This window comes from Wyeomyia smithii, chromosome 2 (genome assembly GCF_029784165.1).
Source record: "Wyeomyia smithii strain HCP4-BCI-WySm-NY-G18 chromosome 2, ASM2978416v1, whole genome shotgun sequence".
NCBI classification, from domain to species: domain Eukaryota; kingdom Metazoa; phylum Arthropoda; class Insecta; order Diptera; family Culicidae; genus Wyeomyia; species Wyeomyia smithii.
The window spans coordinates 263,379,321-263,523,499 of NC_073695.1; the positions used below are offsets into that span (position 1 = coordinate 263,379,321).

The window sequence follows — 144,179 nt, forward strand, 5'->3', positions numbered from 1 at the left end:
GGAGAAGGGCCTTCTACTAGAGGTAGGAGAAATCGAACCATTTTTAGGACAACCAAACCAATGAATTGAAGATTTAATATTTTCTTGTTCTGAGCTTTAACCAAAAGTTAAATATCTTAATTTGAATTCACATGTACATATACTCTGACTGTTGAAACTTGTTTGCGCCGCAAAGAGTTTGTACTTTTCCTGTTCAGTGAGGTCATATTTATTTGTGCAAACTGAAATTGAGTAGTACTTCAACTTCGTTTGCACAGAATTTTCAATACTGCCAATGAGCGGTCAACATTTATTTACTAGAAAAAATGACTGACACGCAAGCAGCCGGGTTATCTTTCTTGTAAAAGTATTCTACTTCAACCTTGCGGTCGTGGCTTTGCACACAACCTTCCTGTGATTTTTTTTTCTGGCGTTTGGGAAGTAAACGCTGGAACTAATAGCAGTCAACATGAAATACATATTATTTGATTGTTCGCGTGAGGTAAAGTGATAAGTAGTTCTATGCATAACAACTGTTAAAATTTTTCCAATTATTACAGAAATAGATTCTCGATTTTTTTCAACACAAATTAAAACGAAATACTAACATTTGACAACCGACGCATAATAACATTACAGAGATACATTTCGGGTATGCTTCTTGAAATATCTGAATATCGTACAACACCCTAACAACATAAATTATCAAATCGCAACTATCGATTCAAAACTCTACTAATTGCCAATTTTCACTCCACTGATATTTTCCTATAAATGTTGTTAACAATTTTATGCCGGTGAATAATTAGAATATCGACCACTTACCAAGCGTCGAAGATAGTGAACTTGCGCTCCGTCACATTTTTGTTCAACAAATACGCTGCCTCGACTGTCTCCTTGGGAAGCCGACTTCAGCGGGTGATGAATATAGACGTTTTGGTCGTCAGACAAGGCATCCTTAAAAGAGCTTTGTTTTTTTAGACGAGCTTTGTTCGTGACAAAATCTATGGTAGCATGTTGTAATGTATCGGATTGTATTTGTGCTTTGTGTATCCAAAGCGAAACATAATTGGGTCCTAAAGTTTAGAACGGTTTTCTGATTTTTATATATCAGCTAGAAGAGTGCATTTTTCTGAGCAAAACGTGATTTTTAAAAAATGTTTATCGTTTTTCTTCGATTTTTAAATGAAAAATAAAAAAACTGCTCGAAATGCCTTAAATGACAGTTCTCTCATATACCGTACATGGGCGAAACGTCAACTTAGACCTTTCGAGCAGTTTTTTTACTCTTCATTTAAAAATCGAAGGAAAACGATAAACATTTTTTAAAAATCACGTTTTGCTCAGAAAACGCGGCTTATTCAAATGATATATAAAAACTGGTATAGCTTTAGGACCCAATTGGATGCTTCTTTTGTTCTATTAACTTTTCAGTACTGACGTCTTGCGAATCTTATAGGAATATTGGACGAACATCGTTGTTGAACCGTAACTTTGTTCAAGCTTCAGCAAGCGTACCGTCGGTTTCGTGTAACACTGGCAGAACTGAAAATTTTGAATTTTTGAATTTTTGATGGCAAACGATGCCAAATGTTATTAAGTTTCCTCCCACGAAACCCCGTTTCGAAATTCCCAAAAAATCCAGAGTTATGAGTAAAAGTGCCTTTAATGCACAAATCTAAATTTCTTCATAAAGTTAGTAATAATAAGGTTAGAACTTATACAACGTGCTCAAAATATGTGCATGTTAGACCTAAAAATGTAAAATGAGGATCAAAAATCTTAAACTTTCAAGTTTTCTGAAAATTTAAAAATGAATTTTCAACGCTAATTTTCAAACACGTTTTTCGCGAAACCATGGTTTTGGAGTTGTGCCAGTGTTGCAAGAAACCGACGAATTGTCGTTTTTCTATGTCGTACTCTTCTACCCCGGGTAGCGAAATATTTCTATCACACCGCGACCTTCAATATGCCAGTCTTGATGGTCAACCGCCTCTACAGCAAATAGTTATCAATTTGATGAGGAATAAATGTTGCATATGATTTACCGTACTTTGAAGCACACTTAGAAAATAAACAAAATATAGACTTAAAATGATATGAATACTTTTATGTGGAACTTCAAATGTATAAACAATTTGTTCAGATACTCAGTATTTACGTATTATTATTCGGTATTCAAGCGTTATTGGAACCTTCTTCCATGCAGCAAGTGAAATAAACATGAATATTACCTCACGCCCTTAACCTTCGATTTTTTAAATTTTTCGTGTTTATATTGATAACTCTGTCAAGAAAAGTGAAAAAATCCGGCAACCATGTATTGCATGAATAACATTTGCATTGAAAAAACGGACAAAAATTACCGATTGAGTTCACTATCACACGCACTGACGATACTACCCATATACAGCATTAATCATAGTAACCCATGAGTCAGCAGAAATAAATTGACAGCTCTATCAATTAAACTCTAACCGTGATAGCGAAAAGAGTGAAACTACTCCGTTCAGAACTGTGCGCGTTTGCAGAACGGTCCCCCGCCGCGTCAAAAACGGACATCGTGCGGCATTGTGGACGCCGGATATGCCCATTCCAAAAACTGCAACATCTTAGCACTATTAGACAACAATCAGAGTATCGAAAGAAAGCCTGGTTCCGGACAGTCGACGACCCTGAGCTACAAGAAGCTTCAAAAAATGCGGAAGACCAAGGGAACTGTGTCTTCAACGCTGCGTGCGCTTGACGGGGAGGTTGGTGCATCCGGCTAAATAGTGAAAAAGTACTAGGCGAACATGGACATACATGTTAGGAAGCGGTCGGCCCTCCACTGGTCTCGGAGCTACAGGCAATGACGAGGCGACAGCGGTTGAATTTCCCGGGGAATCGCAAATCGGTCGGGCACTTCGTATTTTATTCCCCCCACGAAGGAAGTGAGCTCCGAGGTGAAGTTCATTTCACATACCAAGTTTTCCAAAAAGGTGCTGCTCTGGCAGACAATCAGCGAGAAGGGGAAGTCAAAGCCGCTCTTTTTTCCGCTCCGGACTGGCTTTGAGCGGAAAATTTATAGTACGAAGTGCCTGTCGGAAGTTGTGTCGTTCAACAAGAAAATACCACACAGTCGAAGACGCGTTGTTCTGGCCGGATCTGGCGTCGGCCTAGTACTCGAAGAAATCGTTAAAAAATGGAGGATGGAGCAGCTGAATATCTATGTTGTACCCAAATTGGCCATATCCCAGGTGATCTAGGTCCAGCATCGTACAAGTCAGTCGTGGTAATTTCGAGTCTTGGCTCGGGAGAGACTGTTAGTGTCAGTGGGATCGTAGCGCAAGTCCCGCAATTTATCCTGTACACTGATTGGTCGGCTGCGAAGTCTGTGTATAAATTAACAGAAGGTCGAGTTCTGAATCGGAATGTATCACTAAGGCTTTGCTTTGCTTTGCCCAAGTCGGCGAACCCCTCCAACATCCCCTAGCTGCGTTCTCTCGAGAATTTCTGGTCAAACCTGAAGCGTAAGATCTAGGTACTTCAACAATTTTGTCGCGGAAACTTAGGAGGAACTGATAAATAAAACTAAGAAAGAATTCAATAACATGCCTTGACGCATTTTTTTTAAATAAGCCAACATAATTACCTTCCATAGGAAATTTATCAAACTCAACTATCCGGCTTAGTTTTTCCATTTTTTAATGCAAACAATAAATCGAAGGCGTTGTAATAAACATTGCAAAAGATTTGTAGAATACTTTGCTGAACTTTTCACCTGTTAGGTCAACGACAATTGTAGCGATCAAAATGATGTTACCTTGAAAAAAAAAACCGTTATAATAAAATTATATTCAAAGCAGGTATTACATGTTTCAAGTACATTCACGGTGCTCCCACAGAGTATTATAAAAAAAAATGCACCAAACAATCTGAGTACACCATTCGATTCGTAATGACATCCAGAATCTCTGGCCAGAATTTCAAAATCATCGTACGGTACATTTTCGAGTAATGCCCTTTTGAAGGTCGTAAGGTACAAAAAAGTGATATAAAAACGACGAAACACTTATCGTAAAGCACGTTTTTCAACCTACATTTTATGAAATAAATTCTGAAATAGTTTCTACACATTCCAAGGGTTATATTTCAAGACATCAACAATTGGTGGAAAGATTTATTTGAAAATCCCACAGTGCACTGTGGTCTAAACTCGAAAAATCGTGATCGTCCTAGATTTGCCTGTGAAAAATTGATTTTATGTACTCAATGTCTTCAGCAAAATTGTTCCATAGAACAAGGCCTTACTTTTGGCGTTTTTAGTTTTTCGATCAACCCACCAAACAGTTAGATAAAATAAAATATTTTTTTTCTAATTTTCAATATACCAGATTGCTTCCTTCAGCAAAGTTGTGGAAAGTTTTAAAAGAAAAACAATTGCTGAATACTGCATTGTCCTATCTGTACGTTGGACACGCCAAAAAAGAGTTTTTTGTGGAACACCCCCACAAAGTCAGTTTTTTTGTCTATAATTTTGTCTGTAATGGTCAAAACAATGGAAAATGTTTTAAGGTTTTATTAATTCAACTAAGATTCTCTCAAGACCTCATAAAAATTATTGTTTTGACAATCATAGAAAAAGTTACAGACAAACAACTGATTTTAAGGAGGGGTGTTCCAGAAAAAAACTCTATTTTGTTGTGTCCAACGTACAGATAGGACATCGCAGTACTCAGCAATTGTTTTTCTTTTAAAATTTTCCACAACTTTGCTGAAGGAAGCAATCTGGTGTATTGAAAATTAGAAAAAATATTTTTTCTATCTAACTGTTAGGTGGATTGATCGAAAAACTAAAAACGCCAAAAGGAAGGCCTTGTTCTATGGAACAATTTTGCTGAAGACATTGAGTACATCAAATTAATTTTCACAGTCAAATCTAGGACGATCACGATTTTTCGAGTTTAGACCACTGTGCACTGTGGAATTTTCAAATAAATCTTTCCACCAATTGTGAATGTCTTGAAATATAACCCTTGGAATGTGTAGAAACTATTTTGGAAGTTATTTCACAAAATGGTTGTTGAAAAACGTGCTTTACAATAAGTATTTCGTCGTTTTTATATCACTTTTTTGTACTTTACGACCTTCAAAAGGGCATTACTCAAAAATGTACCGTACGATGATTTGAAATTTTGACCAGACATTCTGGACGTCATCACGAATCGAATAGTGTACTCAGATTGTTTGGTGCATTTTTTTTATAATTACGGTCTGTGGGAGCACCGTGCCATGCTAAAGTCCTTTGGCAACTACAAAATGGCGTGATTCTACTATGATTCGAACCCACGACCACCCGATTACCAAAGCGGACTCTGTAACTTTGTGGCTACGGAGCATCCCTCAAAGTTCACTTCAAAATCAATCAATTGAAAATCAATCCGCTACATTCAACCCATCATGCTCCTCCGTGATCGATCTGAGCTAGTGAAGTTGCACAAGGAACCACGAGTATGGCTACTTGGGATAAGTTTGCCATCTTTAGTGTACAACAATTCAGTAGGTACCGCTTTGTATGGATCGTTAGGGTATGTAAGGATGTTAAAGGAAGGATAAGTAGCAGTCGTTGTTGTCGGAGACTGAGTTTACCTCTGCATCTCCACGACTGCGACGGATAGGAAGGGTTACGTCACCGTGGTAAGTGACTGAATCGGACAGCGTTGCGCGGATTTAATTCATTTCGAAGACGAAGGTGGTTAAATATTTGTGTACTACTTTTCCCGAATATCCTCGAAAATATATTTCAGCCGGCGCGAGTTTGACAAGTATACGTGCAATCATAAAAGCAGTGAGGACGATCTTCGGCATAGCGATCAGAGTAAGTCTATCTCTGCATTTCTGTGACTGTGATGGAAAGGTTTGTGTTCACCATGGTGGTTGGCGGAATTAGATAATGTTGCGCGCGAAGCTAGCTTATTGCGAAAACGAACAAAGAAAGAGCATTTTGCTTGCCAAGTATAACTAGCCTTCCTCATATTGACGTCCCTTCACCAGCATTCTAAGTCGAAAATGAAGCGAAGTCGTTTATGTCTACTCTTAGCACTTAGCTCGCAGAGCATCGGTTTTCAGCTGCTTTCTTGCGGGCTGTACTCCCCTTCTCTCTGGCACGTTTGTGTGATGTGGGTTTATATTGAGTTCTATTTTTTGCAGTTAGAACGTACACTAAAACATTCTACGAAGCTTTGCAGCAGGAGCTGTCAAATTTTTTTTTATTTGTGGCATTCAGCAATCTTCAGGAAGCTCTTCTAGCACATAAACAATCCCTTGCATTCTGAACGCGTGCCTTTAAGTAGTGAAAATTTCAAGATGTTTGAATCTGTGTTTTCGAAACTGGTGAGTGTAGCGGCTTATTTTTTGATGAATTCGTGAATATTTTCTGTGTTTTTTTCTGAGCTCGTACTAAAAAATAAATTCTGTAAAGCAGAATACAATAACATGGAGCGCAGTCAACATCATTTGAAATGCTGTCACAAATGTATGAGTGATAAATAAATTTAATTTGACACGGTAATTTTTTTTCATAAATTTTTTTTTTAATAAATGCTACAGCTTTTTGTTAGAATGGGGGGAGGGTGATCTAATGCTACGTTTTTACTACGGTTGAGATTTGTGACCAAATACTACAAGGGAAGAGAGGGATGTGAAAATCACAAAAAAATCCTCCGTCATTTAGGTGTGCTGATAAAAAGTCCATTTTTCCGAATTTCGATGAACTAATTTTCCAATCGATTACTGCAAAAATCAAGAAAATCCGTTGAAAACTGACTGTGGTCTAAGTATTTGAAACTAAACGATTTTCGTGACGCTTTCGATGTTCAAATTTTAATCTTTTGTTTTTCAGAATATTTCTGTAAAATAAGATTCCACGGAAAAAAAAAATACAAAATCAGTTGAGTACTTTTTCGACAATCGTGAACACGGCCGACATTTTTTTTGAAAACATTAGTCCGAGCTATTCGCGTATGAAGTTTCAGGAGAGTTTAACGGTTGACAACAAAATTTTTGAAATTTTTTTGAGGCTCCCTTACTTAACAATAAACACACTCAGAAAGAAATGGGAGCATTCTTTGAGGATCAATATGTTGTTCCGCAAGTGGATGGCGCGCCATGTCATACGTCTAATCGGACTCAACCAAGCTTATGAAAAAGACTGAATATCCATGACAGCAAGTTTTCAACTAATTCGGCTGTCATTGAATTGCACAGCTCTCCCTGCTCCCCTTACATTCGGCACATAACTCGACGGTAACTAATGAGAGCACACACATGCAATGCCAAATGAGCTGTTATTTTTCATCTCTTTATGTCTGTTGGTTCTTCCAAACTGTCGCAAATGACAGCCTATAATCTTCGACATCCTTCGGCACGAATCCGAGCGGGATGTCAGGTGATTATGATTCACGACAGTCAGGCCGATGAAAGAACGAAGAAGAGATGGTGCGAAGCAGGTTTTTTCTTACGTGGGGGATAATATCAACAATGGAAACACATATGAAACGTTTTGCTTTGTATTCAATATGCTACCGGCCTCTAAAAAAGGAGAAACGAGAAAGTGCGAGTCAATGACAGCCGCAGCCGATCAGCAGGCTGTCATCAGCGCAAGCCAAACAGGACATCCTCAAAATGAGCAAACTAGGCTGTCATGTCCTAACGAACAAAATACATGCGCAAGAATGAGCTGTCGTGTGCAACACAAAACAGTTTCGATGCCTTGTGTGAGCTGTAGCTGTATGTGAGCTGTCATGAATAGCTTAATCATGGCTGTTAGAGTAAAAAGAGAGAAAAGTCTTCAGTATAGTGTCGCTCTCCAGTCTTTTTCCTAAGCCTGGACCCAACACTGGCTGATGGGAAATTTGAAGTTTTAGCCGAAAGATGTGTGGTCTCTAGCCGCTCGGGCCTTAACCCGCTGGATTATCCGATTTTAGCGTATGTTGGAGCAAGATCCCGCAAAACATCTCACCCTAGTGTGAGAAACCTAAATTCTAACATAGCACGCACATGACGGTCGATGCAGGAGGACTACGTTCGAAGGACGTGTTAAAGCTTCCGAAGTTTTTGTTGGATTGGACCTTATACAGATACCTAAATAAACTAAAAATAAACTATAAAACTAAAAAATATGAAAATATTGATATTATTGCCTAAAAGTACTTCAAAAATTTTTTTAAAGAAACACCATAAATTTTCGCATTTTTTCCACATATAAAGAGTTTCTACTGTACACGACTGTAAAATGGTCCGAATATCACCCAATATAGATATTTTCGGAGCAGGAATGACCACACACACCATCTTGAGGCCCCAAATGGTAAACCCACATTTGTTTATTTACGGAACTGTAATGATTCTCAGAGACCGGCAATCAACTCCAGCCGTCATTTTTATTTTTGTGAAGGCTACTTCCGGTTTCTAGTCCCAGGGTGGTCAAATACCATCCAACATTAGTATTTTCAGAAACAGGATGATGTCCAGAGACCAGAGTCTATTCCCAAGAGCGATATCGGATTTCAAGATGGCGAGTTCCGATTTCGGGAAAATAGCCTACTCCAGACTTCAGTCCTTATCTTTAAATCCGAAATGGTGACTTCCACTTCCTGGGAAGCAGCCCCAGATATTGGCGTTCTCAGAATATTGATTTATTGAAAGTTATGGAGAATGTTTAAGATGTGAAATTTGCTAATGTGGCAATGAAATATAAAAAAGATTCTCAATTTCGAAATCTCTGATCCCGAGCATCGCCGGAAATCTTCGGGAAATAGTATAGAAATATTTCAAAATCGCCCCTAGCAAAATCCGTTATGCGGTACCTACCCACAAAACCAAAAACCGTAAACTCTACATATGTAAATCGATGCGGTTTCAATCGAATCTAAATTAAATAAGTCCGAGTCTTGATTGGTTACAAACGTACGCGAATCCCACTCTGTTATTCTAAAATCAATCGTTCAGTTATTTACTCTGCGTGGCTTACCCCTGCCAGAGTGAACGCGGGCCCGGGAGAGTCGCATCGCACCGTCGTCGTACAGCTTCTACCCAGGAGCCAATCTTCAAATCCGAGCGCTATGCAAATCGCCATGCTGGTCGTGGCGACGCGCGGCAGAACTCCTTTTCTGCTAGCAGGGACAACGAGTGGCGCGGGCTGATGTCGCGCATTAATAAATGTTTCGATTTCAATTATAATTATGTTCAATAAAATTATTTTGAAACTGCACACCGTCCAATCGAGATGCTAATGCTCCATGGCGGTGGTGGCTCGACTTGAGCAAACTCAGCTGAGGAGACACGGAGCGATACGTACCAAGAAATACCCGCTTGGGAGTGGGACCGAGTGCTGGTGGCGGAAGCGCCACGAGGTACAAAATATTGACATTCATAACAAAACAATAAAGCGATCGGAAAGCCTCTCTCAGCATGGGGAAGGGAACCCAGCTTTGGAAGCTCGAGCGCCCGAGGACAGCCGTTGGAGTTTAGTTTTCAATTGATTTTACGGTTTGTGCTTCCCGCTTGTAAGTACATTTATGCTACTTGTTATTTGCTGCTGCCATGTTTTGGCCTTCCGCGAGACAAACAGATAGAGCAATTGTTGGCTAATGATGTTAAATCTTGTACTCGGATTGCTCGGTTTATGGCGTTTCGTGGTCTCTTTCGATGGCTTCCGAGCTTTGGTTGGTGCATTTGAAGTGGGACTTGCGAACAGTAGCCTCACTAAGGACTAGGAGTCGGTTGGCGGTTGTGGGGGGTAATAATACAAAAACGAAATTTGTACAAATCTGGCTATCGAACGGTGGGATCTTGCAGGGTTCAGTTTGACTATTCACTATGAGAGAGCTTGTTGTATTTATGGGGCGAACATATTTTTGCTAGTCGGAATGCTCGGCTCTCCTTCGAACATTTAAAGATAAAATTAACGTTGCTTTGGAAGTGTCACCAATTCGTTGGCTGATTGCTTCATGCAGGATGCAGTTTGGTGAATGTAAAGTGAAAGTAATCTTGGTGCGAATTGTGATTTATTCTGTCGACATTTACATGATAGCAAACATTCACCATCGAAGACGTCTTCGATTCGGATGGACACAGGTGAAAAAAGTATTAAAATATTCGTACATAATTGACCTCCTTGGCGATTTGTTCTCAGCCTATCATGCATTAATGGTGGACATGCTTGTTCGAAACCTTGCAAATCAGAAGAACAATTTTTATGTTTTAATCAAGTACCGCAGCTGCAGGCATCGCGGGCAGCATCATCTTAGCAGAATTACAGCCAGCACAACGACGTCTCTCTGTCTCTCTCTCTCTCTTGTGTTCAGCTTGATTTTATCAACCAGCTGCAGCAGCCGCGAGCAAAAAAACACTTCAAGTAATCAATTTAGTCTGTCACACATCGTCCTGTGGAAGAAGAAAAAAAAAATAATCGTGAAACGGACCTTCCTTCACACTCTCTAAACATAACCACTGGTTTTCCGGTTCGCCCCGACCGCCAATCGACACTGATAATAAATTCGTCGTTTGAAGCTCATGTTTGCTACATGCAGCGCACGCGGACCATCATCAAGCAATTACCGAGTCCTTTGTGAGCCCGGACAAGGATCCCGGTCCATCGCATTTGAAAGCGATTTGCTGTCCATTTGGGGCCCACATTACCAGAGCTTGTTAAAATTTAAATTTAATTGCAAGACACTAACAGCATAATTATAGTCAGCGGCGCTTGTACGTACCGGAGAGAGATAAAGGTGGAGAGAGAGAGAGAGAGATCTTGGCCGGGGTTGCAGCAGCCTGTTTTCATCTTGATCCCGAAGCCAAGCGGCACACGTCCTGTCAGTGTCCCGATAAAGGGAAATAAAATTTTCGTTTTTATTTCATCGTCGGTGTGTCTACAGCAGTTGGCAGTTACATTTGCTCGCAGTCGCAGAATAATTTACCGCACATGATCCTGGGCAACATTGTAAGCGGAATGTGGAAGATCATAAGGTAAGTAATGTCACAACTGTTGGATAGTTTTGAGATATTTTTCGGCGAAAGAAAGATATTTATATTGTGTTATTTGTTATGTCCAAAATGTCGTGTGCAGTGAAAGAGGTTAATTAAATGAAGCTAAGTGACAGTTTTGCGTTGCACATATGCGGAAAAAAAACTTATTAGGGTTTTAAATATTTATCATGCGTATAATGTGTCATCAGAAGACATTACTGCAAGGTTGGAAGCCGATGAGTGGTCGAAACTGTGGTTTCGTAGCCAAGTACATCATTTCAGCCTCCTGGAACCGTGAGCCTCAATTCCAACTTCGTTCGCAGAAATTTTCAGATTGTGATTCGTCAGAACCATCTGATGTAAGCCTAATTTTTGTTTAAACCCTGAGCACAATTGAAGCACTTTGCGTGACCAACTTCGAAATAGGATGACCATAAAAAACGACTGTGTTCGATGTATTTAATTTAAAAGAAATTCATAACTTTTGAACCAGTTGATCGATTTTCGATCTTTTTGGGTCAAATTAAAGGTAATTACGTCTAGCTATAAGAAAAAATACCAAAAAATAAATTTGGGTGCTTTTGTATGCATAATGTATAAAATTATTGAAATTTTCGTCTTGTTTTTAAATTGAATTTACTCAAATTTGTAAAATAACATATTTCTAAAAGTTCCTCCATTTATAGAGTCAAGTATGCCCTTCAAAATGAGACCAAGAGATATTTTTTATGTTTGCCCCAAAAAGAATGACATACAAATGAAAAACGCATATATTTTGAAGAAAAATATTAATAACTTTGAGTAAAATTGAGATATTTACGATGTCAGCATTGAAAATTGTTTCTCTTAAAAAGCTCTAAAAGTCGTTCAAAGACAGTTTTGAGATGAACCTTGAAATAAAAAAGTTAGAGCGTAAAATATGTTTTTTCAATATAAATCGGTTGTTTTCAAATACTTTTTTTTACAATGTTACTTAAAATTAATGGAGCTATAACAATGTAGAACAAATTTTTCTTCTATCCACAAAGATAAAAAAGTTATATACTTGATTGCATCGAAAATGTATTTTGATATATTTTCAATGAGCGCTTTATCATATGTAACAACTATGTAGAAGAAAGTTTTTTTCTAAAATGTTGCTATAGAGCTCTAGACCCAAATTTCCCCCTAAATTTGGTTTCTGGACCATTATGCAATGGTCAAATATTTGACCTGACATAATGTTCAAATTTATTTGTGGTTGTTGTTTGCCCGTGTTTGCCCCATGTAAAAATTGGAGAGTGACAAATAATTATCTTTGACCAAATTTTTATCTGTCAAAAAGTGACAAATATTTGACGCTTGGTCAAAGAGTGTACTACAGGCTTAAGTGCATTCGATATTTATTGGGTGCGCAACTAACCTCTCGCTATTTATCAATAGATGGCGTCAGTGGAAAGTGCTGTTCGATTTTGACATATAGGAAACTTAATGACAGCATCTGTCACGTACGGTCAGAGATGCCAGACTTTTTTTTGGCAAGTCTGTATAATCCATAAAAATGTCTGTATAAGTCTGTATACCGCTGCGAAAAAAAGTTACCGATACATTGATACCTAATTATTTGTCGACCTGTCAGATTGTTTTGTTTTATTGCTTGTTTTGATTGTTCTTTTTCGAGTCTATCATAGTTGGTCGATTAATCGATAACTAATTTATCTTTTAAATCTAAGTAACACATAGAAGTAAGGGTCTTTCCCGTGATAAAAATCGTCGTTCGTCGTAATGTAGCTAAACTGATACATGATGGCAGAAGTCTCGCGGTTATAAAAATAGTACCTTCAAGGTTTGGGACATTTTAAGCAATTCTTCAACGTTGGATATTGCTCCGAATAGAACAAACGGTCTTTTCACCAATATAACCCGCATGGCAATCGATCGAGACAATCAGCTGTTTGTTACTGGGGGCGAAACAGGCAGATTAGTGCCCACGGGGCCGATAAAAACCCCGATAGCCTGACTCGATTCCCGTTGTCATGATTTCATTCTCAAAAACGCAAGATTAATATGTTCAGCAAAGTGTTCAGTTCCTAGTTCACTTTTTCCAGCAACGGCTACAGTGACTTTTGGTTTTCGTGTTCGTTTTTTTTTGTGTATACTGGTAAAACCATTATGTAGAATATCAGATATCTGTGTAATATCTGTATTATACTAAATGTCTGTATAAAATCTGTAGGCTTATGCGTGTCTGTATCGCAACACAGAAAGTCTGTATAATACAGATTTGTCTGTATATCTGGCATCTCTGCGTACGGTAAACAAAACGCTTTGTCACAAAAGTGATTTCATTGTGGCGTCATATATATTTAGTTGTGTGAAAATGTCTGATTTGGTGTCGAAAAACTGTTATTTTCGAAAAGCGTTACTTTTTTCATTCCCTTCAAAGAAAACAAAGGAATAATTTCGATGTTGACGACGTGGGGTAGCGTGAAAGAAGTCCAAAAACCTTCAAAAACGCTGAATGTGAGAAATTTCAAGATGAGAATTCATGCCAAATGCAGGAACAGCTTGCTTCGAAGTTGACAGTTACCTGCCGGACCATTTCCAAGCGAGTGTATGCATTGGGAATGATTTGAAACCAAGGAACTTGGGTTTCTTATTATTTGACGCCAAGGAACATAGAGCGTCGTTTTTTTGCCTGTGAACAACTCCAGCAGCAAAAAAGGAGGGTTTTCTTCATCGCACCATGACGGATAATGAGAAATGAAGGCATGAGGACTGCCCGAAGGTTATGCTGTATATTTGGTGGGGCCCGAAACGAAACCCTCACTGGGGAACGGTATCGACTTCAGTTGATGCAATTCAACCGTATACTGTGCGAAAAACGACCACAATACGAGCAATGGCCTGAGAAAGTGATTCTACTTCGATTGGCGCTTACTGCCAAACTGACAACTTCCAACATAGCACCTTGTGTTTTATTCAGAGGTGCGTCCGACGCCAAGAGGCTCTAAGGAGAATAGGTTTTAGTAATTTTAGATTATGAAAGCGCTATTGGCTCCTCCTCCTTCAATTTTGATTCTATTATTTGCATTAGCAATGGGCGATATTGTATCGGTATCGGAAATATCGATACTTTCGAGGCGATATTTCGATTTTTCGAATCGATACACATGCGTCCGATGCTGGACCGTATCGATACTGAAAACCGCGATATTTGTATCGATATTCTTTTATGCATACGGACCAGCTAGCTGACATCGCGCCATGTTACAAGGGCTAACATCTCAATGTGTACACGAGATCACCGCCACTTTTCATACGCTATGTTATGCTGTCTGTCAGTGTCAGTGGAGCCCATACATCGTAGAACCGCTGCGATGTTTGCTGCGATGAAGCCAAGGGCCTATAAACGTCAACATTTTGCCTACCAATCATATATTCATCACGGCGGTGATATTTCATTTCAAATACTTACGAAACTTATCTTATTCATTGAAAGTGCACATTTTACTGAAAACAAATTTTGAGCTCTTGTTTTTTCCATCTAAAACGACATTTACTCGAGAATAAGTCTACCGAAAAAATGGGACGTTTACACTATTTCACTTGTTTTAGGGCAAACCAACCAAAAAGTGGGTACCAGAAACGCTGGTACCAGAATCAATGACTGGTAGATGGAAAATGTATGGAGTTTGACAGCCACAAAAGCCCCCTGGATAAAGCAAAGCAAATCGGATAGAGATGCCAGCTAGTTGATACGAGCTGGAACCACTGAAAAGCTGCCACTGTCAGTATAAATATCGCACAAGTCTATTTGCACTAGCAAAACTTAGATGGATAAATAGATAGAGATAATGGTGTGAGCCAAACGAACTGTCAAAATCTGAGCCAAGCGCAGCATAGGGCCAAATTCGAAATTTGTTTTACTTAAGCCACACATTTAAAGCCAAAAAGGAGTGCTCAATAATAACGTGTTCTCAAATACTTTCAAAAATAGGCATAGCTCTACGTTGCATTATTAAGCCACAAAACTTATATTGTTTCTCTGACAATTGATTAAAATATTGTTTGTTTACATTTATACTCAGCTTCATAAGTTTTTATTTGAATTAATTCTACTTTCTGCGTTAAAATGCATCCACAAACCCCTCAAACGAAATTCAACGTTATCAGAAATGATGTTTGGCTTCGATTTAGTTGGGCTATAACCCAACGAGCCCAACTTAAACGTAGCCCAGCTAAACATAGCCCAACGAGCGAAATTTGACTGTATTTCAAAAACAAATATAAGTTTTCTGGTTACACTGTTCAGATCGAATATTGGCAAGCGGAAACTAACTCATGCTTTCCGTCGACACAAGTTGGAGTACAAGTGAAAAATAAAATTGCAATATTAATTAGTTAGAAAAATTCAGCGGTAGACTTCACTATCTTATTTTCGCTGACATATCTAACTTTTTTATGTCATCAACTTCCTCATCAATTAATATGGAAGTGTGTCAATAATTTATACAAAAAAGAGGGGAGCTTCACAGCCCATTGGGCCAGTGAATACAAATCTTGAAGATATAAGTTGTTTAATTCATTTGCTCATTTAATTCATTTGCATCATTCAAGCTCAGAATTTCTGCATAACCTGTATGCATTTGTTTTTGAAGTCATTTGATTCACGCTGCTCTAGAGAATGCGGATAGATACCAGGAAAACAACAAAAAGTCGGCACATCAAATTTTTATTGCTGGAAACCACCAAAATTTTGCTGATTTTTGGTGTGCTGTGCTTCCAGCAATCTGTTCAGCAAAATGAAATTTGCTAATTATTCAGTAATGCTCAATTGCATAAAAGTGACAGGTCGTTTGCTGCATGTTCAGTAAAACAAAATACAACTTGCTGGTTGTCAGCTATGACAATTTGCTGTTCATTCAGCAAAGCATAAATCAATTTGCTGGTTAACCAGTTAGTTCAAGGGAACCATGTTTCCGTCAGGCACCAGATTCTATCCGCCCATCGGATCATTGGCAAATTACTGTTGAACTAGAGATGTATGATTATCATTTCAACTTTTAAGTTCATATAGCCCAACAAGGATTTAGCCACAGACTAACAGACATAACACTTCGAACAGATTTTCAATAAAATCATCGTTCGGATGATTCCAGTACTTTACGTTAGTAACACTAGCACCATCTGCTGTCGTGTTCGCGCTGCGTCATGTATTTCGACATCAGCGCCAGCGTTACTGCATGTGTCAAATGGGGAACTACAAAATATGTATGAGATTGCATGACAGCGCCCCAGACGACGTTTTCGCGCGATGACTGTTATTCGATTGAAAATTTGAAATGAACGTTTTTTGTGGCGATGGAGCTAGGTTCCAGTGTTACGTCTGTTAGTCTGTGATTTAGCTATGGTCCCATATTCGCTATCAGGGGCTTAGCGATGATCCCGTACCAGCTGCACAGCGATTTGGCGCGTTTTACTAATGACAGCTTGACGTAAATTTTTTGCCATATCAATTCTTTTGCTGGATTCCAGCAAACATTCATTTACTGTTTTCTGTTCAGCAAATAGTTTTGCTGTATTTCCGCGAATCACTGAATCGATTACTGGTTTTCAGTAAATGTAAATATCAAAAATTCAAAAAATGATCTCAGCTTTTGTATCGATACTTCTGGTATCGATACTTTTTGACCAATATTTTGGGTATCTCGATACTTTTAGTTCCTCGGGTATCGATACTGAAGTATCGATACTCTCCGTCGTATCGCCCAATGCTAATCTGCATCATTAACGCTTTGCCAACCGGGGACGGGACACGTGGCATATGTACGCTAGGCATATGGATGTTAGGCATAATATGCTAGGCATACAGACGCGAGGCATAATGGATTGAGGCATAATGGATACGAGGCATACTGCCAAAAGGCATAACGGACGCGAGGCCGAATGCGATGTTATACGATCGCATGAGATCCAGTAATGTAGTTCAGTTTAAGTTGGGTATAATACCTTTCTTGAAATTATGCGGCGAAGACGCATAATCCAGGGCAAGGAAACGAGGCGGCACTAAGCCGCTGTGGTTTCCGCAGTCCGAGCCGACCGCCGACCCGCCGTCGGAGGCGGCGGCCTCTCGCACCCAAACGACTAATCTACTGGTTTGCTAGGTCTACTCAAACAGAGTTTTCTTCCCTTAGTTAAGTCCGAACGAGCGGTAGCGAGTAAGGACAGCATTCTCTCGAACAGCGATTCGGCCGAGGGCCGCGAGTGTATTGCTTTCCAAATGACACTTTGAAGCGAAATACATGTTATCGAATGCTGTGTAGATGATTACGATAATAACATATTCCACATCACTTCTCCTTGGCCTTGTGTCCTTTCGGCCTTGTATCCATTCGGCCTCGCGTCCATTCGGCCTCGCGTCCATTCGGCCTCGCGTCCATTCGGCCTCGCGTCCATGCCTCGTGTCCGTATGCCTGCCGTCCATTATGCCTAGCGTACTATGCCTCGCGTCTGTATGCCTAACGGGGTGTCATCTTGCTAACCACAGCTTTGGATCACCTTTTCACTGGTGGCTGGATGCTCAGAGACGTATAGTAAAGATTGCACCCCCAACCACGGGGGACCCAGATCCGCTCCTTCCTACTAACACTAAATCCTTTCTTTGATACTTGCGGATGGACTCCACGGTCTCTAGTAGCAGCAAGTAATTTCTTCAAAAAAAATGTTTAAATTGCAAGATTTTCTATCTACCGGGGCAAAACGCCCCAGATGCAGTATAATATGCCCCATGCAGAAGGCTCATATGCTCCTACTACAGCTAAGCACGCGAAGTGAAAGAGCGCTTAAAGTCTCAGAGATAAACTCTAAAGCAATGAAACCTATCAGCTCGACTACAGGCTACAGGCCGTGAGATAATAAAGTGACGTAAGTGCCATTTATTTGAATGTGGGTTTTTCTTTTGTCAATTTGTTCCTTGGTTTTTTTTTTTCGTTGGTACTTATTCGTACGTTGCATAAACCAAACAAAATGACGTAGACGCCATTTTGATGCAAAAGTGACGATGCAATTGATCAATGTGATAAATAGGTTTTCGTGGGCTGAGCATCATCAAAAGTTGACAATAAGCTAATAAAATCACTTGTGGCACTAATAAAATGTTTAGATAATATTTGCAAACATAATTGTTCCATATGCAAGAACCGCAGGTCGAGAAACAAGTGTTTAAAAATTTATTGTGCTTAAAGCCATTTTCATGAGACAATTCAGTTTAATATATTTATCGATATTCTCAGAACAAAACGTGTTAGTTCTCATATAGTGTGAAGAATTGAAAATTCAAAAATCATATGGTAAAATTAAAATCCAGAACATCCCCATATATCTTGAATATAAGGGAACATGAACATTGCGATTTCCCGATTTTGAACCTATCTCAAAGAAATATATACCAACAATTTGAGACAGTCTTCACTGCAATAAAATGTACTGTGTATTAAATCGTTTTTACAGTCTATTTAAATAAGATATATTATTTACGATTATAATATATAAAAAAGCAAAATAAAATAATAGAATTCAAAACTCCTCCGTACCTTCAGCTTCTGGTAGTTCTTCCCAATACGTGCGCTTCTCTGCAGGCATTAACGGACATTCTTTTCGGCTTTTTCCGGATCCGTCGAAAAATCGTTCCGATAGTGAACCTTATACGATCTCCTTGAAAAGTTTACTGTTTTTATATTGGCTAGCTTTGGACGGTCGGAGGAATGTTGGTTCAAAGAAGTCATGATACTCCATGTATGTAACAATCGGGTCTAGATCACCGTTGGCTTGTTTGATGCAATTCACAAAATCAACACATGCATGAATTTTCACATGCATAATCAGCCGACATGAAGGAATGGCCACTTTTCAAATAGTTGAAGGTTATATCACTAGCCGATATCATCGATGAGTTGACGATCAGAATCATATAGAGTATGAGGTCCCATTTTTGTTCTGGCTTGAACAGTTATGAAGCCGATAGCGAATATGCTCTTGATCCTTGTTGATGAGAAGGTTCTATGTAAATGAACTAAGTATGTGTTAGATCTTTCTTTTGGCCACCCAAAGGTGCAAAGGTTTCTTCATAGCGATATGCGTCTGTAAAATATGACCTCCTTGAAGTTTTCCTTTCTTGGCAGCTGCATCCAGAGCTGCGGAAAGTCAATATCATACTACTGACAATACGCCAAAATGATGCAACACCAGAATCAGCCAACTACGATGCATGGTTCATTACAAAAGAGTTTGCGATGTTACAATGATTCTCTTAGCGTCAACTCTCACTCTCATTTTTTTCTTGGCATCTTTCTCGATCATTCGGGTATGGCTGTACTGAGATTGAACTAGCAGAAATATCAAGTTCATTCTGACAGCATGATGTTATGAGGATAGCAAAGATAAAATAAATGATTTTTCTTCAATTGATATGTATGATATTGATATATGGTCGGCGTGCGATCAGACCGAACTAAGCGCCGTTTTCTCAGATTAAGTTATTGACACCCAGTGGATATGAGAAGTAATAATTCATCTATTATGAAGTAACGATTCGTTTGAGCATTTGATAATGATATTATAACAAAAAATTCTCTGTAACAGCTTGTACACAGCAATTGCGGCGCTAAATGTTATTCAACGTTTGGCTTGGTTTGGCTGCACGCCGACTAGAAGCATTGTCAATAAACAACTATTACTTCGTTTTGTAACTGAGCGTATTTTAGTTTGGTACATTTCGAATCTGTATTATCATTTATTTTTATTCTTAGTAGAGAATATGCTTCTTCATAACACCAATTGTAATAAAAAGAATTCTATTGATATTTTTCAAATGATCTCATATCTGAAAAATAATATTGCATTTTTATTTGTTTTTTGACAGTATGAGTTTAATAATTTAATTCTTGAATATTGTGCTTGTTGTAGGTTAAACTAAAGACAGTGTCAGTTCGCGGCGAAAAATGAATCGCGGGTGGCAAAACAGGAAACTTTTAAATATGTATGGGTATGTATATTTATATACAGATCCTGTTAAATTTTGGCACGGTTCAACTTTGAAACTGCTCAATTTCGGTTCGGAACGGTTTTGCTTCTCCTAGTTTTCATTCATATTTTCTTTTAACGAAGAGGATGGCCGGAGTTAATCGACTGGTTTCGGATATATGGCCGGAATATGTTTCAGTCACATGGTAACGATGATTAAAGCAGTGCTTAGAAGTGCTTAAAATCCCACCATGCCTCTCATTGAAAAACCTGTTGAAAACCTGTTCCGGTTGTGTTCCGAATACTCGGGGTTGTTGTGCCAGCCCACCAAGCGACACCTATAACCACTGGTTTGAAATTATAAACCTAGTTCATTGTGGCCATATCTTGAGTTGAGATCGTCACGGACCGCAAAGCAGATCAAATTTGAAAAATCCTGATAGCAACAAACTTCAAGCTGGCACTGATATAATCACGCTACTAAAACGATTTTTATATTCCAAAAATCACCTTGATTTGCATTGCAGTGATATTTCCCAGTGAACTCTGTATATTCACGACGATTGACAATGCGAACCCGAAAATGGCAACAAAAGAGACAAGATATTGAATCACTTGTCGGATCTCCACGCTTACTGTGATGGTTGCTGGCTATTCATGATAGAAAGAAACGAGTGCGATGATATTTTCTCCCTCGTCATAGTCAGCATGTTGCTTGGATTAATCGCAGCTCTGGCTGCATCACCTGAGAAAAAAAATATTCAAAAATAAAAACTTACAGTTCAACAAATTTTAATATGATTTCTGTAAATCCACAGATACAGCCAGCCATTTGGCCGCGGCGGAGGTATGAGCCAGTGTGTTGTCATGGTGACAAAACATTTTTCTCTTTTTCAAATAAAGTCTTTTTTCTGTTTTTTGATAACGAATTGGCCCAATAATTCGACATAGTATAGTATTGTGATCATTTTGTTGTGTTATTCCCCGGAAATGGTGATCATCACTTTTCCGGCCAATTGGACAGTCTTTGGCTTCTTCGGAGCAAGTGGCACCCAGTGCGCCGACAGCTTCATCATGGGCAACATTTTATGCAGAATATCTCACGTGACGTCAATTTTCGACGGTCGCCATCGAAAGAGAAAAGTCGTTGTATACAACTCGTTTCCACATGCGATCTAAACAAAACTACGAGTCTGATTCGGCAGAAATTTTGACAAAAGCCATCTACGAGAATGTTAAGCAGGTATTAGGCGAAGCAAATATTTGCTATTTTTCAATACAGATTTTATTTTGTGCAAATAAAAATCGTACCAAAAATAGCAAATGTTTGCGTCGTCTAATGCCTACTTTATACACGATGATAAAGCTCTCTTGCGACAGTGGCGCCTCTGGGCAATGAAGCTAAGAACTTATCGGACCGTCCTGATAAGCTATCTTTTGATATTTTGTTTTAAGTTTTTCTCTTTTTTTGCTTCAATTTTAAGATTCACTAGTAAACATTGGTTTGCTTGTTTTTTTAAGTAACAGGAAAAATGGCCCAATCGTAGAGAGCCTAACGGGTGTTTGAAATATTGTATCACAGCTAAGATTATTTTCTAATGTATATATTATTCGAATCTTTTCCAAATTATAACTAGTAAATATGAACTAGTAGATATGTATAAAACTAGTTCTAAAGACAATTACAGAGCCCGTTCGATTTTGGCAGGTTTCGTTTTTGGCACGATTCAATTTTGGCAACAAAAAAACTTGGTCATGTTGCCACCAGTGCTGATAAAAGTCATTTTCCCCAGCAAAATTCTTCGAAAATTACAGCCAATCATTTTCAATTTTCACTTCCAATGATCGCAGCACTCTTTCAGATTTACTAGATTTTCGTCCTAGTAACGTGCTGTTATACTCAGATGAAATAGATCGCGCGCATCGTTCACGGTTACGGAATAAAATTTGACGACAAATCCAACCAAATGATCTTCACTTCAAAGCGAAAAAGAAAAACAAACAGTCCACTCAACCAAAATGAACCTCACCGAAACACTTTTTCACTGACACTGACCGATGCCTTGACAATCTTCGTTAACTGATAAACTGATTTGGTTGTCTTGCTTCCATCGCATGAAATATAATGAGGTGTTTTGACAGTTCACTTCCATGCAAAAAGCGGGAAGGGAGAACTCTGAAAGGATTGTAAAAAAATAACGTTTATGGATGCTTTTTTTCACTTTCACTCAAGAGTGTCAACAAATATCAACCCTGGTTGCCACCAGCAACCATCCGAGCGTTGAATTGAATTCTCGCTTCAGTCCGGTAGGCATTGGACAACACTGTTCGGATTGGCTATTGAATTTTCTCTTTAATCCGGAAGGCATCAAAAAAATTAAATTTGGGCGTGTTGCCAAGTAGAGTAGAGTAGAGTAGAGTAGAGTAGAGTAGAGTAGAGTAGAGTAGAGTAGAGTAGAGTAGAGTAGAATAGAATAGAATAGAATAGAATAGAATAGAATAGAATGGATAGACTAATGGCGGAAGAATGCTTATTATCGTCACGATAGAAATTTCAGGATCACCACGTTGAATGTTTTTATTGACGGTATTTTAGACGAAGTAATTTTTCATTCTTTATACATACTATAAAAATACACAGTAAGTTCTATTAACAAAAGGCGAAGTTAAGCAAACGTGTGATTTTTATATACAAACTTAGCAATGTTCGTTGTAATACTTCTAAACTGTTGAATTGTACAGTGCGCTGTCAAAGTCGACCAATTTTTAAACAATGTAAGGACGGAAATTTTCCAGTAAGGGATCATCCAATGAATTGGATTAAGCGACTGCTCAAACACTGGTTCATATTAGGAGTTGAAAGTTTACGACTGGTATCACTGGTTTCCTCTGAAGCTCGATAAAATTTGTATAAGGACCGTTCCTAAGCCACGTGGTAATATTTTGACGACTTTTCATACCCCCCGTACCCCTTCGTGGTCTTTCGTGGGCTTTTGGCCAACCCCCCCCCCCTTGCGATTTTAACCACGTGGTCTTTTCATTTGTGAAGTGCCAAAAACTCGCTTAAATTTTCTACATTTTTATTATTGAACATTTTTTATTTCTAAAATGCAAAAGCTTCATTCTTGACTCGGTGGCAACAACAATTTATAAGTCAGGAAGAAAGACCACGTGGTCATTTCGTTAACCCCCCACCTCCGTGCGTGGTCTTTCGTGGTCTTTTGACAAACCCCCCCGTCACCCTCTTTATGACCATGTGGTTTAAGAACGGCCCCATACCTATACACAAAAAAATTGGCTTGTGCATATTTCAACTTAGAAACAATCCATAGTCACTTTCTGTTTAATTTTGAATTTTCTGTACAATTTCTCAACAACTTCGCTTCTATAATTTTAAAAGATTTTACACTTAGTCGTATTTTATAACTTCATTAAACATTCTAACCGCCTCAACTCATTGCACCTTCATCACCTCCCGCAGCATCTGGTTGCACAGCGCCGCGTACGGGTTCAGCTCGATCAGCTGTGTGCGGGCAAACTTACTACCCAGTTTGGCCGCCTCCTCGAAGTCGGCGCGGGCTCCGTCCAGATCGTTGTTCTTCCTGCGTAGAACACCCCGTTGACATAGCGCCCGACAGCCCGTCCGTCCGGTGCGATTCGACAGTAAAAGCGCCTGTTCGATGTCTTCCAGTGCCGCTGCAATGAAACAGAGTAAGAAAGCAAATTATAAAGCGATTTCGATCGTTGCGCTAGTGGTCGATAGAGGGCCTAAAAGCTCACTTTTCTCGTTTCCCAAGTAGCGATAAGCCTGTGCTCGGTTATTCCACGGTGCAGGTCGTTCCGGTGCTGCTTGTATCGCTTTGGTAAACTGTAGAATCGCTTCCGGTAGGTTACCGTCTTCGGCTAATTGGATGGCTGCCAATTCCAGTTTCTTCGATTCCGTAATGTTTGGGTTGTTGGGCTCTGCTTGATCTAGAATGTAATCCAAACTGAACTTCATAGCTAAGCTATGATATGATTGAAAATCATACAATACCTTGCAAATCTTCCGGAAGCTCTTCCTGGCCGTTGTAGAGTAATTCTTCTCCACCAATCTGGGACGGATTGAAGATAGATTCCAACACCTGACGGTCGTGTTCACTAAGGCAATCACGATTTAGCGAAGCCATTTTCATACGTTCTTATCGACCCGGTCGTACGAACTATACTGCGACTTGTTCTGTTGAGTTACTGTAGAGTTAGAAAACATTCATTTGCCTCCACCCGCTTAGTAAATATCCACAGACAAACTTGATTTGCATACCTGCACTGACCGGCCGTACGGCCGTTGTCAAGTCCGATAGTCAACAGAAGACGCGTTCAGCTTTCGGGTTGAAATAAAAACAACAAAACGAGTTTTTTCTGTAGCAAGTTCTCGACTGCAGGAAGGCTGGATTGAATAGGGAAACACTTTCAAATTCTTACACTGGAGAAGGCAAAGATTATTCAAATAATTTACCTTTTGCTACTCTAAATCGAAAGTTACTGATTTTTTTTTTCATGATATGCTTCAGTATTAGAAAAATATTTAAACCTAGTGAGTCAAAGATTTACAAAATTTATCAGAGCACGTAGATAAACGATCGAAATCAGTAGTTATCAACAATTAACATTTAATATGATTAATCAGAAGCTTATCAGTGAAAATCACTACGATCAACAGGACGTATCAGATGAAAAATAATTCAAAAAATACATTTAAAATGTTATTCGTTTTCAACTATATAACTAGTTTATAAAGTTTTTCAAAATACTGATAAGGAATGATTTTACAAAAATGGTACTGACAGAATCTTATCAGTAAGTAATTTATAAGACAATGATTGAAATTTTACTAATCAATACCTTAATTGCCAACAATTGCAATTGGTTTGAACCGCATAATAACGCACATTGACCTCTGTTGTATCAATCAATTACAGTCACTATATTTGTTATCGCAACAAACTTGCGTGAAAGAATGTAAACTAGCTGACATTGAGCACAATTGTCCTATGGGTCATCTATCTGTCTAATTGATTAATTGTACCCTTTTTTAATTGCGAGGTTCTTGCTCTAAATATCAAGTTAAACGAATCTTTAGAGAAACAGCGACCAGCTGACCCAAACAGAAATACAGATCATCAGATAAACGCAAAAAAATTCACCCCAAACGCATTGTGAGCCAACAATTTCTATACCGCCTCCAACCAGAGCTAGCAACCATCTTCCAATCAACTGTGGTGTCACTCAACCTTTACTGTATGCCGTGGACACAAACAACAAAGCAACGCTAATAAAGATGCCGCAAAACGTTTCTGCCAACTACAATTCTGTACGATTCACGACACTTCGTCACGGTTACTGGCCCCGACATTGAAATGAATGAAAACGCTAGCGGTGAAAATTTCCTAAATCTAGCATGAAACGATTACCTATAGACAGGTTAAATCAGATAGCCATCACGTGCAGTATTCTCAGCACTCGATCTGGCGACGAACCGCTAAGTGTCAGGTGATTTCCCTCAATAGTTCTATAAGGGTGGTGATCACATTAACCGACAGTATCAATATTTATAACGATTTAGTAGCGAAGCTAGCTCCCAGTACCCTAGAATCTGAGTGATACAAATGTTGCTCATCTAAATATATCACAAACCGAAACGTGCGCGCAAACATTCGCTAAACCAGTTCGCACCGGAACGCAAATCTTAGGTGTTATTTATAGGAAGATACGAATTTTTTGGTTGGTGGTGGATATTCACCGGTGAGAACGTTGTTGTTGCTAGAAGCTTTATGGTTGTTGCATCAGCAAGCGCCAGTCTAGCTAGGGTTGTCTTTTCGCATTATTAATTTCATAATAATTGCTATACCATGTCATGAATTACAGAATTGAATAGTATATAAATAAAAGAAAATATGGGATTGAAGTTAATAAGTCTCCGAAACCGATGAATGGTCTTTTATTGGAAAGAGTGGAAGAGCATGAATTAAATGGGATTAAATGGTCGACAAGAGAATAAACTGTTTTGAAAATATAATTTGGCATTTGGCTAATAACGAGAAGAATAACATTGGATAAAAAGGACATGAACGAGTTGTAAATGAATATTTGAAGTAAACAACAGTTGGCATAAAAACAGAATAGAGCACAGTGTTTTATTTTGCCGATTTCGTGTTTTAAATTAATTGCGACAATCGAATTTATTGTTGTATTTGAAAAGGTTTCTACGTATTCTATTGCTAATAACTTTCTAGAAAATATAAAATATGTAAAAAATTATGGAAAAAGTTCTGTTAAAAATAATGAGTTTAGTGAGCTTTCCATATAAAAATATTTATATCTTTTTGAATATAAAAGCCAGAATTTTGATATTTTCGACAAAGTTGCTAACAAAAGCAACTGCTACAACTTTCTCGAAGACACTGACTGTCTATCTTAATGTCCTAAAAACTAAATTATTCATATCTGTTCTAGGTGGATTAATCACTGAACCGTTCATTTTCAAAGAGGTGCAATAAAATATTTAGAAACTTTACCAAAATCATATGTGAGGACGCTATTAATTTAAAGCACGAAATCAGCAAAATAAAACACTGTGCAGCGACTTGTTTTGACGTTAGACTACGTCTTTGTTTTCTATACTAGAGTTCATTTTGTAAAATTGCAATTGAAACTGGCAAATGTTACGTCAGATTTTAAACGATTATAGCAGGCGAACGACTTAATGTATCTTAGTCATTTGTATGTTGGTGCATAGATTAAATGTATGACAATTGTTCGATATAATGTTTACTGCCTAATGGTGAAAATAGATAAACAGTACCAAGGTAGAGCTTTCCCATACACATTCCTCGCTATTGCCTTGCTCCTCGAGCACGGATAACAATAACATGGACGGAATTTGACTCAACAAAGTGTTTCGTCATTCTGTGCCGAACACGCATCAGCATCGGTTGTGCTTCGAAATTTTTGACCGGTGTCTTTTGTCTAGATTGCTGTATCGCAAGGTCAAGCGCCTTTGTGTTACTGTGTCGCTTTGTAGCTGCCTGCTGTCGAACGATTTGGTGGTGAGTGCAGTGCACTCCAACACGAAGGAGAAAAAGAAAGGAAGGTACGTGCTTCTTGTCTGTCCCATCGGCGCGCTAGGTTTAGCGCGATGGATGTAGACCCCCCACCTCCCGCACCTCCATCCTCGAATCCCCTCGACTCTGTCCCTCCTGCCCCCCTTCCTAATAATAATTCCTCAGCTCCCCCACATGTCAGATTATAGCCAGATGGATCGACTCTTCCGGTGGCAGTTTACCTCAGGCCTAAAGCGGGGCCGAAATCGAAATCTTTAAACATTCTACAGTTTTCGAAAGACCTGACGTCACACTTTAAAGCTGTGACTGGAATTTTAAAAATCAGGCCGAACAAGCTCCGTGTCGTGGTCAATGACCTTAAAGAGGCCAACGATATAGCTTGCTCCGAGCTTTTTACACAGGAATACCGTGTCTATGTACCCGCTAGAGATGTGGAGATCGACGGTGTCGTGACCGATTCGAGTCTGTCCGTCGAGTGTATATTGAAAAGTGCTAAAGGGTGCTTTAAAAACAACACATGTCCCGATGTGAAGGTGCTCGACTGCAAGCAATTGCGGTCGGTATCGATCGTCGGTGACAAAAAAGTTTACACTCCGTCAGACTCGTTTCGAGTTACGTTCGCCGGGTCTGCACTACCAAGCTACATCTCGATCCACCGGGTTCGTCTCCCTGTGAGGCTATACGTTCCCCGCGTCATGAACTGCACTCATTGAAGCAGTTAGGCCATACAGCCAGAGATGCCAGATATACAGACAAATCTGTATTATACAGACTTTCTGTGTTGCGATACAGACACGCATAAGCCTACAGATTTTATACAGACATTTAGTATAATACAGATATTACACAGATATCTGATATTCTACATAATGGTTTTACCAGTATACACAAAAAAACGAACACAAAAACCAAAAGTCACTGTAGCCGTTGCTGGAAAAAGTGAACTAGGAACTGAACACTTTGCTGAACATATTAATCTTGCGTTTTTGAGAGTGAAATCATGACAACGGGAATCGAGTCAGGCTATCAGGGTTTTTATCGGCCCTTGGGCACTAATCTGCCTGTTTCGCCCCCAGTAACAAACAGCTGATTGTCTCGATCGATTGCCATGCAGGTTATATTGGTGAAAAGACCGTTTGTTCTATTCGGAGCAATATCCAACGTTGAAGAATTGCTTAAAATGTCCCAAACCTTGAAGGTACTATTTTTATAACCGCGAGACTTCTGCCATCATGTATCAGTTTAGCTACATTACGACGAACGACGATTTTTATCACGGGAAAGACTCTTACTTCTATGTGTTACTTAGATTTAAAAGATAAATTAGTTATCGATTAATCGACCAACTATGATAGACTCGAAAAAGAACAATCAAAACAAGCAATAAAACAAAACAAAGGGGAAAGTAGGTAAAGACGGACACTGCGGGTAAGATGGACACTTTTAATATTTCACAAACTAGAATGTATTATGATAGTTAAGTGATGCGAATACCTTCTTTATAGTGTGTTAATGCTTTTGAGTTGCATCATCGGTTTTCAGCAAGCAAACTGTCAAATTTGTAAGAAAAACAAAGAATATTCTCGTGAACGCGCTATTTGATGTAATTTTTATTCCACGAAAAATAGTGAAAAAATCGTGAAACTTACGTGTTTTCATTTGTTCACAATAGTAAAGTGATTAATTAGCCTTTCCTCGGTTTTCTAGTGAAAATCCAGCAAATTTTCGATGTTCCGATGAAGCGCTACGATCGTTTGAAAAATTTACAACCAGGTCGGGCAAGACGGACACACTAAGGTAGGGAAAGATGGACACACGGATTTTCCAAGAATTTTCACATGTAGCATCTGTTGTGTACTACAGATGTTCACAAAGTACACCCGCGAGTGAAACCAGCAGATATTAATCACTTAGCAGTTAGAACACGAAACCCATCCTCTCACACTGTTCACGTGATGTATAGATGGGCTCTCATAACGTAGAGTAATGTATGGCCATCACTTAACACATAAATCAAAAGAATACTTAACGTACTACATCTTTTTTGTGAGTGTCCACCTTTACCTTCGTAGTGTCCATCTTTCCCAACCATGTCAAAAAACAGCAATTTGTAGTCTTATTTTTGTAGACCCAGAACACATAAAACTTGGAGGAAGTTCACTAATACCAAAAATGATTATGAAAACAAATGACCTTAAGTATCAATTTGTATGACTACTGCGATCTAAATAGCAATACCTAAGTAATTATTTATATTAAACCTTAGGGTGTCCGTCTTTACCTACTTTCCCCTATTCCCTGCGGGGAAAATCTGCATGAGCTCTCGACATGTGCGGTGTACATGCAGCGCAGGGATAAAATAAAACGGTCTCTCAAAGAGCGTTCAAAGCGTTCCTACGCTGACATGCTGAAGAAGACCGTTACCACTTCTCCCGTTACTTCGAACCCCTTTGATCTGTTGTTCTCTGATGAAACCGATTCTGACGATTCACCAGCGGGAAAATCTTATGCCAATCTTGAGGAGTCTAGAAAGAGGAAAAATATTTCCTCTCCTAAACTTCCCCGAAAAGGTCCTATAATTTTCCAAAGTGAAATGAATGGTACAAACAAACCTAAAAGTGCAGCGGAAAAACCGAAGCAAACCCCTCCTGGGCTTGCAAATTTAAAGTCCCAGAAGGAGTTCCCAGCACTTCCTGGAACATCTAAAACCCCAGTTGTTTCTTTTGCACATCCAGTTGAAAAATCAAATGCTGGACTGGTAAAATTTTCTGACATTGTGGACTGGATTTTTGAAACTTTCAATGTACCCGATCCAATAAAAGATTTTCTTACAGCATTCCTCCCAACAGTTAGAACATTTTTGAAGCAGTTTACTGCTCAATGGCCCCTCCTTGCAGCGGTCGTATCCTTCGATGCCTAATTCATCTGCTTATATGAAGGATTCTATCTCTGTCTTACAGTGGAATTGTAGAAGTATTTTACCAAAAATTGATTCGTTTAAAGTTTTGATAAATAAAAACAAATGCGATGCATTTTCCCTTTGTGAAACTTGGATAACTTCGAATACTGATCTAAACTTCCATGATTTTAATATTATTCGCCTTGATCGAGACACCCCATATGGAGGAGTACTTCTAGGGATTAAGATGTGCTATTCTTTCTATCGTATTAACCTCCCCTCGATTCCAGGCATCGAAGCTGTCGCATATCAAATGACAATACAAGGTGAAGAGCTTTGTATTGCCTCAATATATATTCCTCCCAGAGCACAGGTTGGGCAACGGCTGCTCTTTGATTTAATAGAACTTCTTCCCTCGCCACGCTTGATTTTGGGAGACTTTAACTCTCATGGCGTGGCTGGGGGTTCCCCTTCTAATGATAACCGCTCCTCTTTAATTTATAACCTTTGCGATAACTTCGACATGACTATTCTAAACAACGGTGAAATGACACGTGTCCCGAAACCTCCAGCGCGCCCAAGCGCTTTCGATCTCTCTTTATGTTCGACGTCGCTACGGTTGGATTGCACATGGAAGGTAATCCTCGATCCTCACGGTAGCGACCATTTACCTATTCTTATTTCAATTACCAACGGGTTAACTCGCATGCGGCCAATTGACATTCCGTATGACCTCACACGGAATGTTGATTGGAAGTTATACGAGGAAATGGTTTCAGAAGCTGTCGAGTCGATTCAACATCACCCACAACTTGAAGAATACAACCTCTTCGCGGGCTTGATTCTCGACGCCGCGTTGCAAGCCCAAACGAATAAATATCCCGGCGTAACGATCAAAGAACGGCCTCCCACTCCGTGGTGGGACAAAGAGTGCTCCGAAGTCTACACGCAAAGATCCGACGCGTTTTTTGCCTATCAGAAGAAAGGTATACCTGGCGACTATATACGGTATACAGAGCTTTATACTAAGCTTAAAAGCTTGGCTAAAGCAAAGAAACGCGGATATTGGCGTCGGTTCGTGAACGAGACGTCGAGGGAGACATCGATGAGCACTCTTTGGAACACAGCCCGAAGAATGCGGAATCGCGTAACGGTCAACGAAAGCGAGGAGTCTTCAAGTAGGTGGATATTTGATTTTGCCAGGAAAGTATGTCCGGACTCTGTTCCTGAGCAAAATATTGTTCGCGATGCGTCTCCGGGCCACGACGCGATAGAATCACCTTTTACGATGGCAGAACTTTCAGTTGCCCTCCTGTCCTGTAACAATAACGCGCCTGGGTTAGATAGAATCAAATTCAACTTGTTGAAGAATCTAGCCGGCAATGCCAAGAGGCGCTTGTTGAACTTGTTCAATAAGTTCCTGGAGCAAAATATTGTACCGCAGGATTGGAGGCAAGTGAGGGTGATCGCCATCCAAAAACCGGGAAAACCAGCCTCTGATCACAACTCCTATAGGCCGATTGCAATGCTATCCTGTATCCGAAAATTGATGGAGAAAATGATACTCCGCCGTTTAGACCTCTGGGTCGAATCAAATGGTCTACTGTCAGATACTCAATTTGGTTTCCGCCGTGCCAAAGGGACGAATGATTGTCTTGCGTTGCTTTCAACAGATATTCAGCTGGCGTATGCTCGCAAAGAACAAATGGCGTCTGCGTTCTTGGACATTAAGGGGGCTTTTGATTCCGTTTCTATTGAAATTCTTTCGGGCAAACTTCACCGACAAGGATTTTCTCCAATTTTGAACAATTTTTTGCACAATTTGTTGTTCGAAAAGCACATGCATTTTACGCATGGCGATTTGGCAACTTTTCGAATTAGCTACATGGGTTCCCCAGGGCTCATGTTTAAGCCCCCTTCTTTACAATGTTTATGTAAATGACATCGACGAATGTCTGGCAAATTCATGCACGATAAGACAACTTGCCGACGACAGCGTGGTCTCTGTTACAGGAGCCAAAGCTGCCGATTTGCAAGGACCATTGCAAGATACCTTGGACAATTTGTCTGCTTGGGCTCTACAGCTAGGTATCGAATTCTCTCCGGAGAAGACTGAGATAGTAGTTTTTTCTAGGAAGCATGAATGCTCAGCTTCAAACACAATTAATGGGTAAAACGATTTCTCAGGTTTTGGTACACAAGTATCTTGGTGTCTGGTTCGACTCTAAAGGCACCTGGGGTTGTCACGTTAGGTATCTGATGAAAAAAAGCCAACAAAGAGTGAATTTTCTTCGTACAATAACCGGATCATGGTGGGGAGCCCACCCGGGAGACCTTATAAGGCTTTACCAAACAACCATATTGTCGGTAATTGAGTACGGCTGTTTCTGCTTCCGCTCCGCAGCAAACACACATTTGATCAAACTGGAGCGCATACAATATCGTTGTTTGCGTATCGCCTTGGGTTGCAAGCAATCGACCCATACGATGAGTTTGGAGGTCTTAGCTGGAGTTCTACCATTGAAAAACCGCTTCTGGAGCCTGTCTTCTCGTATTCTTATCAAATGTGAGGTCTTGAACCGTCCCGTGATTGAAAATTTTGAAAGGTTAATCGAACATAATTCTCAAACCCGTTTTATGACATTGTATTTCAATCACATGTCCCAAAATATTAACCCTTCTTCGAATATTCCAAATCCTGTCAACTTATTAAATACTTCTGATTCTACTGTGTTTCTCGATACATCCATAATAGAAGAAACTCGTGGAATCCCGGATCATTTACGCGTGCAGCAGATCCCCAAAATTTTTTCCAATAAATATCGAAACATCAACTGCGACAATATGTTCTACACTGACGGATCACTTATCGATGGGTCCACTGGCTTCGGTATCTTCAATAACAATTTAACCGTCTCCCATAGGCTCGATAATCCTGCTTCTGTTTACGTCGCAGACTTGGCTGCAATTCAGTACACCCTAGGGATCATCGAAAAAATGCCCACGGACCATTATTTCATCTTTACGAACAGTCTCAGTACCATTGAGGCTTTTTGATCGATGAAAGATGTTAAGCACTCTCCGTATTTCCTGTGGAAAATACGGGAACATCTGAGTGCTTTATCCGAAAAATCGTTTCAGATTACCTTAGCGTGGGTCCCTTCTCACTGCTCGATACCGGGCAATGAGAAAGCGGACTCTTTGGCTAAGGCGGGCGCTACAAACGGTGAAATTTATGAAAGACCAATTGCTTTTAATGAATTTTTTGCATTTGTACGTCAGAATACGATCATCAGTTGGCAAAATTCTTGGACCAGAGGGGAACTGGGAAGGTGGTTACATCCCATTATACCCAAGGTATCGACAAATCCGTGGTTCAAGGGGTTCGATGTAGGTCGAGATTTCATTTGCGTGATGTCTCGGCTTATGTCCAATCACTATAGATTTGATGCGCATCTCCGTCGTATTGGGCTCGGGGAAAGTGGTATCTGTGCCTGTGGTGAAGGTTATCACGACATAGAGCACGTTGTTTGGTCATGCCCTGTCCACCGTGACGCCAGGTCTAAATTAGTAGCTTCCCTTCAGGCCGGAGGTAGACGGCCAGCTGTTCCTGTTCGTGATGTCTTGGCGAGCCGTGACATACCCTACATGACCCTTATATACATTTTCCTAAAATCTATCCATGCCCCAGTCTAGTCCCGTTCCCCTCCGTCTACACCCAACAGAGCGACAAGAACACGTTTGAACCCTAAGCAGAGGTTTTGAAATCAACAACTGCACCCCACACGAATTCACCAGGACCTGAGAGCCCGAGGCCTTCAGTGATATCTTGGCTCAGCGGCACATACCATAGGCCACTTGAACACCAGCGAACAACAACAACGAACCATAACCAGCAACTAGCCCCCGCACAATACCTTCAGGACCCGAGAATTACAAGCCCCTCTTCCAGCTCATGACATCGTGGCTCAGCAGAACAAATCCATACATGCTGCATATTCATGGCCATTCGAAGAGCATCAGACGACCATCAAACTACAAAACAGTGATTGAAAAATACATCCTAGTTTTAAGATAGACTTAATTTCAGCTCGTAGTCGGCAGCGAGGATAAAAAATTTGCTTTAAGATTTTAAGTCTTCAGAAATAATTGGCGCCGTTAAACATTAAATTGTATTTGTGCCGTGTCAAATAAATGATATGAAAAAAAAAATGGTGTTTCGTTTCTCATTCTCGAGTCTGCGTCGCCCCACCTACATTGCAAAAATCTACGCTTAACTCGATACAGCATCATCCTTGTTTTCAACACGATAGCAAGTGGAGCCCGTTGCCGTACTAAACCCTACCTAACATAAAAATTTCATGGTTCGCTGTGATAAGTGCACCGTAGCGCCAATGTAAACCAAGGAAATATCAAAAGTTGATGTTGCTGTTAGTTTAACGCTCGTGTATTCAGGGTTTTTTGAGAACTTCTCCAATGTTTTCAGTTTAATCAGCTTTGCAGCCGTGTTTGTCTAGTAAAAGGCTACATTTTGATAGAAGATTAGGACAACATAGTGGAAGTAATTGCGTTTTTTGCAAGGCGTCCTATTTGAGATAAAATGGACAGTTTTTTGGGGTGAGCTTGAAGTAAATTATTTTGTCGAACTGATGGCGCGGGTATACAAAAACGAACGGACAGACTGCGGTGTACAAAGGATGAACTGTAAAAAGTACTGCAGGCGATCCGGGATAAGTTATCCGCACACAAAGTGTTTTCAACCCTCCGCACAGTGGCGGGTTTTTGAACAAAAGTTGTAAAAAACCTAAAAGTCTTTCTAAAATGATTTAAAATGACGTATAATGCGAATTTTGGAGTACTGAACTCATTTCTGATGTCAGAAATTGTTATTCACCTCGAATGCCGTTAAACCTTTCTTGATAAAACTTTGTTTTTTTTTTCAGATCATGCTCAGCATTGGTATACTTGTTCTTTATTCAAAAACTTTTTTCCTTGTCCACATCATCCAATAGCTGTCCATTTCACCCCATACTGTTTTTTTTATGTTTGAAAATCATTATTTTTAGTTTCGTTATTTTTTTATTATTTTGACCTCATTATAGAGATTTCTTCGTGTAAATACATAGAAAACAGGACAATATTACTATAATACGTTACGTTTATGGGATAGAAAAAACAGGCTACGAAATAACGGGAGTTTTCCTTAGGGGGTTCAATGTACCCTAAACTACCCTAATTATACGCAACGGTAAAAATAACCATACTAGTGGTTGAGGTGGATGCCGGATGAAAGAAAAGGACGAGTTTGTTTTATTCCCTAACCTGCTATACCACATGCCCAGTAGGACTAGTGTCTATGAAACAATGCTGCTCAGGACTACGAAGAAACAGGGATAAACATACATACCAAAAAAAGGCTAAGTTGGGGTGAGTAAGCCCACAAAACCCCAGTATATCACATGAAGAATCAGAATCAGACAAAGAAGACGGTTTCGGGGAGTTGTACGGTCGAGTGTCGATGGTCAAATGAGGTTGGGTGCAGCACTACTGAGAGGGATGATAAATTTCGACGGCAACGACAACATCAGGTACACCTAGTGGCCAGATTGAGGATCATCTGACCATTATCTCTTCTAGAAAACCACCTATGTGGAGTAAGCAGATGTGACATCATCTTTTGCAAATACCCATACATACTTTCGTCAAGAAGCTTGACTCAAAAGGTACATTTTAGTTTATCCCCGGCGAAGCCCAGCCTTCTGTGTTTTAATAAAAACAGGTATAACCTTATCTAGAACATAGCCTTCTGCCGTGTTTATCTAAGCAGGTAGGTTTGGAAAGAATCGCCCTAATGAACATTTCTGTTATAAAACCGTTAGCAAAGCACTTTACCTTCCGTGGTGCCTATGCCAATAAGCCACAGAGGACACTAAAATTTACTAGACTTTTTAGACACAATTTCCGGCGGATACTTCGTACTATGATTTCCCCGTTCACGGTCAGTCCAGAGCAAAAGGAGAGCGGCTTTGACATCTTCTCCTCGCTGATTGTCTGCCACAGCGGTATGTGAAATGAACTTCACCTCGGAGCTCACTTCCTCCGTGGGGGATGTAAAATACGAAGTGCCCTGCCAGTCGTTGCCATCCAGGGTGAGATAGGTCTCTTCTTCCATCACCACCGCCACACCGCGATACCCGGGAAAATCGAATTGGTCATATGAGCCGTTAAAAGCTGGATTTTTTGTATAAATTGATGCAGAAGGCAATAATATACCATAATATCAAAGCAAAGCCGAGATCTGATAACTCATACCAGAGTTCTAGCCGAAATAATTTTTAGTTTACCTCTTCTACGGTATTTCTGGATCTGAAGGGCAACCGGTAGTCTACCGAATGTTGAACCTGGGTCCAGCGTGTAGTTATTATGGGCCAAATAACAATCCTAAAAATACCGGGGTGTTTTTCTTTGAATTGGCCCCAGTTAGGTGAAATTTGCTCTGTTACCAAATGCATATACACGAGCGCAACGAAGTGACAGAATTCCTTAACAAGCAGATCATCATCCTATAGTACTCAATCACTACTCCGCTGAAGACATGAATGTTCTATGTCCTAAAATTAGCGAGCCATAATGCATCCTTCATGCTCAGACTGGACATGTACCACTTTTGCTCTCAACGTTGTTTTGTTATCATTATTTTTCCCATAGAACAAAAGTGGTACATGTTCTTCCATTGAAGTTTGTGTAAGTTTCTCAACCAGAACACTTTATGCTTTCATGTACCGTCTTTGGAGCCTTCTAGCAATGATTTAGTGCAGTTATGTTGGACAAAATCGTTGAAAATAATTTACTATTTGAGTGTTTTCGTTTATCGCGTCTCCTGAAAAATTTCCTTAATGGTACATGTACTACTTTTGCTTTCAACGGCTCATATGATACAGCCGAGCACACGGGGCCAAGTATGAAATCTAGCAGAACGAAATTATTAGCTCTCTCAGGTTTTTACCAATCGGTTTCTGATCTTCTACAAAGTTTCTTGGTCTAGTTGGGACGTTAATTTGAATGTTTGAATTAGTTCGGAATTTAGCCATGAAGGTGGCGTTGCGATGCCAACTTCTTTTTCTTACACGCTAGAGCTTAACAATTCTCGACAAAGGTGTAGAAAATTCTATGAACCTTTACAGGTGGTACGAAGCTGAACCAATAAGCCAGTCATCGTAGGTTCGAGTCTCGGCCCGTACACTAAACAGTTGACTGCGAAGTCTATGAATAAATAAACAGAAAGTTGAATTCCGAATCGAAATGTAGCATCAAGGGTTTGCTTTGCTTTTGATGTTTTTTTTTATTTTTGAAAACTGTCCATTTTCTGAAGTTTATAAAAACGTGTTTTTTTTTTTGTGTTTTGGGATACTTCAATTTGAATGTAATCATAGGTTTCATGTAAAAAAACAGTTGCTATGTGTTTATTGCATGGAATACACGATCCTGTGATCTGAAACTCCATTCAATCGATTTGCAGTCTTCAGCAAAGTTGATCGATGAAATAAGAGCTTCAGTGTGAAGTTTTGTTTATTTCGCGGTTAGGCCACAGAGAAGGCACTTCGACACCAATTCTTCATTCTTACACGCTAGAAGTTTGCAGTATTCGACAAAGTTTTAGATCATAAAATATTATGAAACTTCGTAGAAGACACAAAATTTCTGTTTCTTCAAACTTTTTTTTTCTTCACATACCATTTATTTGACACGGCACAAATACAATTAATGTTTAACAGCGCCAATTATAATATACGAGTTTTTGTTGAATTAGTCTGAATTTCACGTTTTTCGTAATAATTTTGTGATTCGAAAAATTTAACTCACCAAAGAATAGGCAATTTTCTGAGTTGGCATACTTCGAGTCGTCTTCAGCTTGGGTGTGCGTTGAGTTTTTGTTAGTAAAGCTAGGTTCATTGAAAGGTTCGTGATAAGGTAATGTTCATTGATCCGTTGCTGTTGGATCAAATATTACGTTGTTTGTTTCGCGTCCAAATCCAATATAACCACTTTTCACTCGGCAGCCTCTTTTCTCTCGGTCACTGTTTTCGCCATCACGATCAGAGCTCGACTGACAGAGCTGTCAAATTTGTTCTACATGGGTTACTATAATTGATACTTCATGAGTATTTTCGTCAATGTGTGAGAAGGTAAACCCACGAAAAATCGGCAAACCGACATACACTGGTGGCAATGCCTTGGCTATTGTAGCTTTTAAAGATCGTTCCTCTCGCTGATCTGATAGCCGTTGATAGAAGGCAAAGGCCTTACTGCTACACTCCTATTTGGAACTCGACCTTCTGTTTATTTATGCACGGGCTTCGCAACTAACTGATAAAGGTACAATTGCGGGGCTAGCGCTAATATCCTACTAACACTAACAGTCTCATCAGATCCGTTGATATGACGCTCAGTTTCATAACTGAAAGAGAATAAAATCAAAATTTTTAGAGAATGTTTCAGACGAAGCCATTAAATATTACTTTTCAAGGTATTTGTATTTTTTCTGAAACTGGTCGAGATTCGACATCAAAATCAGTTGTCTCGGAAGCGATGACAACGAAACACAATGAGACATATGAAGGTATGGAATGAAAAATTCGTCAGCATAAGACAGCAAATCCGCAACAACGTCAAGCTCGAAAAACAACGTTGATCGAACAACACTGTTCGTTTTTCAAGTGCGAGATCACACTTATTTCTGTTTGGCTTACTATTGTCTTCACTATAAAGGTATACTTGCAACCTTAGCACTCTTCTTACGGTACTTCCTCACCTGTATTTGCCTCATAGTACCCAAATCCAAATTGTTGATTGATGAATCTCAACCTCATGTTCGCAACAAATCTGTAATTTGATTCATACAAAAGTCAAAAATTGAATTTAGGATTTTCACCAAACTTGGCACGCGTGTTTTTGATATAAAAGAGGGTGTAAAAAATTGGAAAGTAGGGAGTCCTAGGAAGTATAAATATCTCGTGCGTCAGAGGAACTTCTTGAATGATTTCGATGATTTTAAGGCCCTTGGTCATTCTCTGGAAGTTGAAAAGTGTCGCAGCGCAAATTGTGGATAATGTTTTTATCGGAAGAAGATTAAAATAAATAATTTAGACCATATAATGAGGTCCATTTCTTTTGCATTTCGCACCACCCCATCCCCTGATTAGCCATCGATCGTGAGCGTGACCCGCCGCCGCTCGGTGGTTGCCGGTATGCGTGCCAATTTCGCCCACGTCGCTCCCATCAGTCATCCACAGCTACATGGCATTTCGTCGCCAGCGATTCTCTCCACACGGTTTTTCACTCAGTTTTGAGTACATGTTCAACTTAAGCAGACAGTCAGAGTAGCGACTTTGCTCACATTTCGTGTTGTGCGAATCGTCCGAAAAAGAAACCCTGCACCCAGCGGTGAGAGACAAACCGTCTCTGACTTCGCGACTGTGGATTACATTTGGACGGAAAATCGAACCCGATTTGCTCTCCAATCACGGAGAACCGTTCGAAGCGCACAGCTAGTGGCGCATGCGTTCCGTGGCCAGACAACAACCGAAAAACATTTGGTTCAGTTCACTTTAGTGTTTTTCGTGATAAGGTGATGTTCAACCGTCCGACCTGCTTGGAATTTCAAGTTCAAGTGCAGATTGTAAGTGTTGCTCTTTACTTTCAAACTAAAAAAAAAAATCAGTAATCATCCACAAAACTTGCGTCAGTGTCTCAGATTTTGAGTGATCAGCTGGTGGTAGGCTGTTTGTGTTTTCGAAACACGAAACCACGTCCAGACGGACGGCAAAATGTCAATATCTTCTCGCACTGATAGCTTATCAGTGACGCTACCGCCAACCCAAAAGTATAGAGGTCACATGAAAGAGTATTCCAACGCGGCGCCGAAGTTCGTTTGTTCCGCTTACTGTGTGCTCTGTTGTGTAAACAAACAATACGCAGCACTGTTGCTAGGTGATTTGTTACAATCAGCGGGCATTTTCGGGATCAATCCAAGCGATGTGGACTGATTGATAATAGAACGAATAAAGCTTAGTTTCGACTCAAATGATGTATTTATGGTGGTATAAGAGTACATAACGTTTATGATATGATGAAACTCGCGGAAACTGGTTTTCATGCTGGTTAATTTAGGCGTAAATTCCGTTGTCCGTTAAGCAAGTTCTTGTTTGCGAAATAGGGAAATCCACACGCAACGGTGCACAGTGGGATCAATCTGAAGAAAAAACGGTCAAAATGAAATGTGGATCCTAATGATTTCAGCAATTTAGCAGCATGTTCCGAATTATTTAGATTGTTTTTGGTAGTAAGAACTTCATAAACTGAGGGATTCAACAGGGTTAGTATTAGGTAAAAGTTCACAATATTCATAATTCTACAACTTTTTCAAACACATAAACTAGTTCTCTTTTTAACGGTAAACAAATATCTATAATATGCCAAAGAACATTTGAAGACACTTGTTCGTTGACACCTACTAAAAACATTGAGAAAACCTTTGATCGTCTTTCTTCAGGTTGATCGCACAGTGCAATTGGTTTCGCAGTCGCAATTGTCGTATGTTTACTTTCTTCTCTGTGGCGCGTTTCGCGATCTCATTTTCGATGTTTTGTTTTTTACTTGCCGACAACTTGTAAAATGCACGGAAAACGAGAGCATGACCGGCATCAGCTCTGTCAGGTTGTAACCATTGGTTGGTTATGAAAATACTCCAATAGATTGAGTTGAGTAACGACCGCCAGTTTAGTGTCGTTGATGTTGTAGTATTAAGAGTTGCTAGTGTTCGACATACGTCAAGAGATGGAATTTTGCAACATTACGAACTTCAATTCACCGATTTTACTTGCATGCTTTCCTTCAAGACATCAGTTTTTATAACATTCTCACAGCAGATGGTTAAATTGTATATTCACAAAAAGAAGCAGCAGCTGACTTAATTTTTTTACTTTTTACGACTGCACTGACTCTGGAATTATCTGTTTCACTATCCTTCAAATTTACTCAAAGTTTCTGATGGTTATTAATCACTTTCGATGGAGCCATTGAATTGTTGTTGTAATCGTCATTTTCGTTGGAAATTTTTTTACGCTTCTGATCGCTCGCTATATTATATATAAATAAATACCAATGAAAGAGAACTAGTCTTACTATTTATATCAAGTATTACCCCCAAAAAAGGAGAAAAGCTCATTGCAAACACAAAGAAATTTTCAATTGATTTAAAAAAAAGCAAGTCTATCATAGACATTGAATATGACATCGACAAAATATGCGTGCAAAGACAACTACAATCGACAATGAACGAAAAATTAATTACGGAATTGTGTTCTTAAATATTTCGACTGAACTAATAACATTTTTTATGTAAATCGTAACAATTCATTTTATAAGACCTGGCTTTGTGAATCAGCAGTTCTTCCAATACAAACGTCGAATGATTATCTGGATATCCGATAATTTTGTTTTATTCTTTTATCAGATATGATACCCACCTTTTTAATTACTGGCACAATGCTCACACTGGCCTCTCTGCAATTTTTCCTATTTATTATTCATTCTCCTTTCGGACATTTTATAAATTATCGCAACAAATCGAATTTCACAACCACTTATTCCCATCTTCGCCTAGGTTTTGATGAGGTAAGGTTGGCGGTGCACGTGGACATGAAATGACAGCAGCAAGGCTACTGATTCATGTGTTATATCTGAATTCGCCATCTACATCATTCAGTACTGACTGTCTGCTGCATGAAGCAATCGTTTTCCTCATCAGCGATGAACACATGTGCGAAAGGACGAAGTAAGATTGTGTGTTTATTACCGCTTTTTTGCTCTACTGCCTCGTTCGCCGAATCGTACACTTTGCAATCCGAACACACACGACTCATTGGTGTTCGCATCAATGTGTTTACCAGACCGTCGGGCTTCGAAACCGATTCGATTCTCTAGACCAACAATTTACCACTCACCGCGAATACATCGCTCGAATGCACAGTGGTTTAAAATAGCAATGTCTATAGTGCCTAAGTGCTTTACTTTAGGACTATAGTGTCTTCGAAGCAATTGTTTGTATTGAAATTGCCCACATGATGGTGCTATGCAACAATAGCCATAGCCTACTATGCAAAAAATAAAATTTCTAACTTTTTTGTTTCGGTATGAAACTAAAAGTTGTCTTCGGCAAAGTTGTAGATAATTTCATTACAAACAACTTTGCTAACAAGACTTTTGCTCTATATACTGTAGATTTTGAAATAACTTAAGTTTTGTATGACTATGTTCGTAAAATCTGTTTTTTGCTTCTAACTTTTTGGTTTGATTTTTTTCATAAACACACTGTTCTAGAGAATTTTAGGCCTTATCATGCTTTAAAAATTCCATGTAGACACTATGCTAAAATTCCTATTGGTTCAAAAGATAAAAGCAATATTAACAAAAATTTACCCTATTTTTAACTGTGGATTAGAGAAAAAGGGGGACGCCCGGAAGTACACACTTACCGCCATTTTGAAGCTTCAGACACTTACATATGCAATCATATATACATATACAAAATGTCCAAAACCGTGTTACTATGAAGATATCTCGTTCCGCTGAAGGAAATGTACGCAAAACTACGAAAATGTTTAACGCTCTTTCTCAAAATTGTGACGAGTCGGACGAGTAACTCTTCCACCATTTTGTAGTACTAACCTGAAGCTAAGTAAAGCACTTAGGCTTTATAGAATTAAGTTCACGATATTGCAATTTTAAACCACTGTGGAATGGTTTGGTTTGATGCATGGCGCTGTAACCAACGAGAATGTGTGAACAGGACTTTATGTTATAAAGTTTGGCAGTTTCAAAACTTTGTGCGTCTGAGATAGCAGACAAATGTTTTTTCTTATGATTAGTTTGATTTTCTGTTGTACCTATATTGACCTTGTTTGATTGAATAAATGCGTAACTGGGAAACACAAAAAGTTGGCAATGCAATGCTAACGTATTAACCCTCTAGAAATGCATGTTCTGTGAATAATATGTACACCGTATTCTTTCTTTGCACAGTTAGAATTTTTTAATTTTCATACATACACTTTTTATCTGCATCGATATTTGCTAGGCATCGGTAGCTTATTTTACCTGCACTATCACAAACTTCCTCTACTGCGGATTTAATTTTTCTTTTTGAATCTCCGCGATTCATTGTGACGAGGACGAGGATTTATGCAGTGAGTTGAATTGAAGCGAATTGAACTGAAGCGAACCAGAGTGAGAAGCTTCCAACACGATACAGTTCGTTTCTGATGATTCAAACTTCTTCTTTAAGTGACAGTTGAATCGGAGCTGATGTAAGGAAAAACCGAAGTTAACTATACTTCGCATGTGTTCGTATTACTCCCGCAGGAGTCGCCTTCAACGATTCTCTTTCGGTGGTGGTGGTGTTTTCATGAACGAGCAGAAGCACTGCTGCTACTGTTCGATACCCTTCGGAAGTGATTCATGTATTTGAGTCGTGCGAGGTGAAAATCAGTAGCCTTGGACAGCAGCAGCAACTCTTAGTGGCCTTTCAGAAAACTATGCAATGTTAGTCAAATGAAAAACTTTAGAAAAATCGTGCAATTCCTTAGACTTTGCCTGCGCTTCGGTATATTTGAAGAAAAGAATCATTCCCGTAGTTGTAAGGAAATTTCCGTAGACCTAGCATCTCCGACGTCCACCATCCGCCAGTAAATTGATTTGTTTGAGTAGAAGCTGGCTCTTATACAGCCCAACGAAAGCTTTCCCGGTTAATTAGATATAACATTCTGTCGACCGTGTTAGGGAAAGCAATCATTAAGCTCAGCTTTGCTTGGTCGAAATCTGCGTTCCAGCAAGGCTTGACAGTTTTCAACAGTACAATAGTTTGTATAATCATAACTTTGTTCATTTGGGTAGATGCGTAGATAATTCTCCAATTGATTACTGCTAGAACGAAAGGAATCCGTAGTAAAATAAACGTGATGAGTGATGAGCATTTGAAAAGGGACACATGGTCGAAACACAGCCAAACCGATCCAAGCGCCATTAACATTATTTCGAGTAATCGTTGTTCAAAACTCACTACCCAGTATGTTTTCTAATTTTTTTTTAAAATGGCGCTTGGTTTGTTTTGGTGGCACGGCGAGCAAATGTCTTTATTTTACACCCCGTAGATTCTTTAGAGATGTGGTTCTACGTTAACGTGTCGTGATTGCTACCGTCGTTTCAAAGACGGTAAGTTCGATGTTGACAACTGTTCAAACATGAGCGGGGGCCTAGTGTGGTTGGTAACGTCTCCGTCAACCACGCTCGACGCCTGGGTTCGAATCCCACCGCCGACATAGGTGTCGATGGTTGTGGGGTGGCGTGATCCACTCACAACCACCCCAACTGGTCTAGATTCAATCCTAGCCGACACCGGGAGATTTTCTGAGGCGAAAAATCTCTGGGATCACGCCTTCCATCGCATGAGGAAGTAAAGCCGTCGGCGCCGGTCCGTTAATAAACGGGTCGTGAGTTAGGGACCTGGGTGTGGAGTCGCCTCCCTGGGCGTCGGTAATTGGCCACAACAGTGGCGGAAATAGACCGACGGAAAATAAGCGAGAATAAAAAAAAAACTGTTCAAACATGCTAAATTGGAGAAATTGGTTGTTGAGGATCCGTGCTAAATGCAAGAACAGCTTGTTTCGGTATTAGAAGTTACCCACCGAACCATTTCCGATGCAATTGCATGCTTTGGGAATGGTTCACAGACATAGAGCTAGGATCCCTTATAGTTGGAAGCCAGGGAACCTCTAGCGTCGTTTTATCGACTGTGAACAACTACTCCAGGATCAAAATAGGAAGAGTTTTTTCTATCGTATCGTGACAGGTGATGAAAAATGATTCCATTACAGCAACCCGAAGCAAAGAAATACATGTGGACTGACCGGTCATGCTGTTTACGTCTACGGTACGGCCAAATATACGCGCGGTGACGGTTATTATGTGTATTTAAGAGGTCTAGGTCGGTGATGTTTATTATTAGCAATTGAAAACGAACGAAACCATCATTGATGAACGGTATCGGTATCTTTTTATGCGATGAAGCCGAGCACTGCGTTCTAAATGGCCACAACACGAGGAGAGACACGAAAAAGTGTTTCTACAGCATGACAACGCTCGGCTTCATACTGCCAAAGCCATTGAACTTTACATAGAAATGCTCAAATGGGAAGTCCTACCTCATCTGCGCTTTTCGTTTAATAAATCGTTTGCTCAAAATATCGGTTGAATTCCCATAACCTAATTCACGAATATTCCCTGATTTTAGCAAACCTTTTGAGAATGGAATCATTTATGCTTTGGGACCATCTATCAATGATGTCAAGCACTTAGAAGGGGGAGGGGGTTTCGAAGATTGTGACATTTTGCGACATGGGGGAGGATGAGTGCAACTCTCCATTTCATCCCTCACTACGCTTACGGGTTAAATATGTAGTGAGAGCGATCTTGGGGTCGTTCTACTACTACGGCTGGAAAACCCAAGCTGTTCAATTTTAATCTCGCGTGTCCCTGAAATATATCACCCGCTTCTAATGAGAACTATTCGCGGCTCTGTGACACCCACTAGCGGTCAACTATAGAAAAAGGTATGCTCAAAAGCCGGGAGATGTCAATGTTTTAATCGACTTCAAACACGCGAGAGCTGGTAACCACTTTACCGGTTCGGAAATTCACGGAATCTAATTTGCGGCAAAAAGAAAAGTGTATTGACAATTTAGGTTTCATTTTATCTGACAGACTAAACTTAATCTATTTATGACTCACAGTTCAGTTATCGGTGCAACTACCTTCCGGTTTGTCCGGAGGACCGGCACGGGAGAGTTTCTCTCTCTTTTTACCAAGCAGGCGACGTCTCCTTCCTTGTGCCACGATTCCAATGTCAGGAATACTCGACAACGAGAAGCCGCTTTTTTCAGGTTTTTCTCTCTCCGTGGAGGAATCGACTCAGCTGCCTCGAGGCTCCAGCAATCCGGAAGCTGTTCAGGCACCAATCGCTCAAACGGCCCTTCCGTTTATCTTCCCCGCCAGTCGAAGACCTCGTGGTTTCGTGACTCCTGATCGTCCCCGAGAATATAAAGACCAACACGCGGACTTCTTTTTATTGTTAGAACATTTGAATTACGTTACGCGGACTTAATCGACCAGATCCCAAAACCTTTTTCCGTTGTTTTTTGTTAATTTTTGGGGCGTTCCACGCCTTCCTCTACGTTTTGTGTTTCTTAGCTTTACTTTTACTAACTTTTTACTAACTTTTCCTGTCTCGTCTTTGATTTATTCTGTGTTTTATTTTCTTCTGTCTTAAGACCAACACTTCACTTTTCAGTTTATATTAATTTTGTACAATATTTCTTAAGTTTCCGTCGCGCACTTCTACTCGTGTTGGAGGCCAGGATCAGAAGAACGACTTCTCCCAAAAGGCCAAGCTAAACAAGCTAATAATTATGATATGAGAGCTCACATCGGCTGAAACAGCCGAAGTTTGACGTTAACTCTGCATCCGCTTATGTACACCGGGTTCCGGAGGACGCGATTAGTGAATATCACCGAATATGTTTAGGGGTATATTCACATCATTCAGTTGGGGCAGATATGACAGTTGGAACGCATCCTCAGATGTACACCGATACCACTCAATCGGTCTTGGTAGTAGTTCTGTTGCTGCTCGAATCTAACTGTCAGCATGATCTTCAGGGCCGAACGTAGGAGAACGACTGCCTGTTCCAAGTAAATTTGACCAATCTCTTGGGTTAGAGACCCAAGACAATTTCATTTGGAACCGGTGGTTACAGGGGTTAGCTTAAATGTGACATCACATTTCAACTCAACTAATAAATGAAAAAGACAGCAATGATGCTGCAGTTAATGCCTCGGCTTTCTAGGTCGTCGATATGCGACTCCATCAACAGAATCTTTGAACTAAGGATTAAACTAAGGTTTTTCTTTCAGTAAATTCGTTCTGATTTGGAAACAAGCATTTTTTACAAATTTCACAATGTTTAATCAATTATAACCTAAAAATGAGAAGAGGGGGTATAAAAACGTGACGTAATTTGCGGGGGGGGGGGGGCTAGTGGGTTGTAACAGTTTGTTACAAGGGGGAGAGCCAGTTGATTTTTTTTTTCAAATTTTGCGTGACATCATTAATGGATGGTCCATTTCCAGTCTTTTTCGACGGTATTTAGCAGATTCCTCAGGCTAATTTCGTTGTTTTTTTACAACGACCTTATACCTGTCTACATTTAAGTTCTTTAGTGACAGTGTATGTAGTTAAGAAAGTGGAAAATAACCGAACTTATAATTATGACATAGACTGAAAAATGCGTTTGAGTGATAAGTGTTTTTCTTGTAAAAGTTTCTCAGAAACACGATGTAATTCTCGAATTTCAAATCGAAACATACTCATTAGCGAAAATGCAATTTAGTTCATACGCAGAGAGCCTTGCTTCCAATGCTTTGAGTATTGGGCCGACGCCAGATTCGGCCAGAAAACCGCTTCTTGATAAATGATGCAATTTCCGGCAGGCTCTTCGTACTATCAACTTCCCCGTTCGCGGCCAGTACAGCGTAAAAAAGAGCGTCTTTGATCCTTCACGGTGATTGTCAGCCATAGCAGCACCTTCTTGGGGAACTTAGGGTGTGAAATGAACTTCACCTAGGAGCTCACTTCCTTCGAGGGGGGAGTAAAATACAGAGTGCCCTGCCAGTCGTTGCCATCCAGCGAGAGACAGATCTCGTCGTCTATCACTACCGCCACGTCGTAATTCGCCGGGAAAATCGAATTGACCATCTTATTCAGGCGCTGCCGCTGCGTCAATGCCTGCAGCTTCGAGATTAGTGGACGGATCTGCCGCATACCCCCGCTTACCGCATAGGTAGCATCCCGAAACCTTTTTTTCAGCCACGAACAACGATATTAGAAATACGGAACGGATCAATTGGCAAAGACCTAGGCTACGAACACGGGAAAAGATTAAGGTAAACGATTGGAAATTGGGTTCTTGGAACGTCCGATCTCTCAATGAACCGGCGCGGGCTTGCTTGCTTGTTCGAGAAACTACAGCGGCAGGGAGTCGAAATCGCAGCGATTCAGGAGGCTTGGTGGCCAAATTCCGCGCAGTAGACCCTATTGCACGGACTTCTTTCAAATTCCAAATCTACTACAGTGGCGACAAAGCAGCGGAACGGGGGGTCGGTTTCATAGTGCTGGGTAATCAAAAAACAAGAGTCACCCAGTCCGTAGGCCCGTAGTTTAATCAACACCGACAAACGACAAATCCAATGAAGTCAAAGATGAGTTCTAGAGATAGAGCGAGTGCCCGAAATACGACGTAAAAGTCGTCATCAGAGACGCAAACGCACAGGTTGGGAGGGAGGAATTCTTCCGTCCGGTCATTGGAAGGCAGGGCCTCCACTCGTAAACCAATGAAAACGGCCTGAGGCTGATAAACTTTTCCGCGGCCAGAGGAATAGCCATATGTAGCTCCTTTTTTCCACGTTTGAATATTCGGAAACACACCTGGAGGCATCCAAATGGAGTAGCCTGCTCCCAGATCGATAACGTACTGATTGACGGTCGCCACTTTTCGGATGTAACTGATATTAGGTCTTTTCGGGGACCAAACATTGACTCTGACCATTATCTCGTCGTTTGTAAGCTCCGCGCACGGTTGTCGATCGTGCTAAAATCTCGCACAGAGAGGACGACGCGTTTAAACATTCAGCGGTTGAAAGCTGATGGCGTGGCAGAAGAATACGCCAAAGAGCTGGATCGCAGAACAGTAGGAGGAAGGAGTGAAAGACATAAATGAGCTGTGGAGCAGTATCCACGGCGCTATCGAAACGACTGCGAGAGAGGTGCTAGGCAAGACGCGTGGAAGACAGCGTAACGACTGGTTTGATGCCGAGTGCCAGAGAGCGACAGATGAGAAGAACCGTGCCAGGAGCCGCAAGCTCACTGCAGCTACTCGTCAGAGCAGAGAGAAATACAGGGAGGCAAGTGCTGCCGAATTTAGAGTCCACCGTCGGAAGAAGCGCGAGTACGAGGAGCAGGTGCTCGTCAGCGTAGACGAAAGCTATGCTAGAAACGACGTGCGAAGCTTCTATAGAACAGTCAACAGAGTCAGAAGCAGAAATTTCCCTGTGTCGATCATGTGTAATGATACAAGAACGGCAACCTGCTTACTGATAAACCGACGGTTGCAGCCAGATGGAAGGAGCATTTTCAGGCGCTATTGAACGGTGAGGAGCCGGATGAGCAGAGCAGAAACAGGATGACGATTATGAGTGACAAACAAGCTGTGGAGCCACCAACACAGGAGGAGGTCAAAAAGGCGATTAGGGAGCTGAAAAACGGCGAGGCCGCTGAGAAGGATGGTATCCCGGCCGAACTTCTAAAAGCGGGAAGCGAGCGGCTGTACTAAGCGATCCACCAGATAATACTGACGATTTGGACGAATGAAAAAATGCCGAATGACTGGTTAGACGGCCTCATATGTCCTATCTATAAGAAGGGTCATCGATTAGATTGTTGCAACTATCAACCGCGCGCTGCGCTTGAAACAACAAATTGACTCCATGCTTATGAAAAAACAGCACTGCGCTGAGTGTCCAACAATGATAAAAAAAAAACATTTCTAAACGGTTTTTTTGATTGATTTGGTGTATTTGGATTGTTGCAACTATCGAGGCGAGTTGAGTAACGTAATACTCCGCATATAAAGTGCTCTCCCGTATCTCGTTGACGGAATCCTTTGTTGGCGAATACCAGGCTGGTTTTCGACAGGGGAGTTCTACGACGGATCAAATTTTCACCCTGCGACAGATCCTCGATAAGTTCCGGGAGTATAACCTGCAGACCCACCATTTGTTCATAGATTTTAAGGCGGCGTACGATTCGGTGAAAAGAAACGAACTGTGGCTGGAGCACGGCTTCCCGACGAAACTAATCAAGATGATTCGTATGACGCTGGAGGGATCGAAATCATCCATGCGAATAGCTGGCGAGACATCAGCTGCATTTGTAACGTTAGATGGACTAAAACAAGGGGATGTGCTCTTTAACCTACTGTTCGAAATCGCTCTTGAAAGTGCAGTACGATGAGCAAATGAACGTGCAAAGAAACGGTACGATCATCACGAAATATCACATGCTCGTTGGTTTTGCGCACGACATTGATATCATCGGTATCGACCGTAGGGCCGTCGAGGAGGCCTTCGTGGCTTTCAAGAGGGAAGCTGCGAGATGGAGAGTCGTCATTATTTCTATCAAAACGAAGTACATTGGAGCAAGCAGGAAGCGTGGGAGTTCCAGTGGTGTTGGTTCTGAGGTGGAGATTGATGGGGAACGATTTGAATTGGTTGATGAATTCGTTTATATTTTTCGTAGGTAAGCTTGTGACATGTGACAACGATATGAGCCGTGAAGTGAAACGACGAGTTGCAGCTGCAAACAGGGCCTTTCACGAACTATGTAACCAGCTAAGGTTCCGTAGTTTGCAAACTCGCACAAAACTAGCGCTGTATAGGACGCTGATACTCCCGGTGGCCTTTTTCCGGACGTAAATCATGGACGCTGAAGGATGAGTGCTCGGAATTTTTGAGCTTAAAGCTCTGTGGTCGATACTTGAGTGTAAATTGGAAAATGGAGTGTGGCGCAGACGTATGAATCCCGAGTTGTACCAGGTATACACACATGTTGATATAGTGATGGTAATACAGCGGGGCTGGACATGTAGTCAGAATGCCTGACGAGAAATCGCCAAAACTATTTACAGTAGAGGACCAGAAAGAGACCGTCGACTCCGTGGTAGGCCTCGCACGCGGTAGATGTGCGCAGTGGAAGAAGATGCACGATCTGCTGGTGTACGAGGAGACTGGAGAACGGCTGCCCAAGACAGAAGAAGCTGGACATCTCTAATTCGTTCCGCCCTAGACCAGTGAACGGTCCGTTAGCCAACAAAGTAAAGTGAAGTAAAGTAAGTAAACTCATCGGACACTCTAAATAAACGATTTGAAAATGAAAAACCATTTAAAATATGCCCAGTAAAAAACACCTTTCTGAAAAATCCGCTTTAAAAGATTCCGAGCACATGATAAAGTACCCGTCATGCTGCGTTGAAACAAAATCTTGAACTAAGATGAGACAATCAACGACACGTAAACATGAATTGAAACAACATATTGACTCATCATCACAAAGAGACACGGGTCGCCTACTGCAATCAATCGCGTGCTGTGTTTGAAACAACAAATTGACTCTATGCTTATGAAAAACAACAGTGCACCGAGTGTCGACTAATGATAAAAAACATTTCCAGTATCTAAACGGTTTGTTTGATTGATTTAGTGTATTTGGCAAAGTTGTAGATAATATTGTTTCATTCCATAAAATAATACACAGGTTGAAAAATATAAAAAATTTTTTTTTTTATTTTTTTTCTTCAGGTTTGAATATGCGTCAATATTTTGATTTTGAAGAAGACAATAATTCATGTTTATTTTTTCTTCACGGAGAATTTTTTTAATGATGTATATTTTTTTCTGGAACGACAAAAACATAATCTGCAACTTTACCAAAAATACTTTCCCTACCTAGCAGGCTAGAGCCGGGGTGGCTCGTGCTGTATCAAGAAGTCGTCTCCATTCCACTCGGTTCTGGGCTGTATGGCGCCATGCTCCCAGGCCGCTTATCACTCGTAGGTCACTTTCAATCTGATCAAGCCATCGTGTACGCTGTGCTCCTCTGTTTCTGGTGCCGGAGGGGTTACTGAAAAGGGTCTTTTTAACCGGGTTGTCGTCCGGCATCTTTGCGACGTATCCGGCCCATCGCAATCTGTTAACTTTGATCAGATGTGCAATGGGGTCTCTCCTAGCAGCGCGTGCAGCTCATGGTTCATGCGTCTACGCCATTCTCCGTCTTTAGTCTGTACTCCACCGTAGATGGTTCGCAGCACCTTCCGTTCGAAAACTCCAAGAGCTCTCTAGTCCATAGAGGACTACCGGTCTAACTAGTGTTTTGTACAGCTTCAACTTTGTACGGCGGCGCACTCGTTTGGAACTCATAGTCTTACGAAGTGCAAAGTAGGCACGATTTTCCGCTTGAACGCGTTTCCGGATCTCCTTGCAGGTGTTGTTGTCAGCGGTCACCAGTGATCCTAAGTACACGAGCTTGTCTATCACCTCAAGCTCATCGCCGTCTACGGTGATCCGGGGGGGGGCTGACATTGTTCTTCTTGGAGCCTCTTCTCTTCATATACTTAGTTTTCGACGCAATGATCAGCAGTCCAATATGCTTAGCTTCCGCTTTTAGTCTGGTGTAGGTTTCCTCCACCGTCGCAAAGTTTCGTGCTAAGATGTCGAAGTCATCAGCGAAGCCGTTAAGCAGGACCCGTTTCGTAAAAATTGTACCACTCGTGTCGATGCCCGTTCTTCGTATAACACCTTCGAGGGCGATGTCAAAAAGCAAACAAGAGAGTCCATCACCATGTCTCAATCCTTGGCATGACTTGAAGGGACTCGAGAGCATCCCCGAGACACACACTATTAAAATCGTTGTCCTTTGTTGCTTGGAATTGGTCTATCCAGCTTTTTACGCGCCAAAATGGCGGACGCCATAATGCAAAGTTCGTAATAAATTACCCACCCTTTTGACAACTCTGCTTACGTCAGTTTGAAGTCTTCATATGTTTTATCAAAAAAAAAATTATCTGGCAACATTTTTGTTGCCAATTTTTCAGAAATCCCGAATCTGACGTAAGCAGATAGGTTCGCATATTACGAACACGCATTAAAGCGACCGCCATTATGGTGCGTAAAAAGCTGGATAGTGAAATTCAGAAGTAAGTGAAAAAATCACACAAATCGTAATGATTACGTTTAAATTTCATGTTCTGTTTATAAAATGTTTAATTTTCCACAAAGTAGGTTTAGCTGCGTTCGATAATATGAAAACAAATCAAGAACAATTTCGAATCTAAATAATATATAAGTTTTATTATGAAGCAAAAAGCACTTTTGGATAGCAGTAACCTTACTGGGGTATGATGTTATTATGTTATGTTTACGCCAGAGGGGATAGATAAAATGATTGAGACAGGCAAAATTTTGTCAATTTTCAGATGGGCATAACTTTACGAAAAATGATTCAATTTCGATGCAATAGGTCTAGTTTTACTAGAAAAACCTAATTTCCTAGCATCAAGTATAGACTAGACGTGATCAACAGACACTATAAATGTTCCGTACATTTTTGCAACGTGTCGAACTTTTTATCACTACTTGTTGTATTTAGGTATATATGTAGCCAATAAACTAGAATTAAGTCACATTTAGTTGGTACCTGGTACCCAAAGATTTAAAATCCTTCGACGAACCATAGGAATATGAATTATTTAAATATGGTGTGTTGTTTTTGGCCGGTTTTTCTCCTTGGATAGGTTCGAGTATTTGCGATTTTGATTATAATCGTCATGATATTATAGACAGCAATTGGTCATAAACTGTATAAAAGCAAGCATTTACGATTACCAATTTTTCGGCTATTTTAACCTGCAGAACAATAAAACAAACGCTTTATTATTCAAAGCAAACCATTTATCGGAAGTACCTAATGATGCCCTCTGATGAACGCCAACAGTTTAGTATTATCACCTGACTTGAAAGCCAATGCATGCCAAAACCACCGGACTGTTGAAGCCGGTTGATTCCCATTACTGAATGTGAATGTTTTATATTACACCTAACGTAATGTGAATGCTATCGACTTTGACGTGTATCTATTATTGCTTGGATTTTCGGCTCATCAGTCTTTAAGCTGAACTAAACGAAGTACTGCCTCTTTTCCTTCAACGTTTCGACAATATATTTTGTCTTTATCAAGAAGTCTACAAAAAACAAAGCAGAGATGTGTTTTCCCTATTTTAAAACCTTTTCCGAATGTCTGGTACTTACTAAAGCTTTTCGTTTTGTTTCCATTTGTAACTTATATAATACATAATTAACTGTGGTCTGTTTGCGTTTATCACATAAAATAGAACTATTTTAAATAATTTTTGTCATTGAATAATCTAGAAAAACTTGTACTCGGAAAAACTCAATTTATGGTCACAATTGTTAATCTTCTACTAGTGTGTTGTCGAAATTTTATCTAGATCAGATTGTCTGAGTGCGCATGATTGTCAGTTTCATGACGTCTATGAATTTTTTGTTGTTTATTATTGTTTTTTACTGTGTTAAACACAGCTGCATAAATAGAACTTAACCCGTCTGTATCACTTTTCCTGTTAACTGTATTGTTGTTCGTTGCTATGTGGCATATTTCCAGAATCGGTAGTGCTGTTGTGTTTCTGTGTTGGTCGAGTATTTTAACATTGTTAAGATCAAATGTGTGTTGGGTTCTAATACAGTGGTGCAAGAGTGCTGTCTTTTCACTTAGTGTTGCGAATTGTGGATCTTCTATGTCGGTGCCTGTGTCAACAATTTCCTGCAGTGCATTCAAGTTCGATCTGTGTCCGCTAATTCGTGTTTTTAACTTATTTGTAGTCATGCCAATATATTGTGAACTGCAGTCGTTGCATGAAATACTATAAATAACATTGGTGTGGTCGTCTCTTGCTATTTTATCTTTTGTTTGTGTATAATATTGTTTGGCCATGTTTGTCTTTCGTGTGGCTAACTTAACTGTTTTGTAATCGTTTTTCAGGAACTTACTGATCTTATCGGTGAGATACCGAATGTATGCTATTGACCGGTAAGTGTATTCCAGGTGTTCACTCGGCGATTGGTTGGAACTATGTTGCTCGGTACTCCTACAGTTTCTCTGGTTATCAGGCGATGTCGCAGTGTCTTAAGGTAGTCGTTCAGCTTCAAATGTTGGTCCATTATGTTGACTTTTGCAGACTCCGATAGGCCGGTGGACAACCTGTTCACTCTACTAATAAAATTGATGGCCATATTTATTTTTTGGTGAGGTGGATGCGCCGAAAAATAGTTTAGGAAACGGCCACTTGCAATCGGTTTTTGGTACCATTCCGTCGATATATGTTGATCATCGTGTCTGACAAGTAGCATGTCAAGGAAAGGTAACCGGTTGTTTTCCTCTGTTTCACAGGTAAACTGGATGTTAGGGTTGTAGCTATTGAAAATCTTGAGCACGTAGTCAAGCTGATCGAGTGGAATGGCAGTGACTAAATCGTCGACATATTTTTTGATGAACGGCACTTTGATTTTAAGCTGTTTGAGTACACAATCAAGCAATAACTCTGTGACAAGCTCCGCTACAATTGGCGATAAAGGGTTGCCCATAGCTGTTCGGAAGACCTGTTGGTGGTACCGTCCACCAAATTTGAAGAAACTAGCGTCGATGCAAAATTCAACCAGCTCCAGAAACAGGTCCAAGCAAATGTTCTTAGCGTTTGGTCTTATTTGGTCCCAGTAACAAATTACGTCATGGCATACTAGTTCCTTTGGAAAGCATGTGGACAATGAAACCACATCCAATGAAATCAACGAATATCCAACAGGTAACGTGACAGTGTTGATGAAATCGCAAAACTCGAAGGAATCTTTAATGTTGTATGCACTATCCATGGAATTTTGAATAATTCTTCCTACGAACTTTGAAAGTTCATAGGACGGCGCCGTCATATTAGGTACTACCGGTCTCAACAGGTCTTCGGAACAGCTATGGGCAACCCTCTATCGCCAATTGTAGCGGTGCTTGTCACAGAGGTATTGCTTGATTGCGTACTCAAACAGCTTAAAATCAAAGTGCCGTTCATCAAAAAATATGTCGACGATTTAGTCACTGTCATTCCACTCGATCAGCTTGACTACGTGCTCAAGATTTTTAATAGCTACAACCCTAACATCCAGTTTACCTGTGAAACAGAGGAAAACAATCGGTTACCTTTCCTTGAAATGCTACTAGTCAGACACGATGATCAACATATATCGACGGAATGGTACCAAAAACCGATTGCAAGTGGCCGTTTTCTAAACTATTTTTCGGCGCATCCACCTCACCAAAAAATAAACATGGCCATCAATTTTATTAGTAGAGTGAACAGGTTGTCCACCGGCCTATCGGAGTCTGCAAGAGTCAACATAATGGACCAACATTTGAAGCTGAACGACTACCCTAAGACACTGCGACATCGCCTGATCAACCAGAGAAACTGTAGGAGTACCGAGCAACATAGTTCCAACCAATCGCCGAGTGAACACCTGGAATACACTTACCGGTCAATAGCATACATTCGGTATCTCACCGATAAGATCAGTAAGTTCCTGAAAAACGATTACAAAACAGTTAAGTTAGCCACACGAAAGACAAACATGGCCAAACAATATTATACACGAACAAAAGATAAAATAGCAAAAGACGACCACACCAATGTTATTTATAGTATTTCATGCAACGACTGCAGTTCATAATATATTGGCATGACTACAAATAAGTTAAAAACACGAATTAGCTGACACAGATCGAACTTGAATGCACTGCAGAAACTTGTTGACACAGACACCGACATAGAAGATCCACAATTCGCAACACTTAGTGAAAAGACAGCACTCTTGCACCACTGTATTAGAACCCAACACACATTTGATCTTAACAATGTTAAAATACTCGACCAACACAGAAACACAACAGCACTACCGATTCTGGAAATATGCCACATAGCAACGAACAACAATACAGTTAACAGGAAAAGTGATACAGACGGGTTAAGTTCTATTTATGCAGCTGTGTTTAACACAGTAAAAAACAATAATAAACAACATAAAATTCATAGACGTCATGAAAATGACAATCATGCGCACTCAGACAATCTGATCTAGATAAAATTTCGACAACACACTAGTAGAAGATTAACAATTTTGACCATAAATTTGGTTTTTCCGAGTACAAGTTTTTCTAGATTATTCAATGACAAAAATTATTTAAAATAGTTCCATTTTATGTGATAAACGCAAACAGACCACAGTTAATTATGTATTATATAAGTTACGAAAAGCTTTAGTAAGTACCAGACATTCGGAAAAGGTTTTAAAATAGGGAAAACACATCTCTGCTTTGTTTTTTGTAGACTTCTTGATAAAGACAAAATATATTGTCGAAACGTTGAAGGAAAAGAGGCAGTACTTCGTTTAGTTCAGCTTAAAGACTGATGAGCCGAAAATCCAAGCAATAATATTACACCTAACTTGTTTTGCACTTGACTTTCATATAATTTCACAGAAAAACATTTCTACAACTAAGGAAATTTGGAAAAAATCATTTTATTATATTTGAAAAAAAAAATTATGAAACAAGCTATACAAAAAAAAACTACTCACTGTAATAAATTGACTGCTAACAAAAGTTGATGTCACCTGTTTAATTATCGGAAATAGTAGAAACGGCGGTTTTATGCGACTGTGTGCTAATATTCTATGATAATTGGCGGTTTGTTTCAAGAGCGATGAAAAACAATTTGCGAGAGCTGGTGACTATTTTCAAGTCTCCGTGTAAAGGCAACTTGTAAACACGCAGTTTTTTTTACTGGGACTAGTAAATCTGGTTATAAGAAACGTGAATATCTGTCAATAAATACGGTACCATTATACTCTATAAACGAGCGGCGCTATACTAACTGGATTGATTAGATGTTACGAGGAAACTGAGCCACTTGCGTCAATCAATATCGATTCCGTTGGTTAACTACTAAATTAGACCGGTGATGATCTCGAGACGCACGCGAGCTTCGCTCCGATCCAGGATTGTCTCGCGTAGCACGGAGGCAGACTGAAAGTATTGTATTTCATTACAAACAAATCCTGAGAGGTTTTACGCCAATTTACCTAGGTGATTGAAGTTAAATTTTTAGTTCAACACTTTGAATTAAAGTATAATTTTTTATGAAAACTTAACAAGCTTTTCATTTTAAAGTTTTGACCACAATTTCAAATCCTCTAGTTTTTGGGTGGAAAACCTCGAAAAAAAATTAAAAATAAACAAAATTACTAAAATTATTGACATTGCCAAACTCACAGAGTTTCACAAATACCTGACAGGTTTTAGCCAATTCAGTAGACGAGTTGGTATGGAATCTCTCTATACTTCACTTATCTACGTAAGAGAAAGAAACCTTAACTAACCGAACATTTGCATTATTAATTTCCTGCTTGCATCTTGCATTTTCTCTACTGCTTGTCAAATTGCACAGATGCTTTGTTTTCAATTTCTCATTACTTTTCCGTTGCTTTTATTTTCCTCTCTATTTCTTTAGCAAACCAAAAAGAACGGCCCCACGGAAAGCCAGATGCACTAGAGTGCATCGCCGTCAGTGAGACTTCAGCCCAAACCACCCGTCACATTAGGCGTGCAACCGAGTGGAAAACTCACAACACACAACGGACTCAGTAATTAGTAACCCACACACCGGGTAGTAAATATTGGTAGACCGAAACTCGTACAGAGAAAGAGTGAACTGCGCGCGCGTTTGCTCATCCATCATTGGAGCTGCGCTCGGTCGCTCGATGACGCTCTCGATGACTGCCACGGCAGGAGTGTGAGTTTCGCGACTGCTTGGTGACCGAGAATCGCGCACGCCAATCGATCCATTTCGCGAAGGTTTGGCGCGGAGTTGCTCGCAGACGATCGGCTCAACCGGACGGACTTTTTTCCTCCAGTGCGCCGCGTATCCGATCGAATAGCGGTGGCTTTAGTTCGGTGTGGTTCCCAGGACAAACGTTAGTAGCTGGGGAAAGTGTTCTTTGACAAACGAAACTTAACCAATAAACAATCGAAAGTAGTCCCGCGGATAAGGCCAACTGGGAAGGTCGGAGGTCTACAAGTTTTGTGTCTTTCACTCTTCGTTCCATTCGTTCTGACAACTGGTGCAACAGCAGTAACAGCAGCAGCAGCAGCATGGCGGTCGATCATACGCTGGAGGAGCTGATGGGAATGTTGGGTGAGTTTTTGCGGCTGAAATTCGAAACTGTGCTGAAATTAAACCTTGAAAGCGCGGTTTGAAAGCTGAAGCGTGACGAGGTGCAGATACTTGTGTTGTGTGTGAGCGCCTGTGTTAATAAGGGATTTTTTTTCTGTGGTTCACTGGGAAGTACAGCCGAAGTGACTCGAATGTCAATGGTGGAAGCGGTAAATGCTAATTTAGCTCCAAATGAAAATCAATATATGTCGATCGATGGCGTTGAATGTGCTCGAAGTTGGGACGATTAGTGACATTTGGCGGCCTCTAAAACTAAAGTGCCAATTGTGGGCGTCTAGCTTTGCGAGAACTATTTGTGCCAGTAGGATTGTGAAACTGTTCTGTCCCAATATACGAACTTAAGATTCAAGATATGAAAGATTCAATCAAATTTGGCATGCGTATTCTAGTGATGAAAGTACAGGAAATGCGTTTTGAGTTAAACGATCCTGCGTGACTGCGTGAAGTAAGAGAAATTAATGTAGCGTGACAGCATGCATTTCGGTGAACAGATTTTCGTTAGCGATGCGTTGGAAGTTGTCTGACTGATAATCTAAATTACCACACCGAATTTGCGTTTCTTCAAATATTGACAGCAGCTGCTGTTAGTATGCAGTTAATGAGTAAAGTGAGGAATACAGAGCATGAAGAATAACGTTGGTAGAAATAATTATACAGTGATCACCCGATTATATCACCCCTTTGATGATGTTTGGGGTGATAAAATAGGGAAAGTGATAAAATCGGGATATTTTTTTTATTAATATTTTGTTATAAAAGATGGTAAACCAATAATTCTATACGTAAAATCAGCGATTTAAATAACTACAAGAAATCTAATCATATGAAAAAGCAGTTCTATCTGTCTGTCTGTCTCTATGATCTTTATAGACGTGGAATCTACTGTACTGATCGGTGTGAAAATTTTTATGTAGGGATTTCGGAGGCCGGAAAAGGTTATTAGAGTAGCTCGAGACTACTCCCCCTCCGTGAAGGAAGGGCTCCCATACTTATATAACAAAACTTCTGTGTAACTTAAAAACTAATCAAGCAAATGGAACCAAATTTGACATGGTGAGGTTTTTGGGAGTGAGAAATATGTCAATGGTAACTTCACACCCCTCCGTCTTCTGGAAGGTAGAGCTCTCATATAAATAAGACATAAATTTCACTACTAGTTCGTAGGTTAGGTACTAGTGTTTGCATAAAGCTGTGAAGTTGTGATGTTAGTGTCATACATATCTCAAGCAGCTTAAAAAAATAATTTCTTGTGATTTTCAGCTATTTTCTAAGGTAACGGAAGAGGAATCAGCAATGACCCTAAATGTGTTTACGTGGTTTACTGATAGCCCTTTCACATTTTTTTTTGTATGCCTGAAGGGCATTGGGTAGAAAGCGCCACTGCGACAGGAATGTTTGTCTTTTGTGGCTGGTCACGATTACTTTACACAGATTACAAGATGCTCGAACTCATTGATGGAGTTGAGCTAATTGGTGGTAAGCCTGTGCCCCAATCCGGAACTACATGGTTGATGAAACCTGTGACCGTTTTGGGATTGGTGCTCCATACCTGGTATGGAGTTGAGAGGTAACTTCCAAAGAAGTTAAACCTCGATGAAGCAAGAGCCCCGCAAAAGCAAAGCAAATGCGCCGAGCTCTCAGGTTCAGCGTTGCAAAAGCGACAATAGTCGGTTAGGACTTTGCCGATTTTCTTTAAATGATAAAGAGCAGGACAGTGTCCAGTGAGAAGTCCCGTGATGATGCGTAGTTCACTACGAGTTAAACTAAGTAGCCGTTTGGTAACCGTAGGGTTAGGGTAGATAAACTGTTTAGCTTGCCTGCAACCCTGCGCATGTTGCCATTGAGATGCTATCTTTAGCTTTTCCCATGTACTTAGTTCGCCTTTAATGGCGGATGTGGAAGTACCCAAAAACGGTTCCGGTCCAATAAATTGCTGAGCAGATCCTTGTCTTGCGAGGCTGTCGGCATGTTCATTTCCCTCGATTCCGCAGTGACCGGGTACCCAAAGTAGCATAACTTTGTTGAGGCGGGAGAGTTCCCTGAGTGTTGCGATGCACTCCCAGACTAGTCTGGAGACACATGTAGCAGACTTTAATGCCTTTAGTGCCGCCTGACTGTCCGAAAAGATTCCGATTTTCGCATGTCTATATTTGCGATGTAGACATGTTATAGCACAGATATATATTGCGTATACCTCCGCCTGAAAGACGGTTGGCCACTTACCCATTAAGATAGTGGCCTTTATACCTGGTCCGTAGATCCCTGAACCAGTCTGGGGTCCGATTTTTGAGCCATCCGTGTAGAAGCGGATTGTGCCCGATGGAAGACTCGGCCCTCCATTGTTCCACATGGAGCGATCTGTGTCGATCACTATATATGGAACGTCCATGTTTGGCTTCGCTTCCATCCAGTCCGAGACTGTTGTTACTAAAGGTGTCAGCTTAAACTCCTTTAGGATGCTTAGGTGACCCGTTAGGTCACCTTCGAGCATCGTTGTATTTCTTTGCAGCCTTAGTGCGCCAAGCTCTGCTTCCTTCTTCACATGGAGATGTAGAGGAAGTAAGCAAAGCAAGGCCTCCAAGGCTGCTGTCGGTGTTGTGCGCAGGGCACTGGTAACTGAGAGACAGGCCAATCGTTGGACTTTGGTAAGTTTCGCCTGAGCTGTCTTTTCATTTACTTTAGGTCACCATGCGAGGGCTGCGTAAGTTATACGTGGCCGAGCAATGGTGATGTAAGACCAGAGCGCTAATTGTGGTTTTAGCCCCCAGGTCTTGCCAAACAGTGTACTGCAAGCCCAGATAGCTGAAGTTGCCTTCTTGATAGCGTAGTCTAGGTGAGCAGTCCAGTTCAGCTTCTTATCCAGAATGATTCCAAGATATTTGGTCTCATTGCTGAAACATAGTCTTACCCCATTCAGTAGCGGAGGAATGATTGTGTGCATTCTTCGCTTGGTAAATGGTATAATGACCGTTTTAGTGGGGTTAATGTTCAGCCCTTCTTCTGAGCACCACTGAGAGGTGGTGTTAAGTGCCGTTTGCATACGACTAGATAGAGTTGCATCACATTTTCCCCGAACAATAAGGACTATATCATCAGCATATCCAATGACTTCGAAGCCCAGCTGTGATAGCTTGGTTAGGAGAACGTCTACTACCAGTGACCATAGCAGTGGAGAGAGAACTCCTCCTTAAGGACACCCTTTCACTGCCCCTACTGTGACAGACGTATCCCCCAATGCAGCTGTGATCTTCCTGCTCGAAAGCATTGCTTGGATCCAGCTCATTGTAGTATCGTCGACTCTTTTATTTTGTAGAGCCGTGTAAATTGATGCAAAGGACGTGTTATCGAAAGCTCCCTCAATATCAAGAAATGCGCAGACCGCTGTCTCTTTATATTTCAAGGACTTCTCGATCTTCGTCACTAGGCAATGCAAAGCGGTTTCAGTAGATTTACCCTGTTGATGAGCATATTGATGCTTGTGTAAGGGTAACTCCTTCAGAAACTCACTGCGGATGTAGTTGTCCGTAATTTTCTCCATCAACTTGAGAAGAGTTGACGTCAGACTTATAGGTCTGAAAGCTTTGGGCAATGTTTTGTCTTTTTTGCCCGGCTTTGGTATAAACACCACCTTAACGTTCCGCCAGTTGACCGGGATATGTCCCATAGTAAAGCTGGCTCGAAAGAGGCTGATGAGTTCGGACATAACGACTCCGTCCGATTTTTTAGAAAGATTGGTAGAAGCCATCCGGTCCTGGTGACTTCATAGGCTCAAAAGAGCTTAGTGCCCAGTTGATAGAAGTCTCCGTGAAAATTCTACGAGCGAGCGCTGCGGAGTCACGTGACGTTATGCGTCTGGATTCGAGGCTCTGTAACTCTTCGACGTTCGAACCGGAGATTGCTGTCGATCCAGGAAAGTGAATGTTCATAAGAACATCCAGCGTTTCCTTGGTGGTGACAGTCAGACTACCATCTTCCTTTTTCAACTGCCCAAGACCATTCGTGTGATCTTTGGACATCGCTTTTTACAGTCGCGTTGCCTCAGGTAGAGTCTGAATGTCTTCACAGAATCGAATTCTAGACCTCCTTTTGGCTTTGCGTAGCTCAGCGTTGTATTTTGTAAGGGATGCTTTATAGGCTTCCCAGTTGGACGTGATTTTAGCCCTGTTGAACAAGCGTCTAGCTTCCCGACGAAGGTTGCTGAGAGTTTCATTCCACCAGGGCACATCACGGCAGACTGTTCGATTTGTTAACGGACAGTTTGACATAAAAGCTTCCGTGATCCTGTGCTGTAGGTCACTTGCTGCGATGTCCAGTTCACCTGGAGTTCGAATATTTTGGTGGCAGGATGTTCTCGAATTGACCAAATGTTCCTTAAAAGAGTTCCAGTTGGTTTTCTTAGGATTCCTGAAATGTTCTCTTCTCAGAGGAGTAGCCTCGACGTCAAATCTGATGTGTCTATGGTCTGATAAACTGGGTTCATCAGAGACATGCCAGTTCTTGACTTTCTCCGTTATCGAGGCGCTACATAGAGTGAGATCTAGGACCTCTTGTCTAATAGCATTACTGAAAGTTGGCTCGTTTCCCACATTGCATACATTAACATTGTTAGAAGTAAGGTATTCAAGTAGGTACTCACCTCGAGTGTTGACATCCGAGCTGCCCCAGACTGTGTGATGCGCGTTGGCATCGCAGCCGACGATGAGTGGCTTGTTTATGCTTCGGCAGTATCGCACAAGTGCTGCGACTTCGGATGGCGGTATATCGTCCTCGTCCCCCGGGAAGTAAGCGGAGGCAACAACCACTTCTTGAGTGCCGTTGGTTGTTGGGACTTCCACCGCAATGACAACCAAATCCCGTTGGATGAACTCTGTAATGGGAACAAATTTAATGTTTCTGTTCAGCAGAATTGCAGTCCTGGGATTTGACTGGTGATTACAATAGACCAACTTACTGTTTGTGTTGGCTAAGCCAAGGATCCTGGTGTCGTGGACCCATGGTTCCTGGATCAGCGCCACGGATAGCTGATCCTTGGTGAACCTCCGGCAAAGAACACTAGAGGCGCCCTTTGCGTGATGGAGGTTCACCTGAACGCAGCGGATGCTGCCCATTTTGTTGGCAGCGCGTCCTTCGTCGGATCTGGTTGAGATCCGATTGGCGGACGGTTGCCATCAGCAGTGACGCTGGGATGGGTAGTCTGCATACCCTCAGCAACAGGCTCCCGTTGCAGCAGACAGTAGGCGACAGAAGTGCTACTCTCACGTTTAGGCGGTGGAATTTGGCCCTGAGGGTCGCGACTGTTCAGATGCTCACGCTTACTCCTCTTTCAATTTTTCGGTGGAACCTTCTTCGCTATCGCGGGAGTGCGTCGAGCAGGTTGTAGCGGTACACTCCCTGAGGGAGTCTCAGAACGTACCGTTCCTGCCTTCGCACCAGAACCTTTCGCGCCTGTGATTGAGGCCTTTCTGCCAACCTGCCGCATGCGTGCTTTGCCGTACTTGTAGTTCAGCAGGGAGCTCTTTCACATAATATCCCTTCAATACATTTCAAAACACATGAAAATTGAGACTTTTTTATTTTTTCTTCATTCACTCGCGAGGAGAAAACAGAAGAAAAGAAATCGATGACGTAGTTGAAACAACACTGATGAATTTAAAAATAAATCAAGGATACTGTCTACAGACTTTAAAAGACGAAAGTTTGTATCCTTATTGACAGTGGAACTGCCACTTGTGAATAATTGTGAGATTTGGAGATTGTGGACGTGTTATTATTCCTGAAAATATTATTATATGGCAAATAGCTTGTTTATTTTACTAGATAAAACATAATATTTTTTTGCAAAAACATGCATTTTTGGAAGGCTGATAACTGTAAAAGGTTTAAAAATTTGGAAAAATGTGAGAAAAAGTTAGAACGAAAATAGGGATTTTTAGTGCCTTTTGAAAGAAAACTTCATATGGTTCTAATGTAAAAGATTTGCTGAAAACACTATGTGTCTTTCTCAATCAAATGAAGAAGGAAATTTTCTATCTAACTTTTAGGTGAATTGATCAACCATTTTTCTGCATCAAAAGATGCGTTGTTCAATAGCTCAAAAAATGTATGAATATACGTTATGGCTTGAATCAATTAATCGAACTAAAATGCCTATGGTTGAGTTTTCAATGAAAACTATATCCAGAATGATGTTGTTCTACCCAGAACTGTTCAAAGTACTAAAATATTGAATCTAAATAGAAAATCAGTTCATACTGACATGTTTTTGATGAAATGTTATATGATGATAAAATCGGGTGAAAAAGGTGATAAAAACAAGGGCCGATAAAATCGAGGGCAGATAATCGGAAGATCACTGTATTTCGTCGCAATTTATTTTAGCACTCAAAGTACATTGCAAAGTAGTCTTTTTGCATAAAATAATTTAAAGTTTTATTGTCTGGCTAGCGCGGTATATTGTGTTTTCCATCTCTATGCAAGTAAAAGCATAGGGAAGCTCCGTAGCCGCAAAGTTACAGAGTCCGCATTGACAAGCGGATGGTCGTGGTTTCGAATCTTAGTAGAATCAGCCCGTTTGGTTGTCAAAGGACTTTAACATGTGTTTATTCCCAGACAGTCACCACATACCCTCTTATAACAAAATAGTAACGTATGAAAGTTCACTTCAGAGAATTGTAATTAGGCGATATTGGTAGGATGGAATGAGGCTCGGTATAGTAGAGCAATAAGCTTGAAACGGGGAAAGGGTGAAACTCACACACAAGCACGAATATAAATGTTTAACGTATCACATACTTCAATAGGGATTCTACCAATAATATAAAGTGCGGAGTACAGATAACACAATGGACAATGACACAATAGATCAAATGCTTCTGGTTGCAGTGATGACTCCACACAGGAAGAAAAGAAAAAAGCAAATGGAAAAAAACGAAGAGCAGCAGAAAACACTCATGCTTAGGGATACCATCCGTCCAGATTTAGCAGGACATGTCCTGATTTTGGAGTCCTATTTGGGCGTCCTGATTTATTTTAGCATTTGTCCTGATTTTCTTGAGATATTTATCTTTGGTGGGTGGCAATGAGCAGAATTTTTCAAAATTGCTCAATAAGTGTGTTCGATTCAAGGTCACAACGCTCACTGCGATCGAAAGTTTTCTTTGGTTGAATCTCACTAGAGTAATAAGACGAATCTCTCACGCGTTGACCGTTACCATTAAACATCTGGCATTTGTTAAGTTTAAGTTGAAACAGTTTACGTGTGTAGAATTTTTAAAGTATCTACTAATGCGTAATAATTCAAAGTGGTTTGATGAAAGTGGATCGTCAGAGATACACTCAGATTTTTTACTAGGTAATTCTCTACACAGATTTTCGAATTAAAGGTTTTTTCACGCGGATTTTTTTATTAACTCGTTTTTTCGCGATGTACGTATCCCCGCGTATGAAAAAACTGAGTAAATCAAATCATTAAGAGTTATATTTGCTCATACTTCGAAGAATAGAATAACTTAGACAAATTTGTGCCCAGAAAAGATGTCCTGATTTCTAACTTCGACCAGATGGTATCCCTACTCATGCTCAATGCGTCAAACCATTTCTAATGATTTATCGTATGTCGTTTTTTGAAGCAATTTTACAGTACACGAGACTATGAAAATTCTATTCAATTTTATTGAAAAATGATCAAAAAGACATACACAACAAAATAAAGTCTAACAGTAATTGAACTGTCATCAATAAAATATGTCGAAATTATCTGAGCGCATCGAAAACTTATCAACAAGTACCGTGGAATTGGGAGAAATTGATTAGTGGGGTGAAATTGATCATCTTAAAATTCGTGATAAAACTACTGATCAAAAGACACTGATCTTACATCACTAGGTAATGTTGACGTGTCGTAAAATACAACTTTTGCAAGATTTACGTACCTGTCAAAGTTAACCCTTGCATGCCCTGTGTAATTTTGAACAGTTTTAAAAAATCCTCAAACTCAGCCAAAACTCAGTCAAATTTGATAAAGTAAACTGGATTAAAAACAAATTATGGTATGATTAAGAGAACTGGACAAAGATTGATAAAAGCTCAAAAATATAATTCAACAATGATCATTTCATACAATTAATGTGACACTGATGATTCAGCTGGAAATTACAAGAATTTAATTTCAGACCTGGGTTTTGACCTTTTGCAATCAATCGAATTGGAATCTGTCTATCGATGGTAAAATAATAGCAAAATTAGTAAACTTCATCTCGTGAGCCGAAATGAATAGATTTTAACCTGAAATATCGTTATTTTCGTTTTCAAATTAGCTGTGATCGATATTGTTCAGTTTAGAAATCATCATTAATAATGAGCATATCGAATAATAGCACATTTCCAATAAAATGTATAGATTTCATAGGTGGTCCACCTCGATTTATCTCATAGTGCCTTATTGAATTCTCAAATTTATTTCATAAAGTGAACGATTTTCATTCCGGATAATCGAATCACACAAAAAATATTGAAATTTTACGATTAACGAACATAAAATAAATATTTCTTTTATTTACTTTACTTGTATGGTGCAGTGGCGTAACCAGAAGTTATTTTTGAGGCGAAAATGGGGAAAAATTTGAGAAGCGAAAAAAATTAATTAGACATCCCAAACTTCCCGGAAGTGACTTGAATAGTAACAAATATGCCAGAAGGGATGGTAAAGACAACATTTCGGAATAAATTCGAAATCAACATTTGAAACAATTCGGAATAAATTGAAATCGGATACCAAAAAAATAAAATTCCGGATAATCGAGTTTCCGGATAATCGAGTCTCCGAATAATCGAGTCCGACCTGTATAGGTTTTCTTGGGCACACACCAGTATTTGTTTCAAATACATACTATTTCGAAAAATCTAAATAAAGCGAGGTAATTGGAAAATATTCTAAAAATTGATATAATTCACCGCGTTTTCAAATGATATACAATATACATACACCTACCTGAAATTGAAAACGAATGTTAGAGCAAAAAGGTAAAAAATATGTAAACTAGGACCAATGTTTATGCCAACAGTCAGAAGTTAAAACAAATATCAAGGCGTTTGTATTAACAAATAATTTACATTCATAAAAGAGAAAACAAATCAAACCTTCTAAAAAAACAGCGCTGAAAAAAATGGAATGGATTGATAATATGTTAAGCAGAAAGTTTAAAAAAATCACCATGTAACTACTAATCAAACCGAGCTAGGGCGCAGCTTCAACTGGCAATTGACAGGCTATTTTAAAATTCTACGAACGCAATAGCTTGGAACTTGGAACTTGAAGAATGCTAATACATTTTCTGATACATTTTTAGTAAGCTTACTTTTGAAAAAAAAATCACAGGAGGGTTGTGTGCAAAGCCACGACCGCAAGGTTGAAGTAGAATATTTTTACACAGCTCTACTCACGGCTGTACATTAACCAACGGCCGGGTGAATCGGTTCGCACCGCTTTTCGCGTTCAGCCTGGCAGAGGCCTAATGCACACTGCCAACACAATAGAGAGGTGTTTTCACATTGAAAATTAGACACGGCTTTACTGGAGTAAGTGTTGGCAAATGCATCTACCGCTAATACCGCTGCTATCGTACGAAAGCGCGTCGTTTCATGTGGGGAATAATATCAACAACGAAAAATGACGCGCGTCAAAGCACACCCGAACAGTTTCGCCGTGCCGCTTCCATTTACTTCCTTATAACATCGACCTCAGGTAAGTGCCGGATGTACCTACCGCTGAGGCTGTTACCATACTGCTACTGGAACCCAAAGCTATTAACTCTTCGAATTAAGTGTTTTATTTGTCCTTAGAAGAACAATTGTTTTACTCCGTTTCGGATATAATGCAATCGCATCACTGTAATATTACCGACAGGAATATTCTTCTGAACAAAATGATCCAACTTTTTCATTAGAGGAAGTGCTGGCTGATGTACGGCAAAAATCTCGCCCGATCGCTCGCTTTGGCGTTCAGCCTGGCAGAGGCCTGAAACATGGTGACCAACCACAGGGCAAGTGATTTGTTTAATTTGAAGGCAGCCACAGGCGCAACCCGCCAGAAAATTATTAACCTTCAATTATTTTTTTATTTGCCTTGAAAAAAGCATGTTGCGGTTCAAAATCGGTTGCTAATTACAACCTTTGAGCTGCCCTAACATTGGTGGAATTAAGATACACGGACAACATGCACTGTGGAAGCTATTTCACATTCAGTAAATTGGACGGGTGCGACAAATTTGAATTGCTAGGATGCAACACAGAATACTTGCTTGCGTTGACAAAAATTATTAACTTTCAATGACTTGTTTATTTGCCTTCAAAAAGGCATTTTGATTTCCGAAATTGGATTTCCAGATGGCAATCTTCATGCTGCCCCAACACGGGGGGAATAATGGCTGTCTGGCGACACACGCTGAGAAAAACCGCGCTGCTCCTGAGACGTGGTGACCAACCACAGGGCTAGTGCTGCTGCTAAGGAAGGACGACTGCTGTTGTCGCTGTCTAGATCTATTATGAGCGGCTCCGGCTGAAACAGGCTCTTATATAGGCCAAATAGCATGTTTTCAATTGCAAGGTATATAATCCTGTCGACCGTGCTTGGGAAGCAAGCATATAACGACCAATCAGAGGTCGAATTTTTCGTTTTGACAAGCCTTGACTATTTTCAATAGTACAATAGTGTGAATAATAAAATTACAATTATCTTATTTTGGAAAGAATCTTAGAAGATTTTCCAATCTATTGCTGTAAGAACGAAGGAAATCCATCGAATACCAACCGATTTATTAGCATTTGAAATTGGACATATTTTTCACTTTTTTCGGTTTTAGATTTTCATTTCACATCCCTATGTAGCCGAACTTCCTGAGAAAAGTATTCTACTTCAAAAATTTTGGGGATCTGCTGCACGCGTAAATGATCCGGGATTCCACGAGTTTCTTCTATCATGGATGTATCGAAAAACACAGTAGAATCAGAAGTATTTGATAAGTCGACACGATTTGGAATATTCGAAGAAGGGTTAATATTTTGTGACATGTGATTGAAATACAATGTCATAAAACGGGTTTGAGAATTAAGTTCGATTAACCTTACAAAATTTTCAATCACGGGACGGTTCAAGACCTCACATTTGATTAGAATACGAGAAGACAGGCTCCAGAAGCGGTTTTTCTATGGTAGTACTCCAGCTAAGATCTCCAAACTCATCGTATGGGTCGATTGCATGCAACCCAAGGCGATACGCAAACAACGATATTGTATTCGCTCCAGTTTGATCAAATGTGTGTTTGCTGCGGAGCGGAAGCAGAAACACCCGTACTCAATAACAGACAGTATCGTTGTTTGGTAAAGCCTTATAAGGTCTCCTGGGTGGGCTCCCCACCATTGTCCGGTTATTGTACGAAGAAAATTCACTCTTTGTTGACATTTTTTCATCAGATACCTAACGTGACAACCCCAGGTGCCTTTAGAGTCGAACCAGACACCAAGATATTTGTGTACCAAAACCTGAGAAATCGTTTTACCCATTAATTGTGTTTGAAGCTGAGCAGGTTCATGCTTCCTAGAAAAAACTACTATCTCAGTCTTCTCCGGAGAGAATTCGATACCTAGCTGTAAAGCCCAAGCAGACAAATTGTCCAAGGTATCTTGCAATGGTCCTTGCAAATCGGCAGCTTTGGCTCCTGTAACAGAGATTACACTGTCGTCTGCAAGTTGTCTTATCGTGCATGAATTTGCCAGACATTCGTCGATGTCATTTACATAAAAGTTGTAAAGAAGGGGGCTTAAACATGAGCCCTGGGGAAGACCCATGTAGCTAATGCGAAAAGTTGCCAAATCGCCGTGCGTAAAATGCATGTGCTTTTCGGACAATAAATTGTGCAAAAAATTGTTCAAAATTGGAGAAAATCCTTGTCGGTGAAGTTTACCCGAAAGAATGTCAATAGAAACGGAATCAAAAGCCCCCTTAATGTCCAAGAACGCAGATGCCATTTGTTCTTTGCGAGCATACGCCAGCTGAATATCTGTTGAAAGCAACGCAAGACAATCATTCGTCCCTTTGGCACGGCGGAAGCCAAATTGAGTATCTGATAGTAGACCATTTGATTCGACCCAGTGGTCTAAACGACGGAGTATCATTTTTCCATCAATTTCCGGATACAGGATAGCATTGCAATCGGCCTATAAGAGTTGTGATCAGAAATTGGTTTTCCTGGTTTTTGGATGGCGATCACCTTCACTTGCCTCCAATCCTGCGGTTCAATGTTTTGCTCCAGGAACTTATTGAACAAGTTCAACAAGCGCCTCTTGGCATTACCGGGTAGATTCTTCAACAAGTTGAATTTGATTCCATCTAACCCAGGTGCGTTATTGTTAGAGGACAGGAGGGCAACTGAAAATTCTGCCATCGTAAAAGGTGATTCTATCGCGTCGTGGCCCGGAGACGTATCGCGAACAAAGTATTGCGCAGGAACAGAGTCCGGACATACTTTCCTGGCAAAATCAAATATCCACCGACTTGAAGACTCCTTGCTTTCGTTGACCGTTACGCGATTCCGCATTCTTCGGGCTGTGTTCCAAAGAGTGCTCATCGATGTCTCCCTCGACGTCTCGTTCACGAACCGGCGCCAATATCCGCGTTTCTTTGCTTTAGCCAGGCTTTTAAGCTTGGTATCAAGCTCCGAATACCGTATATAGTCGTCGGGTATACCTCCCTTCTGGAAGGCCAAAATCGCGTCGGATCTTTGCGTGTAGACATCGGAGCACTCTTTGTCCCACCACGGAGTTGGAGGCCGCTCTTTGATCGTTACGCCGGGATATTTCTTCGTTTGGGCTTGCAACGCGGCGTCGAGAATCAAGCCCGCGAGGAGGTTGTATTCTTCAAGTGGGGGATGATGTTGAATCGAATCGACCGCTTTTGAAATCATTTCCTCGTATAACTTCCAATCGACATTCCGTGTGAGGTCATACGGAATGTCAACTGGTCGCATGCGAGTCGACCCGTTATTGAATGAAATAAGAATAGGCAAATGGTCGCTACCGTGAGGATCGAGGATTACCTTCCATGTGCAATCCAACCGTAGCGACGTCGAACATAAGGATAGATCCAAAGCGCTTGGGCGCGCTGGAGGTTTCGGGATACGTGTCATTTCACCGTTGTTCGAAATAGTCATGTCGAAGTCATCGCAAAGGTTATAGATTAAAGAGGAGCGGTTATCATTGTAGGGGGAACCCCAAGCCACACCATGAGAGTTGAAGTCTCCCAAAATCAAACGTGGCGAGGGAAGAAGTTCTATTAAATCAAAGAGCAGCCGTTGCCCAACCTGTGCTCTGGGAGGAATATATATTGAGGCAATACAAAGCTCTTTACCTTGTATTGTCATTTGACATGCGACAACTTCGATGCCTGGAATCGAGGGGAGGTTAATACGATAGAAAGAATAGCACTTTTAATCCCTAAAAGTACTCCTCCATATGGGGTGTCTCGATCAAGGCGAATAATATTAAAATCATGGAAGTTGAGATCAATATTTGAAGTAAGCCAAGTTTCACAAAGGGAAAATGCATCGCATTTGTTTTTATTTATCAAAACTTTAAACGAATCAATTTTTGGTAAAATACTTCTACAATTCCACTGTAAGACAGAGATAGAATCCTTCATATACGCAGTTGAATTAGGCATCGAAGGATACAATCGCTGCAAGGAGGGGCTATTGGGCAGTCAACTGCTTCAAAAATGATCAAAAATGATTGTTGGGAGGAATGCTGTAAGAAAAATTTTAATTGGATCGGGTACATTGAAATTTTCAAAAATCCAGTCCACAATGTCAGAAAATTTCACTAATCCAGAGTTTGTTTCATCAACTGGATGTGCAAAAGGAACAACTGGGGTTTTAGATGTTCCTGGCAGTGCTGGGAACTCCTTCTGGGACTTTAAATTTGCAAGCCCAGGAGGAGTTTGCTTCGGTTTTTCCGCAGCACTGTTTGGTTTGTTTGTAACTTTCATTTCACTTTGGGAAATCTTAGGACCTTTTCGGGGAAGTTTAGGAGAAGAAACATTTTTCCTCTTCCTCAGGATTGGCATAAGATGTTCCTGCTGATGAATCGTCAGAATCGGTTTCATCAGAGGACAACAGATCAAAAGGGTTCGATGTTATGGTATAAGTGGTCACGGTCTTCTTCAGCATCTCAGCATTAGAACGCTTTGAACGCTCCTTAAGTGACCGCTTGATTTTATCTCTGCGCTGCATGTACACCGGGCATGTGGAGAGCTCATGCTGGTTTTCCCCACAGTGAATACATTTTTCAGCATTAACACTGCAAGAATCTTCCGCATGAGTCTCCCCACACTTGCTACATCGTGCCTTATTGCAGCAGTAAGCGGCTGTGTGGCCTAACTGCTTGCAATTGGTGCAATTCATAACACGGGGAACATACAATCGCACAGGCAGACGAACCCGGTCGATCGAGACGTGGCTAGGGAGTGCAGATCCGGCAAACGTAACGCGAAACGAGTCTGACGGAGTGTAAACTTTTTTACCGCCGACGAGAGACATGGACCGCAATTGCTTACAATACAAAATCTTCGCCTGTGTTTCGGTATTTTTGAAGCAACCGGTTGCGCTTTTTAGGATACACTCGACAGACAGACTCGAATCGGTTATGACACCGTCGATCTCCACGTCTCGTGCGGGTATGTAGACGCGATACTCGCGTGTGAAGAGCTCAGAGCAAGTGATAGCATTGGCCTGTGCCAGATCACTGACCACGACACGGAGCTTGTTAGGTTGGACCTTGGAAATTTCGGTCACGGCCTTGTACCCCTTCGTCAGGTCTTTTGAAATTTGCAGTATGTTTAATCGCTTTGAATTTACTCCTGCCTTTGGACGAAAATAAACAGTATAGCTGCCCTGTTGAGATCCGTCCGGGTAAAGCCTGGGGCGAGGGGGGACTGGAGAATGAACAGGGGAGGGGGTAACAGAAGGGTCAGGGTCAGGGGGGTTCGGGGATGGTGGCACGGGAGGCGAGGGATCTATATCCATCGCGCTAAATGTAGCGCACTAGCGAACTAGCGCCGACAAGAACACGTACCTCTTTACTTCTTCCTTCCAGCAGTGGTTGTCCGATCGTTCGAAGCTGCACCCAAAGCAGCCAGCAGCACCAGTACAGCAGCACCAATACAGCCACCAGCAGTGAGCCGGGTGTGAGATCACTGTGTACAGTGACACGACTCGACTGTAAACTGATGGCCTTGAATTAGAAAGATCTATTCACTGTGCACAGATCAAAACTGCAGCTGGTATTTTGCACCAATACAGCCAAAGTTGCGAGCCGGGTACAGAACGTAGCGACACAACTCACAATCTAGTTGGCCTTTAGCGCGAATAATACACTCTTTTGTTTGGCTATTCGTACACACGAACCGGATTGTAATAGAACGACCACTTTGCACGTCCATTTCTGTCGAGTGTTCAACGCGGAATGGTTCAAAATCGGTTGTTGATCGCAACTGTTGAGCTGCTCTAACAGTGGGGGAATTAAGATACACGGATAACATGTACTGTGGAAGCTATTTCACATTCAGTAAGTTAGACGTTTACGACAGATTTAAATTGCTAGGATCCAACACAGAATGCTTGCTTGCGTTGTCAAAAATTTTTAACTTTCAATGACTTGTTTATTTGCCTTGAAAAAGGCATTTTGATTTCCAAAATTGGATTTCCTGATGGCAATCTTCATGCAACACGGGGGGAATAATGGCAGTCTGGCGACACACACTGAGAAAAACCGCGCTGCTCCTGAGAAATGGTGACCAACCACAGGGCTAGTGCTGCGGCTAAGGAAGGACGACTGCTGTTGTCGCTGTCTAGAACTATTATGAGCGGCTTCGGCTGAAACCGGCTTTTATATAGGGGAAATAGCATGTTTTCAATTGCAAGGTATATGATTCTGTCGACCGTGCTTGGGAAGCAATCATATAACGACCAATCAGAGGTCGAATTTTTCGTTTTGACAAGGCTTGACTATTTTCAATAGTACAATAGTCTGAATAATAAAATTACAATTATCTTCTTTTGGAAAGAATCTTAGAAGATTTTCCAATCTATTGCTGCAAGAACGAAGGAAATCCATCGAATACTAACCGATTTATTAGCATTTGAAATTGGACATATTTTTCACTTTTTTCGGTTTTAAAATTTTCATTTCACATCCCTATGTAGCCGAACTTCCTGAGAGAAGTATTCTACTTCAAAAAAAAAAAGATAACAAAGCACTACCAGTCAAAGTTACTAACAGTACAATTCGGAATGAATGTTTTGAACGGAAAAAAATGAAATTGACAGAATGACAGAAACAACAGTGCAAGCAATTCGCTGAAATGCAATTCCACAAAAGAGGGTAGCCATTAAAATGACCATTTTTGCTCTGGCTGTAATGCACAGATGTTATTTTGTTTCATTAGCATTTTTTTTTTTTGATTCACAACTAGTCCTGATTCAAAAAAGAAAAAGGAAATAAAAGAAAAGGGTATATGTAAAAATGGTATTAGTGATTCTAAAAATATTTGTATATTTTTAGAGCCAGAACGGTTTGTTTAATTAATGTAAAAAAATTAATTTGACGTCTTTGTGCTGACAGAGAAAACTATAGTTAACAAATGGATATTCTTATGTTAGAATTTCATCTTACACATTTCGAGTATTTCGTTTCAATACACAGGCAGCTCCTTAAGCTGTTTAAAATATATTACCTACCCTCTAATGTCTTCGGCAAAGGCGGACGACGTCGTTATTCGAAAAATAAACACATTTTATGATTTAATTTGACTTCTTTTTACATTGATTGCTCTGCAGCTTTCCATTGAACGTTATTCGGGTTGGTTTAGCATAAAATCAAGTCACTTTTTACGCTGTTTTCATATCTATTTCTACTGGAAGAATAGTTAGTTAAAAATTTGAATTTTGAATTTACTATTTCCCCAGTTAGTACATTTTTCAATCGTCAGCTCCACATTTACTGCTTGAAATAGAAACAAAATAGCTTTACTTGCATTATAGACATTAAAAATAAGAAAGCTGTTTTCATATACACTAGCCTCTATTAAATTGAATTCGAGACGATTCATTGCAACATTTAATTTGAGTATTGCAGCACTCCCCAAATAATTTGCCATCAACTGCAAGCAAAGTTTTCACTTGCTACTTTAAAAACAATAACGAAAAGTTCTATTTTTTGTAACTAATTTATTACCTAAAAGCAATAATAGTCATCTCCAATCAAGTAATGAATCATACTGTCATATATTTTTCAGAAGTAGCGTTACAACTATACGCAAAATTTTTACTCGTTGTTCTTTAAAGGCAATAAGGAAAAACTCTCCTTCTTGTATCAAATTTGTTACCTAAAGAGCAATAAGATTCACATTTACTCAAGCAACAATTCGTATATTTTGAACATGTTAGTTGTAACTTCCAACTTCAATCAATCCGGTTTTCGTCTATTAGTTCGTTCGTCGTACGCTTATGGAATAGAGAAAATATATGGCAAGAGCTGCCAGCTTTATTGGTTTGCTCCGCATGTATGATGGATGTAAATGTTAATAATTTCAAAAACTTCATACGCTTCTTAAAATCACGTCACGGTCTGAAAGCTACGGTGTAAGCGGATAAAAGCTTTGTTGAAAACATCCCATCGCAATGTTGAAGCTAAACGAATTTGCAGTTCCGCATGTAATAATTCTACCTTCGCTAGAATTGTTTTTTCTTCATCGTATTAACCGCTAAAAAAAGCTCGTTTCAACCAGTTTGATAGTAGGTATAAAACTTGTGCCAATCTAGAAAACCCATATTCGTTTTTGAATATTTTTGCAATCATTTCTTTTCATTTTCAAACGGACGAAATAAAAGATATTGCAGATCAAAATCTTCTCAATTTGGCTCCTGCGGCGAAGTTTACTAGTTTCGCTCTCGTTTGATCTTTCGATTTCAATCCGGATTGTTACAAAAGATCAAAAACTAGCTCTGGATTTTTTAATTTTGAAATTCCTGCAAATTATCATGATGGTATGAAATGATCATTATTAAAAATTATATATTTTGAATGTTTATCAAACTTTACTAAATTCTTCAAATTCAACGGGGTTTACCTTTAACCCCGTTTACTTTAAGTAAATTTAATTTTTTTTGGTTATTTTGAAGACTTTGATTGATCAAATATGTATGAGTTTTAAATGAGTTAGAGGAATTTTTCAAAAATACGTTAAGTTGCATCGGGCATGCAAGAGTTAACTTTGACAGGTACGTGAATCTGGCAACAGTTGTACTTTAGGACACGAAAACATTAGCTAGTGTTGAAAGATCAGTAACTTTCGATTAGCTGCAATCCTTCAGTCGCCTCTCACACCTATTACGCGGGAATCCTCGTCGACAGCACACATCCAACGAGTGCGGGGTCTACCCTGAAGTTAACGGCCTCCATCAGGATAACTGCTAAATATAATTTTTCCACCGGCATTCTGGCTACATGCCCAGCCCACTGTAGCCTGCCGTGATAGCTCTATCAGTCTAACTCTAACCGTGATAGCGAACACAGTCAAGCTACTCCGTTCAGAAGTGTGCGCATTCAAAGAACGGTACCCCGTTGCGTCGAATAAGGACATTGTGCGGCAGTTTGTGGACACCGGTTTCGCCCGTTCCAGCATCTACAATATGTTGGCACTATTGAACAACAATCAGAGCATTGAATGAAAGCCCGGTTTCGGACGGCCGACGATCCTACAAGAAGCTCCAAAGGTTGCTGCACGCGCTTGGCCGGGAGGTCGGTGCAACTAGCTAAATAGATTTTTGCCCAAATTTCCTTTTCTACCTGCCAAACCCCTTGGAGAACTAGACTTCCTCTCACACAGAGTGAGTTATTATCCACTTTTAGGTGTAGAGTATTTCAGTCGCAGAGTTCCTTTACACTCTTAATCATCGCGTGTTAGGGGTAAACTTCTGTTTGCTCTCTCAGTTTAAGAGGAGAAGTTGGCCAAATATCAAAACATTTAGGTTCATATTGAAGCCACATCCTAACTGCTTTCGAATTTAATATTATAGGAAGATTCACAACTCACCATGGGTGCGTACTCTGTAGAAAGTTCGATTTTATACTGTTTTTGTCGCACCCCAGAGCGATGAGAACGGTAACGCAATGCTCAGTTGGTCGCCGAGCAATTTATTTCATTTTTCTTGCGTGCGCGGATGAGCAATTTACAAGAGTTTCACTGGATTTTTGCTCTGTCAAATAAAGAGCGTTTTTTCGTCAGAGAAACTATTACTCTGCGCTCTCTCTACAGCAGATGGTGTGATGCACATTGAATGTAAGCTTGCAGTTGTTGAGAAGAAAGAAAACTCTTTCTCTTTAAAATGAAGATGAGCAAAACAAAGCCTGCTGGCAGTGCATTTTGTATTTTACTGCCCCTACGAAGGAAGCAAGCACCAAGGTGATGTTTTTTGAAGTAGAATACTTCTCTCAGGAAGTTCGGCTACATAGGGATGTGAAATGAAAATCTAAAACCGAAAAAAGTGAAAAACATGTCCAATTTCAAATGCTAATAAATCGGTTAGTATTCAATGGATTTCTTTCGTTTTTGCAGCAATAGATTGGAAAATCTTCTAAAATTCTTCCCAAATGAAAATAATTGTAATTTTAATATTCAAACTATTGTACTATTGAAAATAGTCAAGCCTTGTCAAAACGAAAACTTCGACCTCTGATTGGTCGTTATATGATTGCTTCCCAGGAACGGTCAACAGAATCATATACCTTGCAATTTAAAATATGCTATTTAGCCTATATAAGAGCCTGTTTCAGTCGAAGCCGCTCATAATAGTTCTAGACAGTGACAACAGCAGTCCTCCCTTAGCAGCAGCAGTAGCAGTGCAGTGGATACCAGCGATAGCGGATAGCGGCCAAAGCTGTGGCATAGCAATGGATAGCGCACTAGTTGCAGCGGATTTAGCATCGATAGCAGCTGGGCCAGCTGATGCAGGGACAGCGGATACCAATGGCAGCGTATAGCGACCACAACTGTGGCATGGCTACGGATAGCGTAGCAGTTGCAGCGGGTATCAGAATCGATAGCAGCAGATGCAGTGAGGCACTTTAGTAAAATGCAGTCTCTGTGCGATAGCGGGCACTAGTAAATGCATTCAATGAAAAGTTGACTCATTTTGTCAACACATGAGCCGTTTAGTTTTGAGTGTTAAATCAACTTTTCACTGTTTATTTTATCACAAGGAATAATTTATTCGCACTGTCAGTGATAACGCCAGGATGTGATCGCTATCTTATCCGATATTGAATTGAACAACAAATTGTCCTTTTCAGGATAAAATAAAACCTGATGATTGAAAAGTTAATATTGCCTCTTGAGTTGATTTACATTTTTTAATTTGTAAGAATGATAAATTTTAATTTATCTCCGTGTCTCAGAACGAACTGAATTATCTTTTTCTTCAGTCATGAGCACGACATCCGAAAAAATCTGCATAAAAATTAATTTTTCGCATTTGATTGGTCAACGTTTATTTACTAGAAAAAATGAGTGACACGCAAGCAGCCGGGTTATCTTTCTTGTAAAAGTATTCTACTTCAACCTTGCGGTCGTGGCTTTGCACACAACCCTTCTGTGATTTTTCACACACCAAGCTCTCCAAGAAGGTGCTGCTGTGATTGGCAATCAGCGAGAAGGGGATGTCAAAGCTGCTCTTCTTTTGCTCCGGACTGGCCGTGAACGGGGAAATTTATAGTACGAAGTGCCTGCCAGAAGTTGCGTCGTTCATTTGGTTTAGTTTTGGCCGGATCTGGCGTCGGTTCACTATTCGAAGTGACTATTTGAGATGATGGAGAGGCTGAATATTGATGTGATACCCAAGTCGACGAACCCGCCTAACGTCCCTAAGTTTTTTACCATCGAGGATTTATTGGCAAGCCTGAAGCGTAAGATCTACTCCAATAATTTTGTCGCGAAAACTGAGGAGGAATTGATAATTATAACTAAGAAAAAATTTAAAAAAATGCCTACACGTATGTTTTCGTCCGCCATAGCGAATGATTCGATTAACTGCCGGAAGGCCGCACGCAAGATCGTAGAATTTTTTATGAGTATCCTAACATAATTACTTTCCATGGGATATTTATCAAACTCAATTATCTGTCTTAGTAGTTTTTACCACCATACGTTATGAGACTTCGTGATGATGGTGTCGCCAGCCCTCCGTATAGCACCTTCCAATGAGATGTTCAGCAGTAAGTTTGATAGCCCGTCACCCTGTTAAACCATCTAAAGTCGCGAAAGCGTCCGGTATCTGACGCTTGATGTGGAACCATCAAAGGGCGGCACGGATCAGTCTGCCATAACTCAATTCTCTTAACTGAATCGTACGCTGCCTTGAAGTCTAAGAACATGGCGATGAGTCTGCAAGTTGAATTCCCGGAATTTATCGAGGATTTGTCGCAAAGTAAGCAATTGGTCTGTAGTGGAGCGCCCCCTCGAAAACCACATTGATATTCGCCAATAAAGGTTTCCTGCAACGACCTCAGCTACTGATACAGGGCGCGGGATAGAATTTTGAACACGGTATTGAGAACAGTTATGCCCCGATAGTTATTGCAATCCATATTGCGGGCATATGAGACCCTCCAACTAGTCCGAGGGTAATTCTTCATCAGCCAACACTTTCAACATGATCCGATGAATAGCACGATACAGCTGTTCGCTCCCAACTTTGAAAAGTTCGGCGGGAATGCCGTCCTCCCAGCTGCCTCGTAGTTCTTCAGCTATTTACCTGCTTTCTTTGCCTCGTCCATGGATAGTGGTCCATCATTCTCAATATCAATTTTGCTCCTTTTGACGCCTCTGTCTTCCTTGTCGTTCAATAAAATGTTGTTTCCAACGACTGGCCACCTCTGATTTATGGTTAAATATGTACTCAGGTCTACTTGTTTTAACCAGAACTTATCTCGTGATTCCTAGTTTCCAGAAAGTTGCGGTCTTCAACTAGTGTCACCTGAGGTGGTAAAATCAACTAAGAGTTATTTTGGCTACGTTGGTATTGCTGAACGATTCCTTGTTAGAAATTCGAAATTCTTGCGTTCCTCTTATTCTCGAATACACTGGGGTCGCTTTTTACGCGGGTTGTTTTTATTCGTTTTTTTAATGAGATATTTTTAGAATAACGCAGATTATTTTTATTCGATTCGGAGCATTATTTGTAAGCGGCATCAAAAAAGTTTAGTACAAATATATCTAATCTAATCTTTTAAATTTGGTACAAGCAACCGCGTAAAAAGCGACCCCAGTGTACCGGAATTTACGCTGATTTCAACAACTAGGCGATTTTTTACGGAAGTTTCGCGAGTAAGTTTCGGAATATACCTTGTTCAGAGCAGAATCGGGGTTTTCGGCTTTGTTCTCGTTAAGCACCACACAGGATTTAAATTAAACTAACGATCACTGAGAACAACTTTTATTTGAGATCCGAACCGCTTCGCGTCTCGATGGGAAAGAGACCGTATTTTAATTTCTAGCCGCTGTGTACCCTACGTTGTGAGATATTTTATAAATTTATAGCGCGAGAGCTAACTTGGCAGTGCTATAATCGCATTTCACTGACAGCTTCCTCGAATTGAAGCAACGCTTTTTATTAGAAACTGTCAACCTATTTCTTAGACAGATTCCAGAACTTACACGATTTTTTACACGGATTTCGGAAGGCACAGATTTTTTCACGTGAATAAGCGTATTTATATACGCGCTAAAAATTCTAAGCAGTGATTCTATTGAATTTCAATTCCATTTCTAAACACGGTTTAAAGAAAATATTGTTGGCGAAACATTATTTTTAATGGAAAACTCTTGTAGATATAGCAAAATTTGATTTCAATCTAAAATTATAATTGCTTTTAATGAAAAAGCTGAAATGCTTTTAGGCGGAAAATCCAAAAATTTACATTACACTGGAAATCGTTCACCAAAAAAAGTTAGCACTCTTACCATTGATTCATTCATTGATAAATTTTTTTATTGGATTTTTATTGGATTGGATTTATATCAATGCCACAAACTATGGTTCTAAACTATAGTGCTGCTAAACAGTGCCAAAATGTAAGCTTTTTATTAACCAACGAAGTCATGTGAAGGTTTTGCCTTTCTCCTAGAAAGGTATAGCAATCACTTGCAAAACCGAAAGTATAAAAGTGCTCCAAAGGGCCGAATGGCATATATCACTCGACTCAGCTCGACGAGCTGAGCATTTTCTGTATGTGTGTGTGTGTATGTGCAGATTTTTATTCTCACTCACTATTCTCAGAGATGGCTAGACCGATTTTCATGAAATTAATTGCAAATGAAATTTCTTGTTGCCACATAAGACCCTATTGAATTTCATTGTAATCGGATTTTTAGTTTAGAGGTTATGTTTAAAAATGTGAAAATCATGAAACATCAATATCTCAGAAACTACACAACCGATTTAAACAAAATTGGACTCAAAAGAACGAGCTACCTAGAAAACTCTTAAGATTTGAATTTCATAAAGATTGAACTTGTAGTTCAAAAGTTATGAAAAGAAACGTGTTCTGGAGACTGTTTAATCTCACTCATGTTTCTCAGAGATGGCTGTTCTGATTTTCATAAAATCAGTGTCAAATGGAAGGTCTAGTTGCCCCATAAGACCCTATTGATTTGTTTTGCAGTCGGACTATTACTTTGCCTGTTATGTTTAAAAATGTGAAATCCAGCTATGAAAAGGAACATATTCCGAAGACTACTTGGACTCACTCACTTTTCTCAGAGATGGCCGACCCGATTTCCACAAAATTAGTGTCAAATGAAAGGTCTAGCTGCCTCAGAAGACCCTATTGAATTTTACTGTAATCGAACTGTAACTTCATTTGTAATGTGCCGACTTGTGGAAATCACGAAACTTCATTATCTCAGAAACTACACAACCGATTTGATTTTTATTATCAGATTAGCGGGCTAGTTAAGGGTTAACTGATGAATTATGATTGAACACGTGGTTTCAAAGTTTGGCTGCCCTACACGTTCCCATTTCATTTGATTTTAATCGAACTTAAGCAACCGTTATGTATTAAATTGTTAATGAAACAACGAAAGTCTATTATTTCACATGACTTATTTGAACATAACTAGTGTCATACGAACGAGTCATCTCTCAAACTTACAAATAACAAACTTCATAACAATTTGATATGTGGCTCAAAAGTTATGGAAAGAAGAGAAATTCAAAGACTATTTAAAACAATACCTGCTTTGATCGATATATGTGGCCTCAGCATAATTTAAATGTGGTGTCGTACTATTTGAGCGTTCCAAGTTCATTGATTCCTTGCGGTTTGTTTGAAGTCTGCAAATGCACGACGAATCGGCCATAGGATATGATCAAAGTCAAAAGACAAATCGTTTGAAATGATTGGTTTTATCGAAATGACAACATCCTCGACTTTTGGCTTCTGTACATCGCCCTAATTCTAAATATATTCATATTGGGTGGTATTCGGTCATTTTAAGCAGATTTTCTGGCATCAATCTAACACCGGAAATACCCGTATTGGGAGGTATTTAGTTATTTTGGTTGTTTTCCAGAAACTAACAGTGGTCGTCTTTAAATTCAAAATGGTGTCAAGGGTCAATGTTTGGTTTCTATACATCATCTCGATTACGGAAATATCCATGTTGAGTATTATTCGGTCATTTTCGGCTGTTTCCTGTAAGTTGCCATTTAGCGATTCAAATTGGTGCCTGAGGTCAATTGTTAGCTCATTGCATCATTCTGGTTCCAGAGATACTCATATTGGATGGTATTTGGTTATTTTAGGCTGTTTTCACGAACCGGAAGTCGATTTCGAAATGGTATTTAAGATAATCTCTGGCCTCTGAGCGTCATTCTGGTTAAAGAAATACTCACATTGGGTGTAATTCGATCATTTTCCGCTGTTTCCTAGGAACCGGAAGTCGCCAACCTAGAATCCAAAATAGGGTCTTTGAACGATTTCAGCTGCTGTGTATCATTCTAGATCCGGAGATACTCATGTTGGACGGAATTCGGCCATTTCTGGCTGTTTTCCAGAAACCAAAAGTTGCCATCCTACAATTCATAATGGTGTCTGAAGTCGATTTGTGGCTCCAGTGCATCATTACGATTCCGAAAATTCCCCCCTTTTTGGGTGGTATTTGGCGTTTGCCGCTGTTTTTCCGAAACCGGAAGTCGCCATCTTAGAATTCAAAATGGTATCTGTGGTCGAATTTAGCTCCTGTGTATCTTTCTTTATCCGGATATTATTATATTGGGTGGAAATCGTCCATTTTTGGCTGTTTTTTAGAAACCGGAAGTTGCTATCTTATAATCCAAAATGTTGCCTGAGGTCGATTATGGAACATATTTGTTACCACTAAAAACATTTACCTGCCAAATATGGTTCCATTTAGTTGATTAGTTCGCGAGATGTGCAAAAATTTGTACAGAAACATGTGATTCCATAAGAGGGAGGGGCGTCGAACCATTATGGACATATTTATTACCCTTCAAAACATCCACATGCCAAATTCGGTTTCATTTGCTCGGTTTGTTCTTGAGTTGTGCAGAAATGTTTGTTTCATTTGTATTGGACCCCTCCTTTCCAGAAGAGGGAGGGGTCTCAAACTATCATAGGAACCTTTATCGGCACCAAAAACCCCTACATACAAATTTTCACGTCGATCGGTTCGGTAGTTTTCGAGCCTATATGGATCAAACAGACATACAAACCGGACTGCATTTTTATATGTATAGATTGCAACATCAATATTTAAGAACCTAAATAGTGAATATACATTTATTGGATTGAAGCGTTCATGTAAATCTATTTTTACAAATAAAAGTTTGAATGAGACAGGCTGGGTCTGACCGCTAGGTGGATTAATTTAGGTTTTTTTTAAATAAATCATCGAGGAAAGTATAATTGTATGCTTGACATAAGTTACGTAATAGATGAGACACTTAAAACCTCTTATACCTGCAAAAATTTCGCACATTATTGACATATTCTCGCAAAAACCAAGAGAATTACCGCACTAGAGATAGAAGTTACTCTACGTTGAAGTAATAATTATAATCACATGTCCCAGAGACTGCAATAAACTGAAAGTAGACCAAATACCAAAGTGATAAACAGTAACATAGATTACGTTGGAATGATATTCAGTTCATAAGGCATCTATTTCAAGTCGATAACCGAGAGAAAACCAAGGATTCGCTACGTAGTAGACCATCCATTCAATTCAATCATCGTCATTCGGGCGCGATAAGAAAGTACTCAAAAGGTGATTAGAGAACTCACACTTCGGAACAGAACCCTTTGAAACACAGTATGGGTATTCATGTCGAGCTCGTAAACAAATACCCAGCCGTATAAATACTCACCTCCATTGACGAGTAATGGAAGATACACAGTTTACGGCTGCGTATTCGTATACGAGCTCGATGTGAAGACCCCTAGTAAGAAAGTCATGCCGCTCACGAGCAGTATTTGCATTGCGAAGTGTTCGTTTTTTAATGTCAAATTTATCGCTAGATTTGAACGAATCGAATTCATTTACATCGGATCAAGTCTACATACTTTATTCAGTAATCTCTACGACTGCGTTGATTGCTTTGATTGATGGAAAATAAATGCAAATTCATAAACAAACATTCTTCGCCTCTACTCTCGTTTTTCCACCACACCGTTACTGCACACAGTTACCGAAGCGAAGTCAAGACATGAGCTTAGTACAGCGCTCCAGTGTAAACCAGTAATTAAGACAAGCGCCTCAGAGGAGCGAATTTTTCACACTCATCAACCAGCTAACCCACGAGCTGTTGAGTGGCGGTAAAACCCAACACATGCCGTATCCGAAGGGATTGCACTTCAGTACCTGGTGCTTAACGCCGTGCGTATTAACTATGTCAAGTTCTTCAATGAGTGGATCCGCCGGGTTATCTTATCAGTGGCCAGATGTACTGTGTATGCTTCGAATACAATATTGCGATTTTCCTCTGCTGAGAGCAAGCGCGACAGCTGGTTACTATTTTGAGATTTTTAGTTCTTTTTTTTATTTTTTTTTGGCTTAATGTCCAACAACAACTGTTGAATTACGCAACAAGTTGATGAAGTGACAACCTGGATAGTAACAGTTTAGTTGCTCTTAGCATCCTGGTGACGACGGGAGCTGTATTGTGAGGTTTTTGTCGTCTACCTGCTGGCGTTGTTGTCTTTGTTGTCTTTCCACTTAGCGTAACACCAACAGGTGGCAACCGTTTACGTCGCAAACGTTCAATAGATTGATCTGCGCGTGCAAATCGGTCGAACTGCTAATAATAACTTTTCCCAACAAATGGTGAAAACAATCTCTTAGTATTGACATCATGGACTGCTTAGTATATATTAGTATTATGGTACGAAAAACACTGTGTTACTTATCAGCAAAAGTCAGTGGACCTGAGAAGTAAATCGCGAATATGACCTGTGATGTCACAGCATGACCTCCCAGGGGGTACATTATGCGAAAGCGGAAACATTTCGCATTATTTTGTTTCCATGTTCCATCAATAGAAACATCGCTTAAAACTCGAAAACATCGTCTAACTATTTACAAAGTGAATTATTTTAAATTGATAGGCATCATTCGCAACGTAATACAGTGATGATGATGCTGTTGATGATGTAAGTAAATATTTTCCCCATAAGGTGCTCTCGCTTGCTGACCGAAGGGCTAATCAATTTGTTTGCGGTTCGTAGCCTCAATTTAACCGGTCAACAGATGTAATTTAATTCACATGATCGATGCGAGGACGATGACCAATGCAAGTCAACAATTCTAACTGGAGAATAATATTGCACCTTTGGACCTAGTGCGTATTGTTTTATGTTCTGGAGGCGAAAATACAGGAGAGCACACTGTTCTATTGAAATAATTGTCAATTTGATATAATTTTCCTTTTTGCCCTTTTCTAATTCCTAGAAGATTTTTTTTTCGTTTTCTGATGCTTGCTACATTAAGAATCCAGAACAAATGAATTAGCTCTATCACGGAGTTTCGACGGGGTTTGACTTAGAAAACATGTTAAAACGTGAAAATGAAGGAATTTTATTGTACCTTCAGAAAAAAAAGAAAATTATTATAGGTTTTGTATAGTCTCTTCGATGATCTTGCTGGCAGCTCTGGTCCAGATTTGATGAAAATGCGTGTCATCTTTGACATTCCGCTTCTTTCCGGAAAGCGTCCGCTTCACAAGAGTCCAACATCTTTCGATTGGACGCAGCTGTGGATAGTTGGGGGATTGGCGGTTTTCGGTAAAATGTTGACATCATTGGCTATGTACCAAGGATTAACATCAGGCTCTTCGAGAAAGGCAGCACTTGTTTCATTCCTGGCTGTAATACAATAAGCCAATCCTGAAGTTGTTTGAAATCTTCCCGACGTATGTTCCATCGCCCATTACGACGTGTGCGAATTTTGTCACAAAAAAATATTTTTTGTGTGATTTTGGCGTCTAATTTTGTCTATCGTCGCGGCTGGGGACTATCTTGACCAAGGTTGTTAATACGATAGATTATCGTCGATAATCGTCATCGCCGTTACCGATAACGTATGGTATCGTTATTGACGATGACGATACTGTCTTCAAACATTAACGATATCGGCGATAACGATAGTCACTAGACGTTATCAGCTCACTAACGCCTTATGCCAGTTTTGTCTGCTGTGGTAGCGAATGGTGTACGACTTGATCGAAAAGCAGGCACGGGGTGAGGAAACGTTTTTTCACTTCGGAGGATTGGAGACGAAACATCACTAGGCAACAGGAAGAAACTTTTCCTTATTTGTTTATGTTTCGCTTCTCATCAGGGAAATAAATCTATCAGTTTTGATTGTTTTAGCTTATGAGGCGCTTTTTGAAGCACAAATTTGAATAGTAAGGTATGTACACGCAAAAGTTGAAGTCTTGTACAATCATTGTGTCTTCCCGATTCGCACAAATGTTGCACAGAAATCGCACAATAAAAGTGTGAAACGCATAACGCAACAGTTGTACTGCGAATACATTGACATAGAATGAAATCAAAATATGTATCATACACCGAGACTTTATTTCTCACGTCGAGTGTATTAGTGACTGCACGCGCTCTTTTCTCAAGCGACGAGAGAAATTTCTCTCTCGCTCGTAGAATTTCAGACACGTGACATACAATTTGCAGGTTGCTCTTTCGCTTCTCTTTCGGTTCGGATTGCGACGCGCAAGGCGATATCTCGTTGCTTCACGAAATGAGCGAGACACCCGTGCTGCACATACTTGATCCAACTTTTGCGTGTAGCATTGTCATATTTGCATTTAAAATGCATCTAAATGATATATCTAATAAAGCAAAAGATGGTATTGCAGTGGATGGTAATAATCAAACGTTATTGATTCGATACAGTCCAGTAGCTATCGTCATTGACAATGACGATAATGTCTGAAGACGTAAGCGTCATCGTCGATAACGATAACAGACGGTATCGTTATCGGCGTTTACGATAAATTATCGATTAACAACCTTGATCTTGACTTTGTGAAACTCCAAACCGGAACGCTTCTATGATTTCTGAGCGAATCCTGGTGGTATTCCTACTTTTCGAGCCTCTCCAATATCTTGTTCACGTGAATTATCTGTTCTTTCATTCATCCTATCATTCCGCATAGCAAAAATCACAAGGTTTTCCGAAAAAAGCGGCGCAAAAAAAAACATTTTACAAAAAAATATGAATGAAAGCGTTCTTTGTGCACACTGCCTTCACTGCCATCACTCAATCGTCATCAAGAGTTGCTAGATTAATGGATACGTGCTGTTTGTAGGGAGTTTAATGACAAATTTAAGCGAAATGGAAAAAAAATCAAGAAACGCTTGGAATAAAATAAAAACTGTGATTTTTTTCTTTTTCGATCTTTCCTGCATTTAAGTTGCATTTTTGCAACTTACACGTTCGCTAGGTCAGTTTCTTCCCAAGAATCTAAAATGTATTCTGAATTTCGAGAACTAAACTTAGGGTTATTTTTAGTATCCTTTTCTGGCCGTTTAAAGCGTTATTTTTAACAATATTCAAGATCAATTACTTCTTTTTCCCTATCTTGTTTCTTGAGATTACTATCCGATATTCTGAGTTTGATATTACATTTGTTTTTGTACTTTTGTGTCAAGTTTGACAGTTTTTGGCCTTTTCCCGATTTCACCAGTCATTTTGGGCTTTATATGAGATAATTTTCTCTTTATTTATATTTTTCCTTTGGATTTCTGTTATGTTTTTTATCATTTTAGGCTCAATTATTGTATTTTATTTTCTAATTTCTTACTGCCCTTTGGTTACTTTTTTGTCATACTATGGATCATTTTCGTCCTTTTCTAGCCTTTAAAAACATTTTTCTGCTAATCTTTGCCGCGTTTTCCATCATATTGAGCTCAATTTGCTTTTGCCTTTTGTGGTCTAACGAAGTGGGATACTTTTCCTATTGCTCACTTTTAGAGCCTAGCAGCGTTTGACCAACATTTAAGCTCAATCTGGGCACCTTCCCTATTATTTTTGTAATTCGCTATTATGAGTGTAGCAGGCTTCTGGGAATGACTGTAAGACAGTGACAACAAGTTCCGAACTAATCCGCCTCTCATTGTGTTGCACAGCTCTCTCTGCTATCCTTATGTTCGGTAAACAGTCCGACAGCGACTGACGGCAGCGCACACATGCAATGCCAAACGGGCTGTTATTTTTCGTCTACTTAGGGAGCATGCATGAATGACGTAGCTTTTTTTTAGGTTTTTTTCAACCTCCACTCCGTCCCCCATCATTGCTTTTCGGCACAATATCAGACCCCCCTCTAGATAATTACGTAGCTTCATAATAACTCCTCCCCCACCACATGACAGCAGATCTGGTATCGATGGTTTTTTATGCTGTTGTTATTTGTTTCATACAAATTTTTCATAATGTTCATTTTGGCTCGCTAGTTTGACAGTTGTTTTAGCTCGCTGCGATTCAGTCTGCAGGTCTATATGTATATATATATATATATATATATATATATATATATATATATATATATATATATATATATATATATATATATATATATATATATATATATATATATATATATATTTTTTTTTTTTTTTTTTTTTTTTTTTTTCAGGTGGAGGGGAAATTTGCATCCAAACCCCTGAGGTGACCAACCTCAGGGAGTGTGGGGTTGGTTTGAATTAGTGACCGGACCCACTAAAACCCCTCCAGTCTCCAGTCCATAATACTCCCCGGGACCACCGCTAGGTATTGCTTCGGGGAGCGGCTTTTGTGCTCTGTGCACCCTCTTGGTTCTATAGATCTCTTTGCTAACTTAGCTAACTAACCTGGAGACTGGCCGTTAGCTAACACTGGCGTGTCGGTGGTCAACCTGTCGCCTGTTTTGCAATTCTAAAACTATTTGAGAGGCGGCTGTACAAACCGCCCTCCAAATGTTTGGGTCTTTACACATCCTCCGAACTAGGTTGTCCGGAGTGGTGTCTGGCCCGCTCACTACCATCATGTCGCTCCGCGCATGCACAAAACGAGGGCACACGAAGAAGACATGCTCAGCAGTTTCTTCCGCATCCGCACACTCGGGACACATGGGGGACCCCGCATGCCCGAATCTGTGTAGATACTGCCTGAAGCAACCATGACCTGACAGAATCTGTGTCAAGTGGAAGTTAACTTCTCCATGGCGCCTCCCGACCCATCCGGATACGTCCGGAATAAGTCGATGCGTCCATCTACCCTTTGCGGAATTGGACCATTCCTGCTGCCATCTGATCATCGAGAATGACCTTCTGGTGCCTCGTATACCCCTTGTGTCACGTTGATCGAAGCATTCTACGTCCTCCTTAATGGCTATGCTGATAGGCATCATGCCGGACAGGACGCAGATTGCGTCGTATGACACTGTACGGTACGCGCTCACAACCCTCAGGCACATGAGCCTGTAGGTACTTTCCAGTTTTCGACGATGACTGTTGGTACCTGACGCTTTGGACCACGCTGGCCCACCATACCTAAGTATGGACGAAACCACGCTGGCAAGAAGTTTACGCTTGCTGCCATATACCGCTGAGCTATTGGACATCATTCGAGATAGTCCTGCAGCGGCCGTTGAAGCCCTCTTACAGGCATAGTCGACGTGACTCTTAAATGTGAGCTTATCGTCAACCATAACCCCCAAGAGCTTCAAGGAACGCCTTGAGGTAATGGTGCAGTCACCGACTCTGACCACCGCCTGTTGCTCTAATTTGCGGTTGTTCACAACCGTAACCTCCGTTTTATGGTGCGCTAACTCCAGTTTCCTAGAGTGCATCCAGTCTTCGACCTTGCGTATGCAGTGCGCGGCCGTCAACTCGACCTCTTCGATCGACTCGCCGTAGACCTCTAGCGTGATGTCGTCTGCGAAACCGACGATCACAACCCCTACAGGGAACTTTAGTTTCAACACCCCGTCATACATGACATTCCACAACACCGGGCCCAGGATGGAACCTTGCGGTACCCCTGCGGTGATTGGGACGCACTTCTGACCCTCCTCCGTGTTGTAAACTAGTACCCGATTCTGGAAATAATTTTCCAAAATCTTGTACAACGACACCGGTACGTGGATGCTCCTAAGCGCGAGCGCTATGGAGTCCCAACTGGCGCTATTGAATGCATTCTTCACGTCAAGCGTGACGATTGCGCAATAGCGAATGCCCCAACTCTTACGCTGGAGTGCTACCTCTGCCGTCTTGGTGACAGAGAGAATAGCATCCAGCGTGGATCTACCTTTCCGGAAGCCGAACTGGTTACTTGCCAGACCGTTTACACCCTCTGTGTACTTCACCAGTCTGTTGAGGATAATCCTCTCAAGCATCTTGCCCGTAGTGTCCAGCAGACAGATAGGTCTGTATGCCGACGGGTCCTCTGGCGGTTTCCCAGCCTTCGGCAACAGCACCAATCTCTGTCGCTTCCACCTGTCCGGAAAGAGGCAGTCATCCAGGCACTTCTGGCATGGCCGTCCTGATGGCCAAGTTCGGGATACCATCCGGTCCCGGTGCCTTGCTCACCTTTAGGGAGTTGGCGATCACGATGAGTTCCTCATTCGTAACCCTTACCTCCTCCACAACCTCTGCACGGCTGCCGTCTCTCACGGATTGGATGCCCGGCAGGTTGGCCGACCATCCCTGGTCTGTGTCTGAGATACTGGAACGTCGGACGTGAGACTCAGCAACCGGAGGCCAAGGATTTGGCTCGTGTCGTGGAAAGAGTCCCTCGATGATGCGCTCCAGCATCGCTGGTGATCGCTCTGCAGGCGCCAACACGCCTTTGGTCTTCGCCATTACGACTCTGTAGGCGTTGCCCCACGGATTCGTATTGGCACTCGCGCATAGCCTATCGAAGCAGGCCCTTTTGCTCGCCTTTATCGCACTTTTAAGCGCCGATCTCGCAGATCCGAATACTACACGGCGCTCTACCCTCTGTGCATCGGTACGTGCACGTTGCAACATCCGTCTTGCACGGAGGCACGCGCTACGGAGGTCCGCTATCGCGTCGGTCCACCAGTATACCGGTGACTTACCATTCCTAGGTTGGCGGGTCCTAGGCATGGTGGCGTCGCACGCCCGCGATAATGTGGCAACTAATTGGTCAGCACTCGGGCGGAGCCAACTGCCCCCCTCGCGCTCTCTTCTCATTGCTTCTGCAAATACCTCGGCATCGAAATGCGATGTCTTCCACCCGCGGACGGTCGGAGTATTGGCTCTACCCGTCGCCTGCCGCCTCACGTTCTGGACTACGCTATAGCAGACCGACTGGTGGTCACTATAGGTGTAGCCATCGTCTACCCTCCAGTTCACGATCAGTCCTGGGCTGGAGAACGTCACGTCGATGATCGACTCCGCACCATTTCTGCTGAATGTACACTTGGTTCCAACGTTGGCCAGATCTAGGTTGAGCTTTGCCAAAGCTTCCAACAAGATCTGACCCCTCCGGTTCGTGCGGCGGCTTCCCCACTCAACAGCCCAAGCGTTGAAGTCGCCCGCCACTACTAAGGGTGTTAGTCCCGTCAGCTCCATAGATAACAAATCGACCATCTGGGTGAACCTTTCGATAGACCAACGCGGCGGAGCATAATAACTGCAGTAGAACACTCCGTCCACCTTGGCAACCGCGTATCCTTCATTTGAGGTTGACACAACCTCCTGAACCGGGAACTTGCTGGTCGTGCATATGGCCGCCGTACTGGACTTATCTGCAACCCAATTACCGTTTCCGGGGGAATGCAGTAGGGGTCCGATACGATTGCGATGTCCGACCGCGACTCAGACGCTGCTTGGTATAGCAGCTGCTGTGCCGCATAGCAATGGTTCAGGTTCAATTGTGTCACCCTCACGCCCGTGGTTTCGTGGCCGCCTTACCGGCTATATATATATATATATATATATATATATATATATATATATATATATATATATATATATATATATATATATATATATATATATATATATATATATATATATATATATATATATATATATATATATATATATATATATATATTATATATATATATATATATATATATATATATATATATATATATATTATATTAGGGTGGGGAATTGTTATATGGAAAAAAAACGAAACTTGATAGCAGAAAGCCAGAACCAAGTTTTTTTTGTTCAAACAATCCTGAATTTATCAGAAGTCGATTGGTTTTGTCTCCGCTTGGCGCATTGCATTTCAAATTTATATGGAGATTTGTATGGCAAAACCAACTTTTATGCATTTTCCATTCTAAAGAGCTCAAAATGGCACAAACCATAGATTTCATAACTTCAAATGGTAGGTTTTTTAATGGTTAACAACTTGCCCGAAGACCTTAAAGAGCTAGGGTATCCCAAAAAAACACTAGAGCTGTTCAAAGTTGAGTATGTCGAAATTTATGTTGCAAATCATTTTTTCTGCCAACACTGCCAGTGTACCGGCGTTAGCCAGATTTTCATCAGAATTAACCTCTGAAACACGTTGTAGATTCTATTTACGCCTAGAATATTGACCTAAATTTGTTTGCTTGGTGCAGCTGAGTGTATAAACTCGTTACGACAGGTTACTTCTGATGGGAATCCTACTAACGCCGGTACATTGGTAATGTTGGCAGGAAACAAGATTTTTTGCATTTAAATCGACATACTCAACTTTGAACAGCTATAGCTCTTTTTAGAGACATCCTAGCTCTTCAGTGTCTTCTACAAAGTTGTTAGTCATCCAAAATACTATACTTTAACATAATGTAGTGCATTATTAGAGCATTATTCAGCTCTCTAGAAAGGTAAATGCAAAAAAGTAAGTTTTCCCATATAAATTTTCATACAAATTTGAAATGCAATGCGCCAAGCGGAGACAAAACCATTCAACTTCAGGTAAGTTTAAGGTTGTTTGGGGCCCCAAAAGGAACCAAAAAAACTTGGTTCTGGAAAATCGATCACTTTTCCCCACCCTAATATAAAGTCCCTCTACAATTATGGGTCAGTCAACGTGTTGCCCAAATGTAGAAAAATGAATATAAAATCGGAAAAGTTATCAACTACGAATGTTTTAGTATCTATTTTTGTGTTTTGATGTATACTTTCGATCGACAATTAGTTTCACTGCAGCTGATGTGTGTACATCGGTTAAGAAGAAAAATAGTACTTGCATAGCAAAAGACACAATTATGGGTCACTTTTGGCCTTCAAGATCATTTAGTTTATAAAACCATCAAAGTCCATCACAAAAGTTATTTTATTGTTGTAAATGCTTGATATTAAGTTATTTTATTAGGTCGTGATGTATTTTCATGCAAAAGTAATAAAAATAGTCAAAACATGGACTGGCCCACAATTGTGCACCGCAAAACGTGACATTACTACAATTATGGGTCACTTCACTTATTGCACCGAGCAGAAATATTGTTTTTAGTAACATTTTCGACATTAAATCATTTCAATCGTATGCATAGGGTTACAATTGAGTTATAAAAATACCACTGCCAATGAAAATTGTTAAGTTTCGTGAGAATAGACGTATTTGCGTAAAAGTGACCCATAATTGTAGCTGACCCATGATTGTGGAGGCACTGTATATAGTTTCTAAAGCTGTCAGGTGATTATGATTCACGAGAGTGAGTCCTGCTATAACGCAAGTGAGGCAACGCGAAACACGTTTTTTCTCGTGTGATTATGTGACCTAACCGAATTTATTTGATTGATACAGGTTCAAAAAAATATGTTGTCTCTCGGCTGCCGGAATCCCAGATACCGTAGAGTACCCCAAAAAAAATGATTTTGATTTTGAATAGTGTTTCTTGTCATTTTGATTTAAACTCAAGATAATTTCTATTATGTAAGCACGGTGCCCCGCTGGACCGTTATTATAAAAAAAATTATCCATCAAATCCAAGTATGAGGGTGAATTCTCGAGGTTATTTTACACTTCTGGTTAAATTTTATGAAAAAATCTACAGACTGGATCTCGATAAACCTGGATTTTAGGGTGTTGGTTAATAAATTTCAAAATAATTTATTTTCGGCTCAAGCAATATTATCGAAATTCATCCAAAATCTTGCCCAAAACATTTTATACCGATACATACTAGTTGGTAATGTTATAATTATGATAATGACTTAACTCTCCAAATTGCCTTAAGTAAGCTATTTGTATGGCTTAGTGGCTCTAGTATATTTTAAATGTTACTTTCTGTGAAGTTTGGTGCCCTGGTCGTTATTTTAAAAAATGAAAAAAATATAAAAATATATTGAAAAATCCATGAACATTCCACAGTAGTAGTAGTAGTTGTTAAAATTTTCATAACTCTTATCTTCAAGAATTCATAGTTCTGAAAAGAACTGACTCTTTATTTTCAAGAACGCTGATGATCGCACCACCGGTATCATCGAATGTTTTGCTTGGCCGCACATAATAAATTTGCTCTCCGCTCTGCCCTCCGGTAGTTGTGCCAGCAGTTAGCTGTCTTATGCATAATAAAGGTAAGGTGTTCCGCTGTGCCTGGAAGTTGACTCGTATGCAGCCCTCGTTTCCTAATGTCGCGTACCTCTAACAGCTATACTCCACTCGCTACCGTGTGACTTGAACGATACCTGATGAATCAAAGAACACATTTGCATGAAATTTTGCTAGTGAGTGAAAACTTCCATGCTTGGTCCTACTACGTCAAAAGATTTATATACAACATGAGAATTTAATCCCAAAAACGATATTTTTAAACAATTGCGTTTCATATTGAGTTAATGCAATTGGTAGTTACGTTTTTTTTAATATTTCTCGAATGTTTTGAAACAGAAAAGTTTCTTTTAGTATTGTATTAATCTTAGAAGAGTCGAATCAACAAAAAAGTGCATTTTGGTCATATTGGCTTATTCGTCAACCATGCGAGAAGGGCAATAACATTTGCGATAAAAAATGGACAAAAATTGCCGATTCTTCATGGGTTTACCTTTAATCGCACTGACAAAACTACTTATGCATCATCAATCATAGTAACCCATGAGTTATCAAAAAAAAATTGACAGCTCTATCAATCGAACTTTAACTGTGATGGCAAAAAATGTGAAGCTACTCCGTTCAGAAGTGTGCGCGTTCAAAGAACGGTACCCCACCGCGTCAAAAACGGACATCGTGCGATACTTTGTGGACGTCGGGTATGCCCGTTCCGGCATCTAAAACATCTTGACATTATTGGACATCGATCAGAGCATCAAAAGAAAGCCCGGTTCCAGACGGCCAACGACCCTGAGCGACAAGAAGCTTCAAAGGATGCTGAAGAGTAAGACTGAGGGAAAAGTATGCGTGCACTTGGCCGGGAGGTTGGTGCATGCGGTAAAACAGTGAAAAAGTATCTGGAGAACATGGACATACATGTCAGAAAAGGATGTCCCGTCCACTGGTCTCAGAGCTGCGGTTGAATAAGATGGTCAAGTCGATCTTCCCGACGAATCGCGACGTGGCAGTAGTGATAGACGACGAGACTTATCTCTCCCTGGATGGCAACGACTGGCAGGGTACTTCGTATTTCACTTCTTCCACGAAGGAAGTGAGCTCAGAGGCGAAATTTATTTCACACACCAAGTTCCCCAAAAAGATGCTGCAATCAGCGAGAAAGGGATGTCAAAGCCGCTCTTTTTTCGCTCCGGGCTGGCCGTGAACGGGAAAATTTATAGTACGAAGTGCCTGCCAGAAGTTGCGTCGTTCATCAAGAAATATACTATAAAGGCGAAGACATGGTGTTATGGCCAGATTTGGCGTCGGCCCACTACTCGGAGTGATCGTTCGGTACCGAAGTCGGTGAATCCGCCCAACGTCCCCCAGCTGCGTCCCATCTAGAATTTCTAGGCAAACTTGAAGCGCAGGATCTATTCCAACACTTTTGTCACGAAAACGGAGGAGGAATTAATAAAAACATAACTGGCGGAAGACCGCTCGCAAAGGCGTAGATTTTTTTCTGCAAATGAGATAGTAAAATTACCATTAATGGGAAATTTATCCAACTCAATTATCTGTCTTAGTTTTATTTCCATCACCATCTAAAAAAATTACATTTTTTTACCGCAAACGTTATAGGCTAGCACATGTGATTAATGTAATAATCAATCACAGCACATAATTAGCGATCGTTGTAAATCTGGGATGATTTCGGAGCTTTGAACCGTTGCCAAATCACGTCAAAATCTGCATGAACAGACTCGGAATCTTGATCATTGTGATGACCATTGAGAATTTTCAACGAACACCTTAAAATCTATAATTCTCGAGATCCAGTCGAGGGATTTTTTAAAAAATTTATAAGAGGAGTGAAATGACCTCAAGAATTGACCCTCGTACTAAAAAAAACTTCGATTGATTGAGCTCGTGAGATACCGGTCAACAGTACCATTAACTCTCTCGGAGTAAATAGCGATGGGATTAACAGTACTGCCGCTCATGGTAAGTCCGTCCCAATTGCATTTTTATCAATTTTGAGTTTATTTATGGAATCAATTCCTTTTTATATCTACTTTCGATAAAACAAATATTTTTGAATACTTCGTTCTGAGGAACTATGAAAAAATAGCAAGTCGGTTTGTCCCATAGCAAAAGTGATCGCAAGTCGGTCCTATTGCAAAAATCTTCGCTTTTTAACCCCACAGCCAATAGTGATTATGAAAAATGTGATATTTATCACAACTTATGGTCTTCAGGTTTAGAATTGGATGTACCAAGTGATATTCGATAGGAAGTTTGATTGAATTTTACGCGGTCTACATCGTGTGGCTCTAGCTGATAGTACAATGTTTTCTTTAAGACAAAGTTTCCCCAGTAGCTTCTTTCAGCTGTTGTTTGTTGACAGTGAACGCTTTAGGTGTGTCCTTGTATTTTTAGTTAAAGCATTCTTTAGTAAATACTACTTTTCGTATTTTATCCGTATTTTAAGTAAAGACGTGGTTAAGAATTGTTCAATTATTGTCGTGAATTTCGTTTTGAAGAATTTGTCAGTCATATCAAATACTTCGGTACGCTACTCAGCTGTTTTTTTAACGGAGCGAACATTTTCCTAAGCTATAGGTGTTTATTCATATTTGCTTCCACTGCTCCGTGAAAGCTGTCCGGCGTCACGAACGTGTGACCGCTCTCAGGAACTGAATTTTGAATTTGAATTTATCAGTAGTATGAAATGTAAAAACAAAATATAATTTTATTTTGAGCGGAACAGTTGGTACATTGTCGTATGCTTCTCACAAAAAACTTGTTTAATGAAGCACAAGAGAAGGTCATTTATGAATTGAACAGCGATGGATTCATTCCAAACGCAAGCTAGAGCACCACCATCGATTTGCAGTAGTTTGTTTTTTTTTTATCACCGGTCGTAGCTGGCTATGGGACTGACTTGCTATCATTCTGGCGATGATCATCGCATATGAGTCCCAGCTTATGATTTTCAACAAATTTTAATCAAGTTTCGGTGTTTATACAAGTTTTATGATACGAAAGTGTTGAATTGTCATTGCAGTACTAAATTCTGTTGATGGTCTTGATTGAAGAAGCATTCAAGTGCAAAATTTCACCCAAAGCGTTACGATTTTTAATTGCTGTTTTCTCGTCAGCACCAAAGCGCAAATGGGACGGACTTGCTATGAGCGGCAGAGTATTTATAATAATATTTATTCACACACTACTCTTGAAAGTATTTAATACGAGAAAAATAAGAGAACTGATTATAAAATCTTGCTCCTGGCACACATCAAAAGTGGTCCACGGAACGAAGGGATGCAATTTGTGAAGGTGTTATAGCATGCAACATTTAATGAAACTGTAACTTTCACGCAAACTCGTGAGAAAGTATAAACTATGTACTTTTCCACAAGCTTGAAAGAAAGCTTCAGTACAGGTTCGAGGGGATAAATGCAGTTAAAAAAGTGTACTTCGATCCACAAGTAAACGAATAGTTGAATAGTATTGTATTATAAATTCTTTAACTACCATCTAATATCTAATAACTATGCATAACATTTTTGCTAGAAGAACAGGGATAATTATAAAAAAATATTGCTTACTCTAATAAATTGAGGAATCTCTGAATGTTACTTAGCTATAAAACGAGAATTTTCTACCAAACTGACTTTTTTGATGATTAAAACTTTGCACATGCATGTCGCTTAGTAAGCTATGTATTTTCCATAATCAGATAATTTTTGTAAACTAAAAGCAATTTAAAAAAAAACGTATACGTATACGTTTACATAAATCTTATTCAGAGACTAGAAAATGCTTATATTGTTAGGGAATTAGAATTACGTTGTCCATTGTTATGGACTTTTGCAGTGGTGGGCACCGCTAACCGAAAATTTAACGACGCTAATCGCTAAGTCGCTAACCGGAAAATTTAGCTCGATAATCGCTAAACACTAAACGCTAAACCCACATTTGCGGAACTTTCGCTAATCGCTAACTTTTTAATATGTAAATAGTCATATCGCTATATTTATTGCTCATGTTTTGTAAGATTTGGACCACTTTGATCTGTTTTGGTTAAATAAACGAAAACAAATACTTTTTAAAGCTATTTACAGTAAGAGGTTCACGAAACGGTATTCATATTTGATTTTGTAAAAAACAAGAATAACAAAAGTTATTTAGCTTGCATTGAAAATAGATACTCTTAGAAATGTTTTCATGAAAATTCAATTATTATCTGAATCGAAAAAATAGAACCAAAGTTGTCATAATTTCAAGCGCATTGCAATTCATCAAAGTTCTTGGTGTGCCAAAAATTCAATCTAGACCTTGTGCTTGTTTTTCAAAATGCTCCTGTGGCTTGTACGATAACTGGAACTTCATTCTAGGGTAAAAAAAACTGACAAGAGTAACTTTCGCAGTAAAGTATGTTCATCTTTCGAAGCAATTTACGTACGCCATCAGCAATTCACATTTTTTCTAAATATTTCTATTGTCGCTTCTCCACAAAATTTAGCGAATTAGCGATTAGCGTTTCGAAGGCCAAAATTTTAGCGACGCTAACAGTTTCGCTAACCAGTTCAAAAATTAGCGAAGTCGCTAAATCGCTAACTGAATTTTAGCGTCGCTTATTAGCGAATTAGCGAATTAGCGGAATGGTGCCCACCACTGGACTATTGTCATATATCCCGGTCAATTACTATACGTGTCCTTTTGCAAAATACAATGACTACTATTGTTAAGTGATCAGGTACCAGCACCGACTCGCTCCCAGTCAGGTAAAATGTGGTTTATGAAGCCAATCACCTTCCCACGATTCAAAGACCAAATCTCTTTGGGGTGTAAACAGCCATTGCCAAAAAACCTTGATCTGACACAGAAAAGGTTTTGGGCCGATAAACTGAGAGTTAGATCCTTGCTTTGCAAGTTCGTCTACCCTTTCATTACCACCAATGCCACAATGTCCAGAAACCCAATACAAATTTACTAAGTTTATTTGGCACAACTGTTGCAATGCGAGAATACATTCCCAGACTATCTTGGATATACATTTATAAGCACTAAGTGCTTTTAACGCTGCCTGACTTCAGAAAAAATACAATTATTTGCATGTCTGTATTTTCTAGTCAGACCTTTTTTGTAGTTTTTGTACCTATTTTTGGGCCATCTGTGTACCTATTTTTGGGCCATCTGTGTACCTATTTTTGGGCCATCTGTGAAAAATATCTTTGAGCCGGGACAGACATCAGGAATTCCGACTTCCCAGTCTGGACGCGACGTTTCGCATACCTTGTAAGGAATACCATAGTCCTGGGGTGCCATCCAGTCCCCATTCGTATTCAACCAGGGGCCTGGCAACATGCTATCTCTTGCTATGTTGAATGAGTGAAGAGTCTTCCCGACTAAAGGGGCCGTTCAATAATTACGTAACAAATAGGGGGAGAAAGTGGAAAAATATGCTTACGTAATTATTGAACGGCTCCAAAGTGAAAAGTATATGGAAATTTTGCTGGGCGCCTGCCTCGGGGCTTTATATTTAAATAAAGCCCCGTGATGTTGCCTACTGTCGAACGTGTAGAGTTTAGGTAGGGCTGCCATCCCTTTGTATTCAACACTGGCCCTCTTTTGAAAAAGTTCAGTATAAAAAAAAAGAAAATGTTTAGTTTTCTGAACCAAATACGGGCATAAAATGTTATCCATATTGGATCCTCTAGCGTGGATCTACTCGGTACTCCAAATCTCACCATCCTTTCGTGACGATCACGTTGCTAGATTTTCATTCAACCCACGTTGACTCACGCAAATTGTCTTGACGTAGACGTTTCAACGTTTCAATCGATCACTTCAATCAGTAATTTTGATTGAAGCATCCATATTTTTAGCCCCAGATTTGAGTAACGCACAAATTGAGGTCATCGGAAACTGTCACAGTCTAAATATCTCAACATTAATTTAAATATATACACATATCATGATCTTTATTGGGCACCCATGTCACGCCGGAGACGCCGCAAGCAACGAAATTCACAATCAATTGAACTCCATCAATTGGTTGGCGAGTAGTATTTCGGCACCGCAGTTAAATTAGTTTTAATTTTTTTGAGCACGTTCGCTTCGCGACTGGGAAAAATATCCGCTTTTTTGTGTCAGCAGCCAAATTTGATTAGCAACTTGCTTCAGCCAACAAACAAGCCCCTGGCATGGTCGCAATGTTATCTTACTATGAACGTCATCACTCCAGAATCAATAATAGGAAAAAAAAACAGTCAATTTACACCTCCCCGCCAACTACACAGCAAACAGAAACTAACCTTCCGCATTTTTTTCTCCCCTTTTTCCACCAGGTGACTTCGGTCGTTACCAAGCGTTCCAGTTCATCCTGCATCTGTTGGCGGCGGTAACAGCCGGTCTGCATATGCTGTCGCTGGTAACGGTGGCCGCTATTCCGGAACATCGCTGTTTTATCGATGCTATCGATTCGGTGAACGCTACCAGTTCGCTGGTGGACTTCGACACCCTGTCAGAATACATTCCACTGAACAAAGATGGCGAGCTGGATTCGTGTCTGATGTTCGCGTCCGGTTCGTCCGCGAATGCCACCGTCGCTTGTGGTTCTTATGTGTACAACAATACTTACTACCAATCATCCCGGACGATCGAGTGGAATCTGGTGTGCGATCGACGCTGGATGGGTGCCCTGGGACAGACGATCTACATGCTGGGAGTCTTCACTGGTGCGGTGTGGTTGGGTGGTCTAGCTGATAAGATCGGTCGCAAGAAGGTGTTCTGCTGGTCCGGATTGCTGCAGTTGATCCTGGGAGTGGCAGTTGCCTTCACACCGGAATATTACTCCTTCTTGGTTCTTCGATATCTGTATGGTATTTTTGGTAGCGCTGGAAGTTACATTACCGGATTCGTGTTGACCATGGAGCTGGTTGGACCGAGCAAACGAACACCGTGTGGCATATCCTTCCAGGCGGCTTTCGCTGGTGGCATCATTCTGGTAGCAGCGTGGGGTGCCCTGATTACTGATCGATTGATTCTACAAGTCGTCTATGGACTGCACGGTGTACTACTGATCGCTCACTGGTGGGTCATGGATGAGTCTCCGCGTTGGCTGTGGATGCAGAATCGTAAGCGAGAAGCCATTGATATTATTGCCAAAGCTGTTCGCATGAACGGACGCGGATTGAACGTTGATAAAGAGTACTACCTTTCAAAGGACAAATCTAGCTATTCTGTGGAATCCACACCGAAAGCAAGTGCCGGGTTGAGTGACCTGTTCAAAACCCCGAATCTCCGCAAAATGACACTGAACGTGTGCCTGTGTTGGTTTGCCAACTCGATCACGTACTACGGCCTATCGCTTAGCTCCGGAAAACTAGGTGGAAATCCCTTCTTAATTCTGTTCTTGATGGCATTGGTTGAAATGCCCAGCTACATTGCGATCAGTTTCTTACTGGACAAATTAGGTCGCCGCTCGATTACCAGCTCACTCATGATTGTCGGAGGCATTTGTTGTATCGTAGCTGCGTATCTCACTCGAGGAAGTATCGAATCTACCACAATCGTAATGTTCGGCAAGCTGTTCATCGCCGGTTCGTTTGCCGTCATTTACAATTATTCAGCCGAACTGTTTCCGACAGTGGTGCGAAACTCCGCCATGGGATTGGGATCGATGTGCGCCCGTTTGGCCGGTGCTTCGACACCGATGATTATCCTGTTCGATTCTTTCGATCCGAAAATTCCGGCAGTACTGTTTGGTGTTATGTCGCTGATCTCCGGTACTTGGGTACTGTTCCTGCCGGAAACCAACGGAAAACCAATGCCCCAGAGCTTACAGGATGGAGAGAACTTTGGCCGGGGCGATACGGCGTTTTCGAGCTGCTTGGGACGAAACAAGACCCATATAGAGGATATGCCACCGGCTCAGCAGATGGTTCCGTTGCAGACGATCGAGCGGTAGAATCCGGGAGCCAGAATTCAAGTTTGATTCCCCTGTCTTTTGTATAGATTAAGCTTGAATGTTAGACAAACACTGCTTTCGGAACATTTGACGCGAGGGTTGTGAGTGTGATGCATGTGTGAATAATGTGGTATGCTTGAATGTTGCGAAAAAGAAGTAGCAAAATCTGTACATTGTAAAGTGAAATAGTGTGGAATAAATTTTAGAACAATTATTGATATGTAACAAATATTTTGTTTTATTATAAATGATAAAAATGATTGATTTTAGCCAAACAATTGATTTTAAGCTGTGTAAACCTTTATCACAGTCATAAATACCGTTCTTGCTGAGTCAAACATAATTGAACATAAGCCGAGAAATTGTAGAGATGTTCAATTTCTTTTCGATTAATCTGTAAAGATTACCTAAAAACATGGGACAACTATCGGTAGAACGGAAGCTTCAATATTATGTTTAAACATTATTACTTTTTTTTTCGAAATTTGAACATGGGAAAAATCGATAAGAAATTGCTGGAGAAACTGGGAAAGAAGTAAATTTGCATATACTTTTTTAGAATCAAAAATCAGATGCATACAAAATATTTGTCAATAATAATAGGTATTTATAAGCACTCTCCGTATTTCCTGGGGAAAATACGGGAACATCTGAGTGCTTTATCCGAAAAATCTTTTCAGATTACCTTAGTGTGGGTCCCTTCTCACTGCTCGATACCGGGCAACGAGAAAGCGGACTCTTTGGCTAAGGTGGGCGCAACAAACGGTGACATTTATGAAAGACCAATATCGTATAATGAATTTTTTGCACTTGTACGTCAGAATACGATCATCAGTTGGCAAAATTCTTGGACCAGAGGGGAACTGGGAAGGTGGTTACATTCCATTATACTCAAGGTATCGACGAGCCCGTGGTTCAAGGGGTTGGATGTAGGTCGAGATTTCATTTGCGTGATGTCGCGGCTTATGTCCAATCACTATAGATTTGATACGCATCTCCGTCGTATTGGGCTCGGGGAAAGTGATATCTGTGCCTGTGGTGAAGGTTATCACGACATAGAGCACGTTGTTTGGTCATGCCCTGTACACCATGACGCCAGATCTAAATAATTAACGTCCCTCCGGGCCGAGGGTAGAGGACCAGCTGTTCCTGTTCGTGATGTCTTGGCGAGTCGTGACCTACCCTACATGTCCCTTATAGACATTTTCCTTAAATCCATCCACGCCCCAGTCTAGTCCCATTCCTTTCCATCCACATTCAACAAAACGGCAAGAACACGTCATAGACCTCGATTTTGGAATCAGCAACTGAACCCCCCACGAATCCGCCAGGACCTGAGAACCCGAGGCCTTTCGTGATATCTTGGCTTGAACAACAGCGAACAACTACAACGAACCATAACCAGCAACAGAACCCCGCACGATATTTCCAGGACCCGAGGATTACAAGCCCCTGTCCCAGCTCATGGCATCGTGGCTTAGCAGAACGAATCCATACATGCTGCATATTCATGGCCATTCGACGATCATCAGACGACCATTCAACTACAAAACATTGATTTAAAAATATATGCTAGTTTTAAGATAGACTTAATTTCAGCTCGTAGTCGGCAGCGAGGATAAAAAATTTGCTTGAAGATTTTAAGTCATCAGATATAATTGGCGCCGTTAAACATTAAATTGTATTTGTGCCGTGTCAAATAAACGATAGATGAAAAAAAAACTCTTTGAACTGGTGAATTATTATTGAAGCTGAAGGTGAGTTTGCAGCACACTGTGGCGAATAAAATTCTTCCTGCAGAATGATTCTCGAACGCAAAGTTTGCGTGGGTGCTTAACCAGAAACGTCAAAGTGTTTATTCAGTAAAAGACAAAGCTCCCTATTACGTCACGGTGAAATATATTTCACTCTCATGCTCACTTCACTTTTTGAGACATATAGATTATCGCACGGTGACGTCACAAAAAAAAAAGAAAAAGAATGAGATTTGACAGTGGTCGCGAGTTTGTTTACATGGACTTGTAAAATTTTCACTTCGAGTGAAAACGCGGAAGTGTGTTGTTAAAAATTGCTTTACTGGTAATAATACATTCGCATAGGCGAAGAGTTGTCTGATCTTTTTCGTACTTGTATCATTCATTTTCACTCCTATCACTGAACGATAAATGAAAAAAAATTCAAACACCTTGTAAACAAACCGGTGGGAAGTGTCAAAAAAGTGACCTATTCGAAAAGTAAAAAAAAGTTATGTTATTTTTTGTATGCAATGATCTATTCCTGATTCCACCTCAAGTGAGTTGACAAAAATTACCTTTGTGAAGTGAGATTGACAGTGAAGTAAAATTGAGTATAGGATAAGTGAAATGAGAATGTTTCACAGCTCAAAAAGTTTTAAGCCGATTTGTTCCGGTTTTTTAGATAACACCAGATCTGACGTTTTCTGCATTTCTAAGACATTTGGCACCAAAAAAAATTTGTTTTCGGTATCAAAAAATTTCATGAACTACTGTGCATTTTTTCATCGGTCAAAAAGTTGAAACTTTGATCGCTTTGAGGCAAGGTATCGAATTCTCATTCGTTTCGTTACTGAAAAATAAATCCAACATTCATCATTAGATCACAAATCAAGCAATTTCATAGACTTATCTCCTGTTCGTGGAATCATTTCACCGTTCAAAATGGTCGTAAAATAATTCCACACGAAACGTCGCTTATTCCGTTTTCACTTCAGTGATATGACACTCATAATACCCAGATTCCACGGCAAATGTCATTTGGCGACGTTTTTCTCACTTACGTGAGTCCCGTAATAGGATATTATTCACTTCACTTTGATTTCATCGTAAAGTGACTCCCGTAATAAGCACCAAAGTGTTTATCAAGCAAAAAAAACTTCCGCCCTCCGAAGGATCCGGAATGATTGAAAAAGAGGACAATTTTAAATAATGGTCATAGAGCGACTTTTTTTCCAAATACTTTCTTAATGGTTTACTCCACGCAGATTTTTTTAATAATGCGGTTTTTTACGAGGTACGCATCCTCTGCCTGACCTGACTGTATTTCCGTAATCCTGATGATGCGCAGAAGCCAAATATCGATCTCAGACACCATTTTAAATCAGATTTTGAGCTCAACTTAAGATAACTAAAGATCTGGTTTGCCTTCAGAAGCGGTAATTAACCATTTTGAGCCCAATTTGGAACATATTTCACCTTTACTGGACATTAAGAGTTTTGTTCTTGCCATTTGAAATCCAATTCTGGAACATTTTTTCTCGGTTGCGCAAGTAACTTTCGGCAACCTAACCTGAAGAGCCAGTTCGCGAGAGCCGCAACCGCCTTTCTGAGGGACGTTTGTTCAGCGTTTGTTTGTCTATTCAAGGTAGGAAGTTTTGCAAAATTTCAATTTTTTTCATTGAGGTTAAGTGGGGTAAAACGGCCCTTGAAAATGATATGCTCAAAAACGTCCAAATACTAAAAAGTGCAATAACTCCTGCTAGACTTGATGGATTTTCCTAAAAAATTGTGGTATTATTCTGCACTAAGAGTACTTCCAAACGCATGGTCACAATATATAGCAAAGAGGTAAATTGACGAAAAAAAACGCATTTTTCTTTTAAAAATTGTTAATTTTCAGGGTCATCCCACTCTTCTCAATATCGCTAGAAGGCGTTATTCAGATATTCAGATATTTTTTCTAGCGATGTTGAGAAGAGTAGGATGACACTGAAAATTCACAATTTTTAAAAGAATTTTTTTCGTCAATTTACCTCTCTGCCATATACTTTGACCATGCGTTTTGTAGTACTTTTAGTGTAGAATAATACCACAAATTTTTAGGAAAATCCATCAAGTCTAGCAGGAGTTATTGCACTTTTTAGTCTCTTTCTTCACTTAGATTTGCGCAAATAACTTTTTTTTTTCAAATTGGATCTTTCTCGTCAAAAACGAAGGACCCAATTTTTTTCATCCAGTTCCCAGCTTGGACGGCAAGCTCCTTACGAACGACTGTGAGGTGATCGAAGGGTGAAGATTGTATTCATTATATTATTAAAGACTTCTTATCAGAATATCAAATCAACACAAATTGAGCTCTCTTACTTACCTTACCAATCAGACGAGAGCCGTAGTGGTTCGTATTGTATCAAGAAGTTGTTGTCATGCTGCTCGGTTTAGGACTGTGTTTCATCAGTTCCCCAGACGTCTCATTACCCGCAAGTTTTTTTCGATCTGGTCGAGCCATCGTGTACGCTGCGCCTAGTTCTGGTGCCGACAGGGTTGCTGAAGAACAGTGATTTTACAAGGTTGTCGTCCGGCATCCTCGCGACGTGACCGGCCCACCACAGGCCTGGTGTGCAATGGGGTTCGCTGCAAGCAGCGCGTGTTCATGCACTGTCGCCATTATCCGTCGTCCGTCTGTACTCCGCCATAGATAGTCCGCAGCACTTTCCGTTCGAAAATTCCAAGAGCGTTAAGGCCTTCCACCAGAAGTGTCGTTGTATCGATTCCGTAGAGGACTACCGCCCGTATCAGGCACACCGTCAACTTTTTGCTTCGTCGCACTAGACTCGATCGGAGTGATCATGTCCGAACCAATATCCGAACCGTAATTGGTGCGTACGTTTGTATGTCTGAGAAGAACGGGCCGTCATGATCAATTGGGTTTGTTGTACGTTGGTCAGGTGATCTCCAGGTGCTTTTGTGTATGTTTTTTTAGGGAAAGAAAGTACTTCGGACTGCCAGTCTGCGGGAAGCTGCGAATTTTACGCATCGCTGGCCGTTGTCATCCGTCACGGTGTGCAGGTTGTGCGGCCGATCACCGGCCAATATATGTCTTCCCTACGATCTGAGCGTTCATGTCCCTGATGACGATCTTGATGTCTCTACGCGAGCAGCTATCGTGGAGTTGCTTTAGCTGTGCCTAGAACATTTCTTTCTCTATATCGGGTCGTCATTCGTGAGGGCAGTGCACATTGAAAATTGATTGTTCGTAGTATGTTTATTTTAACTAGCATGCTGCTTTACTAGAGCTGCGCTACCTAGCTGCGACGGGGCTGTCGTCTTGGGTGTAGCCGACGAGACACCGCATCTCATAGTTCAACCGTCCGCTTCGGATCAGCCGCTGTTTGAACCGTCCCTATCATGGGGAACAGACGCTCGGACTAGCTGCTCTCCAAGAAGAACAACTACCCCTTCCCTATCAGCATACGACCAAGTTCCCACCAGTTTACCGATCTTCCCTTGGTTGCTCGTATTCCAGTCGGCACCACGTGAAGGTAGGGATATGGAATTATACTTTGGACCTCAATGGGGTCAATTTGATGCTAACTAGTATGGGTGTACTGCTGTTACGCACTGCCTAGCCGTTTACCAAACCCAGCTCTCCTCAATATCGAATCAGTGTTGCAGAAAGAAGCTGGCGTAGACGCTGTGGTCAAGATATTCAATACATCCTCGGAGATTCAATCCTGATTGAAGTATTTTTTTCTACTGTTACGACGCTATTTTATGCGTTATTAAATAAGCACATTTCAACTCTTTTTTGAAGGAAATTTTTGATGTCTAATATCATGCGACTGTAAAAATCAATATTATTTTGATATCTTTCGAGGTTCAAAGCCTTAGGTCAGACTCAAATAATTTGGTATAAAAAGCCGATCTCGCGATCAAATTTTATAGAAAAACATCGGGTTCGGATCTGATCTAATGAAAAAAATCGGATTCGAGTTTCATTTGAATTTTTTTGGTTCCATTTTCTTTGAAGCCAGTACTAGTTTGAAAATTTGCATCAATTTGCTTAATACAAACAATAAGATTATTCCTGAAAAGTGGTGTTACTTTACTCTTAAATCTGCTAATGATAAATGCTACTTAATGTATGGGGTAATTCTGAAAGCCTGGAGATACTTGTCAATTTTGAAAAGGTTTAAATCGGTTGAACAGATGCTAAGCAGATTAGCTCAGTTGTTGCTATGTTTAATCTTTCTGTAATATTTGTTATTTACGGGTAGTTGTCCATTTCGGAACTTACCTGTTTCGCCAATCCACACCTTTTCGATCCATCACTGCCCAATTCCAGTCGGCTCGCTTTATTTACACCGAATCATTTGGTATTCATGTGACATGTCCGTAAAACGATTGGGAAATTATTCGCCTTCCTCAATACCTCGTGGTTCTCACCTTATTGAGGTCTTAAAGGTAGAAGGGTCAGTGATACATCAGCATACGAACATACTGTGTTCGACGGTTTGTTTTCAATTTCGCTTTTTGTAATACTTTTTTTTTCTCATCTCGCTCTTTTTCTATCTCGTTAGTTTTTTTTTCTCTTTTGTTAACTAATAATAGTTTCCATATTGTTATCTTCCTTTTTTTTCTCACTGCCTCACCGTTACGTTCTTGTCGCGGCGCCTTTTTTCTCCTGCTACCTTGTTTCAGTAAAAACATTATCAGTGGCAATTGGTTTACAATATATATATGTATAATAATTACAATGATTCAATAGTTGAAAAACTTAACGATTTTTTGCCGTATCGATTTGCCTCTTCAGTTTGTGTATTTTTTTTAGCACTTTGACGACAACCTACGCGAGCTTTTTCTTTAGCTTACTGCTCGCCCCACGAATGGTGCTTCGCTTTTTTTTCTTCCTGGAACTCATGGCATTTTGACTAGTAAGCAAAAATGGCTGCAGTTTTTTTTGTTTTTTTTTCTTTCTTTCGTTTTGTTTCGAAGCAAAAGGACCATCCCCCAGTGGCCGTTAGTAGTAGTTACTCTTTAGATTTTCAGGCCGCCGAATTTATAGAAAATATAGTAACAACTTGTTTTTTTTTGCTTTGATTAATTTCGCGTGCAAAACTGATTTGTTTAGCCAAACTGCCGATTTTTTTCTTTCTTTTTTTCGAAAATAACAACAGTTCCCATTATTAGTTCACTCAACAGGGGGCAACAGTATTCGATTGGAGTATTTACTTAGCGCTGCTACAGCGGTTTTAAATAACACAAAGAGGCTTCTAATTCTGGTTTGGTTGTAATTTTGTATGGAGGAATTTGAACATAATCAAACGTTATGCCTGTGTATTTCCTTTTTTTTTTTGACAAAAAAATGTATGAAAAGTTTGGGATGAGGGCTATTCACAGCGAGTCAGTTTTTTGTTTTGGTTTAGTTATAGTTTTGCAGTTTTGTCGATTTGTAAAAAAATTCTATCTTCCTTTTGTTGTATATAGATCTAACTCGGTGACTTTATCTGCTGCAATATGTTTATGCTTTTAATTTGCTCGTTTGAGTTTGTTTTTGTCGCTTATTCTTTAACAGGTTATGTTACTAGTTGTAAACAATGCGTTCGTTCGCGGTTGCCATCTTTACTCATTAGCGGATTTTGCTTGATTTATACGGTAAGGATAGGTGGCTTGTTGTTTTTCCCTCATGAATTCTACAAATATGAACGTGATTTTTTGAGTACAGGTTTTTAATGATTCTTGAATGTTTACAATTTACACGATGAGCCGTGCCGCCATTTTGTATTGGGCAACTATTTTTTTTTTTGTTATATGCTGACATGATTCGTAATTTCTTTAGCTAATTTGTTTTCTGTTTTGCTTTAGTATAAACACTTATTTACATCGTTTATTTAGAACAGCTTTAGTTTGTACAGCGCAGTCTGGGCGTCCTTCGTACATGTACTGCGCATGCGCGTGTTTACTCTCAATTCTTGCGTTCGCTAATTCAGACTATGTTGATGTTATTTTTTTCCTTTGTTTCATGGCAAATGACTTATCTAAACATGAGTTAATGAAGCTGTGTGTCATTATCATAAGACTCAATTTCGCTTGACTGTCATTCTTAGGACAATTAAAACAAAACCTATAACATTTGTTGAAGCTAAAGCTCACACGCTCAGTTTGTAAAAATATTCATCGAATTGCTCACCGTCCGTGGCTCTGCTCGTATCTTTTTTCGATCTCCTATGAGTAAACTTACGCCTACTTTGCAGCCAGTTTTATCACCGTTCGCAGAAAACAAAAAGAAACATGGAAGCGAAGCCATTTTTTTTCCTGTTGCTTAGGTGTTTTGTTATACATATCTTCTTTTGTATTAGTAGTAGGTTGTAGTGGTAATAGTAGTAGTTGTAGTAGTAGCTCTTACACGTTAGAAAAGGTAACTTTACATCACACTGGGTTTCTCCTCGGTCTGCGCAAGCCGTCCTACATTTTTACCTTCGATTAGTTTTGTGTATATTTGAAAGAACTGTTTCCAGGTGGGTTACGATGAAGGTTTTTTTTTGTTATGATTTCAACTCACCCGATTCCGTTGATATATATTATGTTTTTTTTTTCTTTGAAGTTTGATATTTTTTCGAAACATTGAACTGAACTATATTTTTGTGGCAGGCAGAAAAGGGCGAGAGGAGTCTGTTTTACCTTCTTTCGGTTTTTAACATTTTTTTGCTGTATTGTGAACGTGAAAAGCAAGTTTCAAGCCTCATGGTGAATCAATGTTATGTCATGATATAAAAAGTTCAGATTTTCAGAAGCTGTTTACTAGATTTACTAAGCTGTTCGCTACTCTAAAGTTTACGATCTGAGGAAAATCTTTAAAAAAAAGTACTATATAGACCTACGAAAGTCATAAATTAATATCCAATTAAGAAAGAACCTGTTTTATACACATTTTCGGGGCAAAAATTCAATAAAATATAGAGTCTGCTTCTTAAATTCCAGCAGTGTCCCACAAGGAAGCAACATGGAGCCATTAGTCTGCAGATAAATTCGCAAAGCATCCAATAGCCGTTACGAGTTAGTTGTTTTCTGAAAAACGCTTTAGTAACTGAAGTTGGAAATCCAGACCCGTCTTCCCACCCCTTTTCTGCCACACAAACGAATTCGAGATTAGCAAACCTTCTGTTTTCTTTTTCTTCTTCTTTGAAGCACTAGTAAACGACGACACGTCTTCGCGCGGATCAATCGGTACCGCTAGCAAGATGATGATCTAAAGCACACCTTTTTTAGCATACATACACATAGACATAGCGATTTCGACTACTAACAGCGATAATTTGTTTGTTTTCAATGTTTTTTTTTGCTTGTTTGTTCTTTACTTCCGTGTTTGTTTTTAATATTTTCGAACACAATCATTGCCTAGAACTTACAATCCAATTCATTCATCGAAATGTGTCTCCTGCACTGGGCAGAAAGAACGCAGCATTAATGTATTTAGACCCATATCATTACCGGTTAAAGTGTATAGTGTGTAGTGTGTGTGTTCGTGTGCATGCGCGTGGCAAAAATATATGAAAGTGTATATGTGTGTGTATGTGTAGGAGTGTGTATCACACAAGCGATAAATTCAGTTGGATTTTTTCTCTTGCTGACTTTTGTCGGCTAGCCATCGTAAAACATTACGGAACTTATCGCGCAAGCCTACTGTCAAGCGGTTTTCCTAATTAATTTCGAGCACTCAACGTTTCTAGGAATAAAAAACTAAAACTTACTATTACGCACTTATTCACGAGTCAACAAATAACGTAGTGGTATTTATCCTTGTTTTCTGCTTGCTTTAACTTATAGTTTTCGAGCTCACACTTTTTTTATTGCAGTTAGGTTAGATTTGTTTTTTTTTATTACTCTCAGTTACGCATGTTTGTCTGTTCGCTCGGCCCAGCCGTTTATGTGCATGAGTATTTGTGGCGGCGAATGGTGATGGTGATGGTGGGGAAAGGAGGAGTGTTTGGCATTGTATTCGGTATGAGCTATCAACCGAATGTCTCACACAACCGTTAGCCGTTTTGGTTGCTAGTTTATTTGTTTGCTTGTGATTTTGCTTTTTTCTTGATGCACTTGATATTTACCTATTGTGTAAGATGAGCTTGTGAGATGCTATCTCTGAGTTTGACGATGATTTTTGATCTGGTAAGATTTGTTTAGGATTGTGTCAGTTGTGGTTTTGTTTTGCTTTGTTTTGGTAGTTTTTGTCGTTCACCTGGTTTTACATCCCTGACGGCTAGAATATCTCTGAATTACCGCGAATAAAGAATTCATTCATTCTGCTGATTGTTTTCTTTTTTTTCGTTAGAAAAAAAACTTAAATTTACTGGAGAAATAATAAAATACACAGTTCAGTAAACAAACCAAACAAAACAGATACATCATAAAAAACAGCATTAGTCTTGTGTTTTTTTACTCTGTTGTGGTGGAACGCTAACCTGATTGTTCTCTTCGCGGATAGAAACGATTTGAACCCGGTTCCTTTGATGTCGAAGAGTATGTCAAAGTAAAATGCACAGCTCTAGACTATTTGGGTACATCTAGTGAGGGAAGAAAGAGAGAAGCAATGTTTTTGTTTTTCGTTTCTTTTTCAAAAGTGTCAACATTTATAAGTACGGCAGTGTAGGTGTATATCCTTTGCTTACTAAGTGTAACATGTTCTGAATAAACTTCACGAATATCACTTTCTAAATTACAACACCATTTATATAACTTCCAGCTAAGTCTTTACAATTTGTCTTGGTTAGTTGCGTGTAGTAATGCTATTTTTAGGATTAGTACAAGAAGAAACTAGGACGTGCACAAACCGATGGAAAGGTTTGCCGGACTTTCGGAGCACTTTTCGCTAACTTGCCTGAGGGGAAAGTCCCGCAATCTTTTCCGTTGGTCTGCACCGTTAAAACAATACACACATTGAAACAGTTATCGAGAACGAACTAAACGATCGGCTAAGAAAAAACGAACAGAACGAACAGAGGACAGCACATCGATAGAGAGGAGCAGGAAAAAGAAAACTTACTTCAATATATCAGCGGTAAGGTCGATCCCTTTTTCTGGCACTTCAGAATTATCCGGATCGCTAGCCGGCAGGGATAGCAAATGCTATGCTTCTAAAAATATTAATGCTGTTGGTTTCGGTTCTAGGTTTGATTTTTTCGCTTCGACTACTAGAAACGTTATATCGTTTTTGTCGCGTGCGGCGAAGCACTCCGCTATCAGTCGGGCGACGTCCTAGAAGTGACAGATAAACGATAAGTTGTATCGAGGAGGAGAATTCCGCCCTTACCTGATGGTGCAATCCTTCGACTTTGTTACCGTCGACCTCCAGTATCAGCTGGCCTACCTCCAGTCCGCCTGCCTCATACGCTGCTCCGTGCTCCTGCAATGATATGTAGTTTAAATTAAACTTTCAGTTGAATTACAGGAAAAAACGATCAGTCAGACTTACATGAATGTTGATGATTCGCGGCAATGGATGCTTGGTGTTGGCTCCACCCTCGATTGCAATGCCAAGAATGGGTTTCGATTTTTTCACTGTGATGTGTAGATTTCCTCTATGGTCAGGTACTATATGTGGTGGCTGGTCTTGGCTTTGTTCCAGCGATGAGCCGTTCTGGTCCATCGGTAGTCGCTGCATCGACTGTACCGTGCATCGTTTCAGATTGCGAGGGCAGAAAAAAAAAGCAACAGTGTTTATACTGGGTAAAACAATCGATCCGAGCAAGGACCGGACATTCACAGCATATAGTGCCAACTGTTGGAGTTAACAGCTTCCGATGAAGTGATGCATCAGTGGGTTTCGGAAGATTTGTTTTTGATTATTGTGAAGGCTCAATTTTATCAATAATGTTTTCATCTTCTCAATTCCGCTTCCGATTATCTATTTAAATTTAATATCTATATGGCATTATTGGCTATAAATTTTCTACACAACTGAATTGTTCATTCATCCAGATATGTTTAACACAATTTTGACGTGTATTGAACCGCTCCTGTGACTTCATCATATGTAAATATACCGTGCAATCGTTAGGTCGGCCTGTTTTAAAATCGGTAACGTCCTTATCAATAATCTTTTTAAAGTTATTGGTGACAATGAGAAATTATAGTTTATTTTCGCCAAAGCTGCAGAATTTGATTTGGAACTGAACCACAATAAACACATAGCCGATAAAGATGGAGAATATCTCAAGAACTAAACTGATAACCGAATAAAATCTGAAAATTTGCTTTCTCGAATGGATTTTAATTGAGATAGCTAGAAAGGATACAAGAACTCTTTCCGATATTAGTGTAAAATCTCGGAATGGAATTCGGATATTTCCTAAAAATATTGAAAACCACAAATCTAGTGTCTATTTTTGAATCTAGCCAAGAATTCACATAATGATGTGATTTCGCACCATTCAACTTTTGCGTAAGAGCTGTTCATTGAATTTAATAGAAAATGGAAACCACGTAAAAGATCTCCATTAGAATTTATGAAAGCATTCCCGATCAGAAGAACAAAATTAAAAAAATTAAAAGTTAGATACAAAATATATATATTTTGACTCGGATCTGTTTTTTTCCCATATGCTTTTGGTAACAAAAATGATTCTGAATAATATATGATAACGAATTCTGAATTTGTTTTAAAACAGATCTAAAAATATTTTTCGTCTATATCAAAAAATGTTGTTTCTAACATTAGTTGTTGTTCAACTATTTCATCAGCTATTTCATTTTATTAGAAAGCTGACACGTTAGTAACAAAGTTATATATAGGTTTAATACTAATGAGAATACTTTTGTTTTAATTTCTGTTATTTTACCACCTAACGGAATAATATTAAAAGCACATCCTGAAAGATTTTTCTAGTAAAAAAACTAACAGCTTCTGTTACTGAAGTGCTGAAATAGCATGAATTCTACCTAGTAGAATATGATTACATTCAACGGAAAACATTGGCGAATGAACTAACTCAAATCACTTCCGCTGTTCCTCAAGGGTTACGTTTAGGACCTCTTTTTATTATGTACATTAACGGCTTCTCAAAATCATCATTGTGAAACAAAGTCTTGGCATAAATTTCAGCAATTTTTAAAAGCCATAGCGCTTTCTTCGGTGCATTACCTTATTTTAAAATGCAAATTAATCTAGGAAACTTATTAAGTACCGTCTGCCAGGGTGACATTAGGCCACGCTCACCCCCGTTGAGCCAAAACGGGAAATTACTTGAGATATCTAGAACCTCATGCCTCAAATTGAATACTATATGAAACACGAAAAATTTATTCACAACTTGAAATGGAATACAGATGACATTAGTGAACTGTTTTACTTAAATAATAATTTAAATTATAGGGTGAAAAACACGCGCAAATGACGTTACCAAAAAATGTCCCACAAAAAGTTGCCGAGTTATCACTACCGAGATTTATGAAAAACGCAATAAACGCAAATTCTCGGCAATAAATTATCGAGACTCGGCAGTAAATTTTAAGTGTGTACTTTATGGTGTCGTCTCCGATGTGTTGAGTAAATGCAAAGTGATTGGTTCCTTGTTTCTTGGGGCCGACAGAGGTACCCATTCGATGAAAAAACTCTTTTATGCATATGCTCTAACGTTAATCTAGACGGAGTTATTAAACTTGCAAGTTTTTTGGATACTCTTCCACAAAGTGGCTCTAACTTTAAGTATATACCACTTAAATCAATTCTGTTGGTTTCATTTGAAAGCTGAGAAAATTCTCGAACAGCCTTTATTTGTCTAAATAAAAAAAATAAAAAAAAATAGAAACCAAAATGTTCAGAAGTAGAACTGTTGTAAACGTATTTTGATGTTTTCTCACAAAAAACCTAAATTAATCCACCTATCGGTCGGACCCAGCCTTTCTCATTCAAACTTATTATTTGTAAAAATAGATTTACATGAACGCTTCAATCCAATGAATGTGTATTCACTTTTTGGGTTCTAAAATAATGATGTTGTAATATAAGTATAAAATATGCAATTTGACGGAATGTAAATGCTCAATAAATAGCGAAATAAAAGTAATGAGCGATACCGGGAACATTCAAATGGTACGATAGCACATTTAAATTATATTGTGGCCACATATATTGATCAAAGCAGGTATAGTTTTAAATAGCCTTTGAATTTCTTTTCTTTCCATAACTTTTGAACCACATATCAAATTGTTATGAAGTTTGTTATTGGTAAGTTTGAGAGATGACTCGTTCGTATGACACTAGTAATGTTCAAATAAGTCTTGTAATCTTCGAGATAATAGAATTTCGTTGTTTTATTAACAATTTAATACATAACGGTTGCTCAGTTCGATTATAATCAAATGAAATGGGAACGTATAGGGCAGCCAAACTTTGAAACCGCGTGTTAAATCATAATTCATCAGTTAACCCTTAACTAGCCTGTTCATCTGATAATACAATTGATCAAATCGGTTGTGTACCTTCTGAGATAATGAAGTTTCGTGATTTTCACAATTCGGTACATTACAGACGAAGTTACAGTTCGATTACAGTAAAATTCAATAGGGTGTTATGAGTCAGCTAGACCTTTCATTTGACACTCATTTCTTGAAAATCGGTTCAGCCATCTTTGAGAAAAGTGAGTGAGTTTATGTATTCTTCGGTATATGTTTCCTTTGATAGCTAGATTTCACATTTTTGACCATAACAGGCAAAGTAATAGTCCGATTACAAAAAAAAATCAATAGGGTCTCATGTAACTAGACCTTTCATATGACACTGGTTTTGTGGAAATCGGTCCAGCCATCTCTGAGAAACATTAGTAAAATTAAACAGTCTTCAGAAGACGTTTCTTTTAATAACTTTTGAACCACATGTTCAATCTATATAAAATTCAAAAGTTAAGGGGTTTTAAAATAGCCCGTTCATTTGATATCAATTTTATTGAAATCGGTTGTGTGGTTTTTGAGATATTGATGTTTCGTGATTTTTACATTTTTAACAAAACCTCTAAAATAAAAATCCAATTACAATGGCAACTAGAACTTTCATTTGCATATAATTTCATTAAAATCGGTCCAGCCATCTCTGAGAAAAGTGAGTGAAAAAAAATCTGCACATACACACACACACACACACATACAGAAAATGCTCAGCTCGTCGAACTAAATGAAGTGATATATGCCATTCGGCCCTTTGGAGTACTTTCATATCTTCGGTTTTGCAAGTGATTGCTATACCTTTCTAGGAGAAAGGCAAAAAGTTTAAAAAATTATTCATTAGGAGTAAAATATTCGTGCTGAAGAAATAGCCAAAATAAAAGAAATGACTTTGAATTTCGTACACTTCAATCACGAGCAGTACCGGGAACGTACGAATAGCACAATACCAAATTTAAATTTTGTTGAGGCCATATGTTTTGAGCAAAGCGGTTACAGTTTTAAATAGTCTTTGAATTTCGTTTCTTTTCATAACTTTTGAACCACATATCAAATTGCTATGAAATTTCTTACTTGTGAGTTTGAGAGACAACCTGTTCAAATGACACTAGATTTGTTCAATTATTTGAACGTGTGATCTTTGCGATAATGAACTTCCGTTGTTTTTATAATTTTATACATAACGGTTGAAATAAAAATACGATTATAGTCAAATAAAATGGGAACCTATAGGAAAGCCAAACTTTTCATTTGACACTCAGATTGTTGAATTTAGTCCAGCCATTTTCGGGAAAACGAGTGAAATTGAAAAGTCACCGGAACATGTTTCTTTTCACAATTTTTGAACCGCGTGTTTAATCAATATAAAATTCATCAATTAACCTTTAACTAGCCCGTTCATTTGATACCAATATTGTTCAAATCGGTTGTGTACTTTCTGAGATAATGAAGTTTCGTGATTTTCACATTCTGGTACTTTACAGACGAAGTTACAGTCCGATTACATTGAAATTCAATAGGGTGTTATGAGGCAGCTAGACCTTTCATTTGACACTAATTTCGTGGAAATAGGTTCAGCCATCTCTGAGAAAAGTGAGTGAGTTTGAGTAGTCTGCGGAATATGTTCCTTTTCATAGCTGGATTTCACATTTTTAAACATAACAGGCAAAGTAATAGTCCGATTGCAAAACAAATCAATCGGGTCTTATGGGGCAACTAGACCTTCCATTTGACACTGATTTTATGAAAATAGGTTCAGCCATCTCAGAGAAACATGAGTGAGATTAAACACTCTCCAGAACACGTTTCTTTAAATTACTTCTGAACCACACGTTCAATCTTTATGAAACTCAAAATTTAAGAGTTTTTCAAGTAGCTTGTTCATTTAAAACCAATTTTGTCAAAATCGATTGAGTAGTTTCTGAGATAATGATGTTTCGTGATTTTCACATTTTTGATCATAACCTCTAAATTAAAAATCCGATAGCAATGAAATTCAATAGGGTCTTATGGGGCAACTAGACCTCTCATTTGCAATTATTTCATGAAGATCGGTACAGCCATCTCTGAGAAAATCGAGTGAGATTGGGAGAGCGTTACTCACACACACATACGCACACACACACACATACAGAAAATGCTCAGCTCGTCAAACTAAGTCGATTGATATAAGAGATTGGACACTTTGGAGCACTTTTATACCTTTGGTTTTTCCAGTGATTGCTATACCTTTCTAGGAGAAAGGCAAAAACGTTATTAACACTCTATTTTTTTCAATTGAATGTTTCAACCTGCTCTACAGCTTGTTCTTTGACCCATGAACCAACCCATGCCCCAACATTTTCTATTTCTGAGAATCTTGGAGACGTCATTATGTGTATAGAGGCTGTCTCAATTCAATTTAATTCAGTTAGGTATACATTTTTTTACAATTTGTATGAAACGCTAGATTTGATTCATACACGAACATTCGCGTGTATAGATTCTTCTACCCTTGTTCATGTTGAATAATTACTCAGTTTGAGTTCTAGTACACGCAAAACTTTTCCTTGTTACTTTAAGAGCAATAGCAAAAATCTGTTACTTAAAAGGCAATAAAGTTTTTCCTCAATCAAGTAACAACACATACTGTCATATATTTTGCACGTGTTATGGGAGTACGACTATCTAAAAATGGTCGTTTCAACCACATGCAAAAGCTTCTCTGTCGAAAAATGCTCCCTTTTAAGCAGTATTTTTCCCCGTCATACAGTATGCAAATGTTGATGATTTCAAAGATTTCAGATGCGCCTTGAAATCACATCACGATCTGTAAACTGCGTTAGAGAAAAACACAAACATTCGCTTTTTTGCAAGCTATCTAAAAACACACTCATTGGTTCATGGAAACTCATTTGGACCTGTTTGAAGATACAAAGTTCGTGCCCGCCTAGAACAACATTCGCAACTCCGGCAACTCTGATCGCATGGTACCGTGCTGGATCGAAACCCGTACAGTATCAAAATCCGTACACCTTGATGTTTTTCAGTTTTAAGAATTATAAAAATAAAAATTCATATGATAGTTACATGTACATTGTACAGGTAATCATCATATGAATTTTCATTTTTATAATGCTTAAAACTGAAGAAAAACATCACGGTGTACGGATTTCGATACTGTACGGGTTTCGATCCAGCAAGGTATTACATATTTCCATTTCAAGAAACACTGGGGTACGAAACAAAAGTGTTTCTAATTAGACATTTGAGGTTGACGGTTAAGATTCTGATTATGTGTGAATAAAGAGTACAGAAATGAACCTGACCGTTGCATCAATACAAATGCAGCTAGTGAAGTCTCGATACCAGGCATGAGGAAACCACAGCACTTGAAAGCTCATGTGGCCCATCTGCTAACAAACACACCACGCAGGGCATTTCGTATTACCAGTGATGGGCAGCGCTAATCGAAAATTTAGCGACGCTAATCGCTAAGTCGATAACCGGAAAATTTAGCTCGATAATCGCTAAACGCTAAACGCTAAACCCACATTAGCGGAACTTCCGCTAATCGCTAATCGCTAACTTTTTAATATGTAAATAGTCATATCGCTATATTTATTGCTCGTGTTTTGTAAGATTTAGCCCACTTTGATCTTTTTTGGTTAAACAAACGAAAACAATTACTCTTTAAAGCTATTTACAGCATGAGGCTCACGAAACGGTATTCATATTTAATTTTGTAAAAACAAGAATAACAATATCGCACGCTTAGCCTGGGGGCTAATAGCGGTCTCGATCAACTATAAATATTAGTTGAGAGAATTCGTTATCGATATTGTTTTTTTTGGCACATTTTGCATGTGTAGGAAAAGTACAACGATACACCGTGCCCCAGTGCTGAGTCGAGTAAATTTCCAACTCGAAAAGATCCTCGGGGACCAAAACAAGAATAACAAAAGTTAGTTAGCTTGCATTGAAAATAGATACTCTTAGGAATGTTTTCATAAAAATTCAATTATATTCTGAATCGAATAAGTAGAACCAAAGTTGTCATAATTTCAAGCGCATTGAAATTTACCAAAGTTCCTGGTGTGCCGAAAATTCAATCTAGACCTTGTGCTTGTTCTTCAAAATGCTCCTGTGGCTTGTACGGTAGCTGGAACTCCATTCTAGGGTAAAAAACTGACAAAAGTAACTTTCGCATTAAAGTATGTTCATCTTTCGAAGCAATTTACGTACGCCATCAGCTATTCACAGTTTTTCTAAATATTTCTATTGTCGCTTCTCTACAAAATTTAGCGAATTAGCGATTAGCGTTTCGAGAGCCAAAATTTTAGCGACGCTAACAGTTTCGCTAACCAGTTCAAAAATTAGCGAAATCGCTAAATCGCTAAATCGCTAACTGAATTTTAGCGTCGCTAATTAGCGAATTAGCGAATTAGCGGAATGGTGCCCACCACTGCGTATCACTCTTCGTCGCGACCTCAAGACAAAACATTGGTGAGCCATTTGTAAACACGCCAACCGAGGGTTTTTAACTTCAGCACATGAGGCAACCGAGAGCTTGCAGTTTCGGGGAACACACAAGCATTAGTCGCCACCATGAGATTGACAATGGAATAATAATGGATAGTTGGATGTTAGCCATCGCATACAACCACCTGAAATATTTTTTTCATATGTACTTTTGAAAAAATGAAGCGTTTGAGAAAACACATGTAGGCATGCGGGCTCCCGAGGGCTCAAGAAGTTAAGAACACTCGGGCCTGTGTTTGTCTTTCGAAGGGCTGTTTTATCTAGAACACTGCGAGTTTTTCGTTTTGTATACGCACCGAAGGGCAATCTAAATACCCTCCGTGGCATCGCTTGAAACACACACCCGGTGGTGTGATGGGTCTAGACCAGGGATGCCACATGTACAAATTAATCTGTATTTTACAGATTTTTTGCCGCAGTAACGGTACAGAATCTGTATATACAGATATACAGATTTTCGTCGAAAAGTACAGATTTACAGATTTTTCGAAATTGACATTAATTTTTAAAAACAATCCAAATTTAATTTCATTAAATATTAAGCAAATTGAACATATTTTCAACTCCTCACACGTTTTAAGCCGAAAATTTTGTTTATGTACCATAAAAACTTAAAAAATACAAAGTTCTTTATGTTTAAAGAATACAGATTTTTTTTTACAGATATTTTTGTTCCAGATACAGATGCTCAGATTTTTCCAAGGGAAAACACAGATTTAAATGTGGTAACCCTGGTCTAGACATGCCTGCTCGATACACATACATTGCAGTTCTTGGTTGTATGTTCTCCGACAGAAAAACATATAAGCGTGTAGCCGTCATATAGTTTGTTACTTTTTGGTTATTACACAAGTAACACGCGTTGTTATAGAATAGTTGACGTTACCTTTTCCGTAACGCATCTATCACCAGAAAATCGCAAAAATTGAAGGCTGTTATAGAACAAGTACCGATACTATATAAAATATGCATAAAAGCAAGCCAACTTGATAGAATGAAGTGGCAAAATACATCTCGAATACTAACCTACGGTATTGCGCAAATCTGTTGCTATGACAACTGCTAAACAGCGCATGCGCAGTGCAACTAGATTGACAGTTGTTTTTATCAGTGGCAGTTTTAATTGATTATAAATTGATGATAAAAAATGATATTCAACCTTTAAAATGAGTTGTTTTTTTTTGTTTGAATATTAAAATGGTTCTCGCATAGTTTCAACGTTATCTGGACGTAATCTAACAAAACTAGAAAACGTTGTTAGATATACGATAACGAAAGTTGGAGTGGTTACACTGCAAGCGTTTTGTTTATCATTTGATGGCGCATTTTGACCCGCTTCGAATAAATATACAAATCGTTCAAATAACTCAAATATTAATTTGATCAAGTAATTTTATATTGGCGAATACAACGATCTTTGTTCTAGGGAAAAGCTCTTTACAGTTACGTAGTGTGTAGTGAGGATATTGTTTGTTGGACTCATGTCATTGAAAATATCTCCAAAACCAGCAAAAACGAGCTTGCTTTCATTGTAACTTATTTTCTAACATGTTTTGTGTGTTACTTGGGGTCCTGAACACAAAAAGTAATAAAATGTGGCTATACAGTAACAAAGTCTACCTCGTTTCTGTTGGATGTAGAACAATACGCTGGAAAGAGCATTCGGCAACACTACTTTTCAAACGGTTCCACCTCATGAGTAAGAGAAGCCGGTGGCTTATCGGACGCTTTCGTGACGTAAGATGGTTTGAAGCCTTGATGATGGTTAGATGGTTGGATGGTATGTACCGGGAAACGAAACGCCATGGGAGACCCCAACCGCATGCGTGAAGGTAGTAAAAAAGCAACTGAAATATCGAGCAGCCTCTGAGTTGTTGTCTGATAATGTTATCGCATCGGACCCCTACCGCATCCCATCCGGAAACGCTAACTGAGTAGCAGATAAATCTGGGATGGCGGTCATACGGACCTGAAAGCGAGTTACATGGTTGCTGAGGTAAAAGGAGTGTTCATTAAGCAGACAATGTGTGCAGTAGGGAAAGCGAAAAATAAGCTAACTGGAAATATGATACAGATTTGGAAAAATACACCGCATCCCGAAGGGACTTGAACCCGCAATCTCCCTGTTCGCGGGCTCAAGACAAAACACGCAGAGCCATCCGTTGACATGTGAGTCTAAGGTTTTCGACTTCGGTATATGAGGCAACCTCCGATCCTTGCAGCTGGTTTTTAGGTACGATGCTGGGCTAACAAGCCAGTCATGGTAGGCTCGAGTCCCGACTCGGGAGAGACTGTTAGTGCTAGAAGGATCGTAGAGCTAGCTCCGCAATTGTCCTGTACATATGCTAAAACAGTTGGCTGCGAAGTCTGCTTATAATAAACAGAAGGTCGAGTTCCGAATCGAAATGTAGCACCAAGGCTTTGCTTTGTTATGAAGCAACCGAAGGCTCATTGTTTGCGAAGCTGCCGAAGAACTATTTTATTTAGAACACTACGGGTGTTCGTTTTGTGTTTGCACTGGAGGATAATGAAAATACCCATAGTGGCAAAGCTTGCCTGTTTCCGTTAAGGTGGATGCTATTCTCTCCGTCACCAAAACGGCATAGATAGCACTCCAGTGTAAAGGAGAGGCATTTGCTATTGCACAATCGTCACGCTAGACGTAAGAAACACATTTGATAGCGCCAGTTAGGAGTCTGTAGCGTATGCGTTTCGGAGTCTTCGAGTGCAGTTGCCACTGTAAAAGAGTCTAGAGAATAACTCTCAGAATCACGTGCTGGTTTACAACAAACATGAGGGTCAGAAATGTAGCCAATCACCGCAGGTGTACCGCAAGGTTTCATCCTGGGTCCGGTATTGTGGAATACCATATATGACGGTGGGTTGAAACTTAAGCTCCCTTCGGTGCGGTGATTGTGGTTGTAATTGTGATTGCAGACGATATATCGCTAGAAAACTACGGTGAGTCAATCAATGAGGCCGAGTTGAAGACTGCGTTATTCATACGCGTAGTTGAGGATTGAATGCACTCCAGGAAATTGGAGTTAGCGCATCATAAGGCAGAGGTAATTGTAGTGAACACCCGTAGATCCGACCTGGGGGCGTCAATTGTATGATGTCAAATAACTCGGTGGTGAATGGCAGCAATTGCAAGCTTCTTGCTAGCCTGTTAGCGTCCGTACTCATCTATGGCGGGCTAGTGTGGTCAAAAGCGTTGGGTAAATCCAGTTACCGCGGTAAACTAAAAAATACCTACATGCTCATGTGCCTTGAATGCGCGTACCGAATCGTGGCATGATGCCTATAGGCATTATCGTCAGAGAAGATGTGGAGTGCTTCAACCAAACTGACACGAGAGGTATACAGGAGGTCATCTTCGATGGTGGTGGGATTGGTTCAATTTTACCAAGAGTAGATAGACATATCGACTTATATTCGTATCGCCCGAGAGGCGCATTGGGAAAGTTAGCTTCCATCTGACACTGATCCTGTCAGGTAATGGCAAAGGTTTGGGCACACGGAGTCACTCATATGAAACCGTAGAGCATGTGCTCTTCAATACCCTCATTTCGCACAGGTGAAGAGCGAAATGTTGACGGTGAACGGATACCACACCGGACAATCTAGTGCAGAGTACGTGCGACCCCGAAGGAACTTGGAGAGCAGCCAGTGCGCTACTCCAAAATCATTCTCGTGTTGCAAGGCACAAATCAACGAGTCAAACATCGAAATGCCAGTGAAAGCTAACTGCCCGTCTCCATGTAGCTACCTAAGAAGCTAAGAGCTAAGTTACGAAATAATCGGATGCACTAAGCACAATCGCGTCTCCGTGATGCAATGTCTAACGGTAGTAGTCCAGGGAGAGAAAGGGTCGGAGATCTGTGGAAAAGAGATGATTTGGAGTAGAGTGACGGGTAGGCAAACTAATTGCTCAGCATCACACTGGAAGTTGCAATACGGAGACCTGGCGTGGCACCATTATTACCCATGCTCCTAACGGGTATTTAATTGAATATCAGAATGATTTTAACCCTCTAGTGCCCAGTGCCGCCTTTAGACGGTCTTCTGTTTCACCTCAGTCAGTTCGATCAAAGATGGCGTCAAAACAGCAAGCACTCCGCGAACGCGTTGTACGGTTCTTCAAAACGCATGAAAGTGAAGGAAAAAAAACAGCCTGATGGCATAGCGTCATGTTTCAAAAGCTAACATCTCAACGTATGTGTGAACGAGATAGTGTATCACCGCCACTGTTCATACACCTCTTCATGATAGCTGACAGCGGGCACAAATGGATTTGAGCCCAGGGCATGAGTTCATTGTCATTCACAGTTACTCGGTATAGGGATGTCAATGGCTTGGAAAAAACCTTACAGAAATCCACTTGCGGGATGACAGAATCCAGTAAACAGTACCCGTGAGCACTGTTTACCGAATCCTGGCATCCCAGAACTTTGAATGGAGGACCAGCAATGGTCGCCCGGCGAGAAACATGACGGAAAAGAAAAAGGAATCTCTTGAAAAGCTGTTCGACAACAGGAACCGCATTCTGATGGGAAGTACATCTAAGGCGTCTTTCCATTATGTTGGCGTATTTTAAGAAAAATACCGTACGTATCCAAGAAACGGAGCCCGACCAACTTGCCTCAGTACCGTCCCATGAAAGAATTTTCCATCTTCCACAGTGCTCTGGTGCACAAGAATAATTGGTGGGTCATGGGCACCAAGCAGCTGGCCACGAGGATCCAGAGTTGCATCCGAAAGATGGATGTCAGTGCCGTTCAGCGCTCTTGTGAGGGCATCTCCGCCAAGTTTCGCCGTACGGCTGACTACGACCCCTTTGTCAACATTCACAGACTTTTTTTAACTGTTATGTTTTTAATTAATAATGCTGAATTGCTTGAAAAAAAAAAGAGTGAAAAGAGCGTGGAAAAAAGCGTAGAGCGTAAAAAGGCCTTGGGGCCTCTCAAAAGAGAAGTTGCGATAAGTCTAGGTAAACAATTCGCTGTACAAGAGTTCATGCAGCGGTCACTTTCCGTGCTGCTGCAACACAATAAGTGATTCCGGATTCTAACTCGACAGAACTTCAGGATCATAAACTCTACCAAAAAGAAGTATATGGTGGTTGGTAGCACCGTGGTAGCCCGTCAGATGCTAGTGCTGCGGTAGCGATTGATAGGAAAACATTTCTTATAGTCCACGAATTTATTTACCTGGGTACACTAGGAACGTGTGAAGTTGACCGTGAGAAAAAGAGGTGAAGAGTGGTCGTAAACAGGCTCCCTTACCCGTACAAAACATGCACTTCATAGACCACGGATTCCTTCCGTACCCCTTTTTAACAATGAAGTATGGACTGCAAGAGACCGATCGGCTCTTGATGTTTTTGAGTGTAGGATTTTGTGATCAGTTCTTCGTAGCAAACAGGAATACGGTGTTTAGCTCAGACGCAAAAATCATGAAGTGTAACAGGCATACAAATCGGTGGATATAGTAACGAGGATAAAATACGGCAGGCTCCAATATATAGAATGCAGTAGAAAACGAGGCAGCCCTGACCCACAGTCCTAAATTCGGCCCTGCTTATGGCACATTAAAAATACGAAACTTCCACTGTTAAAAAAATGGAAAAGGCCCTAAAACTCAAAAAAAAGTTTAGGTGTATAAAAGTATTTCAAAGTTTCTTAGAAAGCTAACATATTGATATTTTGCAAATCGCATCGCATTGGAAAAAATACTGCAAATGTAACTAACCAGCGGCGCTGAATTTAAAATAGATACAAAAATTTATCAAAACATGAAGCCAGTAAAACAATAAATGAAATGGAATTACGCAAATGTCCCTAATCAATATCAATATGTGCATGAATGTAGGGTGTTGTGGTTTGTAAATATTTTTAGATACCTACCAGCAAATAAAAACCAATAAACTCAAAACCTCAGATTGACAGCTCGGTAATATTCATCAGAGCATTCAAATAAAAATGTAATCATTAAACCTTCCGAGTGCTTTTCAAGATACACTAAATAATTTCTGACGCTGGTAAAAAAAGTCGTTATAACTTCAATAGCCAAGTTGCACTCCAATTTACAATATTCAATATCTCTCAATTCTATTCAAGAAAAAGAAACAATATTGCAGGAGAAACACCGAAATTATAGGAAGCGATTATATCGAAATAAATCAACATTATGATGTTGATTTTTTTTTTTGAAAAAAGAGCGTCGCGAATGTGTCGATCATATCTTAGGCAGAGGATTTTTTTCAAACGTTGAATTAGCACATAACGCCAGCTTCGAGGCTCAATCAAATCAAGTAAATTACTCAACCATGGAACTGGTAAACTCTAAATAGTTAAAATACTATAAAACACCGAATCATCGAGGGTTAGCTTTCCAGGGTTGAGATCTATCCTGTTTCTCCTCGGAATGGCCCATTTTTGCATCACTTCATTGGTAGCTGTGGACTGAAAAGAAAAGTGTTGCTGTTATCGAGTAGTCACAACACAAACAACACAATATACAAATAAAACTTTGATTAGCTGCTTACGGTTATCCTTTTAAAGTACTAAAAAAATATACTCTCAAAATTACATAGAAATACGTGCTGATAAACTTGTTTAATTCATGAACCGTGTCAATACTAACTAGTTTTCATCTAAACCTTCGAAACAACAAGACTCAAAAGAAAGAAGAAACTATGTGCTTTTACTGCTTGATAAGTGGTGTTTAGTAAACTTCTACCAGCAAAAAAAGTAAACTAATCCGGAGGATAATTTCCTCCACTACTAGCCGAACCATTTTATTGACTATGCATGAGTAATGAATGAAACTGTGTGCTGAACTATTTCTGATGAGCTTGACTAATACATACGTACGTACAAACTACTACAACTGTCCGTCTCTATTGGTGAACGAATTCACTAGTACAGTTAGCGAACAAAATGAAGGACGACAAGCTGACCCAACCCTATTGGGGGACCTAGTACCGCACATTCCCACTAGAGGGGGTGTATAGAAACAAACAAACAAAACAAAAACATTCACAAACACAAACTAAACCGAACGTAAAACAGTCAGCCATTTCAAATCAAAGCACACTAGACCGACCGATCGACGCCGACACTCTGTTGGCTGGGGTGTCGATTTGTGTCGGCGTATTTTGTTTTTTTTTTGCTGTGTGTGTTTTGTTTTCATTCAAGCTTTACCTGATGCCGTCTGACACCTGTTTCGGATGCCAACAGCGATCCGCCTTCATCTTTCATATCAAAACTTCTAGATAACTTAGTGGCTAATTCCTACGGAAGGCAGTGGGGGGATCGTTTGATGTTTAGTTTTGTCGATTGTGGTTGGTTATTGGTGTAAGCGTGTATTGTTTTTTTTTTTGTTTGAATTTCACGTTTGCAGATTGTTGGTTACAGTTGATATGTACAACGGATGATTTATTTTTGGTATTTGTTGTTGTAAATAATTGGGCGGAAAGAAAAATCGAAAAGAGGGTAAATTAGTTATTAAAGTATCAAACAATAGACGGCTGAAGAAATTTATGACTAAACGAAAACAAAAACACTGCGGAGGTGTGTAAACAATGAGGTAAGACCATTCGGTGTCTCGAGTGTATGTGTGTTGTACAGACTAGAAATGGTGAACACATAAAAAAGTATTGACATTTTAAGTGAATAGTGTAGTTGATTCCTGTGCACAGTGTATTTTGATAATCCCTGACATGTCACCTAGTAGTGAGAAACACGAAATGCTCAGTTGCTTTTTTTCTTCAGCTTTTGTTATGAGAAAGCATTTTTTCAGATTCCTGCCAAGAAGCCCTGCGCCCGATATCTACAGCTGCATGAATTACTAGAGAAAATTAAACATAAAATCATAGAAATTATCGCAAAATAAACTACGTCCATTGCATGAGTAGTTAGTCTACGGATGTAATAATATCGCTAGTTCTACTAAGGCGTCGCGTTAGCTGTACTCTCGATTACCATGCCACACATTTGCAATTTTGAGAGAAGTTGCATCCTATGAGATCTATCGTTTTATGACACTTTATGAAACTACAATTGAACCTATTTATTTGCCAATTTCTCGAACGAGAACGACTTGATAAGGCAAAACAATTCACGTTTGAAAGGATATTAAAATCTTCAAGGGCAGACATTCGATGAAAGCAAAGCGTAAACATTCTCATTATGGATCATTTATTGAAAAGTTACGGCGTACATTTGTGAACAAACAAAAAGGCGAGGAACATAACCACGATTTCTCAATTTTAAAATAAACATTTTTAACTGAAATTTTTAATTTCAAATTCATTCATTGGCCCGGAACCTAAAATTGGCCATTCGAAATCCCAAATCCAAGTCTGTAATTCCGGAAACTGTTAACCTAAATCAAAGATCCGTGAAGTCAAGAATATGGGCACCAAAATTGTCTTTAATTCAGCGAAATTAGGAATTTTTATTCTTAAATTTGAAATTCAAAACACAGAATCCAAAAGCGAGTTACAAAATCCCAACCATAATTCCAGAGCCATCATTCGAGGTTTAAAGTTTGTAATCCAAAGTCTGTAATTTGTGACCCTAAATCCGCTTTCAGAGCCATAATCTAAAGGCAGAAACTCGAAAAACAGACTAACAGAAGTACAAAATTAAAAATGCGAAAAATCCAAGAAATGAAATCCAAAATTCTTTCTTCATGATCCGATTTCGGTACTACGTTCTTTTGAGTTGAGTATTTAGTTGGTTGAAAAACTTATACTAAAACCCGAGATCAGAATTACATAATCTAAAGCATGAAAGCTGTTATTTAGAATCGAGCATCCGTAGTATGAAATCCTTACTTTGGTCAAAGATGTTAGGATTTTAAATTTCAAACTACCATCTCAAAAGCGAGATTCGCCAAACAAAATTAAAAATCCAGAATTGGAGAAACAAAGAAAAGGTTAAAATGAGGAAACGTGGAATCAGATTCCAAAATTTTAGACGTTAATCGTATCTCAGTTTCTAATTTCCGAACCACAATTCTAATATCCGGGATTCAAAATCTTTATTCTAAAACTTGAAAACTAGAATTCGAGACACAGAATCGGAGATCCAAAATACGAGATTAGAACCATAAAATCTATAAATCATGACTCAGCCTTTGTGGTTCAAATTCTGTAATTTAGAATCAAGTTTTTATTTCTAAAACCCGCATTTTAAGTCTGCTTAAAAAACCGCAAATCAATATATACAAAAAATCTCCAACAAAGTACGTATTTCAGAAGACTGAATATCTATGACAAGAAAATTAAAATTTTAAAGCGAAGTTTGAAGTCCCGCTACTGAAATTCGCAGCAGAAATCCAAAGTTTAAATTTCAAAATTCGAAAATCGATTATTTTGAATTCTAAACAACAAATACCAATTTCAAATTTTGTAATACGAGCAGTGGTGGGCACTATTCCGCTAATTCGCTAATTCGCTAATTAGCGACGCTAATATTTGCTTAGCGAATTAGCGATTTCGCTAATTTTTCAGTTGGTTAGCGGACTGTTAGCGTCGCTAAAAATTTAGCCTTCGAAGCGCTAGTCGCTAAATCGCTAAAATAAATTTATCTACCTCATCTCAACTCAAGTGTCGCAATCATAGCTGGCAACTCTGAGAGTAATGAACATCTTGTTTTTGCCTTATCAGTGGTAACAGTGTAAAAAAGAAGCCATAAATATTTCACGAATCTGTCGAAGTGCAAGTGACAAAAACAAAATCTGAGTAGGTACATATATTTCATTTAGCAGTCGGATTAAAAATATATACGTTTGAATTTACACATTTTGTTATCGGAAAGTACTTAATGGTTGTACGAGCAGACAAAAAAGCGGTATCATTTACGGTAAGTATACGTTGGTTCGAATTTCTAACTATCGTTAAGAAATACCTTTGTTAATTATTATTATGAATTATTAATTTGGTGAAATCATGTCAATTTTAAAAACTGCCTTTTCTTAAATTTTAGTTGCGATGACTGAAGATAAGACTATTGAGATCGTAGAATCTGCTCAGCATGAAATGCCGATAGAAGAGAAGCAACCACAGTTTAATCCGTGGCCTCATTTGAAAGATTATTTTAATTTTTCCAAGCGAAATGCAAAAAACCAACTTCAACTCTTTTTTAAGTGCAAGCTTTGTGCCCCTAAAAATACAACAATCAAAGCACATGTGAGCAGTTATTTTAATTTGAAATCCCACATAAGACGAAATCATCCGGCAAATTTCGTAGCATTTGAACAATGTATCAAAACAGGAAGTCTCCGGGGAAAGAAAAGAAATGAGTGTGGTGCAAGTAATACCGATCTATTTCTAACAAAACCAGGACAAACTTTGTCTTCGAATATGCGCCAAACTTTATTTAATGAATACCGCACAAACTCCAGCGTTCATGAGAAGCAATCCACGTTTGACGAAAAAATCGTCAATTTTTACGTTCAAAATATGTTATCATTTCACTCCGTGGAATCCGATTCATTCAAAGAATTGATCACAACGTTGAACCCAAAAATGTCATCCATGTCACGTAGAACGCTTGGCAGAAGGATTACTGTACAATATAAGGAACTCGAGGAACTTTTGATAAGGTAGGCAGAATGTATTTGAAAAAATCGTAATACAAAGTTGCGTTAACATTATCTTTATATGAATCTGTGTTTGGTTGTAGAACCTTAGAAAATATCCAGTGGGTATCTACAACGGCAGATTGCTGGTCGGCACATAATCGATCATACATCGGCATGACAGTTCATTGGTTGCATCCGGAGACGCGTCAAAGACAGCATGCTGTACTAGCATGTTCACGAATAACTGGTCATCACACATACGACGTTTTGGCAAGAGCGATTGATACGGTCCATTGTAAATTTCATTTACAAGACAAGGTTATGAGAACAACAACGGACAATGGACGAAATTTTGTAAAATCTTTCATTCAATTTGGATTAGAAATAAGTTGTTTACCAGAAACACTCTCTGACGACGTCCACCAGGGAGAAATGGATTCGAATAGTGATGAAGAAGAGGAGCCAGTTGCTATTCAAGATATTCTCACCGAATCCTCTGAAATTTCTCTTCCCATGCACATGAGATGTGCTGCACACACGATTAATTTAATCGCAACCGTTGATGCGAACAAGGCACTAGAAAACAATGCCTTTAAAAATGCTTATCGAAAAGCTATGAGTAAGGCACAGGGATTCTGGAACCTACAGAGTCGCAGCACCGCTGCTGCTGATTTAATATCTACGGACTTAAAAAGAAGATTGGTTGTGCCAAATGCGACGCGATGGAATTCTATGTTCGATTCTGTTCGTGTTTTAAATGAAATTATCAAAAACGATCACAAAGCTGTATGTAGAGTCATGATACAGCTCAAGTTACCTACGTTCTCCGAGCAAGACGTTGGGTTTCTGAAAGAGTATGAAAAGGTTATGACCATAATAGCAATATCGCTGGATAAAATTCAATCTGAAAATCAGGCTTATTTTGGATGCCTTCTGCCTGCGTTAGTGGTTACCACTATGAAGTTAAAAAATCTTATGAAACAAAATCTCAAATTCTGTTTATCATTAGTCAATGCTTTACTTGTTGGAATGGAAAAAAGGTTCTGTTATCTTTTCGAAGATATAAACTGCTTGCTGGCGTCGGCTTTCCATCCAAAGTTTAAGCTGTTCTGGTTGGAGAAATTTGATGAAAAAAAGTTCTCCCGTGTACAAGTAGAGATGGAAGGTGTCGTCAAAAAGCTGCTAGCAGAAACCAAGCAAGATAGTGTGTGCTCTGGGAGTGGTGAAGAAGACCCAGAAGATTTCTTCAGTTGTGTATTAATTTCCAAAAAAAAAATGAGCAAAAGGGTTGACACTCATGACGAAAAAGCTCGTATGTTAGTAAAATCGTGGTTAGCAACTTGCTCTGAAGATGAACTTAATGATGCTGCTTTTAAGAACGAAACCATTTTAATTGATTTATTTATTAAATATAATACACCGATTCCATCGAGTGCCGCAGTTGAACGGATGTTTTCAATCAGCGGCGACACTCTTAGAGCAAAAAGAGCTACCCTTTCTGATTTAAATTTTGAAAGACTTGTTTTATTGAAGGGTAATAATCATCTCAAATTAAATAAATAATTATTTTCATTATTATTGTATTCCGTTAAGATGAGTTTTTATATATTTGTATGGTTCATATGATACAGCCCCATCCACCAATAAATATCATCCAGAAACAATATTTTCGCAGGAAGACAAAAATGTGGTTCGCTTTATTTTTTCCAATAAAAGGACAACAGTTATTTAAGATGATTATTGATTATTAATATATATGCTACGAGAAGTATTCTGCCGTTAGCGATTAGCGATTAGCGAAAGTTACGCTAATATGAGTTTAGCGTTTAGCGTTTAGCGGTTATCGAGCTAAATTTTCTTGATAGCGGATTAGCGATTAGCGTCGCTAAATTTTTGGTTAGCGGTGCCCACCACTGAATACGAGTAATGAAAATTGGCACCAGAAACCGAGACCTAATTTCAAATCGAAAACAGACAGAAAAGCATTTGGGTTGAAAAAAAAAAAGGAATGAATCCATAGTAAAATCGTACAATATTCAAGTTTCCTTTTTCTTAGATTTAGTTAGGTACTCGAAAACTTTATACCAATAACCCGAGATCAGAATTTCATAGTTAATGAATAAACTGTGGCTCAAAATCCAGCAATGAGCAGTCCAAAATCCAAAACCTGTAATGCGAGGTCCAAGATGTCGAAATCTTGAATTCTACGTTCGAAAACTGCAATACAAAATGTAGCATCTGCAAGCCAAAATCCAGGATTCGTGCTAAAGAAGTTCGTTGGCTGCAATTTAAAGTTCGAAACTTTTCGAAGGTTGTAGTAAAGAATCTGACCAAAATAAAGCTCATTTCCAAATTTCAAAGTTTTCTAGATCTAAGGCTTTTGGAGACTGGGAACATTGCCAACAAAACATCCCGGTTTGCGAGATATGGTAAACTGGAATATCAATAAAAAAGACAGATTCTGAAATTCAAATTTCTAATTCCGGAATTTAAAGTTTGAAACCTAAGATTGCAGAATAAAATCCGCAATCAAAGATCCAATACAAGAAATTTATTGTTCGGAATTTGGAGAATTGGAAGAGAACCAAAATCTGAAATCTAAAATACAAAAACCATCAAGAACCCAAAATCGAAAATTTTGTATTTTCTGCATATCTACACACCGGCATCTCAGGTTCTGGACATTCCCTCTAGCATCTACCGACATTCGGGTTACAAAAGCTAAAACATAGAATACAAAAACTGTAATAAATAAGTAAACTGTAATATAAAATTTATTTCTTAGAGATGCTATACCATCATGTTGTACCGCATTGAAAAGTAACGAAAATCTTGTATCGAAAACTCGAAACATAAATTAGATTATCTATGGCACGAAAGTTGTTTTTGAAAATCGAACTTCCATAGTATGAAATCCATAAGGTGAAATTTAGAAATAATCTGAAATGCGCAATGATGGGCACCGCTTACCGAAAATTTAGCGACGCCAATCGCCAACTTCATGAACTAATCACATTTTTTGTCCTAAGACTTACATTTTAAGTTATAAAGTAGGCAATGTATGTGATTTTTTCAAGAATGCTAATAATGAACACGGGCTAAGGATGTGATAAAGACTTAGAAAAATCGTCTCGTCTAGAAGGGACTCGAACCCGCAATCTCCCGCAGCATCCTTGAAAAAATCACATGCATTGCCTACTTTATAAGCTATTCGCTAAACCGCTAACCGGAAAATTTAGCTCGATAATCGCTAAACGCTAAACCCACATTAGCGGAACTTTCGCTAATCGCTAATAAGTTATATTCATTGCTCGTGTTTTGTAAGAGTTGGACCACTTTGATCTTTTGTCGTAAACCAAACGAAAACAATTACTTTTTAGAGCTATTTACAATAATCCACAAAACAGTGTTCATACTTGATTTTATAAAAACAAGGAGTAAAATTTAAAAACAAATTTCAAAAATAAAGCCTTGGTGCTTCATTCCGATTCGAAGCTTGACCTTCTGTTAATTCATACACCGACTTCGCAGTCGACTGTTTAGTGTACAGGACAATTGCGGGGCTAGCGCTACGATCCTACTGACACTAACAGTCTCTCCCGAGCCGAGACTCGAAAAAAGTTATTCAGCTTGCATTAACAATAAATACTTTTAGGAATGGTTTCATAAAAATCCAATTATTATCTGAATCGAAAAAGTAGAACCAAAGTTGTCATAATTTCAAGCGCATTGCAATTTTCAAAAGTTCTTGGTGTGCCGAAAATTCGATCTAGACCTTGAGCTTGTTCTTCTAAATACTCCTATGACCTGTACGATAACTGGGACTCCATTCTAGGGTAAAAAGTCTATCTTTCACTTGTGTAGTCAAGAGAGCAACTCTAGACAATTAAGACAATTGAACGTTGTTTGAATGAAACATACGTTACAAGAGTATCTTTCGCAGTAAAGTATGTTCATCTTTTGAAGCAATTTACGTACGCCATCAGTAATTCACAGTTTTTCTAAATAGTTCTATTGTCTCTTCTCTACAAAATTCAGCGAATTAGCGATTAGCGTTTCGAAGGCCAAAATTTTGGCGACGCTAACAGTTTCGCTAACCAGCTCAAAAATTTGCGGAATCGCTAAATCGCTAATTGAATATTGGCGTCGCTAATTAACGATTGGCGAATTAGCGGAAAGGTGCCCACTACTGGAAATGCGACAAAATATGGCCTTTGTGCTACATTCCGGTTCAGAACTCGACCTTCTGCTTATTATTCACAGACTTTGCAGCCAACTGTTGAGTGTACAGGACAATTGCGGGGTTAGCTCTACGATCCTAGTGGCACTACTAGTCTCTCTCGAGCCAAGACTCGAACCTACGACGACTGGCTTGTTAGGCCCGCATTTCGAGACCAGCTGGGAGATTATCCAAAAGAAATCCAAAATATAAAAATCCGAAACATAAAGGTTCAGAAGTCTGAGATGTGAAGACTAGAACCTAAAACTTTGAATCAGAAATTCATAGTCGAAAACTAAACATTGGAATCTGCGAGATCCGATAATTTGGATTTGCATTACAAGGATAAAGCTCCGATATTGGTCCACAACCAGGAATCCAAGAATAAAATCCGAAATCCGTTTTTATGTCCATATCCAGTATTGGTTCGTTATTAGAGTTATTAGAATAAAAAAAAATTCTCTATTTTCTCTATGCCCACAAACCACAAATCCTTGGGCTTAAGCGGAAATTCAAAAATGAGATTCAAAATCCGAGATATCTATTCCAGGCAACTGTCCGAAAGTCTTGATGCAAATACAAAATTCTTTAATAAGATTTCGAGGATAAAATTAATTTAATTGTGAACCGAGTTGAATACTCTGTTACTCAAAAATTTTATTTCGAGAGCCTAGTTACTTAACAGCGAGTGTCCGTGGTATGAAAGCGGTAATTTGAAATCTAAGAACAATCTAAAAGTCTTCATAACACGAATAATCACGAATCGGGAATGTAGAAATCCGTATTCACCCTTGAACCCCAAAATTTGTAATTAGAAATTTGTTCAAAATGAAAAATCCGAGACAAAAAAATTTCGAGTTCTGAAGTTTCAAGACTGAAACAAGGATCTCAAAAACAAAAATTCATTAGTCGAAAACCAAAAAATTCAAGTTCCCGAGATCCCATAATCCCACGTTAAAAGCATAAGATTCTGAAATCCGAACTGCACAAAATCGAGGTTCAGAACCAGAAATCCAGGAAAAACTAGTAAATTTTTATTCAGATCACAAATGCGTTGATTGGAATATAGCGAACTCCGTAGTTTTAAAACCAAAACCGTGGAGTCTGAAATTAAGGGTGTATAGCCCTGAAACCGGAATACGACATTCACAATCAATAACTCATAATCATTTTTTTTTTTAATTTTTCATATAACCTCAAACTATTAGATGTCCAGAACCTGAGATTGAGATTCTGATGATGAATGATGAATGATGAAATTCTGGAAACTGTGGCCAGGAACTCGGCTTACGGCTCAATAGAATCCAATATTCGTTCAATATTAGCCCTCCGTGATACCGAGATAAATTGTTAGTAACTCAAAAATCTTACAGCAAAAACATAATATCCAAAAGCTGTTATTGAGAATTCGCAATGAGGCGTACATCAAATTACATCACGAAAAAAACGTTGTAAAATACCATTTAAGTATTTTCTCTTTGAAATTTGGGTAGAAGTAGTTCAAAGTGTATTATTTGAACTGCATTTTAGTCGCTGTCAGTTTCTCAAAATTTCGAAATGATGGTGTCACCCGAAAAATAATATCACGAATAGATTTTGCGTAAGCTCCTAAACTCTCTCAATGGGACATCGGAAAACAAATATCAATTCTGCAGTCAACGGTGAGTTGTATGATTAAACGTTACTGAGGCATTCCATGGGAAATAGGAAAAAAAATTTTTTTTGGCATGTTATTTCCTATTTCGCTGAAACTTTTCAGAGTTGTTAGGAAAACGTTTTGTTTGATTGAAATGGTGTCTTCAACAAAGTTTGTAGTTAATATAGTTACGGTTCTAGAAAAAATATATACACTGTAGAAAAAAATTCCTATGCCAAGTTTTCCAAACTGTCACAAAATATTAAATATCTCAAAAAGTACCTTTTTAAAAAATCTAATTTTTTTACATGTTGAAGAGGACAATATTTACTATAGGCTATCAAAATTTGGTGATGGTAAAATGAAAAACAAAAAAAATATGAATGTTTGAGTATTTTGACATTTTCACTCTGAACTTTTTTCTGAGTGTTTTTTTTTTTTCTAGCTACACATAACAATGCTGAGAATTGTTCACTTATAGCATGGTACCAATCCAACGCGCTGTTTTTATACCAAAATCGAACATTTTTATACTAGCTCTGTTGAAATTGAATATGCGTAACTTATCGACAGGTTTCGCTCTTAGACTTGCGCCTGAGATAGTTTGAATAGGCATTTTGAATAGGCCCTTTTAAAGTAGCAGTCGTGAGTCTACATGAAGATCTGATAGCATACAATGACTTCTTTTTGAAAAAGTGTGAAAAGTTTCAGGGAAATCGGAAATGGTCGACCAGGATCGATATTCGAAGTAGCATGGAATGACTCTACTACGATACTCTAAGCATCGAACGGAATAAGAAATGTGGTCAAAATGGATGTTCTATTAGCGATCAGGAACACAAGCATGTCGTGAAAGCGTTTATACTACATACGCACGAAGTACAGGAGGCTTCAAATCGCGACGAACTACAAAATACGGTGGGAAAGTCTCGGGCCCAGCACAAATTTGATGTTCCAGATGTAGTCTAACTATCAAAGTTCGCCAATACATACATGATGTGACAAGCGATCTGCACATGTTGCAAACGAAGTAGGCCGTTCGTGAGACTGTGAACGGGGAGGACTACCTCAATGAGTGTCTGCAGAAGCGTCTGCTTCCTTTGTTGAAGCAACACAAGGACCCTACAATCTTCTGACCGAATCTAGCTTCGTGACAAATTTCAAAATAAGTTCTGGAATGGTACGAAGCCAACGGAGTCACTTCGTTGGGTAGCAACGGAACTGGACTGTCGTTAGATAACAAAGTGACGTAAATGCCATTTTTTCGAATATGGGGTTTCTATACCAATTTGATCATTATTCGAAGACCCATCTTTTAGTATCTTTCTTTTAGTTGTTACATATTCGTACGTTGCATAAAATCGAGAAAACAAAATGACGTATGCACCATTTCAATACAAAAGTGACAAGTAACCCGTTTGTTTTTGGGCCGTATTAAAAAACTGATCAAATGGATGTCCGTTATTACGTCATATCACGGCAGTGGAGCTTATCGAAAAATACTGAGCCACTATGAAGCAGGCACTACTGTGAAACTGATTTATGCAATGCAAATCTGTAATTTCAAGTCTAAGATTCCAAAATCTGAAATCCTAGTATTTAAAGCGATTCGAAAATATGAGTTTGCCAACCAACATCCGGTGCAATAGATCAGCTGCTACGCGTCACACATGCAGTATAGCGTCTCGTGAACCACTTGAAAAGACATGGATTTCAGCAAAGTTGTTCACGAGGATAAGGGCCTCTGATTGGTATACAGTTTAGTATGCTATTCAACCACAACGTTGCGTTAGTGTTCATGTAATTAGACCTTATTTTAAAACTAATTTATGTCGTAGCCTGGCTTAGGAAAAAGACTGGTAAGCGACACAATACTAACGACTTTTCTCGCTTTTCACTCTAACAGCCTCATGAATAAGCTATAGGTACAGCTTACACAAGGCAACGAAACTTTCTTGTGTTGCACACGACAGCTCATTCTTGCGCATGTATTTTGTTCGTTCGGACATCTGATCAGCTGCGGCTGTCATCGACTCGCACTTTTTCGTTTCTCCTTTTTCATAGGCCGGTGCATATTGAATACAAAGCAAACCGTTTCATATGTGTTCCCTTTGTTGATATTATTCCCCACGTAAGAAAAAACGTGCTTTGCACCATCTCTCTTTTATTCCTTCATCGGCCTTACATCCCGCTCGGGTTCGTGCCGAAGGCCGTCGAAGATTATAGGCTGTCATTTGCAACAGCTTGGAAGAACCAACAGACATAAGAAGATGAAAAATAACAGCCCGTTTGATTTTCTGACAAGTAGGTTTAAATCCCTACGAATAATAATTCCTAATTGCGAAAGCAAACAAATCCTAACAATTAAAATTACAAAATTCTAACAGTGTTGAGAAGTCACCATTTGTGATTGGACACACAAACTCATTATTTACTAATATTTATCATAAATACTTAAGCTACTAACAAATCCTCCTCTTAAAAAAAAAACAGCCCGTTTGACATTGCATGTCAGGGCTGTAATCAGTTACTGTCGGGTTATGTACCGAATGTACGGGGAGCAGGGAGAGCTGTGCAATGTAATGACAGCCGAATTAGTTGAAAACTTGCTGTCATGGATATGCAGTAGGGTGTCCCAAAAAAAATCGATGTTGAAAAAGTCGAGGTGCTCAGCCCTTAATTGAAAGATAATGTTATTTATAGCATTTTTGTAGAACATTTCGACTTTTTAAAAATTGTTTTCAGGTTGCCCAAACGTGATTTATGAAAAAAAAATTACCTTTTAAGCTACAAACCCATTTTTTTGCACTTTTTTCAATTCTGTTAGATTCCTACATTTTTTCGTATTTTTTTTTTATTTTTGTGGGGTTGTTTTTGAATATTTTGCCTGGTTTGGTTCAGCATTGTATTAAGTTTTTTGACTCCCAGAGCCCATTAAACATCACAAAAAAATTAATTTTTCTAATAATTTTTAGATAAAACCCTTCAAAACACAAATAAAAAAATTTTTGATCAAGAACTGAAATTTTCATTGCAAAGCGGGATTTACCACGGAAATTTACATGAAAAACGATACTTGATATCTTATCGGGGAGCTGAGATATTGGCATTTTTCTATGTGATGGAAAACTTTGCATTTTAACAAATATGTTAAATAACTGTTTTATTTGGGAAATAAAAAATAACAATGTTCAGAAAACAAATGCATTTTTAGATGGCTGATAACTTAGTAGAAGGTTTCAAAATTTGGAAAAATCTGCGAATAAAGTTAGAACGAAAATTATGATTTTTCGTACCTTCTAATAGAAAACTCAATGTTGCTCGTAATATGTAAGAGATAGAAACATGATGTCTTCGGTAAAGTTTCTTGATTTAAGAAAACCTAAAACTTTGTCGAAGACACCTTGCGTCTATCTTATTCTGATTAAAAAGTAAATTTGTTATCTCACTTATTGGTGGATTGATCACCCTTCTTCCTACATTAAAAGATGCATTTTTGAATATCCTGAAACTTCTTCGAACATACCTTATGGCTATAATCAACATTTGAATCACTATTCAGGAAATCATACGCACAAACGGCAAAATTAAACACTGTGCAATGGGGATATTGATATTGATAGGAGTGGCATTTTTGACAAAATGCATAACTTTCCATCACATGTAAACACGCCGATATCTCAGCCCCCCGATAAGATGTCAAGGATCTTTTTTCATGTAAATTTTCGTCTTGAATTCCGCTTTGCAGTAAAAATTTCAATTCTTGATTAAAAAAAATTTTTATATGTGTTTTGAAGGGTTTTATCTGAAAATTATAAGGAAAATTCACTTTTTTGTGATATTCAGTGGGCTCTGTGAGTCAAATAATTGCATGCGATGCTGAACCAAACCATGCAAAATATTCAAAAACAACCCCACAAAAATAAAAAAATATATGAAAAAAAGTAGGAATCGAACAGATTTGAAAAAAGTGCAAAAGAGTGGTTTTGTAGCTTGAAAAAGTCATGTACTACAAAAATGCTATAAATAACCTTATCTTTAAATTTGGGGCTGAGCACCTTGACTTTTTCAACATCGATTTTTTTTGGGACAGCCTAATATGCAGTGTTGTAGCTATAGCCACTTAGAGATCAGTGGTCTTTAGGAGGTCAAGGGTTTCTGATTGACTAATAGTTTAGTTTGGAGTTCTGCCACAACGTGGTGGTAGTGTACATGAAGTTTTCCAGTATTTTTACATAGTATATCTCGTGAGTTCAACGGCTTCGAAAGTCCCGATCATCAGAAAAGTTGTTCAGGAGTTGTTCTGAATATCTTATTTTAAATAGTTTGTTTCAATTATTTTATGACGGCTAATGAAATGATAACAAAATGATATGTTTACGAGATCCCATGATAACAAGTTGATAAGTGTTGATTTCATTCGTGTGATATATAAATAAATTTTGATTTTGGAGTTACATCTTCTCTATTTGGCAGTTCAGCTCATCCTGAATCAACTCAGTTGTATTTAAGTCTAAGGGCTGAGCTGGCGAACTGCATCTGAGCAAAACTTTCATGCGGCATGACAAAACTCGAGCTGGATTACGTACGATTAAAGTTCGAAAGGTGCCAAACCGTCTTGAGAAGTAAAAAACGGACTTCAAATAGATGCCAAGAATAAGTTTGATGTTCCAGAGAACTTCCGAACACAGAAGATGATCATGTTCACCAAAAAGTACTTGATTTGTCAAGCGATTTGAAAACCTTTCCTTATCTCAAGCACCATGATTGAATAGGTGTATTTGGAAGTGTGACTCCAAAAGCGGCTTCTCCCTCTCCTAAAAGTTCAAAACGAAAAAAATCAATTTTATAACCATATGATCCAAA

At 39.5% G+C, this 144,179-nt stretch overlaps 3 protein-coding genes and 1 long non-coding RNA gene across 9 annotated transcripts in view; 1 reads left to right on the forward strand and 3 right to left on the reverse strand.

Moving 5' to 3' along the window:
- Positions 1-23,286: 23,286 nt before the first annotated feature.
- On the reverse strand, positions 23,287-24,401 carry LOC129722066 (tetratricopeptide repeat protein 36 homolog). Of its 2 annotated transcripts, none has more exons than XM_055675291.1 (4): positions 24,296-24,401; positions 24,029-24,222; positions 23,773-23,964; positions 23,287-23,688 (listed from the first exon to the last, which is right to left on the reverse strand). In XM_055675291.1, exons 2-4 carry the CDS (start codon positions 24,165-24,167, stop codon positions 23,447-23,449), a joined length of 573 nt encoding a protein of 190 aa, XP_055531266.1. In that variant the 5' UTR covers positions 24,168-24,222; positions 24,296-24,401; the 3' UTR covers positions 23,287-23,446. The 2 variants fall into 2 exon arrangements, with proteins under 2 accessions (XP_055531266.1, XP_055531265.1); XM_055675290.1 differs by having other exon boundaries at positions 24,029-24,211; positions 24,296-24,332.
- Positions 24,402-37,470: 13,069 nt separating this feature from the next.
- On the reverse strand, positions 37,471-58,142 carry LOC129722068 (uncharacterized). Its single transcript, XR_008727545.1, has 3 exons — positions 57,919-58,142; positions 57,415-57,862; positions 37,471-38,452 (listed from the first exon to the last, which is right to left on the reverse strand). It is a non-coding gene; the product is annotated as an uncharacterized LOC129722068 (long non-coding RNA).
- On the forward strand, positions 39,397-104,402 carry LOC129722065 (organic cation transporter protein). Its single transcript, XM_055675289.1, has 3 exons — positions 39,397-39,673; positions 58,347-59,030; positions 102,552-104,402. Exons 2-3 carry the CDS (start codon positions 58,988-58,990, stop codon positions 104,171-104,173), a joined length of 1,665 nt encoding a protein of 554 aa, XP_055531264.1. The 5' UTR covers positions 39,397-39,673; positions 58,347-58,987; the 3' UTR covers positions 104,174-104,402.
- An 8,085-nt stretch (positions 104,403-112,487) lies between these two features.
- Positions 112,488-144,179, reverse strand: part of LOC129724148 (whirlin-like) — a 34,231-nt gene continuing 2,539 nt past the window's right edge. The window contains exons 2-7 of one of the 5 annotated variants that reach the window (XR_008727876.1): positions 130,071-130,160; positions 115,379-115,570; positions 115,217-115,309; positions 114,950-115,161; positions 114,369-114,470; positions 112,488-114,256 (exon numbers count right to left, since the gene is read on the reverse strand). Coding sequence is in view for 2 of the 5 variants with exons in the window: in XM_055678805.1 (XP_055534780.1) it covers positions 115,033-115,161; positions 115,217-115,309; positions 115,379-115,570; positions 130,071-130,160 (504 nt within the window). In the remaining 3 variants the exon portion in view is untranslated. Of the gene's footprint in view, positions 115,162-115,216; positions 115,310-115,378; positions 115,571-130,070; positions 130,161-144,179 lie in introns of all 5 variants that reach the window. The other 4 variants (XR_008727874.1, XR_008727875.1, XM_055678805.1 and 1 more) reach the window with 4 other exon arrangements.

Bases quoted from the DNA above. Each gene is read 5' to 3' on its own strand.
- LOC129722065 (XM_055675289.1), top strand. From the start codon at position 58,988: ATGGCGGTCGATCATACGCTGGAGGAGCTGATGGGAATGTTGG. The intron at 59,031-102,551 runs GTGAGTTTTTGC...TTTTTCCACCAG, and splicing joins GGAGCTGATGGGAATGTTGG to GTGACTTCGGTCGTTACCAA.
- LOC129722066 (XM_055675291.1), bottom strand. From the start codon at position 24,167: ATGAAAATGGCTTCGCTAAATCGTGATTGCCTTAGTGAACACGACCGT. The intron at 23,965-24,028 runs GTATTGTATGAT...ATTACATTCTAG, and splicing joins GCTTCCGGAAGATTTGCAAG to ATCAAGCAGAGCCCAACAAC. The intron at 23,689-23,772 runs GTGAGCTTTTAG...GTTTCATTGCAG, and splicing joins CTACTTGGGAAACGAGAAAA to CGGCACTGGAAGACATCGAA.